General features: G+C 41.0%; 8 protein-coding genes across 12 annotated transcripts in view; 5 read left to right on the plus strand and 3 right to left on the minus strand.

The window, feature by feature from the left end:
* atcaya (ATCAY kinesin light chain interacting caytaxin a) overlaps nucleotides 1-1,953 on the plus strand; it is a 13,668-nt gene extending 11,715 nt beyond the window's left edge. Inside the window, exon 13 of the mRNA XM_080430688.1 lies at nucleotides 1,591-1,953. The gene's annotated coding sequence lies outside the window, so the exon portion shown is untranslated. The remainder of the gene's footprint in view (nucleotides 1-1,590) is intronic.
* A 4,959-nt stretch (nucleotides 1,954-6,912) lies between these two features.
* mibp (muscle-specific beta 1 integrin binding protein) lies at nucleotides 6,913-12,318 on the plus strand. 2 transcript variants are annotated; one of them, XM_080430024.1, is made up of 8 exons: nucleotides 6,913-7,099; nucleotides 8,281-8,371; nucleotides 9,032-9,080; nucleotides 9,355-9,529; nucleotides 10,418-10,489; nucleotides 11,384-11,490; nucleotides 11,819-11,904; nucleotides 12,020-12,318. In XM_080430024.1, exons 1-7 carry the CDS (start codon nucleotides 7,074-7,076, stop codon nucleotides 11,902-11,904), a joined length of 606 nt encoding a protein of 201 aa, XP_080286150.1. In that variant the 5' UTR covers nucleotides 6,913-7,073; the 3' UTR covers nucleotides 12,020-12,318. The 2 variants fall into 2 exon arrangements, with proteins under 2 accessions (XP_080286150.1, XP_080286149.1); XM_080430023.1 differs by having other exon boundaries at nucleotides 12,017-12,316.
* A 16,113-nt stretch (nucleotides 12,319-28,431) lies between these two features.
* loxl5a (lysyl oxidase-like 5a) lies at nucleotides 28,432-31,182 on the minus strand. Its single transcript, XM_080429990.1, has 7 exons — nucleotides 31,087-31,182; nucleotides 30,822-30,930; nucleotides 29,693-29,830; nucleotides 29,232-29,388; nucleotides 29,014-29,109; nucleotides 28,672-28,787; nucleotides 28,432-28,564 (listed from the first exon to the last, which is right to left on the minus strand). The coding sequence occupies exons 2-7, from the start codon at nucleotides 30,863-30,865 to the stop codon at nucleotides 28,558-28,560; spliced, it is 558 nt and encodes a 185-aa protein (XP_080286116.1). The 5' UTR covers nucleotides 30,866-30,930; nucleotides 31,087-31,182; the 3' UTR covers nucleotides 28,432-28,557.
* Nucleotides 31,183-34,724: 3,542 nt separating this feature from the next.
* mydgf (myeloid-derived growth factor) lies at nucleotides 34,725-43,691 on the plus strand. The gene is made up of 6 exons (XM_080431808.1): nucleotides 34,725-34,955; nucleotides 37,844-37,894; nucleotides 38,185-38,246; nucleotides 38,573-38,654; nucleotides 41,214-41,286; nucleotides 42,266-43,691. Exons 1-6 carry the CDS (start codon nucleotides 34,803-34,805, stop codon nucleotides 42,343-42,345), a joined length of 501 nt encoding a protein of 166 aa, XP_080287934.1. The 5' UTR covers nucleotides 34,725-34,802; the 3' UTR covers nucleotides 42,346-43,691.
* Nucleotides 43,692-46,302: 2,611 nt separating this feature from the next.
* On the minus strand, nucleotides 46,303-51,559 carry LOC308087204 (uncharacterized protein). The gene is made up of 2 exons (XM_080430920.1): nucleotides 50,165-51,559; nucleotides 46,303-47,450 (listed from the first exon to the last, which is right to left on the minus strand). The coding sequence occupies exons 1-2, from the start codon at nucleotides 51,254-51,256 to the stop codon at nucleotides 46,437-46,439; spliced, it is 2,106 nt and encodes a 701-aa protein (XP_080287046.1). The 5' UTR covers nucleotides 51,257-51,559; the 3' UTR covers nucleotides 46,303-46,436.
* Nucleotides 51,560-62,356: 10,797 nt separating this feature from the next.
* Nucleotides 62,357-82,496, minus strand: tnfaip8l1 (tumor necrosis factor, alpha-induced protein 8-like 1). Of its 4 annotated transcripts, XM_080430181.1 has the most exons (4): nucleotides 82,185-82,496; nucleotides 80,930-80,966; nucleotides 65,949-66,228; nucleotides 62,357-65,098 (listed from the first exon to the last, which is right to left on the minus strand). In XM_080430181.1, the coding sequence occupies exons 3-4, from the start codon at nucleotides 66,218-66,220 to the stop codon at nucleotides 64,810-64,812; spliced, it is 561 nt and encodes a 186-aa protein (XP_080286307.1). In that variant the 5' UTR covers nucleotides 66,221-66,228; nucleotides 80,930-80,966; nucleotides 82,185-82,496; the 3' UTR covers nucleotides 62,357-64,809. The 4 variants fall into 4 exon arrangements, with proteins under 4 accessions (XP_080286307.1, XP_080286306.1, XP_080286309.1 ...); XM_080430180.1 differs by lacking the exon at nucleotides 80,930-80,966; XM_080430183.1 differs by lacking the exons at nucleotides 80,930-80,966; nucleotides 82,185-82,496 and adding an exon at nucleotides 68,001-68,110.
* A 4,263-nt stretch (nucleotides 82,497-86,759) lies between these two features.
* cope (COPI coat complex subunit epsilon) lies at nucleotides 86,760-96,697 on the plus strand. The gene is made up of 10 exons (XM_080430167.1): nucleotides 86,760-86,873; nucleotides 87,039-87,101; nucleotides 88,001-88,101; nucleotides 89,482-89,634; nucleotides 91,380-91,433; nucleotides 91,796-91,877; nucleotides 92,804-92,959; nucleotides 94,043-94,111; nucleotides 95,338-95,412; nucleotides 96,369-96,697. The coding sequence occupies exons 1-10, from the start codon at nucleotides 86,772-86,774 to the stop codon at nucleotides 96,420-96,422; spliced, it is 909 nt and encodes a 302-aa protein (XP_080286293.1). The 5' UTR covers nucleotides 86,760-86,771; the 3' UTR covers nucleotides 96,423-96,697.
* Nucleotides 96,698-97,375: 678 nt separating this feature from the next.
* cers1 (ceramide synthase 1) overlaps nucleotides 97,376-110,000 on the plus strand; it is a 41,412-nt gene continuing 28,787 nt past the window's right edge. The window contains exon 1 of the mRNA XM_080431873.1: nucleotides 97,376-98,739. Within this exon, the coding sequence (XP_080287999.1) occupies nucleotides 98,473-98,739 (267 nt within the window). The 5' untranslated portion in view covers nucleotides 97,376-98,472. The remainder of the gene's footprint in view (nucleotides 98,740-110,000) is intronic.

The raw sequence follows: 110,000 nt of genomic DNA on the forward strand, positions 1-110,000 counted from the left end.
GAAGTCATTGGGTCAAGCAAACAAATTGGCTGTTCCAATTTGTAACATCAAACCTAGACCCATGTACGACCTCTTTTCCATGAACATTCTGAGGCCAAACGTTTCCTTCCTGTCCGAGTTATGCAAATCGTTATTACCCTGACGTCAGTGTACAACAGCATAATAATGACTTTAGGGTGATGGCTACACAAGTTAACAGTAATGGCATGGAGGATGAGATTTAAACAGCTATATCTGAAAGGCTGCAGACCACACAGAATTTTTTCCCGGGACTTATTTTAATAAATAAAACGTTATTTCAACATATCTGTATGATAGAGCACGTTAAGACATTATAACTTGCACTATGCAGTGGTTGGAGGTGGTCTTCCTACTCTTCCACTGAGGAATTGTGGGTAGGATACAGACTAGTTTACAATGTCAATAAAGTTATTTGAAGCAGACACAAGATGATCTGCCATCTTTATTGTAGTGCAGACATTGTTGCAATTAACTCACTCCGTTGGGAGAGTGAGACAACGGACCAAACTTATGAATTGTAGCTTCTGGTATTTGTTACGACAGAAGTGCCCCCAGGAAAGAGACCTGGGTGTACGTGAGACGATATCCATTAGATGGAGAGAGAGAAAAGGGAAAGTTCACATATCAGTTTCAATCCACATACTGTGACATACACACTATAACTCGACCAAAAGTGTCAGGCGATCAGCTGAAAACTGTCCATATCTTGCTTTTTTTCAGTTGATTTTTTTTATCAAGATATATGGTCAGACATATAACAAACCATTAAAGTCTACAAACCATTTAAGTCTACCATACCAGCCCTGACAAAAAAGGATATTCATGTTGTATTTTAAAACAAAATGTGGACGCATCACTGTCTCAAGTTGTAGATAATGTCTGTGTATGTGACAGAGGGAGTTGAGTGGGTTAAAATAAAAAAATTTATTGGGAATTGATCAGGCTTAATATACTGTAGCCAACTGTAGCCTTGACCAGATCCCTAGTTTCGCATTGTAATGGAGGTGCTTTGCTAAATGCGGTACCACGTTTGTATTTTACACAAAGCCCTTTGTCTGGTGAGAACCTGGACTATTACCTGAATACCCTTTACTCAAGCATGTGATAACATGCAATTGAATGTCTAAAGGTGACTTCTATGAATGGTTGTGGATTTGCAAATGTATTGTTGTCTCTCCTCAACTGTCCGGCAGTAGTAAATATTCAGACATGCACTTGGAGCCGCCTTTTGTGTTGATTAGAGTGCTTCCCACCACAGGGCCTAACGCCATTAATTGAATACCGTACATCATTAAGCCTTCCCACCGCATCGGTAAGGCTGTGCTGAGCACGGTTATGCAACTATGCTGACTGGGCATGTGCCAACTGGGCCGACTGGGCAAGTGCCGCGCAGTGTTTAGTGTGGAACACTTTAAACTGTATGGTTTAAACAAGTGTTCTGCACAAAAGAGCGCCAAACTTTACACTTGTCATCATTAAGCCTACACGGAAATGAATACTTGTGAACAATCTAATATACATTTCCAGAACACAATCATCCACTAACACAATTTCCTTATTGTTTTGCAGGGTATGACAGAACTATGAAGACACTTTCCTACTTCATAATGTATTCAGCTGAAGATACGTGTTGTCATTTCCCCATCAAGCTGTTGAATGTTCTGTCTCAGATTCCCGCTAACAAAAGCTCCCTCTTTCCCAGAGGGTTTTATGTTGCAAGTTGAGGACTTACTAAAGAGGGCAGTGTTCCCACTGGTGCACTATTCTTGTAAGAAACCGTCAAGTCATGAGAGACTGTTGCTGATTTATCAATTCATTATGCTACTCTGCTAATCCTATATAAGGACATTCTTTGAAATGTTACATCATGAAATCACAAGCTGGCTCTGTGAAGCCAGCTTATCACCCTATGCATCACTAAAAAGCACCATGAACATAAAAAGTTTTGTATACACTGGTATATAGGCTATCTATATCTTTATTGTAACCAGAGATGTAAGACAACCACCTGGAATGGATGGAGTAGGAAATCTACCACTGAGGGGTCGGAAGTTGACCTAGGTCTAAAATGGCTCTTCCGCAGTTTATTTAATCTTCTTTTCCACAGAACTTCAAAATGTAGATACTACTTTGCAAAAAACATCTAAAGCCTTCATTTTTACATTTTCCTCATAAATTGTCTGTGTTGAATCTGCTATTTAATGTCCCTTGTTATGATGTATGAAGATGTTGATGTGCTCAAATCACTAACATCTACTAATCTGGGGATCGTTTAATATAATTTCAGATTATGTCGCCTCTGTGACATTTTGCCTAGTCCTATGTCTGTCTGTCTGTCTGTCTGTCAGGCTTATGCCATGTAACTTGATGTGCCTCACTCTTCTCATATTTGGGATTGATTAAATTAGGCTTGGGCGGTGTCTATTTTAAAAAATCCCTTCCTGATGTTTCACCGGGGTGTATGGTTTTGATGGTATTAGTGTTTTTATTTTCAAAGAAAGAAAAGGAAAAGCTGAGCTGCTTTTGTCATACGGTACAGTTGGCCATTGTGGCCTGGCCTGTCAGAGCTGACACTCACCAGACACTCATCCTCTGATATAATGACCTTGTTATGTACGAAAGACAAGAGGGTTTCTGATATTTATTTCAGGAGGATACATTTCATGCAGCTTAGTGAGCTTACAGCCAGGTACATACTGTAGATAGTTTCCAAGGTGTTGCACATTTTGAAGGGGAGTTAAATTCCCTCAATTCTTTGTGCCATAGTTTGACTTTGCAATACAGTCAGAGAATCATGTCAATATGTTCTCAGCACATTATATTCCTTAATGATCATACCTAACTATCGTGGTCTGGGTCGCCCCTCGCCATTGATTATTGTTCTAATGTCTTCTTCTATCTACTGTACATGGCATCATAGCAAGGGGGGTAGTGAGTTTTTTGTTGCTGATTTTTACATTCTAATGTAATTTAATTGACTTTGTGTTGTAATCATTGGTTTGCACTATTGCCCCACTACTGGTAAATGGTTTAAACTTGAAGTCATGTCTATTTCTGTTTTGGGGGTGATGATACGATCCTAGGTTTTCTTATTTTATAAGTTGTAGATGAATGTAGCAAGTAAAGAATGGGTGAGAATAGACATGGTAATGCATACCATCAGGAGTGTCTGAACATCAGCATTCATGGCTCGTGAAGTAATTGGAATGGAATCGAACTTATTCAGCTCTTCAATTCCATTCACCTCCAGTGGCTTCAGTTTCTGTCCACACTGTTGAATTAACCATGAGATTTTTGTCATGCGTAGGCTACTGGAACAGTGCTGGGAGTGAAACAACACAGCTTACACGGTCAAATCCTCAGTCAGTGTTCAATTTAACTCTGAGTAAAAAGTGCAAGGTGGTGTAAAAAAGACTATGTTAATTCCTTTCAAGTGGAGTTATCAGCTGTACCTGTGCCTGAACCAAATTATTCCCAGAAAACATAGTGATAGAATGTCAAGTAATAAATGTCAAGTAATTGTCAGGAAGGGACATCATTGTCAAAAACTGTCTTTAAGCAATTGTTGTCTTTATTTTTCATTAAAACTGTAAAAGCACAATATCTATTTTTGATTTCACTATAGGAATGCAAAGACAACGCTCGCAAATTGTCAGCAAAAAAAGAAATAAAAAGTAGCTTATTTTTCAGAAATGTTTTGCTCTGATTAAAATTGAAAAGATTAACTATTATACTTATGATGTTCTTTTAGATTGTGATGGTAGTTTTGACCTTGTAAATATAACTAAATAAATTGATCCATCCAACAACAGGAGATGTTTGTTTTTATACTGTCTTTCCTTTCAAGGAATGGACCACATGGCTCGGCAAGGCTCACTTTCTTACTACTTCCTGAATTCCTGTAGTAAGTCCATCATCTGCAGTTGCATACATTTGAGGTTCATGGTGACTATTGTCACACACAAAATAAAATACAGTTTGTAGTAGCATTATAAGCAGTGGAAATATTGTACATCAAGCTTCTCAGCAATGTGGATAACAATAAAATAAAAAATAAGATGAAATAAGTTAAAAGGGTACAATAGTAATATATTGATGTCTATTATGTTTGAAGTTTGATATTTCTTATAAAGGCCAAGTGATTACATAGTAATTAAATAATAGACTACACAGTTTACATAGTAAATGAGATCCGCTGTACGTGCATTTGTGACATGTACTGTCTGTACTGTATTACTTCCCGATGGGATCTGGAGTTTCCCATGACATCTTTTCACCATGCCAGGGATCAAAAGAGGCTATAAATACTGCCATTATGACCCCTCCGTTACTGTAATAGCACCTTCGTCACAAGAGGCCCCAATACACCAACAAGCACCCCCCCCCCCCCCCACACACACACACACACACACACACAAGCTCTGACAGAGAACCCCTGACCAGTGACCACTACGTCAGCTGTGACACAGTTAGGTATGTGTCTATTTTGTCACATGCACATATTCAGCATAGCACCCCCAGGGGTCCTTCAGGGGGTTCCAGGTGGTCCCCAGCAAAATGAGGAACAGTTTGATTTCACTATTATTTCACCAGCCAACAGTTACAGCCCAGAGAGAATGTATACAAATATATCATCTAGGTCATCATATAGGTTTCTCTCCACTGTAACTCTCCACCTACAGTAGACAGTTGTATAATGATGCACTAAATCTAACATTTAACATTGGCACAAAATATGAAATATGAAAATGTTTGAGAATCAGGCCCTATACAACACAGATGTACTGATAAAGAAAATGAAAGGTAATGAATGAAGTGTGGGTAACAAATAGAAGAGCATAGCATGCACATCCAAACAATTTTTAAAAAAGTGCCGGGTAGAAGTAAATAACAGTAGAAAAATACAGACTGCACATTGGAATATGCTCCAAAGGTACAATGGGTTTATTACCAACCAAAAATGTCACGTTTCCAGACAGTTGGCTCTGAGGAAGAGCCAACCGGATCAAAACGTCACATTTTTGGTGGTGTGGCCATGGCATTTATTTTATCAAAATGATTGATTGATTGAATACTTTATTAACAAGTTTGTTAACAGTACAGGTAGTACAGTCAAAGGTTATGCTAAAAGTATAAAAAGTATAACACAAAAAGGCCCTGTGGGCATGTTTCCACTATGGTCCATTGTACCCAATTCATCAGTATCAGTAATACATATAATACATACAATAAAATGCAATACAATACATATTGGAATAAAACTCAGTATGACAATGACAATTATATATGAGATACAGTTCACATTATGTCTCCTCGTGGCTTACTGAACATTGAACAAGCATGTTACATAGGCTAGGTCACTCCAGTTACACTGAAAGGATCAGCTGAATTCCCTTTCATGGTGTGCCTTCTCTCATTATATTTTCTTGGAACCACCTATGAAGAATTCTCCAGCTAGAGCAATCATTGGCAAGGGTCATAAGATTATATCAATATCATGAAGGCTCACATGCACATTTGACTACGTATTTATTGATCAAGTGAACCAGTAGGCCTACTTGACCTCACAATGACCTCTCATTCTTTATAGTAGGCTATACTGAAACACATGAAAACTGGAAGTCAATGTATCTAATTATATCTAAAGTCTAAAGTCAACACACAATACAATTTGGGGTAATTATGATATTGTAAAAAACCTACATCTCTCCCTGTCTGAATGTCACTTTCAAGGGATTACTCAAAATACTTCATATTCATGTTGATCACTTGATAGTAGTTCGGCTATATTTTATTTTATAGTAGGCTATTGTAATTCAGCTGAAGCAATACTCCAAGTAGTTTTCCATCCCATGATCCCTGGTATTAGTTGGATTTAGATAGAGACATGCGACAGGTGACAAGGGGGGAGACTGTCTGGCTGCACTGTTGCCAGGTTTTGAGAAAGAAACAAGCAACCAGGTCAAGGAAAACAAGCCCAAAAGAAGCAAGCCCTTCGCCCTTTAGACATATGATATAGCCTACATTGGCTATTTGAAAATAGCATATCTACACGCTCACAATGCGTCAACGCATTGTGAGCTTGTAGATCTGCTATTTTCAATAGAATCTTGAAAACAATTTGACATTTTAACAACACAAATCTTGTATGGGGGTCCCTGGCATAAAATGTTTTCAGATGGCGGTCCGCAGACAAATACATATTAATATGTATTCATTAAAAATTTATACATAATACAAATTAATTAATTTGGGGGTTCTTGACTTGAAAATTCAATTCAATTCAATTCATCATGATTTGTGTGCATGGGGTTCTCATCTTAAACAAGCGTAATGCTTAATGAGGGTTTCCAGTTTAGTAGACCTTGTATTGTGAATTTGTACTTCCATGTACTGTTATGTACTGTCATGTACTATTCTCATGTCTTTCTAAATAAACTACATCAATCAATCAATCAATCAAAATGTTTGAGAACCACTGGTTTATACAACATTAGGAAACAAGCCCAAATAATCAACTACACTTTAGAAACAAGCCCAAAAAAACGCAACCCACAACTACCAATATTTACAAGCAACTTTACAGGAAAAAAAGCCCATGGTCGCTTATAATAAGCGGACATGGCAACACTGTCTGGCTGTGTGAGCTGTCTGCAACCTGATTGGCCACAGTGGAAAAGGACAGAACTCGAAGAAGAACAGATCTACAAGCTATCGACGCGTCACAACGCCTCGCCTGGTTAGCTTGTAGATCTGTTCCTTTTGACACGCGACACCGTCGTACTACAGACTATACCACCCTGGGGGGGGGGCGTGGTATAAGGACGTGACGCGAATCAACTCGAATCAGATATAACTTTCAGGCGGCTCGCTGTTTGTTGTGAATGGAGCTTCAGATAGGAAGCATCTGCTTCTGAGAGACTATATATAACAATATACACACAGCAATATTTGTGCTTCTTTGCATCGCGTTTCATCTGGATTCTTTTTTCATCGTGACTTTCATTGACGTTTTTGCTGTTTTCTTCTGGTTGAAGAAGAAGTGACTGAAAATGAAATACATTATAGGAATTGGCGGGTAAGTTATAAAAAAAAGACCGTAAATAGCAGTCGCAACCATAGTTTAGATTTCAAATAGGGGGCCTCGGTTTGTCTACAAAGTAACATCAATATGTGTAATGTGTGTCAGAAATTGATAAATGTCTCTGGTGATCGTAGGAAACTCAAACAAACATGTGCTGGCAATATTATTTATCTATGGCTCAATTACTTTTACTTAAAAAAAAATGTCATAGTAAACTTTAAACCAACAACATGTAGGTTTGATCAGCCAGCCTGTGATCTGTGCTGAACTAGAGACCGGGTTCAGATCCTGTGTGTAATGTATGCAGCATTTTTATCAGATGTAATATCCTGGCTGGATGAGGCGGGACATTTGAAATTCCAGCGCGGAAGTCTTATCAGAAGTGGAGGGAGACTTGGTTTTGGGGTGATGGTTGTAGTCAATCTTGAACGGAGTAACGTAAAGTTAATTATCAATTCATTTAATTAAATATGTTCTTTAGTGGAGTTAAGAGAAGCACATTATAATCTTTAAAATGACATCCTGTGCTCTCTCTCTCACTCACACACTCACACACACACACACACACACACACACACACACACACACACACACACACACACACACACACACACACACACACACACACACACAGTGGTGGGAAAAGTACTCAACTTAAGTAAAAGTATCAATACCGCAATGTAGAAATACTCTGTTACAAGTAAAAGTCAGCAATTTAAAATGTTCTTGAGTAAAAGTATTGGTGTCAAAATGTACTTCAAGTACCAAAAGTAGAGTACTCATTATGCAGAATGTCCCATTTCACAAGTTTTCAAATGTATACAAATCTTTTGAAAATAGCAGATCTACCAGCATCGCAAGGCATTGTGAGCTTGTAGATCTACTATTTTCAAAAAATGGTTAATGCATGTTTTGTAATAATAATCAAAATTTACAAAGTAACTAGTAACTAAAGTTTTGTAATAATTGTAGTGGCGTAAAAGTACAATATTTCCCTCTGAGGTGTAGTGGAGTAAAAGTATAGGGGGAAAAAGTGTACTTAAGTACAGTGCTTGAGTAGATTTACTTTACTTTACTTTACTTTCCACCACTGCGCACACACACACACACACACACACACACACACACACACGCAACTGAAAAGATAATCTGTGCTTTGTTACTTTTGTCTTCAGGGTGACTAATGGTGGTAAAACCACATTGACAAATAAGCTGATCAAGACGTTGCCCAACTGTTGTGTTGTGCACCAAGATGACTTTTTCAAGGTAAGTGTTGGTGACTGTCTGTCTGAGCTGAGCTGGCATTGTTGTGGTCTTTTGTTGAGTTTGCCTCCATTTCATTGAATTGTTATTTGCATGTGAGCAAGGTAATGACTGTCCAGGCACTCCCGAGTCCCAACCCCCACTACCCCCCTTGCCTCTCTCACACTGACCTTGATATTTATGTATGTATGCATGCATGCTGTTTCTTTACCTAGCTGTCCCCTCTTGGCAGTTGGCTTGGTGTTTTCACATGAGCCCCCTCTCTTGACCTTTCCGCATACAGCTGAGCTTTAGTAGTGAATAGTGATTGCTTAGACATTTCTTGGCTAGCTAATTTGACATGCTTTTTCTAACACCGCAAAGCCTAATCAATTAGATATGCAATAAAGTCCTGGAATTTACAGTAAAAAAAACAATGTGTTTACGTGTCTGTTGTGTTAACCTTGACACATCAAATCCTGCAAAAACAAAATGACTTTCTCACTTTGTTTGGCCTTTTAACTGACTGCGCTCTCCTTTTGTAACCGGCAGCATTCACTCTTTCATGCATGCTCTCCTTGTGGCTGTGCATACAGTATGTGTGTGTGTGCGTTTGGCTTTGTTTGCATGGTCTTCAAGTGTTTTGGCTGTGAGATTGCATCAATGTTTTGATTGTTATTTCAGAAACCCGATCAGATAGATGTCGGGGAGGACGGCTTTAGACAGTGGGATGGTAAGACTGGATTTCACCATAGGAGACTCCCGCTAACTCATTGTTTTTACATTAATATAACTGTCCCATTTTAGTTTAATTATTACATTGTACCGGTAATATAAACTTGCATTCATTATTTAATTTAAAGACAATCATTAATATAACCCTCACACAAGTATTCTTTGAACATAACTACCCCAAATACAGTTGCCATAGTTGGATTGTGTCTTGTGCCCTCTAAGGTATTTTTTTCTCTTGCCCACCCATCCCCCTTCCCCTCCCCCCTATACAGTGATCGCCGCCCTGGACATGGAGGCAATGACCAACACGATAAATGGCTGGATTGAGAACCCAGTGAAGTTTGCCCGCTCCCATGGTGTCAGCCTGTCTCCTGTCTCCACCGTGGCCAACCCTGATGACGACATCCACATCTTGATTGTTGAGGGCTTTCTGCTCTACAACTACCCGTAAGTTCATTTCATTCACCAGCCGAAACTTGATTATGTGTACTAACCAGGCCAACTGATGATGAGTAATCTCCTGCACACAGTAAAATTTGAGTGTTAATTTTACTCGGAAGAGTGTGTACCCTTACGGTTCCATTTGTTCAGTCTTTGGACTTAAATTAATATTAAGGATGGGAATTCCAGTTAGCTTGAACTGGTGCAGTAAAGGCTTGTTTTTATGGTGTTTTTATTGTTTTACAAGAGTAGTGGAAAGAGATTGGGGAGCTAGACTAGAGAGGGATGATATTCAACACTGGTCTTCAGTGGGGAATCCTACTAGCAATGTTACAGTTATGTAAAGCCTGTCTACCTGGCCGAGAAGCAACGTAGTGCCCCAGGAAAGTCCTCATGTCCTCAAATGACAGGTTGTGTTCAGAGGTACATATTGGGGACTGTACTCTGAGAAAACAGATCATCATCTACCTATTACAAAATGTCTTATCTCTGTTGAAATGATTCTGCATCCTTGCTTACGTGCGTTTCCTCCCCCTATGGTGCAGTTTGGTGAATGCAAGCAGGTTGCCTTGAGATTAGAATTAATGCAGAGAAACTCATGACGACAAACCTATTGGGGTCACGTGGGTGGCATCTTATTACGTTCCCTACTACTAACTACAACTTGCACATGAACATTTGGCCCCAGAATGCAGTGCTGGGCAGGTCCTGCAGTGACAGATAAGAATTTCGGACAGAGCTAAAAGTAGTACTTAGTGCTGTGGCCTATCTGCATAGTGAGCTTCAATGCATCACAAGCCACAGAGGTACACTGGGGACAACTTCACACATTGAGGCAGAATTGTTGTTGAAGTGATAACATTTTTGATGACCATATGTGTCCCTTCTCTGCAGCCCCCTGATGGATGTGTACAACAAGTGCTACTATATCTCCATTCCCTACGAGGAGTGCAAGAGAAGGAGAAGGTAAGGATATTGAACTGCATTCAAGCCTGTTGATGGAATTAATTCGGAAGTATCATACTTGAATTTTGCATTCGTCACAATCTCGCACAAAAAAGGGAATAGTGCTGTTTGCGACCTCTAGGATATCATATATGAGGTTAATATTTTATATATCCTCTTAAATGGAGTATTCTGTATAGAAACAGTGTGGCTTATAAGTCAAATTGCACTTGGGTCAGCCTAAGAGAAAGCCCTAAGCATAAATGTTTCACTTAAATAAAAGTATAAAACCCTGGATATTGTGGTTCTAAATTGTATATTTGATATAATATCACAGTATATGTCATGCTGTTGCAGCCACAGACAATTATAGCCGTGCTGATATTCAGTACAACACCTTGAGTGTGATATTTCTTTTATACAAGAGTTCTATTACAATTAATTGAAAGCATTCAATTTAAATTAATGTCTCTATTGTGGGCAGCTACGTAGGTAGCTGCCAGATTCCATTATGGAATGGCCTACAACTGGCATGTACTGGTAGAACGTAATTTTTTTGCCACCAATGTAATTAGGTTTGTCACGTCCATATAATACCCAACAGTCTGGGTTGGTTCTCTAATATCTTGTGGGGGGGGATGGATCTCAGAATGAATGTCACGGGTCCGTCATATAAGAAAAATGTCGGAACCAATTGGATCTTGGAACAAAATTCCAGTGCTGTTAGTTATACTGTTAGTATTATCAGCACTCATGGCATGTCTCTTATCCACTCAAATTACTTGAGAAGAATAAACTGTTGTATAATATAGAACCTAAAACCTTTATGACGTCATACATATTGTGATGCTCCATTACTATGACTGTCTGCTATACTGAAGCTTTTCAGTCTAACCAAGTCTTCATCCTTTTCAGTACGAGACAATACACCGTGCCAGACCCTCCCGGCCTGTTTGATGGCCATGTGTGGCCCATGTACCTGAAACACCGGAAGCAGATGGAGGATAGCTGTTTAAGTATCGGTATGTGCATTGATCTGTTCTTATAGTAGGGGAAATACAGCTACACAGCATATTCTGTATGTTGTGTATATGTTCTCAAAGTGTTGTCTGGGAGGGTTCCAGGGCATCTGCCAAAATCTTGGATCAAAATCATAATTTGGGATATTTTTCAAATACTTTAACAACACAAATCTTGTATATAATATTTTCAGATGGGGGTCTGCAGCCTTTATACTAATTTGGGGGTCCTTGAACATGAAAACCACTTTGAGAGCCACTGGTCTAAGTGACTGTACATGCCTTTCACGTTTCCACCTCCTAACCAGTAACCTTTCTGTGTGTATTGCAGAATACCTGGACGGTTTGAAATCGAAAGAGGAGATCTACAATCGGGTGTATGAGGACATTCAGAATACACTACTTAATCGCTTATAGGTGAAGCAACTGATACAATGTGCTTACTTTCCATGTGTCAGTACTTGCAAATGCAGCCTATTGCTCAGATGCAAAAGCATTGTCTAATAACATATTTTTCAATTTCTTGCAGCAGGAGCAGCGGTCTTCAATCCTGTATAGATTTGTACATAGCAACAAGGACATCTTTTGTATCCATTTTATTTTGTAACACTTTTTTGTAAATAGGTTAAAGGAATGTTAACTTATGTGTTTTTGTCATCTTCAGTTGGCTTGTGACCTGTTTTTTTGAGAGGAATTCTTAATCAGATTGATGAATAATGTAACTTTGTTATGGGACTAATGCTCGGACCATAATTGTTACTGTCATACATCTGCAAATAAACACATTAGCTGCTGTTGGGCACACTTGATCAAGAATCCTTTGCGTCTTTGTGTTTTGTTATAAAGTTTGTAGTTGACATGCAGAGTACAATTATTACATTTGACTATTGCATGGTTCCCAAACATCCTGGAAAACCCAGAATTTGTATGCAGTTTTCCAGTCATGGGAAATGACAAAATGATAAATATCTGGTTGGCACAGTCTTCTACAATCCACTTTACTGTCCAAAACATAGAAAGGATACAACTACTGATTATTTTCCTAATCGATTTATTTTAAATTAATTGATTTATCTAAATTTGATTTAGAGTTGGACCATAAAATGTAATACAGTACAAAATGTTAATAAATCATTGTTCATAAGTTATCTGAACCTGCATGGACATCTTGGATTGCGTAATACATTATGTTTACCCAGCATTCAAAAACATGTGCAAGAAAAGAAAATGGAGAGCTGTACCAGTGTACACCCATAAGTTCCTCTGATACTATTTACAGTCTCTTAAATGCAGTTGAAGGACTCGAATCCTAGTTGGATTCCATGAAGTACTCTTCTTGGCATAGCTTCAATTACTGGCACCTCTGACCTCTTGGGGTTATGGAGCTCAGCAGCCAAGCAGTCAGTGAGTTACTCACGGTTAAAGAATAAGTCTGTCTGTGTACTTACAGTACATGACGTTGGTTTGTAAAACAACTTGCATTCTAACAGGACACACTAACCAGTGTGTTTCGGGATATTTCTGACTAATTACCTGGGTAAATATCTCCTTGAGACTAAAACTGATTAAAACCTCTTGCTACACATGCAGGCCACCAGATTCTATAAATAGTCACTCGTGACCCATAGTTTAAGAAACCAGGGCATTCTGGATTTCATGTAGGTCAACGCTAACTGCAAGTACGGTTCAAAATGTGACCGCTATGCAGTGTATGGTATGGGCTCATTGTCTTAACACTTCTCTGCCAGGATATGAAAATTATCCATATTAATTAATTCTAAGGCTTACTGTGATATTTTTGGCAACAAGGGACAATGTGACACATCTATATATCCCTCTCTGAGAAATGTCAACAGGGCTGTAGATACATACAGTATGAAATACACCTCCTCTCCTTCAATCCAAACGGATGCCTCAGTGGGTCACAGACTAAACACAGGATTTAGGCCATTAGCGCTGGATTTTGATGCACATGAGGCTCCATGCACGTGCTGTTACCGAAGTTTCCATACTCATAAATAGCCCAGATAATTGCTCATTTCCCTTAAGGGAATACCTCATCCCTGCCATAGAGAAGTCAGTGTGTTAACCTTAGTTCATCACACCACTGCTGTTTGAAGGAGGTTAACAGCAGTGTATGTTATTTGGCTCCCTTTGTACAAGTTGAATGCATACATGTGAAAGTTGAATTGCTTCATTATACTTGAACTAGGAAGGCAATTTGACTATGTCCATGATTATGCTTTAAAAAAAAGCGTATATATATATTGTTTTCCTTGTAGGGAATGGAGATATAGTAGCACTTGTTGTACACATCCATCAGGGGGCTGCAGAGAAGGGACACAAGGTCATCAAAAAACTGTTATCACAACAATTTTGCCTCAATTTGTCAAGGTCAAGGAGCTTTATTGTCATTCCATACAGAACGAAATTTGTTACTCAGGTCCTGGTCATGGCAGAGTAAATAAATAAGATAAATAAGACACCTAAACACAACAAAGGCTAAAACTATATAAAAACAGCAGCATTTAAAAACAGCATTTTAAAAAACAGTTAATGTGTCACGGTTCAATTCATAGTGCAGAGTTCATAGGTAGTTTTTTCAGATCACTAAGAGCGAGAGTTCATGATTCGCACAGCTTCGGGGAAAAAGCTGTTTTTCAGCCTGGTGGTGCTGGCCTTAATGCTGCGCAACCTCCTTCCCGAGGGGAGGAGGTCAAACAGACCGTGAAGTTGTCCTCAGTGTACCCCTGTGGCTTGTGATGCATTGGAGCTCACTAGAGGTATAAACAGCATTCAGCTGATCTATAAGTTTGCATAGAATTGCAGATAGTTACGTACAGCATTCAACAATAGTCAAGAGTTTTAGAGCAGTAGACAAATATTTATATTAAACATGACAGTGACAACCAGTTGTCTTCATACCACCTTAAGCTTTATGCCCAGCAGGTTCAGTGGTTTCTCTCAGAATCTAGAGAACAGGTGCGCTCTCTCATTAATACAGTATCTCAATTTCTCTAGAGTGGCAGTATCGGATATTAAAGATTTCCACAGCTGAATAGACAGAGATTCATCTCCAACCCACTTTGTCATTATTGCTTTCCTAGCTAACTAGAAAGAATTGGACTATTTCTTTATGCACCTTCAAAGAATCTGGGATACTTCCTATATTGCCTTCCAGATTAATTGAATTTGTATTAATGTCACATTAAGCGTTGAACTCCAAAGTTCTCTCAAATGGGAAAGTCTATTCTGATTGAGTTCATTCTAGCTCAGAGTAGAACATTGATACAAAATGTTCATGTTGTGTGATGTTGTGTGATGTTAAACATTGTCTGAGCTTCAACAACAAACAAAACTCCCCCAATAGATCCAAACAAAAACGAATCCTAAGGATTCCCCATTCTAAAGAAAAGGAAAGAAAAGAAACACCCCCAACCCCCAAAAAATGGATTAAAACATTAAAACAAAAAAACATCTGCTGTACCCTAACATTGTGAAAGTACAACTACGAAGAGAGGAAAGTATGCCTCCCATTTGGATTGTAGCATTAAATTGCCATTAAGTCTGTCTACACCTAAGGTTAACACAATAAGATACAATTATTACAACAGCATTGATATTTGCGATAAAGCACTTTGTTCAGAGAAATAAATAATACCTTAGTTAGTTCAGTTCAGTGTCCCATCCCATCTCTCAAGTACCCATTGATCCTATTAGTGTCTTCTTTAATTCCAAAGCTCAGATTTGTTCATCTGTTCATGCGTGTATAATATGAGTGTACCTGATGGACACAGCTGATTCAAGATGAAGCCGGGAGCCTTTTCACATAGTCATTCATTTCTGCCGTGTTTGAGAGTGTCGATGTCGTTCCGTTGGAGTGTTTTATTTCTATCCGGTTTGGGGACACGAAGGAATAGCTTATGCCAGCGTCTCTCATCAATTTGCGGGCATTTGCAGTTTCCTTTCTTTTTTCACCACCACTGCAGGGAGGTCGTGGGAAAAGGACAAACGACCTCGCTGCATTCATGATCCTCTGCTTGTCGGTGTAGCTCTGTAGTTTCACTACTAGAGCCTGTGGAGCTTCTTTACCACGAAACTTGAGTGGCGGTCCGGTATGGCGGGCTGTCTCGACCCAGACTTGGTCTGACTGTAGGTCCAAGACCTCAGGGATCCACTTCTCAAAGAACTTCACCGGGTCCTTACCCTCCGAACCTTCTTTCGGCCCCAAGATCCTCACATTCTGTCGTTGACTTTCATTCTCAAACCTATCGAGGCGTTCCAATGCTCTTTTAAGATTGTTCTCCAGGGAGTCCATAAGCGGTTCAGTGATTATTAATGCGTCCTCTAGGTCTGAGACCCGCTGCTCAACTCCTTCCATTCTCTCAAACGACGTGTTGAATTTCTTTGACAGCTCGTTGATCGGTTTGATTATGGCGTCCAGGCGTCCAGCTTGCTTTCCAGCATCTTGTAGCAGTCACTCATTCCACTATAAGGTCCACTCGTTCCTCGTTAAACTCCCCGTTGAGCACTTCTCTGTCGTCTTCGTCAGTGTCCACGGCGAACTCCTTGTTTGTGTTAGAAAGTTTAGCATTTGCTGCCGAGCGTCCACTCGTCTTTCTCTTGCTCTTTTTCCTCATCGGCATTGTGAGATATTTTTCCATCAATCACCGGCGTCCCAATTAGGTGCTATGACCTGGCAGAATAAACGTATTCATATTAACTTTATCAATCCATCTGGAAGGTGGCGATTCTACGAGTGACCTTCCCGATTATCCATTTTCAACCTGGCGTCCCAATCATGTCCAGTGATCTTTGAAAATGTTTGAAAAGTTTTGAATTTTTGGAAAAGATTTGCCTATAATGCCCAAAATTTGTGGTTCAGCTACGTACATGAACTGGTTTGATGAGGAAAGTAATATCACTCAGTCATTGCATTATTTATTTATTCACTGTGTTTGTACATGCTTGTATTGTTCTTGGGGTTAATCCCTCAGGAACTGTCTTTCTGTGTATTTAGTTTGTATTGCCTCTGTGTTGTAATCATTTCAAGCAACCATCCTTTCCTTGAAGCATGGTGCAACTACATTGTATTAAGAATTGTATTCATGTCATCATTTTACTACTGTCCATTTCTACAGTAGATTAGAGGTAGATGTGGTGGCATCATGATATTGCTTGCCAAGTGTCTTGTCCCTGCATTGTGTAATGTACACCGTAAATGTAGTCCACAGTTCACTGACTAGACTTATAAATCAGACACAAGATCTAAAACTACACAGTGGTCATTGGAGATGGAGAGAATATGGTTGTAGTACAAACCTATGTAATGATGATAGTGTTGGTCTTAGTTACAACCAGGCACACAGATACACACTGCGATGGCTCTACCAATGATTGTGAGCTTTTCCCTGAACACACACACATAAAAGCTCATGGCACAGCAGGCATACTCAACAAGTGTCGACTTGCACTTGTGCGCTGGCTGCATGTGAGCATATAACCTACGCTTGTAAAGAGATGCACACTACTGAGCTGAGTGAATCTGACAACACACACACACAAAGTTGGAAGTTAATCCTACCACAAAACAAATCCTGTCTAAACATCTTTTTCCAGTGTGTGTGTGTGTGTGTGTGTGTGTGTGTGTGTGTGTGTGTGTGTGTGTGTGTGTGTGTGTGTGTGTGTGTGTGTGTGTGTGTGTGTGTGTGTGTGTGTGTGTGTGTGTGTGTGTGTGTGTGTGTGTGTGTGTGTGTGTGTGTGTGTGTGTGTGTGTGTGCGTGCGTGCGTGTGTGTGTGTGTGTGTGTGTGTGTGTGTGTGCGCATGTGTGTGTGTGTGTGTGCGTGAGCGTGACTGTGACTGTGTGTGTGTGTGTGTGTGTGTGTGTGCGTGTGCGTGCGTCACGGTGCGTGCGTGTGTGTGTGTATGCACATGCACATGCATACATACACTGCAGAGACAATGTTCACCTGCAACATACAGTAGCCTATATGTCTTAAATACCCCTTTGGAAGAGAGGCCTATAATGTTTGCCTTCTTGGAGTCACAATGACCAACTTGCATACCCATAATAAATCTGCCTGTTATTGAAACATCATGACACAGTGTTTAAAGAGAATGAATTGTAACACTAAAAATAATAATAAAAGTTGACGATTAACTTTTGACTGAAATGATTGATTAATGATTGACTGAAATGTTGTGTACAAAAAACTGTGAATGAGTCCTGTTTGCCAGGCTTTTGTGACACAAAATGTGTGAGGGATGGAGGCGTGATGCTGCACAAGGGAAATAAAGAGGTGGTTACATGACGCCCGCTTCGTCACAGATCCAGTTGCAGCCTGACTGCACCAACTAAACCTGGCCAGCCAAGACCCCATGATGGAGCTGCTCTCTTTTGTAACTTCTCTCTCTCTCGCTCTCTCTCTCTCTCTCTCTCTCTCTCTCTCTCTCTCTCTCTCACACACACACACACACACACACACACACACACACACACACACGCACTAACACGCACTATAGCTCTTTCCCCACTTGTTCACGCACATGTGCTCAGCTCAGACTCCAACACATTGCAGAAAGGCTCTGAGTGCTTGTGAACATAGGCAGGGTGTGTGAGTATATTTAGCTGAGATTCTTACAGTGTCAGGGGAGGTGTGTGTGTGTGTGTGTGTGTGTGTGTGTGTGTGTGTGTGTGTGTGTGTGTGTGTGTGTGTGTGTGTGTGTGTGTGTGTGTGTGTGTGTATATATATATATAGACCAGCAGGCAGCTAGAGGCTACCAGACTATCCACACGTATCCCTGCCAGCAACCAGTACTGTGGCAGAGGCTAAATGACGGGCAATGCAAGGACAGGGTGAGACCTTCTCACACCAATCACCCACTCCTCACCCACTTCTATTCAGTCGACATCATCTTCATTATGCATATTTCAACAGAGAGATAGGCTGATGGTCATGCACACAGAGAAAATCAGAGCGGTGATGTGTGTGTGTATACGTGCACGGGTTGGGGGTGGGTATTGTGTACACAATTCTCTCACACGTATGAAATATGTGTGAGGATATAACCTACGCTTGTAAAGAGATGCACACTACTGAGTAGTAATGTGCATCTCTTAATACTACAGTGTCACACAAAAGTAGCTAAAATAGCCGATCAACAAGCTCACAACGCATCGCATTGCGATGCGTTGTGAGCTTGTAGATCTGCAATTTTTGATCTTTTTGAAACATTTTTAAGTGAAAGAGACAGTGGTTACAGTACGTCTGTGGGTTTTATAAATATTTAACGAATGAAAAGTATTAAGAGCTTTTGTGACTAAATAATAACTACATTAGATCTATTGGAACACAGGTGTGACTCACTGAACATAAAAGCTTTGGACACTTGGATAACACTATATTTTACACTAAGCAACAGCTGGAGAGGCTGGAGATGTCAACTCTTGTTCAGTGGATGTTTATCTAACGTTGGCAGTGCATTACAGCGAATAAAGGGACAGTGTTTTAGAAATAGATCTACATTTAGGCTATTGTTGTAGTAATGTAAACGTTCTTTGTTTGGAAAGCACTTTGGGTCAGCTGATGTTGTTTTTAAATGTGCTATACAAATAAACTTGACTTGACTTGACTTGACTAATGTAGTTGACCATGACTATGTCATAAAATATTGGAATCCTTGGCTTCATGCTTACAGTGACCAGATAAGCTAATGAAATTCCTAGATTAAAAAAAATATATGAAAAATTATTTTAGGACATTGACAAATTAGCCTAGCCTAAAGGGAATGCATCATGTAGGCATGCATGGGTAAAGAACATTATGAAATATGCCTATGTTTTGGGCTGTCTATGTGCTTTTTCTATCAGCTATTGAGCCATTGATTATTTTTTTTATTGCAATTGACAGTCCCTAACATAATTAAATCCAAATGGATGAATAGGCTATCCAACATGAAACCAACCAACGTGAACACGCTTGTCTAGATGCATGATGAAATATGAGATATGACGTTGGAGATGTTAACAACCACGGTCAAAGTGATGAGAATCTTGAGTGAAATGAATAAATCACACCTGCGGCACACCCGTATGAGCTCTAAGTCAAGTGGCAAACTAGCAATGAAACAATTAAGTAGGCCTATTTCATAAGTGATTCATAGTAGTTTAAATGAAAATTGTGTAGGCCTACAGTAGGCTAGGTCCACACAGCAACAGATGATCGAATAGAATAAAAAACTGATGGGATTGAATATGGCTATGGATTCCTCCCTCAATCAACACTCGTGTGGATAAGCCTAAACTGGCCTTGGATCAAGTTTTCATTGAGAGGAACTTCAGAATGCTGTGCAGACTTTCCATAATGGTTGACTGCCATCATGTGGCAGAAGATTGGGTGTCCCGAGATGGCATTTATTTTTATTTTTTATAAATAAATAAATATATATATATTTATTTATTCATTTATTTTCTTACCCTAAAATAAGTGTTCAATTGCTCTATATACTCAGTAATGATGGCCCCTGTTACTGAACAAAGAGTGTATGTTCAGTAATATAACAGGGTCTCCCTCCCCAACGTCCCTGTCTCTGTCTCTGAAGCACAATAAAGTACAGTTCAATACAAGGTCTGTTAAGAGGATCTTTTAACCCAAGAAAGCACTATGGTTTGTTTCCATTGGGGTCCTTTGTACTCAATTCATCGAAACATTTAATGACAAATTTACAGTACTATGCAAAGTCACCTGTAAGTGCTCTTTTAGAGCGGTTTTGAAGGAGAGTAAGCTTGTCAATCAAATCATCACAAGGTAGCCACGCCCCTCCTAGAGCATACCCTACTTTATCATCAATTTTAAAATAAATGGGACCATCATTTACCAAAACGCATATCATGGTGATTGAAAGAAGACTTTAAACTAGCGTCTGGAAGCATATAGTATTTATGAGAATGTTTACTAAGGTCATAAAATCAAGTGTACATTCCAAAAACCCATCCGCTTCAATGGAGCACCAGCAGGGGTGAAACAGCGAGACTACAGGCCATTCATATGAACTGTCACTTCCTATACAGCCTCAATTTACAACTCAGAAGCTGGCCCCTTGGGTATAGCAGTAGAACGAATGTAATCCCTTTTTAGAGACAAATCTGGCTTGAACGTGATTTGTGGAGCTCCCACTGGTGTTGTGATTGTGTAGCCTGGAACCACACGAATCTGCCAGTGCAAAAAAAAAAAATGCCCTCTGCGATTTGGGTCTGGCACCGCTCCATTGTGAATCCATTTCCAGCTCCAGAAGTCTGGGGTGACCAATCAGGGCCCAGTATTCAAATATGGGAGACTGTGATTGGTAGTTGGTTGTAGGTCTAACCAATTGCGTGCAGAGCCATTCTTTTGATCCCGCCCCTTGGGAAAAAAAAACGTCCTCATATCCACACAGTGATGTAGTCTGGCCACGCGAGGCTAGTGATTGTGGACGTCACTGATGTTTTTGAAGTAGTTTCACAGGTACATGGGTGTCTTTGTGGTGTAGTGTATCTTGTAGACCAGGCCCATTGCAAGTTTCTGTGTACTCTGTCCTCTATCCTGAGCCATTCCACCCTAGCAAAGTGAGCAGGGGTTAAATGAGTTAGATGTAAGGCCAAGCAGTAGCTTGACCAGTTTATTTTGGGATGTCTGGAGCCCTGTTTTTAAGGCCTTTGTGGTGCTATGGTACCATGCGGTGCATGAGTAGTCGAAGTGACATGAGTGCTCCTGTTAGTCCTCAATGTATTCTTACTAGAGAGGAGATCCTGTAAAAAATATCTTGTTCTTTGGTTGACTTTTTTTATTACATTTTGTTATTTTGTATCCCATGATTTTGTAACCCATTTTTCACCCAGTGCCAATTGCCTAAGCTATCCTTGGCGCTACTCTACCCCTGCCAGCCTGGGGAGAGCTCCGAACTGAGCTTTCGCTTCCTTCAATGTATGAGGAGTGAGCAGGCCGCGGATAAGAAGAAGAAAGTCTGCACACTGTTCTCAAGCTCCAAAAAAACTCACTTTTTATTTATGCAACGTTTCGACCTTCTAGGTCTTCATCAGGCAAAACAAAAAACTGCCAAAACGCTTCTTATCACCTGACAGGGGGGAGTTTCCCTGGTAGGCTGTAGCGCGTGGAAGGAACATGTTTTTCCGACCAGTTCCTTTCCCCTCCATCAGGCACACCAGCTGACCAGGGGGAGGCAATATAGACACCAGGATTTCTGCATGTTTTTTGTGAGGGTACCTACCCTAAGGGACACGGGGAGAACATGCAAACTCCACACAGAAAGGCCCTTTCGCCAAGTCCACCTAGGGTATGGGCACTGATGACACAGGGGAGAGAACATGCCCCCAGCGCCCACAGCGTCCCCGGTGGGAATCGAACCCAGGACCTTCTAGCTGTGAGGCGACAGCGCTAGCGAATGCGCCACCCTGCCCCTTTTTTGATTACTTTTGTTGCCATTCTTTCACTGGAAAGATTTGCCTCTAAAATGCAACCCAGGTAGGTAATTTCCTCTTTTCTTGTGATCACATTGTCACCCACTTTTACTGTGAAGCCGTCGGCCTTGCAGAGGTATTTTGGACCCAAAAAGAATGGATTCAGTTTTATCCAAGCGTTATCAGCGAGCCAGGTGCAGATTTTACAGAGTTCAGAGGGCTTGTCCGAGACCAGTAGAGCAGAGTCATCCGCTAACGAGAATAAATTGCAGTCACAAGCTGATGTCATGTCGTTTACATATATTAGGAACAGTAAAGGCTTTCTTGTGGAACGCCACAGCTCACTGGGAGGGGGGGGGGGGACAGGGGGACAGGATAGGGTTCCGTTCATCTCCACCACGTGCTCTCTCCCCTCCAGATAGGATTTCATCCAGTTCACTGATGTGCTATCAAAACCGATTGCTTTTAGCTTATCAATCAATATAGTGTGATTTACGGTGTCAAATGCCCTTTAGAGGTCCAGCATGACCATGCCGCAGTATTTGCCCACGTCCACATGTTAGATGTGGTTGTTCAAATAGAGAAGGCATGTGTCAGTGGAATGGGATGTTCTGATGCCAGATTGGAATAATAGTTATTTTTTCAGCAATATACTTTTCAACCTGTTCATAAACTATTTTTCCCATAACTTTCAAGATGGAACTAGGAATAGAAATAGCCTATATTGTACAGAGGGGTTACTCTCGCTAGTTTGAAATCTTGACGCATCCCTGTTTGATGGAGAGGTTTATTATGTGGGCAATGATTTCAGAAATGGAGGCGGCTGAGTCTCTCTGAGAAATTTGGAGGGGATAACATTTTTAAACACATCATCAGTTGTCACCAAAACCATATTTTCACATGGTGGATTTTGAGATAATTGTTGAAGCATTTGGCGAGCTTAGCCTTACATTTTTGAACTTCAGAGCAGTGGCGTCGGCGCCTGTTTAATTAAAAGACACTGTGTCCCCCCACAATTCAGTCCAGCCAAAACATTTTTTTTAAATAAAATAAAATCAGTCCAGTCCCCCGCACCTCGCGACCACCGTGAGCGCGAGGTGGGGGGACCCCTTATTTTTAACTCTATGGGGGACCCAGGCTGGGTGGGTCTCAGAGACCACCAGCAACGCTGCCTGTGGAAGCTGCTTTGTCACCCAATAAAAATAATGCAACTGCCACCAGCCCCAGGACTGGATGCAGAAGTGTCCCAGGAGGAGGCTCCTCTCGCTGGGACTGCTGCTGCTGCTCCTACGGTGTGTGTGGATTCATGCTGCCTTTATGCAACTGACTCTGACTTACCAATTCAACCATTTGTTGCAAAAAAGGACACTGCCAGGCAATCAAGAGTGGTTAACAAATCCAGACTAGCTTGTGTTGTGCAGTACTAAAAAACGACTGATATGTCCTGTTTGCCGTTTTGATGTCTCTCGAAACCTGATCAACTTTTCAAAATGTGGAGGAGACAACTTCACTTCTACTAGTGTCAACAACTTCCTTATTCCTAAATAAAGTGCTTATTTTTGTTTAAATGATATGTGTCATGGAGATGGAGTTCTTCTAATTTTCATTAGAGCAACCTTGATTTTCCCTTAAATAGAAAGACAAAATTACCTCTGACATGCACGCGCGTCCCCCGATGTGTCACCCCCAGGCCATTTCCCGTTCCAGCGCCCCTGCTTCAGAGTATTTTTTGTCTTTGACTTTCATAGCAGTCAGTATGTCCGAATTCAGCCATGAACTGCTAGGAATTTGGTTTTGAACCCGAGCCATGAGTTGACAGGGGACCAGTCCAGCTTCACCAGTTCGTGATTAAAGGCCTCCCTAGAGTAGGTTTATATGGATCTAGATAAGACACCCGACCTTGGGATTTTGTTTTTTACGGGTACAGAAGATGATATAGTGATCATCACTTAACCCGCATATAATAACCACACTCTTGGTGATTCTGGATCTGTCCGATCTTAGAATGAGATCTATGATGGTTTGAGTAGAATCACACCTAGAGCCCTACGGTCAGCTCACCTCTCTCTACTGACTCCCACAGCAACCGCCCAACTGAGAACCAGGGGTGACCGTGCTTTCGCCGTGGTTGCCCCCAGGCGCTGGAACGATCTTCCCCTTTGCATCAGATCCGCCCAGTCCGTTGAGGTTTTTAAGTCCCTACTCAAGACTCACTTTTTTGACTTGGCCTTTAACAAAAATTGAGTTTTAACTTTGATTTGTTTTATTTTTTTTGTGATTTAATAGTATTTTGACTGTATTTTGACTGTATTTTGCAATATAAATAAAGTGTGACTGTTAAATCCTTGTGTCAATAAATTGTGTTTTTATCAGCAGTTACCAGTTAAGCTTATCAAAGACAAATAAAATGTCTTTGATCTGTGTTTGCTATAACCACACCAGACCATTTTGTTTATTAATCCAGAACACAAGCAATTGCTGTAATTTAAAGTTTTCTATAACCAGCAATGTGTGAGTGATAATTCTGTGTGTCAAATATAAATTTATTCCAAGGCAACGTGGCTCTTCCATGGGCAGAGAGAGAGAGAGAGCGTAAGATTGCACTGGGGACAATGGCTTGCGCAATCTTCTCTTAAAGGCAATGGCATCTGGCACGGTGATTGGGTTTATTAATGTAACGTCCAAACCACGCCTATGCACAATGTAACGGGTAGCGCAGGTGTTTTAGGGATAAGGCTGGTGTCTGAAGATGGCAACTTTTGCACAGGAACGCCATGCTAAATCCCCAAATAGTGGGTTTAGCACCGTGGCCAAGATAGGGCATGTGAGATCCTTCCTCCATACTGTTCAGAAGAACCAAATGTTCATGATGACCTCAAAGGGTTAGGGTTAGCTTTTAGTTAACCTTAAATAATACTGTGGCGTGAAAAAACAACCCTAATAACATGGCTATAGCCAACCAAACACGAACTTGGTGTCAGAAGAATGGAGACTGACGACTGTGCGTGCATCCCATAGTCTCTTACTGCATCCTCGATGTCCACATGGTTTGGCTTGTAGAGATGTAGCAGGAGGCCAGCTTTAACTGTTCTTGTAATATTATAAATAAAAATTAGACAATTTCATTGCAAAAAAATAATAATTTGTTTTATTCAATGAACTAAATATGTGATATTATTCAGAGAGAACAATGTCCACTAAAATGTTGAACCATATTAAAATAAATTTGTTTCAGTTCAATAACCCTTCCCTTCTCTTTCTACTTTTTCTACTCTCCTCCACCGCCCTCTCCCGTCTTCCTCCTCTCCATTCACAGCCTCATCCGGATACCCCCCCCCCCTGTCCAGACCCACTTCCTTGCCCAAAAATAATAGAATAACAGGATTTCACTCAGTTCAAAATGAGTGTGCATGTCATGTACTCTGATGACCTTCAGACTATTATGGTGTTTGCACAACAGCTCTGAGGGGAAAAGTACAGGAGCCATTAAGCAGTACACATTATTCTATTTCAAACATTCCCTGTTTGAAACAGAACACCTGTTAAACATATAATGATGTGTAAATGGTCTGACCAACCAAGGAGTACTTGTACTGCCCAGGTAAACATTGTTTCCTCTTTAGAGATGTCAGACACTCAGCTATGTAGTCCCAACAGTATAGTGAAAAACACTCTGTCCTATTTCAAATCCAACATTTTCATACAAACATGGTCACTGTCAACTTTGTAAACCGACAGATCTTCCATTGATACAAAGTCAACACAGACCATATTCCAAGAACAAATTCTGTTTTGAAATTCAACATCAACATCAATTTGACATTCAATTATTTGATTAATGGGGACAGGTCACAAACGTAGGCTCATACGATGATAGGTGTTACATGCGGAAAATGGCTCCGAGATCTACAAGCCCACGACATGTCACTGCATGTGAACTTGTAGATCTGCTATTTTTGGTATGATTAAGTATAAACAGGGCTTTAGAACAACAACTCACCAAATTACGTGTCACAATGGTCTAGTCAGTTGCCTCTAGGAATTTGTTGACTGGGAGTCTGAGACAGTTGGGCCTCTGGACTAGCATGAGAGACACAGTCAGCCTATGATAAGGATGGTGTAGCCATGGTGCTGCTGATCTCAGCAGTCTCCGGCCAGGCTTTCCTGGCCAACTGCGGAACTGTGGAATTTCTCTTCTCCCCGCCATTTCCAGGGGGGTAGGCAGGGGCGCCCGCACCTCTGCCCACCATGCACGCTCCGGAGGCTTAGCACGTCAGCCTGCCCTGAGCAAACTCCCCCGGCAGAGGATGCTCGACAGACCCGACCCTCAGTCACACTCAAATTCACATCAGCAACTAACCTCTTGGGCTCTCCACCCAAAAGATGGTGTGGGCTCGATAAAAAAGGTCATGTTTGGATAAGAGCATGACAGAAGGGGTTTACAGAGTACGTTCACACCCAGTGTAACACGGATAGCCTATATACAGTAAAGCACAGTAATGTGATGTCCCAGAGAGAAATTCACCTAATCTCTCTGACACTTATCTAATACCTGTATCCATGTCTGCCCCCTCTGAATGTATAACAAAAAATGCACACAGGTGTTAAACCTCACCCATGCTAAACAATCACCCCAGTCTTTTCAAGGAATAAGTCTAGTGGTACACAGTCAAATCATCGATCAACGGATTATATCGCGATGCATTGTGAGATTGTAGCTGTGCTATTTTTTTTTTTTTTTTTTTTTAACAATTTAAAGGAGAAAAAAAGAGAAATGTTTTCAGACGTCATGTGGTTACATTAACAGTGAGGATTTGACTGTGTAGTCTGTAGACTGGCCGCATGATGGAGAAAGCATCTCACACCTCCCCAGACAGAGCTATGAGCTGGACTATTGTAAGTCTGCTTCACCGGCTGAGTCAATGTGAGAGCTGAATGGCTATAACACATTTTTAGACAGATGCTGTATAGAGCTACAGTAGACAGACTGTACTCCATGACCTCAGCACCCACCTGTCTGCCTACACTTCCCATAAACATCCCAGACTCATCCTGTTGCCAAATCTTTGTCCCTGCTTAAGTCTTATGTGATCACAAATAGTGAGGGCTTCTATGGTGTTACAACCACGCGCACTCATGTCATTTTGGCATTTCCATTGTGAATTGAACTCGGCTGCCTTGAACAACCAAATTGTATTACTTTGAATATGCTGAATACATAATTCAATTTCAATTAATTTGATCCATTATGTGTAGTGGTCCTCAAAGTCAAAGGTTGTTGGCAGCTATAACAGGGTGACTCTGAAAATGTGTCACTATGGGAGATGTTTGCAAGTCCATGGCGTGTTTAACATTTCAGGACCATGAGGCAATGTACTCCTCTTGGACTAATAATTGTATTATTAGTTATTCTAAATAGAGGGGGGGGGGGGGGGTTAAAGCTAGCTTTAGACAGAGTATAAAGACAGGTCAGAAATTCCTAGACACTACACAGTAAAATCTGCAGTGTTCATTTAACTCTGAGAATGTACAAATGGAACCAAGTTTCAATGTTTACAGTGCACACATGGAGTCAGGAGCACAGTTTGTTTGTTTTCCAGTCATTCTGGTTAAGTTAAACAGCATAACATTAGGTACTCTGGTGAAAACACTTAATGTCAAACACTCAGTGTAGCCCTTTCATTTCAGAGAGTTCAGAGAATTAAGTGGGACCATTTCATGCATTTCTCTGAGATGTGCAGTGTTATTTTAAATATTTTAGAAAAGTGCCACAGACAGCCTGTTAAATGTGAGTGAGAAGTGGAATGACATAATTGTAGAAAATGTTTGTACAAATAATATAGTCAGTGGAGCTTAATTCCCATCTTTCAATTATGAGAGAAAATGAATAGGCTTTAGTCTTCAATGGCATTCAGGTCTCAAAAACATTATGTCAAACTTTATTATAAAATGCAACCGTATAAAATTAAGTACAACTTACAAACATTATTTATACATAATCAGCACACTGTTGAACATTATGCTTTAGCAGTACATGGCTAGTCTACAAAATAATGCACAGAATCTTAAATACCATACGGAAAGAAATGTGTATGTGGGAGTGCATGCCATGGGTATTGATTCTTGTAATACAGTAAACATGCATGACTCGTAATGGTTAATGATACTACTCTGAGCACAGTATCTTCTTCTTTTGAGACCAAACCATTCTGAGACAAGAGCATCACTAACTCTTTTCAGAACAAGCACTGACTCAGTCATACTGTAAAAGTCAATGTTTGATTTGATTACCTCTTCATGACTGTTTTGCTTTGTCTACACTTGTAAATCAATTATTAACCCTGGTCTCCGGCTACAGTAGCCTACATATCACATCTAACCATGTGGCCATGCATTGTTTAAAACATGCTATAACCAAAATTCTTCAAATTATGATGGTTTAACCAAGGTGACTTTAGCTACTGTACATCAGACTGTATGTTATTAGCAGGAAATGAATAAAGACTTCTCACTGTAGAAGTGCTGATCAAGTGTTTACACTGAACATATTGACTGCATGTGGCCTGCCAAGCTTGGGCAGGTGTATGGTAGAAAATGTTCCTCACCAGCCAGGTTAGCTTCTGTGGAACATAGAATAGAATAGTGTAAGTAATTATATGTTGCTCTGTCACACAATATATGTTTTTGAGCCTCATTACAAAGAGCTTCACACTTGTGTCTGACTTACACAGTGATCCTGCAGTTTCTAGCTTGAACGTAGGTACCAGTGTACCTGATGTCACATCGCACCACGTTGTTGGAGAAATCTGACTCCTGGACGAGTTGAGAGGGGTTCACTGTCACCTGGGAACAAAATAAGAGCCAGAGAGTTCTGTCCCATACCGCATGTGTCTTTGAAACAGTTAGCCTTTTGAGTCTTTTGACATTTTCCTTACAAAGCTTATCAGTATGTTATTAATGATATTGTCTCCCACTGGGCCCCAGGAAGAATAGTCTCCACTAAGGTGTAGACTAATGGAGATCCTAAATAATAAACAATAAATAATAAACTGTACTCCTACAGTCCTACCTTGAGAACATAGTTTCCTGGTGGCACATCTGTAATATCAATCCACTGGCAGTCAATGTTTGCGTGATATATATCATAGCAACCCGGACCAAGCCCCTGACAGAAGTATACATGCAAGCAAATGTTATACGATTTATTTATTTATTTATTTATTTACTTATTTATATCTTTTCATATCATACATAAAATGGTCACTGAGAGACATCAGGCAGACCAACCTGTGTGTGAGTAGTGCATGCAAATCGCCGTCGTATCCCTGGGTCACAGGAAGTGTCTTCCAGACAGAAGCTGGCTTTGTGCCCCTCTGCCACCTTGCTGCCGGTAAGGGTATCCAGCAGGTCATAGTTACTGAAGGCCTCCATGCTGTGGTAGTGTCTGAGGTGAGAGAGACTGGTCAGTCTGTCATGCAGTATGAAAGACAAATGACCCTTATGGTTCCATTTGTACACTCTCTGAGTTAAATTAACACACTTGTAGGACTGTATTGTGTACATACAGTATTTGTCTTAACATGTCAACTCAACTCTGGTACTCTGAGCAGGTTAAAAGAAACACTAAGAACTATTCACAAGTACTCTCCATATACTGCCTCTGTGCACCATATCAATTGTAACACATACACATTCATAGCATGCATACAGGTGATGGCAGGCTGTAGTGTAGTGGTGCCTGAACTCACTGATGACAGCTGTGCCATTCCCACTCATGTCTGGGTTTGACCGGGAGGAAGTCTGCTGTTCCCTGGTTCTTTACCCTCTGGGGGAAACGGAACAGAACCCTGTAGTCCAGGTCCCCCACACTGTGATGGTACGCAGACCTCCAAGAGAGAAGAGGGGACAATATAACAAATAACAGCTGAGTCTCTACTCTGTCAAATCCCGAGCGATAATTTAACTGTTAGAGTGTATCTCTACATATTATAAGTGGTTTTTGGTTTTGCTTCAGCAATTTTCACATTTACTTCAGGGATCTACAGTCTTTCATTTTAGAGACATTCTACTTGGCAGAGTGGCTGGTCAGACCAGCGCAATAAATCCAGTTTGGTTGCCAGGTTTCTCTCCGTTACTCCCTGTACCTTTAGGATGTCTTTTCAACAAATATTTCAGTCATAGGAAGTGTATATACTGTTGCTGTAATTATTTATACATGTATGTTTAAAGGTAGGGTAAGTGTTTTGTTAAAAAGTTAAAGCACTATATTCTGATAGTAGTCATTGCTATAGATCTTTGCTCAGTAACAGGGGTCTCCCTGTCTCTCCAGCTCTTTATTAAACAGAAAATACCATTTCAGGTAGGTGACAAAAAATCAGCCAATCAGCAGAGAGTACCCATTTATCAGCTTCATTTTTATAGTGTTCCAACTCCAATTTTGTCTGCTCATTTCTTTGTGTCATCACTTCCAATTTCACTTGTTTAATCTATATCATATGTCTGAGTTCTCTATCCTGATTGGATAAAATTGGTATCCTGACCTGAAAATGCATTTAATAAAGAGCTGGAGAGACATGGAGACTCCTGTTACCAAACAAACACTCTAAAGCAATGACTACTACCAGAATATAGAGCTATTTAACACTTATTTTAACCAAAGAAAATCAATTACCCTATCTTTAATTGCACACATAAAAACAATCATCCCATGGGGCAACAGTGCAGTAAAAGAATGAAACAAACACTTTATAACAGTGATTACAAATAGAGCTATTTAACACTTATTTTACACAAAACATATCACTATCACAAACATCACCACCTTTAACTGTGAATGTATTGCAATATAATATTAGGCATAGCCCAATGGAGTTATACCTGGACAGACAATTCTCCTCAGCAGCACAGCGTAGGGCATACATCTGCACCCTCTGGATGTAAGATGCAGCTTGGATGTAATAAGGATCAGGAACCAGATCTGGGAGACCTGAAGAACACAATGGATCCACTATTATTGTTTAGACTCAGAGAGTGTAGAAGTGTATGACTATAGGATACACCAAAACATGAGTAGTGCTAGTGAGAATATTCCAATTTCTAATGCTGAAAATGTAGCCTACATCTTTCCATTTTAAATCCATACCATTGTGGAAGAGCCTGGTGCCATAGCCCGTTCCTGGTGGATTACGCACAGCAGGTGCCCTGCTCCTGCCGCCTGGCGGGTACACATTATAGAAAACAGAGTTCCTGTGATTATTAATCTGTGCATCGCGGCTATCATCATCGTTAATCGGTCCCTCCGCCGTCCATGATGTTGCTTCGGGGGGTGATGGGCGAGGGAAATCCGTCTCCACGGCGTTATGGGATACGGGGGAAACATTGGACGGCGTTATGGGTCTGGTTAAAGAATGCGCTCTGTGAACACTCCGAGTCTCCCCTAGACTGGAAGGCTGGTGAACGCGTCGAATGGCACCGGTGTCCCTTCCATCACCGACCCGCCGAGCCGTGGCAGGAGGCTGAGCTGTTGATCCGAGGCGCTCTGTTCGCAGACGGCGCGTAAAGTCTGATGATCCTGCCGACGACGCGGTGACCTGTTGCGGTGATGGAGCCGTCGGACCGACGTCCCCATCAGTGGGGCTTGATCGTCCTCCTCTCGGGACCCCGCTGCCTGAGAACTCCTGGATGGCGGCGAGTGTGCGAGCGGTGGTATTATTAGATGAGGGTTGGTGTAAACGGTGCGCTCCAGGGTATCCAGCAACCACGATGTTTCTCGTGGGCGCCGCCATGCGCGGTTGATGAGGCTGACTCCTGATCCGTGCGCCCGTGGCGAGCAAATACTGACCAGCATCAGCGCCGAGAAATGAAGCGTTTATTTGAGAAGGACCCCCGGGTCTCCGATCCTCTGATCCTACAGATCTGGTCCTGGAGGACCTTCTCAGTAGGCCTGCGACAGGCTGCTGTCGGTTGATTGTCCTTTTTGTTGACAAGAAGACCTGGGGATGCCCTTTGGCTTGAACAGGTGCGCGGTACTCAGTCCCCGTGCTCAGTAAATGATACACCCGGCCGTTGTTCTCCCACTGGATCCTCTGTCTCCACGGGCCAACACGATCGCGTGCGTGTTGTTGTTGTTGTTGTTGTTGTTGTTGTCCGGTGCCAAAATGTGCCAGAATTAGGAGAAGGTAAATGGACGCTAAAGCGAACGTCTCCATGTCTAATAAACGTCTTGTTGTCTTTATCAGAAGAGCCCCGACATTGAGACATTAGCTGCCTGCGTGCGTCCTCCTGCGTGTGTTTGATTTGGACACTTGTTGGAGAATATAGGTGATGTTTCAGGTGATGTTTTGGACACACACTTGATTCCGTCACGCAGCGTCGCCACGGTGAATATTTGGGTTGAGACGTCTCGGGGTTAGTAATGTTTGTCCAGAATGTCCACCAGTGGTGTAATGTAACTAAGTACATTTACTCAAGTACCTACTGTACAATTTTGCGGTGTTTTTACTTTACTGGAGTATTTCCAATTTTCAGTACTTTTACTTCTACTCCACTACATCAGAAGCAACTACTATAGCCTACTTTTACCCCACTACAATTATTTGACAACTTTAGTTACTAGTTAGTAGATTTTGGTTATTATTACAAAACATACATTAACCACTTCAGCTCTGTATACATTTAGGCCATTTGAAAATAGCCGATCTACAAGCTCACAATGCATCACCATGTGATGGCATTGTGAGCTGGTAGATCTGCTATTTTCCAATTATTTATATACATTTGAAAACTTGTGAAATGGGACATTCTGCATAATTACTTTTGGTACTTTAAGTACTTTTGATACCAATACTTTTGTAGACTACTTTTACTAAAGTAAATTTTGATTACCAGACTTTTACTTGTAACAGAGTATTTCTACGTTGCAGTATTGATACTTTTATTTAAGTAAAACATTTGAGTACTTTTCCCACCACTGTTGTATGCATGCACAGACTGAGAGAGGTCTAGGACTTTTTCATCGCATTTTCTTCATTTAGCCTTGCCATTTCGCCACTAGAAGCCTTTGAGAATGTGTTCGACATTTGAGTTCTTCTGGGGTGACTTTTCAATTACGTTTTTAACGAATAAATTATGAGCAGAATTCGCAGGTAAAATCCAACCAACACAAAGTTTCAGTTACTTGAAGCCCTTCCATTTGCGCCATAACACACAGACTTGTTGAATTCAACACTTCTCTGATCATAATCCAAATGGGTTTTCTATATTTCCTTTGAAATCCAAGCCAGTTATTATTTCAGTGGAGTAGAGGGAAGTGGAGAGAATCTTTTAACAACATATAGGCCTATGAAAATAAGCATATGGACAGGCGGCAGGCTTTGCATGCAACACATAAACTACCTAAACGGCAAATACCAAACTTAAAAATGCGCTTTGGGTCCAAATGCAACCTCATTCTGGGTGCGTTCGAAAATACAGCACTGAGCGCACTGGCCAATACAAACTAATAGGCGAGTGTGCTCCGGTGCGTAATTTTCGAACGCGCCCTCTGTTTCTGCCTAATATGATTGCCCTTGCATTAATTATAATCATAATGTTATAATAATAATACTAATAAATAGCTGCTATATACAGGGCCAATTAAGGATGCAAAACGCAATATGCAATATGCGCAATAAGCCATATCAAATAGGAATATTATATTTAAAAAGAATTAAGGACAAGAATAAACAGCACAGAAGTAAAAAGGTGGGAGCAACATTGAACAATAAAGATACAAACAAGATACAAACAAAAGGGATTTTAGCTTGTTCCATTCGTTCAAACAACCAGTTACATTTTATATTATCCCACTCATAATACCTTCTCCTTAAAAAAATTATGTATGAATTGCGTATGTACATATACATACATGAGTATGTCATGGGTTAAGCATCGTTTCAAGACCAAACATTATTATTTATTTGAAATCAGTTTGAACCATCCTATTCCCTTTACCTCCTGTCACTCATAAGTATAGTCAATCAATTTCCCCCATTTGTTCTCAAAAATCTCTCTTCATCCTCAAGTTAGCAGTCCATGACCATGTCAAAAATCTCACAGACTAGCCTATTTGAAGCCAATCTTCTGCAGATGGAGATTCCGTCACCACAGTTCCACCATTCTGGTGGCAAATTCTAATGATGATGTTTATGTTCCCACATGCCCATGGTATCATTTAAGCCCTGGTAGCATTGCCAAGTTAGTAGCTTTCTACCTGTTACCACCACTTTTAAATGAGAACTAACCATGGTTATATCTCCGTCTGGTTTAAATTAGACAATGGCGACACCATGCGGTTACAACGAGTAGTGTTTTATTATGAATTAATATGAATGAATTCTTCTTAAATTATTTATGCTTTGTCAAAAGAGGATCAGAATTTAACCGAAGTCTGTTGAGGTTACGTTTTAAAGGACGAGTTCACCCATGTTCAACCTATCTTCATATAATAAATCTACAAAGTAACTAGTAATTAAGTTTTCATATATTGTAGGACAGTAGGCTATTTTGCCTTTGAGAGTTGAGTAGAAGTAAACATTCAGAAATTTGGAAATACTCCAGTAAAGTAAAAAAAATACCTCAAAATTGTAATTACAGTACTTGGGTAAATGTACTTAGTTACTTTACTTCCTTGTGTTGTATTGTGTGACGACACTCACAGTCGACTGACATACCTTGGGTGCGTTCGGAAATACAGCACTGAGCGCACTGGCCAATACAAACTAATAGGCGAGTGCGCTCCGGTGTGCAATATCCGAACGCACCCCTTATCTGGCAAGCCGTGAGTGCCTGTGTCAAAGTAGTCCCACAAACTGAGGAACGATGGCGTTTGAATTTAACTTTTATGCTCACAATGTGGTTGTATTAATGGTCATATCGACATTTGCTTTGGCAAATGCCTCTGAAGAGCAAACGAAAACGGTGGAATTCAACGTTAAACCAGGAGGAGTGGTGCACACCTTCGCTGAGGGAATAGTAAGTGATTCTCTCTTTTTATGCCATTCGTTTTTTCAATGGGTTACAGAACCAATACTGTATTCATACTAAACGTACACATCCGAATAACGTGTCTATTACATCTACACGTTTACAGGCATGATAGAAGTGTTAGCCCTGAAACATGACTGTCATATCAGTCATGGATGAACGTCAATCTGGTGTTTGCACTTTCTCCCTTTGTGGGCCCGTCCCATACATCTACATAAACGTTCAGATTTCAAATATAAAGGGCTTACTCCATGGCCACAGTCTATGTTCGTTCCCTCAGAAGTACCCGTATATTCCGTATTATTCAATAAAAAGCATTTTAATCCGATCGGTGGCCATTTTCTCATACCGTAGTTATAATGTATCAGAGTGCAATAACGGGTAGCAATTGGAGAAAATACAGAGAAAATGGCCACCGATCGGATTAAAATCCTTTTTATTAAACAATACAAAACAATACGGATACTTCTGAGGGCCCGTACATAATTTTAACATCCGTGGCCATGGAGTAAGCACTTTATATTTGAAATCTGAACGTTTATGTAGATATACGGGCCAAAAATGGAGAGAGTGCAAACACCAGGTTGAAGTTCATCCATGACGGTCGTGACAGACGACCGTCGTGTGTGGCTTGGTAGAAGTGTTGATTTACCATTGGTAAATTACTCGAAATTACAAATCAAACGGCAAAATACAAGTCAATCGTTTGTAATAGCTTAATTACTGCAGCACAAAACTCGTGATTTAGCTATTTAAATCGGTCGTGCTCAGTATTATTTGTAAAACAGGTAGCTTTTGCAAAATGCTGTCGTCGCGGTTTGATGAGGAAAGGAGCAGCAGAGCCTGTGAGAGGCTGACACGTCGTTGCCAGAGTGCCACAAGGACGCCATTCATTGGTCCAGAGCAGGGGTCTTCAACAGGGGGTCCGGGGCCCTAGGGGGTCCTCAGAATTACTACAGGGGGGGTCACCAAAATTTGCCAAATCTGTGTGCGATAGGATTTTTCTTTTTATATTAACCACTTGAACCCTAGCATCCCTATTCTGAGGGGAATATTAGCCTGGAATTGCTGATCGTGTGCTTGTAGATCAGCTATTTTTAGCAAATTGGTTTGGTGTAGAGGAGAAGGAAAACAATAGGTTTTATAGGTTAAATGGCCGAAAATACACTGACGATAGTGTGCTGTCAAACAAATTTATGAATCTTATTAAATCTATGAAAATGTTTAATCTGCAACACAATGTTATACAATATGTAGTGGGGGTCCCTGCTTCATGTCTCTCTCTGCTAAGGGGTCCTTGGCCTGAAAAACGTTGAAGACCCCTGGCCCTGGTCCAGAGGACTAAAGGGCTTTTGAGCGTGTAGATCTGCCATTTTCAGTGCAACCAAGTATAATTCACCCCTTAACAATAAAGGTCTTAGCAGGCTCCATCTTAGCCCTAGAATGTCTGTGATCTTACATACATTTCATGTATTCCAAATACACAGTCATAGATCACCCTCGTCGACGCACTGTGTAGTGACGATCTGCGCGGCCATAAAAGTGCTCTAAACTCCGTCTGTACTCACCCAATAATTAATTCCTAAGACTTGGAGTCATATTTTGTCCTCTAGTTTCATATCCATTTGAAAGTTCTGCCAGAAAACGTGTGTTTAGTCAAATATCTCCACTTTTTCACGAGCTGCACACGGACGACTTTCTGTACGGGCTAGTGGGGGGTGCGACTTGAGTGATGGACCGAATTTACCCAAATCCTCTTGTCATCACAAACGTCATAACAAATTGACACAGGGAAGCACAAACGAATGGGGAACACAATTGACAGGTACTTGTGATTGGTGCGGGGTAATGAATCACTCCATCTGCCATCTGTGTCCCAAACATTTGTGCGTCCTAAAGGAAGTTTACATATATCAGTCCTGCACTCATTCCAGCCCCCCTCGCCCCGTACAGAAAGTCGTCCGTGTGCAGCTCGTGGAAAAGTGGAGATATTTGACTAAACACACGTTTTCTGGCAGAACTTTCAAATGGATATGAAACTAGAGGACAAAATATGACTCCAAGGCTTAGGAATTAATTATTGGGTGAGTACAGACGGAGTTTAGAGCACTTTTATGGCCGCGCAGATCATCACTACACAGTGCGTCGACGAGGGTGATCTATGACTGTGTATTTGAAATACATGAAATGTATGTAAGATCACAGACATTCTAGGGCTAGCTCCATCTCTGTTATTTGCAAGTGACAGTGTTTATGCAGAATGGTTATGATTGATTGTCAATTTCTTATACTGTAAATAACAGTTAACAGTTAAATAGATTCCCCATACATACACCAGTTATCAACAGTGGTCAAGTACTCAAATATTTTACTCAAGTAAAAGTATCAACGCTGCCATGTAGAAATTCTCAAAATTGACTTGAGCAAAAGTATTGGTATTAAAATTTACTTGAAGTACTCATTATGCAGAATGTCCCATTTCACAAGTTTTCAAATGTATAAAATGTATAAATGTATTTTGAAAATAGCAGATCTACAAGCTCACAATGGGTCGCATCGCGATGCATTGTGAGCTTGTAGATAGGCTATTTTAAAATGGCCAAAATGTATATAGGCTGAAGTGGGTAATGTATATGTATTGTGATAATAATCAAAATCTATATAGTAACTAAAGTTGTCAAATAATTGTAGTGGAGTAAAAAGTACAATATTTGCCTCTGAGATGTAATAGAGTAGAAGTAAAAGTATTGAAAAAATTGAAATACTCCAGTAAAGTGAAAGTACCTCAAAATTGTACTTAAGTACTGTACGAATTACACATTATGCTGTTGTTTAGAATCCTAATAGTACTGTATGTTCTATTTCCTCTGTTACAGCAAGACTATGAGTGCTCATTCACATATGCTTCACAAGGGGGAACCAACGAGGTATCAACTTTCTTTCTCACACATTCTCTCCCATTAGAAAATGTTCAGCATGTGAACCAATCATGCAGTAGTTGTAGTTCAGCAGCTATAAATGTTATATTGATGTCATATTATTATTATTATTAATGTATTAATACTGCTGCAATGTCTACCGGAACAAAAAATAAATGTACTCATACACTGTACTCTTACATTGTTACAAGATGTAACAATAAAGAAACCTTGCACCTTGATACTTATCAGATGACGTGAATAATATATTCATAATTATGTTCCGTCTTGTTGAACAGCAATGGCTGATGAGTGTGGGACTGAGCGATGATGACAGACTCTTCTCATGCTCTGTGTGGAGGTAAGCTGTGGTGTTGTGTTACCACACACAAGCACACACGTTACACGGTACAAGGTTGCATATAACTTATTCAGCACTTAGGCCCACTGACCCAGACATCCAGTCTTACAAAATCTGTGCTCCTTTTCTCCAATTCATTCATTATAGGATTTGATTTAATTTCTCTTTTGCCGTAATCAAATTTCACAATGTTGAAGCAATGACATATTATGGATGTTGCAATGGCTGAGGGTTCAAATGTCAGATGTCTGACTTGATAAGTGTACAGTCAGTGTGGATGGAAATTAATGTTGATGATAACGATTGCAATTTTTCTTATCTGCCAGGCCCCAGGGGAAGTCATACCTTTTTTTCACACAGTTTAAAGCTGAGCTGAAGGGAGCCAAGATTGAATATGCCAACGCATATGTAAGTACTGGGTAAAGGGAACAACATTGTTTTAAAGCTCTTATGCAATAGCCTACTGTGTATTGCCTATAGGCTCTGCCTGTCATTAGTTTACATCCATATGTGTTCCTAATCTCTTTGTGTGCCTCTGACAATTGCTGCTGTGGGGGCGTACATCCAGATGGCAATTTTTGTGTTTTTCTTTTCCCTCTGTGAAATGAAAGTTTAGGCTACATGGTAATGTCTCTTGATCAACCACTGACTGTGAAGTAGATTTGAAGTGTGTAATTTTTTAAGCATGTTACTTGCCCACCGCTTTACACTGAGACAGCAGCACTGGTCAGTTGACTTTTAAGTATTTTGTTGTGTGAAATTCAAGATTTTCAGCCTGAGAATCCACTTAAAAAACGCATTGTATAATTTTAAAGAGTTGTGGGCACCAATTAGTATATCCTTGATTGGCCACATAGCTCCACAGAGACATTATTTATCAGATCCAGCATTTATGTCCATGCTTACAACAAGGCCAGCAGAATGTAGAATCAAGCTGATTCAAGCAGAGAAACCTGCTCCTTGGCTTAACCACTTTCAGCCTGGAATCCCTAATTTGGGCACGTCATTATAGGCAAACATTTTTGCAGAATAGATCTGCTATTTTCGCCATGCGACATTGTCGTATAATGAGGTGCAAAATAAGACTTATAACTCCTGGAGCACTAGCTTTTGTTTTGGTTTGAGTGGCTGTAGTGATGTTTAACAAATAACTTGTAGTTTACCATACTGCCCAATGAAGTCAATCAGTAAAGCGGTAAATGTCAAATGTAATTACAAACTTATTCCATGATATTGCCTCCATGGGAACAACACTTTCGGTTCCATCGCATTTCTAAGTCCAAAATAAGTTTAAGGATTACATTTACAAAAATGTTTGGGAAAACCAAAGTAGCAAATATTTCTGCTTCGTATGCAAGCAATAAATCATCCACTACTGTGCCAACAATTCCATTGACAGGACAAGAGATACACTTAAAGTAACTAAAGCCTTTCTCAGTTGCTGTACTGGGTGAGTACATTACTTTCTACAGCAGCAGAGCCCATATGAGGTGGTCTCAGAGGGATGGATATATTTGATGGTGACTGCTGACTGTGGTTCAGCTGGCACACAATGAAATTAATTAAAAACAGAATGTACATGTCTCTAGATCTGCAATTCCCACCCTGTGGGCTGGGGCCCACTGGTGGGCCATGAGGGTATTGCAAGTGGGCCTCAAAATGATTGGCAAAACACACAAGATTTTAATGATAACATCATTCTTTTAAAAAGAATAATGTAACAAAATATAAGGTTTGCGTGTCTTGAAACAACCTGAATAAGACCCAAAACGGATCGAAACGTTTCAAATATTTTCTTTTTACAGAGGATTAAAATGAGACTCCCTTTATAAAACGGAACTACTGTGGTTTGCAGTTTGGCTCGGTACAAAGATGGGGGGATGTGTGTACAATTGATCACAAACAGTACATTTTATTCCCAAAGGCTAAGAGCATAGTGTAGTACAACAAGTCTTTTATTTCCATCCTTCAATTCCTACAGCATGTTGAGACCCAGGCACCTACAGTAAATAAACTGAACTGGAACATCAAATAGTCTTTCTGTTTGATGAAAACAAATGTTGTAAAAGGTAAATCCACAAGGTATTTGGCATCAAAGAGTGTACAGTACTGCACAATATGGCACTGAAATGTGCAACCTCCGTTTCCCTTTTGTTTTGGAGACTTGAATCCCACTGCTCTGAGTCTCCCCCCCCCCCCCCCAGCAATTACTACAGAATGTCTCCATGGAAACCTGTAATCACCTAATTGCAATCCTGTGCATTTTTAGAGCAATTGTCCACTGGCGACTGTTCTAGCTAAATCACAGCTTTGATAATCACAGACAGGCAGTTAGTCAAAGCAACAGTACAACCGTTTTTTTTCCTTTCTCACCTTAATTTTATTATGAGTATATTCTCCACTGGAATATTCATAAGGCTTGGCAGATGATAGTTCATGAAAGCAGAATGTCTAAGCACAGTCACGTTCTTTATTCACTCGCTGGTAGTGCATAACGTCAGTGTGGTGGTTTGGTAAAGCACAGTACACCTTGACATGCCTCTTTCCTCAGTCAGGACAGCTCTGGCACCTTGTCATCAGTCCGAGCACACATTCCTCTTCCATTCCAGCGCCGTGCCCTGCAAGGAGAGACAAACACACGGAGAGCAACTTCTCTAAGTGATGGGATAAAAATAACTCTCCTTGCCAGCTCTTTCTCTCACACACGCACACACACACACACACACACACACACACACACACACGCACACACACGCTCAGCATCTCCTTGACCTTGTCTCAACCCACGCACACACCACTACGCCATGTCTGTTGGAATCAAATTGTCTCCTTGAGTGCCGCCTCTTAATGTTTTTTCTTTTCTGTTTTTTTTTCCTCCTTGTTCATTCCTGTCCTTTTGCGTGACCTCCCCCCTCCCCTCCAATCTCCTGCTGTGTGTGTGTGTGTGTGTGTGTGTGGGGGCTCTAGTCACAGACGGCGGTGGGAGGACAGAGCGATGTGCCTTTGAAGCCGGAGGAGTTTTCACTTGGAGACTCTACAGGTGAAATGACTGACTCTACTGTTGACATAACGTTAGCTCTCCCTTGCTTGTCAACATCATCTCTCACTGTATTCTCTACTGCCTTCCTTGTTGTTCTTATAGCTCCATCTCCTGTTTCTTGTTCGCATCTCCTGCTCGCTCTCTTCTCTCTCTCTCTCTCGATTTCACGCTACATTTGTGGGTTGGGATAGAATATTATCTCTGTAGTAAGGATTGTTGTCACTCATGTTGTTATGTCTGTCACCCCTACTGTGGCAGCAGTTGTGTACTAGAGCTACACATTATAGTACCCACCATTTTCATTCAGAGGGGATTAACATAAATTGGAAGCTTTTATGAAGATTACTGTACATAGAATGATAATCCCTGCATCAAGAGTCTTAGAGTACTTCAAGACAGATTTCTGCAGACTAACTTGGTCGAAACATCTATGTATCTGTCTATCATAGTCTATTATATTTCTATTATTATTGTTAATTTGAGACTTATTTTTTTCATCTTTCTAGTTAAGCAAAAGCCACCCTTTCACATGCATTTTTGTTTTGTCCGAAGTTAAAACAATTTCTGGAAATCAATAACTTTGAACAATTGTTGGAAATGTGCATAGAACCTTGTTACCATTGCAGTGTTTGGAATAACTCCACAAGATATACATCTTTGTTTCCAGGCAAAAAATACAGCTTCTATTTGGCTTCTGTCGACTGATACTGCTTAAATGGAAATAAATATTTGTTACAACATATAAAATTAGACCATTTGACATAGGACAGAATTTGCTAATCTACAACAGGGTGTGTTCAGAAATTCTATGCTATTTGGCTTTCTATGCTTTTTTTAATCTACTGTATATAGAGAATGGATACCGCTGATATTACAGCCTTATCTCATAATATCGACCTTGTTGTATATTGTATTATCTTATTTACTTGTCTATTACTTGAAAACTTAAAACCTTATTTGTTTGTATCTTTCTTTCTAGTTACCCAGACCGATGGAAAGTTCCGGGCTGAACTCTCAAAACTGACCCTCATTGGCCGGACACAACATACCGAGCTGTAGTTTGGAAGGAACCCTAGCGTAACTTTGGTCGTATTGACCAATCAGAACATTTGAGGAAGCTCTGAGGTCGGGGGCTCCATGCTCTACCTCAGTAGATAGAGGAATTGTGAAGGAGAGCAATTCTTGTGCAGTGACAGCCAGAGGTTGGATTGGAATGCTACTTTACTGTTGAATATATCGGCACTTTGTTTTTTACAGAACATTAATTTCATGTTCTCTGTGAAACAGATTTGTTTTTACAGTGAAACGGGACTTAGAACACATTACATTGAGCCACAATGTCCTAGCATAAATTATGCTGTAATACGAAGTGCTTCGAATATTGTTTATTAGTTTCTGAGGCTAAAAGCTTTGCTTTGGGGGAATCTATTACATTGTAGGACCAGAGAGAATACATAGAGGATTGATCTTAAGCTGAGGACATATAGCTAGAAATATTTAGTGTTGCAAGGGATTTATTCATCCTACGTTTATGCCTGGGGAAAGTGAGTAATCTCCATCAGCGTCATGTGTCCCAGAACAATTACAATTTTTCACTCGCTTTCTTTTCTTCCCGAGCTGCAGAATGATTAATACACTGTTGAGCAGATCACCACAGTCCCTGTCTTTATCTCTCTCCTTATCTCTATTTCATTATCTCTTTATCCGCATCTCTTCCAGACATGCTCTGGGGCAATCCATTGGAGCCCTGTCATCATTCAATACATAGATTCCGCTCACTTGAAATGAGAAGTCTTAATAGTGAAAATAGTTTAAAATAGTGTGATTTAGGAGATGTGTGGTGTCGGGAGGATAATGGCATGAATCCTACCAATCATCACCAAACTGCTACACCCCTTTGACTTGTGTGGATCTGGAGGGATGTTGGACCTGTGTCAGTTGTGCGCCAATATCACAGTCCTGAACCTGGCCCTCTCGTGGACCAGGTGAGATTTCCTTAATCTTACTCACATCCATCCAATTTCCTTAGATCCACACAAGTGTTCAGAGGGATGAGTTCTGCAGGTTTTCAATTTGAATATTTTGCTGATTTAAAGCTGTGGATGGATTGTCTGTGGGAGACATACAGTACCGTGTTTTGTCTGGGTGAGTCCGCGGTCTGTCTAGAAGTGATCCTCAGCCGGGACAGTGAGATCCCCTCCCCTCCCATCACTTGCTAGGCTCCCTCTGGGGTCCCAACAGGAAATGCCACAACCAATTGGGAATGGAAAGACACAAGATAGACAGCACGTTACACAATTTTGTTTGTTTTTGTTTTTTTCCCCTCCTTTTTTCTACTCATGTTCTTTTATTCTGATTTATGATAATGTATGATGGATGTTTCAATAAAGTCATGTTGTCACTTGGCTGGATGTAAGTTTTTGTTTTGTCAGTCCGAATCTGATTTAACAGTTACACAATTTTGTTGAGAGGAAACATAAAATGAGACATTGAGTGCTAGCATAAAGGACATGATATTCAGAGCATGGTGAGGTCCCTGACACACCTCCATCAATCCACAATCCTCTCAGCCCCAGTGCTAATGGACTGTAAATGAAACTGCTGTCTGTATTATAAGAACTCCTTGTGGTCAACTAAATGACCTGCCCTACATACAAATGGGATAAAATGTGCATTCCATCATGTATTACAAGGAAGGGAGTTTGCAAATGTATACTAAAACTAAAACGTGACCACACAATGTCCTAGCAGAAGGTTCCACAAGATAAGATGCTTCCATTGTTTCTTTTTGGGTTTGGGGATAAAGGCTTTGCAGGGGAGATCTAGTGAAGCCAGGGGCGTGTATGGGAATGTATAGGGGTTGATCTTACAGGGCTTACAGAGCCAAGAGGGATTTCTTCATCTTATGTTAAGCCCAGGGAAAGGTCAGTAATCTTCAAATTAACAACAGTTGTCTCAAAATCTTTGACGCAAGGATGATGGTATATACTGCAATCGCGAAATGTCCTTTGCCTTAACATTTAGTATGTTTAGGTTATTCTATTTTTTTTTTTGGGGGGGGGGGGTCTAAATGATGAAGTTTACGCTCATTTAACAACGGATCCTCACACCCACCAAAATAGACTATTCCACTGCCCTAACTATTACATATATAAGTACTTTTACTACCTGGTACATACATAACTACTATATGGCCTTTAACTGTGACTGATTGCACATTGTATTCATTTGTGTCAACATGTCCCCTATTGGTGGCCTACACACTGTGTGTGTGTGTGTGTGTGTGTGTGTGTGTGTGTGTGTGTGTGTGTGTCTGTGTGTGTGTCTGTGTGTGTGTCTGTGTGTGTGTGTGTGTGTGTGCGTGCGTGTGTGTGCGTGTGCCCGTCTGTCTGTCTATACAGCTATACATTTATCCAAACCACAGGTATCAACCACAGGTATCACTGCCTGGAAATTTCAGGATTATATTGTGCCAACAATTGCAGACCAGTAGAGCAAACATCAGTTTGCTCTACTGGTTCAGACTTCCTGAGATTTGTTCACAGGAACTTTTAAGACACCACATAGGCTACCCTTTTTAGAACAAGGATTCACTGTGGCACCATGAAAAAAATATATTGGTTAGTAAATTAGTCTCCATGCTACAATACGTCTTTATTTGCCATTGTTTCATTCTCCCATGGAGACTGTGAGCTGTCTCTGTACTCTTGTCCAAACCTTAAGCACATCATTACATTTCACCATCTGGTACCAGTAAACGATGTTTACTTCCAACTTCTACGGTATGACCATCAAGGGGGGAAAAACAACTAACACTGTCCAACACTGTCTGAAATTACATTGGCATCCATTCCAAAGAGCCTGATTAGAACCATGTTTCACAGCCCAGAAACAGTTGTGTTTGAGGTACAAGAAAGAACCACAAGATGGCATTGAAATGAACTACATTATATTATGTACACTCATGGCTTGATGGATCTCATTGGAGAGGAAGACATAGGCCGGGTGAGCTAATGGAATGAGTCATCGATTTGCTCTGGTAAATGACTGTAATGAGTCTGGCCATCATTCCAATGTGTTCTTTCTTTCTTTCTTTCTTTCTTTCTTTCTCCATCTGTCTGTTTTTCAGGGTTTCTTTTGTTTTTGTTTTTTTTCAGACTCCTCTCTCCTTTTTATCATTCTCAGACATATGCACACCTGCCCCCTTCCTCCTCTGCGTCTCCTGACATTTGGAGGGGAACAGATGGAAATTGTGGCTGGTTGGGTCAAGCCAGAGCCAGGACGGAGATGGAATTTCTCTAACATCAGGGGCCCCTGAGAAGGGTACAACTAACAACCAACTGTGCCCCTGTCTCCCCTGTCACCACCCAGAAACTGGCCTGGTGACCCTGTCAGCCATGAGCCAGAGAGCCTTCTTGTTTGGCCTTGTTAATATCCTCATACTACATGACCTTTCTAACTCTAGTCTCTCTCCTTGTGTAGTTTCCACACGGTTGAGCCAAGCCAATCTGAATTGAGCTGAGCTGAGCTGATGTGTGATGGTTATACTGTGTAGAATAACCATCTACACAGGAATGAACAGAAATTATGTATGCCACCCTAGACAGCACAGATTCAGGTTGAGTGACCATTTCCACAATTGGAGACTGCACAGATTGGCATAATACATATGGTGAGCCGTTCAGGTATTATTTTGCTTTGTTATGTTAATTGGGAGTTTCTCATTGCACAAGAGATTACTCAATTATCATATACGGCCTTAAAATGTGTCTGTGGGAGGCTGGGGAGCTAGGGGGCAAAAGAGTGGGTTGAGACTCCAAGTGAAGCATCTGTATAGGGGCTCTTGTTGCCAAACCAGCAGCAGTGACAGCTGTTATGATACTCTATAGTTCAGCGGATGTACACAGAGATTTCTTACAGTGAAAGGGAGAGAGAATGAGAGTGAGAGACCGACAGAAAAGGTGCATGAGGAGAGCCAAATTGTTTTGCCTGACATGCTCACCCCAAGTTGCGTCTTCGTCCCATCGCCTTGGAAACTTGGTCTCTGCTCAACTTGACGAGCCTTAAATCACTCTCTGCTCTTGCAGGCCCGTGGCCGTGACTGTGAATTTGGCTCTGTTCAATCAACCTCCCCCTCCTGCTGTGTTGTTTCACACAGTGGTAGAGAGCAGCCTTCTTTTCTCAGGATACGGAGGAGCCTTGCGGGGTTCCTTGGCTTTCTTCACCCTTTCAAAGGGTCCGTTGTGTGGGTATGGTGGAGGCTTGCGGCCCCTGCGGCTCTGTGCCGGAGGTATCTTAGTTGTGCCTGCAGGGGATGTGTGGTCCCGGGGAGCTGAATTATCTGAGCGTGCCTTCTCCTCTCCACCCGTCTTGCGCTGAGAGTCAGAGTCCCTGGGTGGGCTGCTGGGAGAGGGAGGCCGGGCTGATAATGGAGAGAGTGGACTAGCAGATGGGTGGTCACTATGCACTGTCTGATCAGACACCACTTTGGTCTCTATGATGACAGAAGGGCTGAGGGCAGGAGGTGGGGGAGGTTGTGGAGGCATGAGGGACAGAGGGGAGGAAGGGCATACCCTAATGTGAGAGAAAGGCCCAGGGGACTGAGGCCGAGGACAAGGGCTAGGGGATGCAATGCCGTTTGGATGATGGATGTTGACCGTTAAGGGAGAGAGACCAGGAGTCGGGGGGCGAACAGCAAGAGGACTGCCTGTATGGGAAGAGGGTGCAAGGTTTTGAGGTTGAGGAAGACTTCCGGTTCTGATCAACGAAGGAGGGTCGTGGTGATACGAAGGCGGGGCACATCGCTTGAGAGAACACCCGAGTTTACGGGGGAAATTGGGTGTTTTAGTCATTTCTGTCGATAGCACAGTGCTCTGGGTGTGCTGTAACATGCTTAGTGGGGACACGCTTCTGGTATGGTTGAACAGCTGACCTCTGCTGATCGTGGTGGTCAGGTCTGTACGTCCTGGATTCTCTTCCTGGTCCGAGGGCCTCTGGTGATTGCTGCTCACAGTGACGCCACTGGAACTAGAACTCGAACTGGAGCTACTGTCAGCAGGTGGCTTGGTACGGTCTCCTCCTCCTTCCCCTCCTCTTGTTTCTCCTGCCAGCGCCACCTCATCTAGGTCAATAGCTGAGGTCAGATAGTCAATCTGTTCCACCACCTGGAAGACAAAGGACGGATGGGGATACAGTGATGGAGCAGTAACTAGGTAGCATGCTGGTTGAGCTATGAGCTCCAGTTCTGTGTCGCCATGAGACAAACAGATGCCTCATCATAGCATTATGGATGAGATATCCAGCGTCTTAAACGATAACACTAAAGCACAGCGTTTAAACCAAATTCCAGGAAACGGGGACGGTAGCTTAGCAAGCAGATTTGTTCACCAAATAATACACAGACTGAATCCTCTGTTTTCCAGACAATTGCCTTTGCTAATCAACCTTTTAAACAGACAAATATTTTCAAACTGGCATTAATTCAAATGTTATCTGCTTGAAAAGACCGTATTTTGCATAACATTATCATGCTATCCAATGGACGCATTCTGTGGATTTATTGCATAAAGATTTATATTGGCCTATAAAGGTGTGTGAAATAAAAAGGCTGGCATACAGAGTTTAGGTACAAGTCTTCCGTACATCCCTGGATACTAGGGAGACAGGTCATACATCATGCACAGGCGCACACATACTGTATAGATACACACATTTAAATGAGTGCACAGTAATGCATGAGCGTATGCACAACAACCGGTGCACACACACCTATACAGAATGATGCCATAAAGGTTCAGTGGGGCAGGTGGACACACTCACACACACACACACACACACACACACACACACACACACACACACACACACACACACACACACACACACACACACACACACACACACACACACACACACACACACACATATGCATGTACACGTTGATGGAAGCTGGAGAGATTGGAGAAAATTACACTGGGGAAAATGTTTGACCTATCTCTCCACCTGCTCTATGTGAACAGATAAATCCTCCTCGGTCCCTGCTGGAACAAATGAATTATTATTTTGTTCTCTGTGCTCAACAACAACCTCACTGATGTCAAAGACGACCTGGATTGTCCTTTTTTATTAAGGCTTTTTTGTTGTTGTCGTTTCATTTTTTATATTACTTTGAAAGTACACCGAATATGCACATGAAGTGTCTGCGGGCAGGTGGCTGCTTGTTAATATCAAGAGTCGTCAGAGATAAAAGAGAAAAAGATGTCTGCATTTCAGCTCCATGCTCCCAAGTGTGTTGATTAAAAATAACGCTTTGACCCCTTAGGTCTTCTTCAAGTTGTTGGGCCTTGAGGAAGAGGAGGCCAAAGAGCTGAGAAATATTTTAATCAAGCATTGGGGAACAAGGGGGTGACGACTCAGCCTCCCTTTTATCTCTGTGTTGATTTTGGTCTCTTCATTTTGTGTTTCATTAAGAAATAATTCACATTAATCTTGACACCCTATCTTTTCAAAATGCCTTATTATGAATAATAGCTGAAGCGTTAGCTCATGCAACAGAATAATAAAACTAGAAATAAATAGGCGACTCATCCTCTTTTGATCATTCTTCTATGACTTGAAGAAAAAATAGATTTCTCTGGTTGCTTTCCACAGTGCTTGCTCTTTATTCAGTGTAATATTATTTATTGAAAAAAGAACCTAGTATATCAAACAGGCCAGATGATGAGGTTACCACCTCAAGCTCAAAAAGCCCCGCAGATGCAGATCAAACGCTGGGGAGCTAGAGCCCAGATTTACGTGTCACGTTTACGGGATGAGGAATATGAGGCAGAGATGCTTAGCCATAAATGGATTATAAAAGGATTGGATCTAGCCAGCTGCCTCTCTCTGATGCAGCATCTGTCTAAAGGAGGGCGATTGGAGAAAAAGAAAGGGAAAAGGGAGAAGTGTGTGTGTGTGTGTGTGTGTGTGTGTGTGTGTGTGTGTGTGTGTGTGTGTGTGTGTGTGTGTGTGTGTGTGTGTGTGTGTGTGTGTGTGTGTGTGTGTGTGTGTGTGTGTGTGTGTGTGTGTGTGTGCGTGCGTGCGTGCGTGCGTGCGTGTGTGTGTGTGTGTGAGAAAGAGACAGACAGACAGACAGACAGACAGACAGACAGACAGACAGACAGACAGAGAGACAGAGAGACAGAGACAGAGACAGAGACAGAGACAGAGAAGGGGGGGGGTCGGAAGCACACGGAGACTGCTTTGGCTAATGTTAGACAGCATTATCACATCAACCACTGAAAACACACTGTAAATGGAGCATCACAACTGCCACATCCACCTATATGAAAATTGTGTGATGAATTGTCACCTGTGCCGCTGTACAGAGTCAGAGACAGATTATGCTGGATAGTTAGAGTGATGATGGCTCACATGAAGTGGGCCTACTGTAGAGCTGTTTCAGAATTAATGGTAACCTAAAATATTGTAGCTGAGTTTACTTTTTAATGCATGTAAAATTATTCTGAGGTCACAATCTCTAGCTTGCATTGTTTTATGAAAGTGTACAGGCCCTCGGGGTTCTTTTTAGCAGGCATATGCTTTTCCAGCAAGGTTAAGAAAAGTGTTTACATTTATATGAAATGACACAACCAAATATTTATTCTCTCTGCCTCTAGAGATGCTGTATAAATCATGATTTTTTTTGTTTGGCTGAGTCCTGGGAAGAATATTGACCTGAATACTGATTCTCACTGGGCGAACTATTGTGTCAGAAGATGACATTAGGCAAGGATATGAGACAGACATTACACCACTTATCAAGATGCTGGGAGCTCTTTATCTCTTTGATCATATGAGCTGTGCTTATCACAGTCTTCACAGTCAATATCACTGTTACCTCTCTCATTTCCTGGTGGACGTCCTTCAGTGCTCCTAGAACATGCTCCAAATTATCCACCACTCGCTTAATCTGATTCCGGACCGCCTTTCTGCTGCACCGTGGTCCTGACAAGCCTGCATCCTTTGCAGAAGTCTGCAGCTCACCTCCGCTGGCCGGCCTGGTCTGGACACACGCCTGGCTCTGGCACTGGGTCACAATGTGTTCTGAGCTGGGTCTGGGTCTCCTGGGGCCTCGTAGAATTCTGTTACGGTATACTCCATCGCAAGGCGTGTCAGTGGAGAAGATGTCTCCATTCTGCTTGCTCAGGTCTCTCCAAATGCTCAGGTCTCCAAATCCCTGCCGCCTGTCTATTATTCCCTGTGTGTCGAGCCAGCCAGACAACTGCGAGTCTCGTTTGCGGCGGGTGTAGCTGTCATAGTGCCACAGCTTCTCCCTCCCCTCCTCTGCGCACACCCCAACAGGCGTCTTAAAGTTTGCCTCCTGACCTCTGAACTCTCCTGGAGATGCAGGAACGTGAACAGGAGTCAAAGGCACGTGCTTCCTAACCGAGGGGCCGGCTCTGTCTGTCTGGGGATGGAGGAGGTTAAAGTGGCTACGATGGTTGCTGACAGTGGAGCGTTCAGAGCAATTGTCCTGGACAGGGGTAGAGCTGTGGTCCGGACCCTGAGGCTGGTCCTCTGGGCTTACCACTATGTCTGGGTCTCTATCGAGCTTTGGAGACTGGCCCCATTTAGCTGGACTGCCCTCTCTCTTACCCACTTTCTCAGGCAGTATGCTGTGTGCTCTCAACATTTCAGGCAGCCTCCTGGCGAGTCTCACACCGTTACACCGGAGCTCTCCTTTTTTCCCCTTGTCCTTGCCCTGGATCAGCTCCCTGGAAAAGAATCCGATCCCCTTGGTTCGTTCCAGCGGGGTGAGGTTTTCGCGGGGCTCCCCCCCGGCAGTGCACTTGTACGGTCTGTTGAGCCCCAGGTTACTGGGGCGGTGGGGCTTCAAACCGTTGCGGAACCAGGGCAAGAAGTGAGAGGTGTGGGGCTTGTTGAAGCCGCCACGTTCCCCAAGTCCCCGATCCCTGCTGTCCGAGAACATGACTGCGGAGGCTGTCAAGAGGCTTCACAGGATGAAGAGGAATAAGAGGAAGTAGAGCACTCCTGAAGGTGAGAGACCTTCCTCCTCTTTCTCCACAAGCCCCTTCCCAACTTTGCCATTAACATAAACTGTTGTCATTGATCTTTCTATCTTTAAACCCTCTGTCTTGCTATTTTGCCTCTCTCTATCTCTCTCCCTCCCTCTCTCTCTGTCTCTCTCTCAATCTCGCTCCCAAAAGTTTCATCTGTTTCTTCCCCCTCCTGAGCTCAGCTCCAGCTCATCCACCCACTCCCATGTTCCCGTCCGAGGCTGTATCTGACTGTTTCCCCTTCTTTTCCCGTCCTCTCCTGGTTCTCCTCCTCCCTCTATTCTCTCCGTTGTTCTTGTTGTATAGTAGCAGTGCTTGTGAGCCCCTCGCTCCCCTTCTCTGTGTCTGGCCTTAGAGCTGCTGAGGGCCTTTCCCTCTCTCTCCCTCTCTCTCTCTATCTCCCTCTCTCTCTCTGCCTCCCTCTCTCTCTCCTTGCCTGCGTCTCTCTGGCTCAGTAGCAGTGGCACGCTGCTTCCTGTCTCTGCCTCTCCCTCTCTCTCTCTCTGTCTCAGTCACTCTTGCTCACCCCCCCTCCCGCACTGCGCCGTACTGCTCTCTTCTCGCTATTTCTTCCACCCACTCCCTCTCACTGCCGTAACTCCCTCTCTCTATTTCCCTCCTCTCTCCCCATCTCTATCTATCTGTTTTCCCCCATTACTCTATCCTCCTGCCGGAATCAAAACCTCCCTGATGCTCATTCCCTCTCTCTCTTCTGCCCACTTTTCCCCCCACTCTTTCCCTCTTCTCTCTTTCTCTCTCGGTCCCTCCCTCGTGTCTTTTCCACAATCCGTCCTGCTGTATCCTATCGTCCTGTATCCTCTCTCTCCCACCCCCCTTTTTTTGCCAGGGAGAGCAACTGAACTTCAATCAAGATGCCAGTGTTATTAATCCCTGGTTAGCAGCCCCCCCCCCCACCTCAGCTCTCATCTGATTATTCCTTTTCTGGCTCAGCTCCTCACAATTAAATGCTGCCTAGGATAAAAGAGAGGTGCTTTTAGAGGAGTTTGCGAGGTGGAGGGCGGTGGGGGGCGTGGTGGAGGGGGCACATAATTGCAACATGTACTGTATAAGAACAGAGATCAGCGCTAGTTTTACAGACACTTGAACCCGCCCAGCTGCGAAACAACAGCCTGCCGGTGAGACGACTCTCCTTGGCCCATTGTGACTGTCAGCAAAACAGTGTCACTGTGTGTACTATATCCCCCCGTTGTTTTTGCCATTTTATTTTCTGCTGCATTCCCGCATCTTCCATTTGTTCCAATTATGCGGAGACAGCTGCTATTTTGGGGTTACTCATTCATATTCCACTTCTTGGCTGTCTGGATTAGATTTCTTGTGTCTGACAAGCCCGTATACACCTGCTAGTCGTGTTTCTGCTCTTTCCCCACCCTCCTTGGCTGCATGGAGAATGAAACGACAGTGACCCTGCCAGAGAAAACTCTTGACGGTTTGCTGTCACTCAGCACTCAAAGCATACTGTATGTGTTAGTCAGCAAAAGCATCCCCTCTGGCATTGCCTGATTGAAATATGACTCATTCAGGGACGTGTTTGCATACTGTATAGAGAGGTATAAGAGAAACACACACACACACACACACACACACACACACACACACACACACACACACACACACACACACACACACACACACACACACACACACACACACACACAGTGTTCCTTACAGTCATGTTGTCTTTCAGTGAACACATCTGCATGTCTAAACGTTCCGTCTCCTCAAGGTGACTGATGCATGTCAGACTGAGCAGATACCCACTAATAAATCTTGTCGCAGATGTTGCACACATTTGAGATATTGACAAACCAACACACACTTTGACAATTCCACAAACCACATTGATCTAGTAGGTAAGTCATCCAAAGGTCAAAATAGAAAAATAGAACAGATTATATTTCTTAGCCACTTGAACCCCACCATCCAAATTCATTCTGGGGGGAACATTACCCCAAAATATCCGATCTACGATCCTTATCTCTTTTTAGCGAAGAGTATTGATGTAGAGGGGAAAAGGCGGTCCAAGTACAGAGCCAACTCAAGTCCAATTTACTAAGTCTAGGGTTTAAGTGATGAAAAGAGAAGTTATAGCGTGTTTGTGTGTGCACGTACTGTATGTCTGTGTGTGCAGGTTGATTAAAGTATCACTATTCACTGTATAAAAGTTTGGTAGCTAGCTGTACTCCTTAGTGACTGGAAATTACAGTTCAACGGACAGTGTATAATTGGACATACTTTTACACCGCTGGAAATAATAGCTAATTACAATAAGAAGGTAAAGTAATCAATGATAAGGCTATTCAGATTATAGACCTCAAATTAACATAAAATGTCCCCTTGACTTTTATTCACTTACGGGGAAAATTAACATATTGGCTACTGAATGTAATAATTTTATATATTACTGAGTTGATGTGATCCAATGGATAACACAGTGATTAGAATTTTAAGCAGGTCATTTAATGTAATGTAATGACATTACCGTATAAAACTTCTGTGTGTGTGTGTGTGTGTGTGTGTGTCAGGGAATTTTGGACCTTGGCCCGTTCGCCTCTTAAAAATTCTCGGCTTTCAAACAATCAGCCACCCACTGTGCAGGGTCCATAAATAACATGGCGGAGAAACAGAACAGTTGCTCATTTTAAAGTCAATGTGGACTAATGAGATCCTGTCACAGCTGCTGTTCATTTAACTCTTGCGTAGCTGATCCAGTCAGACCACCAGTTGACTCCACTCTATCCATTTTTTCCATATTAACTGTACACATGTGAGGGACTGTTGGTGACTGTTGATGACCCCATGGCCTTTTCTCTAGCGCCACCCTTGGCCAAAATGTACTGTTGGGTCATGTCCAGTGTTGCCAGATTCTGTGAGAGAAACAAGCAACCAGGTCTAGGAAAACCAGCCCAAAAGAAGCGACTATGGGCCACATGAGCACTTTAACATATACATCAGCTATTTGAAAATAGCAGATCCACAAGCTCACAACGCGTCGCAATGCGACACGTTGTGAGCTTGTAGATCGGCTATTTTCAAATAAAATCTTGCTGGGAAATTACAATAACCAGATCTGGCAACCCTGGTCATGTCATGCGAACATGTATTTAATCAGTGGTTAGTGTTAGAGTTTTGTTGTTAAACATGCAGCCTACAGTATTGTTTGGTTTCACTTCATGTGGTACCAAGCAGCCAATCACAGTGCTATAGCCACAACTGTCACAATGGCTACACTGAAGAGACAGAATGCCCACCCCAAATCAATTAGCCTAAGGTTAACCAACACCTAGCCTCAGAAACCCAGGCTTTTTTTTTTGTTACAAAAAAAAAAAAGCCTGGGGGAGCCATGCAGGAACGATGGTCTTGGACCTTGTTATCTCCTAACCAATCAGAGTGCAGAGGGGCGTCGCTCTAAATTTGGTGACGTCAGCGTGCTCCGTGCACAGGCCGAGGGGGGGAGGGGAGGGGAGGCGGGGACATAGATTGGTGAAGCAATAGGAAGCCACGCACAAATCCGGGCGGCTGTGTTTGGGTGCGCCCTTCAAGACCATGGATTGAGCTCGTAGCCTCAGGCTAACCAACACCAAACCCATGTCTAGATGCAACTGCACTAACAGCGCCTAAACATTAACTAAAGTTAATTCTCGGCAGGAATGACAGCCTGGAATAGGGATATAACAGATTTGGGGCTAGAATTGGACTGGGATGCCATTTGGGACAATGTATCCGGTGCATCAAAAAATCCAATTCATCAATATATACATTTTAAGTTTTGTCACAGAGCATATGTAACACCCAGAATCAGGCATCGAATGGGATTGGCACCTGACCCGTATTGCACATTCTGTGCCCCGGGAACTTTGGGCTCTTTTGTCCATATGGTATGGGAATGTCCGGGGATTATGGAGTTCTGCGGAAATGTGTTGGGGACTTTAACAGACTTAATGGGAGTACAACTGCCAATGGACCCGTTCGTGCATCTTTTGAATGATGACTCTAAACTGGCTCTTACTGGAAAGTCACGCAAAGTCTGGCTGGCAGGACTTACAGCAGCCAAAAAGATTATAGTCCAACGCTGGAAACCTCCACATGACTTGTCCAAAACACACTGGCTAAGGAGCTTTTTGGACATTGCCTATCTGGAATTGTCGTCGGCAAGGATTAACCATGCTCAACAGAGCACAATGTCACTGTGGACAAGCCTGCTGACTTGGTGATGCAGTGGATGAGTTGTGTGATGCTTGATTGATGGATGGAGTGGTAGAGGGAGGGTGGGATGGGAAGGATTGGGGGAGGAAGAGTGGGAAAAGGGAGAAGGGTGGGGGATACTGAGTTCAATGATGATGATGTTTTGTACTTGAAACGTTTATATTTTTTTTCTCTATGTAAAATCAATAAAAATTGAACAAAAAAAAACGAAAGTTAATTAATTCATCCCATGCCTGATCTTCTAGTAGTCTAATGTAGGGACAATCCACAACAGGTGTCACCATTGTTGGATTGCTGTTTTGTTTCCTGCTCGTTCGTTCAGACACTGATGAAGCCCTAATAAACAAGCATAAAACACCTGCCAAATAAACCAGACTTACAATGCATTTGTGAGAGTGGGCCATCTTCTCTCTTGTAAAGTCAGTGGGTGAGAGAGAGAGAGAGAGAGAGAGAGAGAGAGAGAGAGAGAGAGAGAGAGAGAGAGAGAGAGAGAGAGAGAGAGAGAGAGAGAGACTGCATAGATTTACAGTATGAGCCGTAAGTATAAAATCAGTAATTTACCCCTAATCATGCCACTCTGCAGTTTCTCTCACTTCCTTTTCCTTTCCTCCTCCACTCTTTCATTTCCTCTCCTTCTGCCTGCATCCCTGAAAAAGGGAGTTTCACACAGCAGGGCTTTTGGCCACCGCAAGGCATTTGTTTTTCAGAACTAGCCTACTACTGGAGTAGGAAATGAGAGCTAGGTCATCACTGTATACAGTATATTCTAACATTCAGGTGCGAACACTGACCAAACACTATATTTGAAAGTATATGTTTGACCCTGGACACATGCCTACAATATATTTTTCCCATGGTAGAGAGAGAGAGAGAGAGAGAGAGAGAGAGAGAGAGAGCGAGAGAGAGAGAGAGCATGTAGCCACCACCCTGTCGTTTTCAGCAACATCTAGGCTGCCTGCCCATTGAGAACCAGCAGAGCGTGTGTGCACAGACACCTTACCCGCATGAGTGTGTGTGTGTGTGTGTGTGTGTGTGTGTGTGTGTGTGTGTGTGTGTGTGTGTGTGTGGGTGTGTGTGTGTGTGTGTGTGTGTGTGTGTGTGTGTGTGTGTGTGTGTGTGTGTGTGTGTGTGTGTGTGTGTGTGTGTGTGTGTGTGTGTGTGTGTGTGTGTGTGCTTGCACAACTTTGTAGCCACTGCAGATAGAGTATCCCGACACAGTTTCCCCAAGCAGAGACATCAGACACAGAGAGAGTGTGCGAGAGAGAGAGAGAGGATAGCGCACCATTGAATGGCTTACATAACTCACTGGTAGAGATGGATCTACATGCACCCCTTTGAATGATGATACCCCACGTCTCTGTCAAAGCTCTGTGCAAAATGGCTTTTTAGTTACAGTGTGAATGCCTCTGGGGTGCGTGCTAATTTTACATTGTGCCTTGGACAGCAGAAACGCCTGGGTGTAGTTCATGATGTAGAGTGTGTATGTATGTGCACGTGTGTGTGTGTGTGTGTGTGGGGGGGGGGGGGGGGTGTGTGGTATGGAGTCAATTATGCACATGCTTATTTACACAGGCTACAGTAAAAGGGAAAAGTTCATTACAGCACAAAGTGTTGGTTGATATAAATGGAAGTGATCCGTTAGCCGATTCCGTCCACGGCGGCGGGGAACATCTTCAGGGCCAAGGAGGCACAGCTTGTTCTAACGGTGACGCAGTGTCTCTCCATGCTCTCTCATATATATTTTTGTGTTTGCTTTTGGAATCCTCTCCACCATGCCTTTCATCCTTGAATAACATGTCAGTCAGGTGTTCCCTGAGGATTCTTGAGCAAGAGACATAACAGAGGCGGGGAATAGCGCGCGCGTGTGATGAGAGAGAGAGAGAGAGAGAGATAACAAGATATGCGGGGACACAAGAAAGAGCAAAAGACACAAGCCTAATCTGTGATGTGCCTGTAGATCAGCTATTTTCGGCGAGCGACACGTTATAGGACGAAGTATAAATGAAGCAACAGAGAAAGTGCAGAAAAGAGTGTAAGAGAAAAGGAGTTTTGAAAGACTTCCGAGTTGCAGTTAGACTTAGCTGTAAAAAATAAAAAAAATAAGAAAAGTTAGACATAGCCGTGCTTGCCGGAGGGGAGAGCACCTTTAAGCATACAAGATGAGAGACGATGTGAATAGACTACAGAGTAAAGCCAAGGCGCCAACATAAAGGGTGCCATGTTAGTTTAATAGAGAGTGTAAAAATTGACCCTGAAGGGATCTCAGAGATAAATTAATACTCAGGGTTTTACTGTGTGCTCAAGCAGCTAACCTACAGGAGATTGGTACTGATGAAACTTGAGCTAACTAGCTTAACCTTTAAAGACTCTATTACATAAATCAATGTTTACGTTGATGAGATAAAGCAACAACAAAAAAATAACTTGTGGATGCTGTTTGAAAATTCAACACAGGTTTCATATAAACTGGTTTCCATTTTTCTTCACTGTACAAATGGCCTAATCAGATTTACAGTATATAATATACTGTAGCCTACACAATGCAATGCTGGACCACCGCAGATGAATTTCCATAGAAATAAGTTACACCATCAAAGTATCTCACCTGACCGTATCATCATTCATACATACTGTAATGTGGCAAAAATGTTTTACATGTGTGAGAATGACAGATATCAGTTATTCACTCAAGCTAATCCAATGGAAACTGTTTCAGAATTTCTGAATTCTATACATAATAGATATATATAGATAGATCTATAACTGTGCCTCTAATTTGTATACAGAGATAGGTCAATAAATAAAAGTTACTAGTCTGCAGGATTGGTTTGAATAGTAGAAAGCTGTATTGTGTTAACAGTTTTTCTCTGCTTTTGACTGCATCCCAGTCTGCTGGCTTTTTAACTTACTAAAATAAATGTTCAATGGCTGTGGGGCATGATGGGTTTTAAATACAGCAGCTTCTGTTTGAACACAATGCGATAATGCGATATACTTTATTCTTGGTGCAGTATAATGGTATATAAAAAAGAAAGAAATTATAAACATGGTTGTTACTCATGTTGATAAGCAGGTTTCTCTGTGTTATGTCCTTGCAAATTGCCCGCAGTGCTGGACTATGAAATTGCTGCTCAATTTAAACCTACTTTGTGACACTGTTGTATGTTGTTGTTGTATAAATTAAGGATTACCCTTCCCAGCACATTTCCTAACAGCAGAGAACATTACGTTTCCCTGCAAGAATCATCGCGATTCCCTGCAAGAATCATCGCTTTGTCATCTTTGTTCCACTGACTCAAATTAAAGGTTTCCGGTGATGTTTTTTCACATTTGGTTCCACTTACTGTACGCAATCCATCATTGTCAAATGCAAAAGTACAAAATAATGCTTTATAATGGCTAAAAGGCCAGTACCGTAGGCCCACTGCACTAAAGTAGACATAGAATACTCTACCACCATTGTCACCCTCATCCTCTCTATCAATGAGCTGCATCTCGGGAGCGGTCAGAAGCACTTGAGTAGAAAAATAGGTCTAGACTGGTCAAAACCTAGTATTTGGCTAGATTGTGTAATGGGTGGGCCTCCATCCTAGATTAAAATGGCCCTGTGGGTGGGTCGACAGTGGGGTAACAGCCGGATATGATTGGCCAACCCAACCCATCGGCTTTGCGGGTTGGGCAAGCTTTGCGTGATGTAGTGCTCTGATCAGTGCCTTAGAATGTCAGGCTGCAAAGCGGTCTGAAAATCTAATTAAGTTATCTAATTGATAAACAAACGTAAACATTGATTTATGTAATAGTCTTTAAAGGTTAAGCTAGCTAGCTAAAGTTTTATTTGCTGCCTAGCTCCTTACCTTGCCACATTCTGCTTTGCCTGGTGCTTCATCACACTTTTTTTTGCCATTGACTTTCTGCTCTTTTCATTTTATTGTTCTTCATTTCCTTGTTCTCCCTGGGCTTTTCTTGTGTCCCTTTTTGGGGGAGGCATTTTGACTTGAGCTGGTGCAGGCTGCAGTTTGCTTCATAGCTATTAGCTACACTCTTGAGCACTACACCACTTGTATGAGTGTTCTGCACAACTGACTTTCCAATTTGACTGCACCATTCACAATAAAAGAGGGGTGTGGTGGGTATCAGATGACAAGTTGAAATGTGTTTTAATGATTATACATTTATTTATCAAATACATATACATTGTATTATCAGCGAGCTACAGCAGCTGATGCAGCAGTTATTATGTAGTAGCATCTAGGTTGCAATATAAGATCCATAACTTAACTAAATCATCCTGATTAAGTTTCTACTCCAGTGCTCCCAACCTATCCCAACATGCTTATTGATTTTTTATAATAAACTCAAGCACTGATAGGAAGATTTGATGTAGATTCTTTTTTCTGACTTGCCATGACGAAAGTATAATGGAAAAAACATCTTCCCACATCAACTTGCATCCATTTGACAAATATGTGACTCAGAGTGCAGGTTTTGTACTCGTGAAACAGTGGATATACATTTGTATCGCAAAACCTTACCACATATGTAAATAATTATATTTGTATTACATTAATTGCATATTTTTACAGTGATGGATTACATACTTAAGTCGAAGCAAATTTGTAAAATTACAAAGGAGGGGGGCCCATTGCTGCTATCCTTAAGGTGTGTGGGATGCTGCTTTTGGTTCGCTTGGAACAGCTGTGCTTAACAGGACCATCAGTGATACTGTAACTCAGTAAAGTGTGATTGAATATGCATGGCATAAGTAATGGTTCCTTGCTGCTGCTCATCTATTCAGCTCACTCCTTAAGATTCAGACAGCTTCATTGTGGTCAATTCATTATGTAGAAATTATAATTATGCCCTGATGAAAGGCAGGTTCAACACCAAAACATATTAGAACCTTCATTCATATCAACTTTGATAATCAAGTCGTGACAAATTGAATGATGTTGAAGTTTTAATTTTCAAAGTTTGAAGATTACATTTTATAAAAGCAACCTAATCATATCCTCAACTCTTTTGACTTGGCTTTTGGCTCAGTGCTCTTTACTATACACATAACACCCCTATATGTACCCTATATGAATTACCAATCATATTTTCAGTGTATATATATTTATTTTCTCCCTGCTGAACAGGACCCTGACCAACCTGTGTAGCAACTGCTGAGTTGCTAGTCCAACAACTGAGGCCAAGAGCCTGGGTGACCCAACTGGCCCACCCGCTAAGGTCAATTTATGCTTTGTGTGCCAGGTCTGTAATTCACCTCTCGTTTACGTTTTCTGGTGACGTTGTCGACGAGTCACAGACAGTATGAATTCTCAAAACTCAGACAAGTAGTGCGACGTGTCGTTCGACACATGTTGCTCAAAGCTAAAATTGACCATATACAGAACTTTGTGTTCATTGCACTCTTTATAGATTTCCAAGCGAAAGCAGGATTCCCAGGGATGAGCGGGTCCAGACGCAGTTTCTGATTGACTGAAAGGGGGGTAGAGAGCGCTCGGCTGTGTTCACTTGGACCGCGCACGAGGCGGTGTTGATTTACCATCCTGTCCCTATCAGAACATAACTCGGATGGCGCTGAGTCGGCTGAAGCGGACTTCGCAACGTTCGGCACCGTGACTCGCTCGGCAGTACCTCTCGTGGCTCAAGTCCGCTTCAGACGAAGCACCTCCGTTCGTGTGTCCGAAAACAAGCGCTCCCGCGCCCCGCTCATCCTAGGAATACAAATTTAGCAAACAGCGTAGGTGGTAGAGAATGGGTAGAGAGAGGCCGTCTGGGAATCAGAAAGTCCCTGGTTCACCCCCCAGTCCACCCAGTCTGTGTTGAAGCAATCTGGGAACCCATTCGGTAAAAAAAAATGACATTTGTGTAGAAACAGAACTCGGTTTGGCTCCTCCCCTTTCTTAGTCCACTTCCTTTCGGGTGCTTCTGTGTTTATTCCTACTAACAACAACATTACATGTTTAGGGCAGTGTTGCCGACAGATTCTGTCTGGAGAGAATAGTGTCTAAGTGTCCCTGGGCAACATTCCCTGGGCACTGTATTAATAGTGCCCCCTGCTCCTAATAATTAGGATGGGTAAATGTAAAGGAAAAAATTCACCTATGTGCAAATGTAGAATGACAAAAAAGCTCCTCACTGCCTGGCAGGTGTGCCAGTAGGATACAACAGTTGTGACAACTCACAGAAATTTGAGGGGAGGAATCAATTGGCATAATGACTAAAATTGGGGAGAAAAAGGGACAAAGACGAAATATAAACAATTATAATTTAAATGTTGGGAGGAAAGTGGGCGTGTCATAACAAACATGGGAAACATTTTGAAGTTGAAGATTGATTGATGGGTGGATGTCAAATTGCTGTTCGTTTTTTTGTTTAGTTTTTTTGCAATAAATAGCAAAATAGGTGCACAATATGACAAGTTAAACATGAAGACGATGGGAAAAAAAAGATGGCATGCAGATTAATTACCGCTTTACTAATATTCTGTTCCACATTTGACCGGACCATGAGCCCAGGCTGGACTATGAATTTATATTCAAGGGGATGTGGAGGAAAATGATTCCAAACCCAACGTGTTTGTCATTCACACACAGTAGGAAGCTATCAAACTAAACACAGACAGACCCAACAATGATGGGTGGAGGAGGGGAGGATTTGGCCAACTAAAGACTAAATCCAGGTCAGAAACAGTCAGATTAGCCTCTGATTTGGCCGACAAATCCCAGGAGGTGGCCTGGTGCTTTAATGTGCGAGAAAAAGACAAACCATTTATTCTTTTACAAAAGTAAATTGTATTATATTTGCAATGTCACAATACAGTACACAGAAAGTACACAAAACAGATGATCATATGTACACAAGTGAAAATAAAAAAATATGTATATGTAATTCACAATCAACATGGTAAAAATCCAACATGAAAAGTATGCTTCGTTGGGGAGTTTAAGTAAAATAAGTGTAGCTGTTGCAGAGGTACTTAAACATTCTGTGGTGGTGCATTCTTCTAAGCATGCCATGACTTCAGCAACGGGAGATTTAACCTAAACCCGAGATGTGAAGGGATTGGACAGAAAGGCATTTAAAGGCATTTAACATGACCCGTTTGCTGAACCCTTGTACAAGCATTCACTTTATACCCTCACACACCAAAGTCCAAATGAAATGGTTCAAACTAAATGGGCAAAAACTGGAACAAAAGGGAGGGAAATGATATGAAAATGAGCACCTTCATCGTGCTGCACCTTCATCATCAGGGCCATAATCACCCAAGTGCATGCTGATCTTCTTGAATGTTCCTTTGGAATGACTGCTTTCAGGACAGCTGAGAAAAACATCAGCTTTCCTTCTCTTTGGCAGAGCTGCTGTGGATGAAGTTAAGAGTCTCAGCGATTCTACCTTTAAAAGCACAATACCCATTACATGGCTCTATTTCCAATTCACTCACAGGGACCACACACACGCACGCACACGCGCACAAACATACACACAGAGAATACCAAATGAGGCTGTGGTGCAACACAATTTCCCAGATGGTTTCAGTGATACAAAAAACAAAACGGATAGAAAGCCATCTATTATGCAGAGGGAGGAAAGAAGAATAGTAAAGGCTAATTTATACTTTGTGTTGTACAACAAAAATAAGTAAAGAATAAATTAAGCCTAACAATCCATATGCTTCTTTATAAGAAAAAGAAATATATCAACAACCTTCACTGCATAGAATCAACTTGCTTTGCACAAATAGCAATAGTTATCGACATCACATTACATGGGGCCACTGCGTGAAAATGGAGTGGACTGCCTACTAGATGGAGACAGGCTGAGCCCATTACCAACCCAAGTGGGGAGCTATAATTGCAGAGGGATAATACAGTCAGGTTTTGTTTTGTGTCTACACTAATCTAACCTCACCCTGCCAAGCTGGCCCTTTTCAGAGACACATCACTGCAGCGCTGTGATCTGACCAAAACAAGTGATAAACCTCCCCTCTGGGAGGTCGTCGGAGAGGGGATGCTTTATCATTTTGTGTGCCCTGGTGTATCTTTCATTCGACAGCACACACACAGAGCTTTTTTAATGTACACATCCATTTGAATTTATATTTGAATTTGAGTGCTGTTGGGGATAAGCCAGACTTAAGTCCTATGAATGACCACCCGCTAAATCCCACTTCTGACGTCTATTTTGCTTTTGTGTGCCTTCTATTCCCGTCTGACAAAACGCCCAAGCGACTTTTTGCATGTCATGATGACACAGTAATGGAAACACAGCTGAAGTTCCTCCAAGTGCCAGCTTCAGTACAACTCAGTTGAGGTTACAAGGAGTGAGACTCCTGAGTCAGCGCAGAGACAATCAACAATACACAGCACAATCAAATTCCTTCACGTTTATGGTCCCCCCATGACCTAAATACACCACTTTTGTTGTCAAGGCTATAAAATAAAGACTATCAAAGCGGAAAAAACAAAGGGTTTATAGGCACGTTGCCTCATAACAAAAGACTGGTCTGAATATGTGTAGGATGGTGTTCAGTGCATGATTGAGAGATTTTCTAAATGCAATGCCAAGCAGGATTATTCAACTGCTGTGCTTAGCATGGATTCATTATTGCAAGAAAGTACAGCGCTTGTTCGGTCTGGAGTGCATTACTGCTTTTAGCAACAAAATCCCTTTCTTTATTTCCTTGGGGAGACAGAAAAGATGGAAATTCACTTTTTTTCCTTTCTGGTGCTCCCCAAACAACTTGAGCCCATTAGAGCCAACAATAAGTGATACGACCTAAGGCCTCTGGCTCGAGTCATTTCATTATGATTAAGTTAAGCAGAGGGGAGCAGTGCTCTTGGAGTGAAAGGTAAAAATACAGTTTCAAGCACAGTTGTCAAGGCGCATGGCTCAAGAATGTACTGATAAGAGCACAGGGTTCTACATTCACTAAGATAAATCCTATGGGTTTTGTTTACTGTTAAATAACAAAAAAGAAATTAAAGAGAACATGGAGACTTTGGACTATGACTAACCAGAGGGACTTCGGTATTACAGTAATGTTTTGATAGACACAAAAACACAACCCAATAAATGGCAAAAAGTAAAAATGTTAAAATATGTTCAGTTTTTTGTCTCATAAAAAAAAAGAAAACAGAAGGGAAATTTTGGGAGGTGACCCAAGGTGAAGAATTCTGATGGCAAAGTCTACAATTAGGATGAAGGTCAGGGGTCAGCAGAAGGCCTGCGGTCAGAGGTTTCCCTCATCCAGCATCTTGTTCACGCCGTCGCAGATCCTCTGGAGGTGGCCACGGTAAACTTCAGAGGGCCCATAGAGAGCTGCCAGGAAGTCACAGTCGGCAAAGTGATTGAATACGTGATTGACACGCGAATGGCTCTTGGCTGTCAGGTGGCGGTTGATGGCCTGGTGTAGCAGTTCGCGGCAATCATTCAAAATGGCGCTCATGACGCGCCGGTCAAAGGTGAACTCGATCTGGTGGAAACTGACCGCTGTCATGGCAAGAGTGTGGACCTTTTTCCTGTGAAAGTGAAGGACATGAGAGGCGGTCAGTTTCTAATCCAGGCTTAACCTCATCTGTGTGACCCAAAGCAAAATGCTGTCTGTGGGGCAATGCTAAAAATGTCTGTGTCTTGATTTTATTCTCAAAAAGCAGCTTTGAGCAATTTTATTTCACTGTAATTTCCATATTGGCAATAAAAAACATTATTTTCCACACCTAGCATTCCTGTCGTGGAATGACTCCTAACACACAAATTGCTTCTACTACAGTATAGCATTACTGAGATATAATGGTAAAAGTGAACTTCTGTAATCCCTCTCCTGCTAGCATACAAAAAAATATATATATACATATTTCCTCCCAGGTCCCCACTTTAGGGGTCTTGGCTCTTGACAAAGACCAGCTTCCTGCAATTTCATCAGTTCTTAAAAACTTCTTAATACATGATTTGGTTACATAAGAAAAGGTGTCTTATATGACGTGTGACAAAAGTTGAGTTCTCAATCTACTGAACTGAATCAGAAATAGTTTATTGGCCCAGTGAGTGCATATGATTAGATAGGTTGCTCTCTGCATTCCCACAATAAAACAACTTGGTAAGAAATAGAATGAGAAACATAAGTGTTGTGCTACTTTAAATTGTCTTTTTATGCTTTTTTTGCTATTGTTTGCTAATGTCTTTCTTTGGTCAAAGTGAAAGTGTTTCAGTGGAGGTTTTATAAATACTGTATAAAGTATTAACAAGAGCATGTGACTAAATAATACCTACAGTACATTGGATCCATTGGAACACAGGATGTGGACATACAAGATTTCCACCTGACAGTGACAATAAGGTCTGTGCACTACTAGTGTCCCCCGTCCTCACCTGAAGCTTTCAACAAGCACCAGCTCCTCGTTGCTGAACTGGTTGTTCCTGTAAAGGACACCCAGCTTCACCACCATCTTGATAAGGTTCTTAATGATCTTCTGGGACTCTTTGCGGTTACGCGTGTACTCCTTGGTAACGCGGTAGAGCTCGTCTAGCACCTCGCTGCTGGTGTCATCGATGAACAGGTTGGCCACACTCTTGGTAGCCATCTTGCTCATCAGCTTCTTCTGCGCCTGTAAGGCTAAGTTCTTGGTGCTGAAGGAGTCCATGGTCAGATCTGCAGAAATTGGTGAGAGAGATGAAGAGAGGGATTTAAAAACGATTTAAAACTCCCATTCTTAGCTGGTTCCAGAGAGCTCCTAAAGTTTAGGACACTATTTGTTTAGGACCTAAACGAATAGTGTCATACTTATATTATCAAAATATACACCCTCGGCAGGAATGACAGCCTGGAATAGGGATATAACAGATTTTGGGCTAGAATTGGACTGGGATGCCATTTGGGACAATGTATCCGGTGCATCAAAAAATCCAAATCATCAATATATACATTTTAAGTTTTGTCACAGAGCATTTGTAACACCCAGAATCAGGCATCGAATGCGATTGGCACCTGACCCATCTTGCACATTCTGTTCCCCGGGAACCTTGGGCTCTTTTGTCCATATGGTATGGGAATGTCCGGGATTATGGAGTTCTGGAAATGGAAATGTGTTGGGGACTTTAACAGACTTAATGGAAGTAAAACTGCCAATGGACCCGTTCGTACATCTTTTGAATGATGACTCTAAACTGGCTCTTACTGGAAAGTCACGCAAAGAGTCACGCAAAGTCTGGCTGGCAGGACTTACAGCAGCCAAAAGGATTATATAGTCCAACGCTGGAAACCTCCACATGACTTATCCAGAACACACTGGCTAAGGAGCTTTTTGGACATTGCCTATCTGGAATTGTCATCGGCAAGGATTAACCATGCTCAAAAGAGCACAATGTCACTGTGGACAAACCTGATATCAGATCTGAAAGACCTGCTGACTCGGTGATGCAGTGGATGAGTTGTGTGATGCTTGATTGATGGAGTGGTGGAGGGAGGGCGGGATGGAAAGGATTGGGGGAGGAAGAGTGGGAAAAGGGAGAAGGGTGGGGGATACCGAGTTCAATAATGATGATTTTTTTGTACTTGAAACGCTTTTTTCTCTGTATGTAAAATCAATAAAAATTGAATAACAAAAAATAAAAAGATTTAAAACGCATTTTAAATCTGAGGTTGTTTTTCTTTTGTATACTATTTAAATAGTTTTGAGAAAGAATGCTGCCATTTGTCCCAAAGTGACTGCAAAAGATTGCTGCCTATTGTCTCAAAAAGCTTTATACCCTGTACATATAACATGTATAACAACGCAATGTGACAAAGCTCTGTTTACACAATGCTGTGCTCCCTACAACTGTATATACATTCCCCATTTTAACCGTTTTTATTATATTTTTACAATTGCTTTGGCAATGTAAACTAGTGCTGCACGATTCTTGCTCAAATGTGAATCACGATTTTCCTCCATAAGAATTGAGATCACGATTCTCACACGATTCTCACACAATTATCTTGTAAATATAAAAAAAATCGTCATAATTTAAAATCGAGATCGCATAGGTGTCTGAATCGAGATCACAATCTTTTTTCGATTAATCGTGCAGCACTAATGTAAACGTATGTTTTCTCATGCCAATAAAGCTCCTTTGAATTGAATTGAAATGGGGAAAGATCCACTAATTACCTAAATTTAAAAGAGAGCATTTAAATGTCATAATCACCTAGTGATCCTGACATGCTCCATAACAAAGCCCCCACCTACCGAGAGCCCCCTCAGCCAGCTGGTTCTGGGACAAAAGCAGAGCCACCACACAGAAACCCCGCTAGACTAAACCAAATGATAGGAAATCAAAAAGAAAATACTACCTGACATATTGGAAAGAATCAACCAAAAACCACAGCAAATTGGAACGCTATTTGGCTGTAAACAGAGAATACACAGTGGTTGAATACGGTACCTGAGCGCCGTGACTGATCCAAAACTAAGGAAATACTTGATTATGTACAGACTCAGTGAGCACAGCCTCGCCATCGAGAGAGGCCGCCACAGGCAGGCCGGGCTCCCAAGAGAAGACCCACTGTGTACCTACTGCACACACAAAATGAGGTGGAAACAAGAGTTGCACTTTTTAACTACCTGCCAAATGTACCAAGACTTCAGAGACACATATTTCCCACTGATTAAAAACAAACACCCAAAAATAAGTTTTGAAAACATGACCAATAACAAAAAACATCCAGATCTGCTGATGTGCAAACACAGCAGCAAGATTTGTGAGCTGTTGTGACAGGAAAAGGACGTCCAATGGAATACAACCACCGTAAAGACTGACAATCATCTGTGTATCGAGACACAGAGAGTGGGAGAGAGACACACAGAGAGAGAGAGAGAGAGGTGGGGGAAGCACAGACTACAGAGCACTAGATAAAGTGGCAGAGACAAAGGAAAGAAAGGAAGGAAAGTCCCTCTATTTAACACAAATCTGTGTGGGCGTGTGCATGTGTATGTCCTTCGTGTATCTCAAGAACCGGCCAACCGATCGACTTCAAACTCTGCATGTGTGTTGCCAAGGAAGGACACAAGGGTGCCCGTGTGAAGTCCGTCGGATTAGCGGTTCTCCAAAGAATATCGATAAATCCGCAAATCCTCATATATATGGAGAATGAGATCCGTATGTCCGTGTCCCTTTTATGCCCATATATGGAGATCCCTGATGTCGTCAATATGACGTCATAGTACTGTTGTCATAGAAAGGCCTCCAAGCCCTATGATAATAGGGTACCACTACTGCAGTACTCTGATAACGGATACTACGGGTATTGCATAACCCGAGTGGGGCATGCGTTCTGAATGGGCATCGTCCTAGTCTCTCTATAAGTTCAGTCTCCGTGAGTGAGTGTGTATCATTCCGTCCTTTGCGTATCTCAAGAACCGTCTGACCGATCACCTTCAAACGTGCCGACGACCGAGGGGAGCGCGCGGTGCCCGGTGTGAAGGCGGTCGGACTCAAAGTGCTATGATAATGGGTACTACTACCACTACACTAAGTACTCTGACAATGGGTACAGTGGGCACAATGGGCACAAGGGGTATTGCATAACCGGAGTGGCCGTTCCCAATGGGGACAGCAGGCATTGTCCTAGTTCAGCGGTTCCCAGACTTTTTAGGCATTGCGCCCCCTTCTACATCCTGGGCTGTCCCACCCCCTATCCTTAGAAAAATAGCCTATTTATAGCCACATTGAAGGCATCACACATGCACAAATAATCACAAAACATGTAAGTAAATACAAGAGAGCACAGACTTTAAATTGAAACTACACTGTCACAAAGTTTAAATTAATTGCAACAAAGTTACACACAAGGCAAGGAAAGGAAAGTGTTTTTGTATAGCACATTTCAACAGCGAGACTTTATTGTGCTTTACAAACGTCACTTTTAAATAGCAAAGAGGAAGGATGAGGGCAATGACACACGCACAGGCTCATTGGCAGAGGGCCATCATGAGATAAGATGGGGGGGGAGTGCTGTCATAATTGAGCCCCATTAAATGAAAGAAAATCATTAAAATGAATGAAATTGCAGCTGAAGAGCATTTTGGGTACATTAATTAATTTGTTAAAATGTAAGTTTTTAATTTTGGATTAAGCTTTTACCAAAGTTTACAAAGGAAACGTTTTAATTGCATGCTTTTACTTCATGAAAAAACCCATTTGTTGGTTTAATGGTGTATTATTATTACATCCATTTAAACCACCATTACATTTTTATTTTCGCACCCCACTTTAGGAATCCCTGTTCAAGAAAAGCAACCATAAAGACACAATGAAGGAATGGTTTCTTACATCAGATATTCAATTCAGAATAGTGTTTATAATGACAATAATGAAACAATGCAAAGCCTGATCCTTTACATGGAAAGAATGTACTCACTGTATGGCATCAAAGTGATCAAGACCTTTTTCCACTGCTGTTTTTTAAGCACAAAGCCACCCACTGTTTCCTTCATGAGACAGTGAGTCACGGTAGCGGTCAAATTAGTCCAAATATCCCTCTGGGCATACTGTATGAACATCTCGTACTAGGTAGTGATGAGCATATTGTATCATCATAGGTACCATGTACCATGAATTAAAAAAGAGCTAAAGCACAGGGAAACCAATAGGAGTGTTTGTATAACTGTGTGTGCAGGAAAGTGCACAACAGACAGTGCCAACTCACACATCATTGATTTATTTATGCATGTGGCGGTTTTCCCTTTGTGTGCATGTGTGTGTTAAACCAAAGTGACTCAGAGGAAGGCTGTCTTGATGCCAGCCCATAAATACATGGGGTCAGAGGAACCATGGGCTTTCACATCCCTATATCTTCCTCCATCAAATGAGCCAGGAGGACCATTTCGCTGATCACTTCTTCAGCTCCCAAAACGCAGTCCCATTTCAAATAAAGTAACATCCTCAGTGTTGATTTAGCTCTGAGAGCGTGAAAATGTATCTATTTGTATCAATGTTTTACACACTCAAAGACAGTGGTGGAACGTGACTCAAGTACATTAATGAGGTATTTTTACTTCACATTTTCCGGACTTTATACTTCTACTCCACTACCTACTGTATCAGGGGCCAATATTGTACTTTTGACTCCACTAATTATTAGAAACTTTTGTTATTAGTTACTTTGCAGATTTGTATTATTATAAAACATAAGATTTAGCACTTACGCCCTATTTTATACATCAGCTGAATTTTTAATACAGGCTTTTTACTTAACAGAGTAATTCTACTTTGTGGTATTGCTACAGTACTTAGTACTTCTTCCGCCACTGCTCTTATATTAGAGTTAAATGAACACAGAGTATTTTTCTGTGTACGCCCACTTTAGGACAAAGTAATCTAGCAAACTGAAAGAGAGCAGCATCGAGCATTCCACACACAACAATGTTGTGAAGTGGGACACAATGTTGAAAGATAGGACAGAAATGGCTCTGTTGAGAATAACTACAATTTCCACATTTCAACAAGAGGAAACAATGTTTCAGATGGCCCCAGACAGTACACTACGTACGTACTGTATGCTTTCTTGCAGTGTGGAGAATCCTTGGCCTCCATGAATGCTAATGCATTGTGTATAGAAAGCATGTGTTCACATCTATTCATCTCAGAATGCAATGACAACATTCAGCAAAATAATCAATATATGATTTATTTATGCCGTGTAACATTGTGGCGTTCCACACACACACACACACACACACACACACACACACACACACACACACACACACACACACACACACACACACACACACACACACACACACACACACACACACACACACACACACACACACACACACACACACACACACACACACACACACACACACACACACACACACAGTCTTTGTGCAGAGTCAGACCAGTGCCTGGAGCATAAACAGTGATGATCATACATACATGTGCACACTATAAAATTAACTGCAAACACATGGTACGGAGAACATTCATGAAAAAGAATTGGGGCAAATGTAGTATGAGTGGACTGCAGCCCAGGCACCAAAGCCTTCAGTCCAGGAAGAGATCCAGTCCCATTCAGTGCACTAAACATTAGAGATCCCACATCCACCCCTATTCCAATTAAATGTGCATTATGCATAATACAGTGGAAGAGGAGAGAGGGATGTTTGCCATTCACTAGGATAGATTTGAAAATACAGTACAAGGCAATCAACCATTGTATATCAGTTAATTTAAACACAACTAGCCTATGCCCCAGAGAACTAACGGGCTCAACAGCCAGACTTTATTTTCTTGATGCATTTCTTTGTCAATAATTTGCTAAATGTAGCCTATTAGATTGATTGATTGATTTTATTTGGTGACATAAAAAAGAGCACCAAAGCACTTTCTGACATACAGTCAATGTATCACTAGGATGAAAACACAATAAAGCCTGGGGGTTTATTTCCATTGTGGTCCTCTTCAACAAAAAAAACACTAAACAACATAACAAACGACAACACAGCAACAATACATTAGACCGATATACATCAGAAACTAGACCAATACATGTGCAATCAATGCAATTTTACATTATTTTAAACCAATAAATGTGCAGTCAATACATTTCACCTATTCTAAATAAAGTGCTATGTACCTACACTACAGATTAAATTACAATAAGGGATATGAATCCCTTCCAGATTTCCCGCCCAATCTTACCCCACATGCAAATAATAGAGCATTGTTGTAAGTCTATATGACCGACAAATTGCTTATCTGTATGCAGGCAAGTAATAAACTAGGTACTATTTAGCTCAGCAGACAAAGTGAATAAGGAAACACCCCTGCTGTGTCGTGTGCCTTGTGATCTTTATTCTTGTCAGTAGTAGGCCTACTGGAAGGCAGTATGACTTTCATTCCTCTCACTCTCTCTTTGCATTGCCTCTCTACGAATATCAATAAGACTCCTTGGAGAGAGGCAGCGGGATGCTTCCCAAAGAGTATGAAGAGAGTGGAAAAGATAGAGAGAGAGAGAGGACGAAGACAGAACATTACACCTCTATCTTGAAACACCAGGGAAATTTAGTGTTAGTGTTGAAAAAGAGAGGTGATTTATATACCAAGTCTCCTGTTGAATTATAAGTGTCCCTTTCTCCTTGCCTCTATGATGCACATGTAATCAAGGTTCTACCAAGCGTTGGAACTGGGATCACAACGATGAAAATCATGGAGAAAAGCTTTAGATGTTCATCGCTCTGTTTATCCGTGGACAATTTAGACAAGAAAGGATACAAGAAGGGATACTCTACAGTCACCCTCAATCTTATGGATCATTTCTAGGCTGTCTCAGAGAGCCTGAGCGTCACTGTAAATGTGCACTACTAGTTCACAATGATATTGCATTCTCGGTTGATCACAAAGGAATAATGCATGTTGCAGTTCTCCAAACAAAGTCCTAAATTATGCTCGCTCCTTATCATTAATAGTAATTTATGTTTAAACTAATGCTTATTTCGTCAGTGATCCCTGGTCATCAATGTAAATTGTTCACATTCATATTGCTTTGGCGGTTGTTAGCAAAGGAATAATGCTGCATTTACAGTTCTCCAAAGTCCTAAATTATGCCCACTCACTATCATTAATAGTTATTGATGATTAGACTAATGATCGATACATTTTTCGAATATTTTCTTTTATTGTTTAATGTTTACCATTTTGCCATCTCTTGCATTTGGTTTTTACTGGGAAGATTGAGTGGTATGGTCTCTAAACAACTCAGTTATGTGTGCAGTTGCCTGTAGTTTTCCTGGAAGATTCTGCCTTCTGCTGGAGCACTCAGATCAGTCCATGCAGAGATGGCAGGGAAACCCCATTAACAATGCACTGTCGCATTCTGCCTAGTTAGGGCAAGGTCACACATGATGTGTGAATGCAGGCGAATAATCATAGTCTGCAGAGGCTAAATTTGCATCTCGTCATGCTGAATGAAGGCAGCGCAGGGTCTGACACACACGGAAATCGGTTTGCTGCTTTGTAGTCTGTTTGAGTGGTTGTGGTTTTTGGTCACATGTGGTAAGAAAATTATAGCCAATGGCAGCCAAGTGGGGTCAACCACACACACTTCTTTGCTCTTGGTTGAGGCCCGGTAAATGTTCACTAAAGTTGAACAGACTCAATATGTGAACTAGGAAAAACTATCTCTAAAACTTTCCTTTTATTACAGAAACTGAGTGAGGTTCATGTTTATGCAAAGTAAGGGAAAGGTTATTATTCTAATGTCCATATTAGTAACACTACAGGCTTGTATTGTTCACAAAAGGTAATTTAAGGTAGTTTTTCTGGGGTATATCCTAATATCCAAACTTGTCATGGTGTTGTTTAAGAAGCAGATGACCTTTTCATAACTAACTAACAATTAATTAATTCTTATGTAATGAGTAATGACTGTTGTCATTTTATGAGACTATATAGAGTTGTTGGTCCATTTCTTTTGTTTATCATTCTATAGCTGTCATGGTTCTCAAAATGTTGTTTGACAACATGAAGAAATAAAACCAAAAGGCACCTGTTTGAGACTCTCAGCATATTGCCTATTCAAGCCTAGGGCTGTTACAGTCAAAGCTGTCAACATTACAATGCCGATGAATAATACCTCAGAGAAATAGAAGAAAGAAATAGAAGAAAGAAATAGGGATAGCTATGAAGAAATAGGGAGGAGAGAAAAAGAAGAAGGAAGTGTTTGTTTTTCATGCCGTCAATCCAAACACTTTCAACGTGTGATGCGATTGGCACTTAGGAACATCTGTCTGTGCCTTTACTCAAAGCAAAAGAATGACATAACACATCCCCGACGCCCTCATGAAAAAGACTGACAGATATCCTCACCCTCGATCTCTCATTTTCTTTGCACATCTTCGCTCTCCCTCTCCTGCTCCCCAAAGGGAGAGGAGTAAAGCCTTCATAAAAAGGGCCCTGTGCTTAGAATGATGAGAAGGTTTTCAATCAAGGATTGCTTTTCCAGTGACTTTGCAGCGTGAGAGTTGTTAGTGCCAGATCTAAAATATGTGTGAGTAGGCTGGTGCCCAGGGATAGAGGCCAGCCAACCCTGACACCCCATCTCTCACCGTATTTATGGTGACAAACTTTAATCGATTGAAGGCGGAACGAGACATGACAGCGTCAACAACTGCTTTGTGTTCAGGCAAAATACTTAAGCCTCGGTCAGCAGCTCGCCTGCAATCACGTAAGCAAATAAAAAAGCAGATGCAGATACACAGCCGTGTGTGCGTGCATAGTACACAAACCTTGAAACCTTGATATGGGCCCTGGCTGGCTGGTTGAATGGTATTAAATGATATCAGAACCAGAGCCAACCAGCCAACACCTGCTCAGCATAATTAGAGAGACTGTTATACAAACAAAGGAAAATCAACAACTAACACCTCTCTCAGAATAGGCCAGTATACATTCAGCCGTGACAACATACAGGCTAATAGCTGGCAGGCAAACATGACTCATGGAAATGAAACTGGAACCTAGCGCTGTTCAAAGCTCTCTTTAGTGATAGCCAATGACTACGTCTGGCTCTTTTACTCTGGCACACTCACCCCTTTGTATAGGTGCCTATAGGCCTGTGTGGTCTCCTTCACAGTATAATCATCAGTTTTAATATACTGTAACTCTGAGATCATTCAAAGGAAACCAGGTGCATTTAGATCAGAGATTACTCTCTTAAAAGGGTGTACCATAAAATATATTTTCAATTAAGGATACCAATTCTATAATCCAATAAGGACAGAACTCCACAAAGATCATTTATCAGCTTCAATTTGACAGTGTTACACTCAGCATATAGACCTATTTAACACTTATTTCAACAGAAATATCACTTACAGTCACAGTACATCCCCTTTTAGGTTAAATTAACATTGAGGACTTTACTGTGTAGCCTGACTAGAGGCTATGAAAGGACGTGAGAAAAAAGAAATGGTGCAGGCTCATAAGACGGGAAATGTCCTGGGAAATGTCCTTTAATATCTAATAGCCACATCAAGTCAATAATAAAGTCAACATATTTTCATCTTAAAAATCCAGCAAGAATTGTTCAAACAAGACTTAGAAAGACGTATCCATGCCTTTATCTCTAGTAGGATAGAATATTATAGTCTTCTCTCAGATCTCCCCAACACAGCTATCAGTCAGCTACAGCTCATTCAGAATGCAGCTTCTAAGAACGCTGGACACATTCATAAATTCTCAGATCTCTGCATTGGCTTCTAGTCACAGAATTGATTTCAAAATATTGGTGATAATCTTTAAATCACTTTAGTGCCAATATACATCTCTGACGTACATTATGAACTCTCAAAAAGTCTCAGATCGTCCGGGACTGGTCTAACAAAACATGGACAGGCAGTGTTTAGCTAATTAGCCTGGATAATTACTAAAACGTTTATGTTCTTTTCAAATCAAAAACCACCTAAGTGGAAAAAGCGGCACTCCAAAATAAATACTGCAAGACAGTATGATGATTATACTGTTTATGTTCTTTTATTAAGAACAATTTTCTGCTTAAAATATTCACCTTCAACCCGTTTCTTTTTAAAACAGGTTATTTTAGTCTGCTTTTAAATGCCTTTTATGTGCTTGAATGACTTTTTATGACTGATGTAAAGCACCTTCAATTGGGTATGAAATGTGCTATACTTGGCATGAACTTGCCTCGTCTAAAGTTCAGGGACAGATAAAGCAGGACACTGGGGCAAACGCATCCAAGCACTTAGCTCCAGTTGAGAGTTGTTTGGGAGGATTCCAGGTTGCAGCCTCTGCACTCGCTTGTCACTCATACTTACTCTGGTGTGTGTCAGGTGAAAAGGGGCCAGATATTGGATACACCTGTAGCTCTCGCACAACCAGATAATCCCCAATACAAGTGAACACACCATCAAAGTCTTATTAAGGCCCACACAAATTTCAAAGACAGCTTCACTTGGGCGTGACAGATGTTTACACCAGCCTCGAACTCTATGAAAAGGGATACAATCATATTACTACATGAGAAATTCTATTGTTTGGTTATGGCCATCCAGTGGTGTGTTCTACCGTGTTACGCTATATACGTAGTGTGACTGTGAACACACACACACACACACACACACACACACACACACACACACACACACACACACACACACACACACACACACACACACACACACACACACACACACACACACACACACACACACACACACACACACACACACACACACACACACACACACACACGATTCCTGATGAAGCAAGTTGATTTTATGTAATTTGAAAACATTCCAATGCCAAAACATGTCACTGGACTTGTTCACACTCTGTATCCTTTTCAATTAAAAAGAAAGTAATTTTCTACATAAAATGTCTCTGGCATATTTTTCACAACAACCATTATATTGTGGGGTGTTTCCAGCTCCACCTCTATAAATACTATTTTATACACTTCTACACTCCTGCCAAAATTACACAGACACTCACAGGAAGAGCTTTGCTTTGGACCCTGAAATGTATATTGTTTTATTTTTCTTGAAATGTATTAGCTAAGCCGCAAAAACAAGCTATGAACAGATGCTATAATTACCACATAGCTACCAGAGGTGTCGCCAAAAATATTAAAAAAAGCAAAGGTACACAGTATGACTTTAAACTCAACCCTCCATCTTCCAAGGCTGTATACTTATGCTACACCTGCACCACAACACAAGGCCATGAAAATAACAGAGCATAGCTTGGCTTCTGTTGTGTTGTATAGCATGACTTAGAAAGTGACACAGCTGACATTCCTAGTTGAATACCATGTGTCACTTGGACCTTCATTTCTCCAAAACCATTAATACTATCACTTAATAATTTGGTTATGAATGAAAGGAGGAATGGACAAACATTTGAAGGTTTAGTATGGTTGTAAGAGACGTCACCTCAGGGCTTGGTCAAGGCCAAGGTTGCCTAGGTATTTAACACGGCCGTTGTGGCAGAGGCACACTGTTTTTTGACTGTGTTTCTTAAGCTGGTGGTCTGTATCCTGACTGTTTATTTATTGATGTATTTATTGTATGCTCAAGTGACAGATCGGCTACAGAGAATAAATATATTTTGTTTATGAACTCAACAGACCTTTTGGACATCGGTTATTGAGCCCACGTCTGAACTTCCTCGGCAACCAGTAGTACCTTAAGTATAGGACTTGGGCACTACAATGGTAGCGGTATATAGTATACAAATTATGTTATGGTCATTTACATATCGTGGAGTAAAAATGGCAAAATTCACTGTTGGTTAGAGTGTAAAACCAAATGTGAGTGTAGCGTTCTGCATGTGCCGCAAAAACTGCCAGAGGAGTAGCGAATCAAACGTATATAAATGCATATTATAAAGATAGATATACTTTAGCTGCAATTACTACTGTATACTGCATGTTGCCTTTTGTCAACCACATGAATTAAAGTAGTAGTAGTAGTTGCTTGGCCAATGGCCATGAAGATTATTTATAACCAATTAATGCCTACCTATTCCTCTAAATCACTGGGTGGGCCTAAATTGTGTCAGAAAAATTAAGGCCAGGTGAACTACTTTCTGTATGCTTTATATATTCACTTACATTCTCTGATGTTAGTAACCTGTATTTGCCTACCACAAATTCCTGAAAGGAGTTTTTGTGTGTGTGAGAAGTAATCAGGACAGTGGGGCTACATTCAGAATCTGAATGACCTTTATTTGGCAAGTGTCTTACAGTATAAGGAATTTGTCCTGGTTTCCTAGTGCTGCACTCTTTCTAAGAAGAGTACTAACAAGCAGAACATTGTGAACTTGCTGGTAAAAAGATAGTGTAGATTCACAACAGTGCTGTACTATGTATCCATTTCAGTGTTCTTATACTATTGAGGAAACAGGATGAATACCTGCGATAATTAACTGTTCTTGGGAGCTACTGGCGCACCCTTGGTGCCAGTACAACATCCATTCAGTAGAAAATAACAATGTTCTGTTCAGTTTTCTCACTTTCAGTTATAACTTACATTATATCAAACGCTCAGAATTTCAGGGTGGAAACTTTCCTTTAATCCAATATAAAAAAGACTGATGGGCTGTCAGTGCTTCAAACTTGGGTACCATAATGTGATTAGAAATTGGGCCTTTGTCAAATCACGTGTACCTGTAACAGAGGGGTGAGGGGTCTGACTGGATTCATTGACTATGTGGTTTCAGGGGCAAAAGTCTTGATTGTTTTTTCCAAACAATGGGCTAGAATCCAAACAAAGTTTGTTCACTGGAGGGGGTAAGAACAGCTCCCCAAATCCCCAGATCTTGGTACACAAAGCTATTCACAAATGTCGCCAAGTTTCTGCAACAATAGACAGATGGAATCAATACTGGAGACTGGTAGGCAGTAGCTATTTACAGGGGAAATTCTATTGTCCTACTTTGTACAATAGCCTGAAAAATTACTTCTGGGTCAAAAGAAAGATGTGAGCCCATACATTATAGCAAGTTTGAAGAGCACTGAATTTGAACCAAACTAGCACATCACAGGCTACATTATATGACGAAAAAAAACTGTAATGGAAACATAGATTTTCCCCCAGCTCTAGGACATAAACTTTATGCCCTTTGAGAACATAATCTTTGTTATTGGTAGATGCCCGTTTTGTGTTCAAAGAGGACTTATAACCACTCACTGAACACAACCACTTTTAACAGCTTTTGAGGAACACTGAGTGCTGTTGCAATTTAATCTTTCATCGAGTTTTGTAGCATTACTCCCCCTTTCCTCTCCCCTCTCTAACTGTTGCATAACATACTGACTGTACTAATAAGACTGTACTTTACTATGTGGTGTAGTACAGGTGCATGTGTACTGCTCTTGCATATGTGCATATCTCATTGTGGCATGATATGAATGCCATGTGCATGGTAATGAGATAATGGTTCATACGTATGCTTGAATACATGCACCATGCATGATGTGGGCACTTATATGCATTCATGTAACATATTATTAGACATCATATGATGAGCATGTGGAGTCTTTCATCTTCCTATTTGTGTATGAGGGATCATGGAGATCTGCTCATAAGGTAGAGAGACAGCCTCTATAAGAAACCAGCCCCAACCTGCCCTTTTTTACAGTCTTTGCAGATCTGCTGAAGCCCTCTGAGCAGTTAATAATTAACGTGCCGGCATATAATGGATCATGGATTAATAATTTAGCTCGGCGATTTGGAGAAAAATAGACCTGGAGGCTGGTTGAAGTCTGCCATGATGCAACAGGTATGGCACAATAAATGTAGGACAGGGATAAAAGGTCAGACTACTAAAGTGTACAGTAAGTAAGCTAGGAGCCCGCAAAATTAATTCAGTAACATCAACTTATTCTCATGCATGTGCAATGAGGCTGGGAATAAAGTAGCAAAATCATTCCTACGGCGCCCTGGGGCCAATGGAACACAGTCAACGAAAACTCGCAATTTATCATGAAGATTTAGAACCGAGCAGTATCTTCTTGTTAAGTACCAATACAATTGTGGTGTCTCGGCAGTCAGCTATAATGCATTTGTGGAAAAAGAGAGGAAAGATGTTGGCTGTTGAACATAAAGTCTACTCTGCTGTCATGTGATTACAGTTTAACTGCTATCTAAACCAGTATGCCGTTATATATACACAGTAGTACTAGCACATTGTCGAAAGCATTATAAATAATGCACAATATAATGAAAGCATTAACCAATGCTTGATCTTTAAGTATGGGGGCCAAAGACATTTAGATTATCCTCACCACACAAGTGCAAGGCACAGTATGATGAATCCTTCACCTCATTCCCAGAAAACATAATTTGTTAATTTGATTTACTTCTTCACAAAGGCCACTTCATGTGGAGCAATTACATTCTCTCTCCAGGAGAAAGGTTAACACGTGTGATTGTTGAATATCTCTGTCCCTATCTCACATACACATGAACACACTCAAAATAATGGCATGATGTCTGTAAGTAATGTGGCTTGCCCAACAGCTCTGTTCTTTCTACCTCGAGCAACATACTTTAGGTTTCCAAGGCAACAGAATGCCACCTGCCCAGACAACTGAACTTTGTAGCCCAGTAAAAGCAGGTCAGACACCTCTCGTTCTTGTCAATGAGTTGCCATGGATCCACCTCAGCAGGAACAGCAGTAACTCCACCATTGTTGAACAGATAAATGTTTTCCCTTTCTTAGGAGAGAATGTGCAGGAAGGCAGAGCTGAGAGCTTGACTCTATTGTCAGCTTAGAAAAACAGAAACTCAGATAACTGGATTTTCTCAAATACAGAAGCTAACCAACCGTACCCAACATCAACTTACTGGTTATCTGCTACTGCAGTACCAACTGAGATTTGGGCTGCAGAGGAGACAAATGACAACAGGGGTGGTAGCAGTGAACACTAAATCATTTCACCAACAACACAGTTGATTTAAGCAGCGAGACAACTCTGACTCCCAATTCAAGGTCGTAATTCACTTGACATGTCTGTTAAGGCTGCTATGCCCGATAATTTGTCTTGCTACCTGCCAGAACATAACCTACACAGTGGGGCTATTCATCCAGAATGAAGCCTTGTTCAGAGCAGAGGCTATAGAATGTAAACAGAGAAATGTGTTGCAAAACATATCAATGTTGGCAAAACATATGGGCTGTGCTTTCAGCCTGTGAATTGATAGCCTGCTACTAATGCATTGCAGTCAAAGTAGGTTGAGCTTATCTCCAAAATTGTGATAACACTTAGGCTACTGATAAAAAAAACTTTGCTGTTTAACTGTGTAGTTAAAAAGACAGCCGGCTAACTGTGAAATGGTCACATATAAATGTGATGTAAATCCGAATTTAGATATTTTAAAAAGTCATTTTATGTCAACGAGGCAAAGTGCAATTTATTTCAATAAAAGTTTAAGACCCATTTAGGGTCTTAAACCTTTATTGAAATAAAAAGGGAGCGAAAGGTTCCTTGTAAATCCCCCCTGATTGTAATTTGACCACGGCCTACAACAGTATGTGGTCTCCATCTTGATGTTATGTTTCAGTAAAGACTGCTGAAGCGCACAGATCTACATCAGTGGTTCTCAACCTGTGGGTCGGGACCCCCAGGGGGGTCCCCACATGATTTTGGGGGGGTCCCCAGGTGACAGTAAAGTGACAATTTAAAATGTAAATACAAAATAAATAAATAAAATGAAGAAAAAAAACATTACTGCATCAAAAGTAATCAATAAACTATACTACAGTATAAAAAGTGGTCAAACATTAGACAAATTAACAAATAATATAAGAAAGAGGCACAAATTCTGAAAATAGCCAATCTACAAGCTCACTGTGAGCTTATGTAGATCTACTAGTTTCACAATATTTATCTGTGGAAGCCAAACTAAATGTAAAGCCTCAATTCCAAGTGCTTGTCAGGGTGGGGGGGGGGGGGATAATTATTTGGGGGGTCCCAGTTCAAATATGATTATTTTGGTGGTCCCAGTGCAAATATGGTTATTTTGGGGGGTCACGGCGCCCTGAAAAAGGTTGAGAACCACTGATCTAGATCACTAGAAGCCAATAACGGTTTGAACTTACCTTTTCTTTCTGTTCATCGACCGGATGCGGGGCGTGAATGGGACAGATCAGTGGAAACACTACAAGTTGACAACTTAATCAAGGCAAAAATCTCAAGTCTTCATTATGGCAACGCATAACAACAGGTCGCTTCTACCCGTATCTCCGTGTTCTTGTACGAGGAAACGGTGTCGTCTCTCTCCTCCACAGTGTGACCGTGTTTAGTATCAAGGTACTGATCAGTGATGTGTAAATTATTGAAAGAGTGTTTTCTTCTTCTCGCTGCTGTGAGATCGGTTACAGGAGTTTGAAACCCGATTCCTTCAAGCCAAAAAAAAAGTTTCAAACTTGAGGGACCCAGACAGACGGCACCAGATTGATGTTGAGTTCGGCCAATGAACGAGCACAACTGAAGTGGACCAACCCAGCGTTGCCAGGTTTTGTGAGAGAAATAAGCAACCAGGTCTATGAAAAGAAGCGACTATTATATTAGGCCACATGAGCACTTTAAACCAGAGGATATAGGTTATTTGAAAATAGCCGATCTAAGCTCACTACGCGTCGCGAGCTTGTAGATCTACTATTTTCAAAAATTTAAATTTAATTTTTTTTTTTATGTGAAAAAATTGGAATATTTTTGACAAATACAAATTACTTTGGGGGATCCTTGACATAAGCAATTACACCTTAGAAACAAGCCCAAATAGGCAGCTACTGCTACACTTTAGAAACAATTAAGCCCAAATTTAAGCAGCTACACTTGTTTAGAAACAAGCCCAAATAAGCAGCTACACTTTAGAAACAAGCCCAAATTAAGCAACTACACTTTAGAAACAACCCCAATTAAGGAACTACACTTAGAAACAAGCGCGAAAAGCCCCCAAAACCCAACAAGCCCAACGTCGCTTATAATAAGTCGACATGGCAACACTGGGACCAACCCAGTTAGCCCAGTAGAAAGGCCCATTTAGTGCTAGGACGTTCCCTGCCCCCAAAACAACGGCTTCCAGTCATTATCCTCATCCAGCGCACACACACAGTCCCAAGGTTGAGAATTTCCCAAAGGAAATGGTGTTTGGGGAACAATGAGCAGGAACTGTGGGGAGCACTCAGTGTTATTTGTCACCAGCAAAATGTCAGCCTCGTTAAATCATAAATCACAAATACATATTTTCCTTTTGTATTTTTTCATCCATCAATTTGGCTAATTCTAATCTTTCTAGATGTGTTGATATTTATTTACAGCTGGCCTGAATGGTAGTCACACTCACTCTCACACGCACACACACACACACACACACACACACACACACACACACACACACACACACACACAGTATTTCCCATGTTCAGTACTTCTACTCCACTACATCACATCACAGAGGAAAATATTGTAGCCTAATACTCCATATACTAGTTACTGTGTAGATTTGGATTATTATTACAAAACATAGCCTACATTAACTCTCTATATACATTTCGGCCATTTGAAAATAGCCGATCTACAAGCTCACAATGCATTGCGACGTAGCCTCGTTCCCAGCCTAAACATCTGCAATGCCACGCAGATCGGTAGATCGGCTATTTTCAAAAGATTTTTATACATTTGAACATTTGTGAAATGGGACATTCTGCATAATGTGTAGGTAGGCCTACTTTCTACTTTTGGATCTTTAAGTACATTTTGATACCAATACTTGTGTACTTACTCAGGTAAATTTTACAATTCTGGACTTGTACTGTAACAGAGTATTTCTACATTGCAGTATTGCTATTGATACTTACTTAAGTAAAAAAAATAGTTTACTTTTTCCACCACTGACACACACACACACACACACACACACACACACACACACACAGCGTCGTTACCAGACATGTTTGAATCAAATGCTTGGCTGCGGATGTTTTCAAGACAGGGGTAGTTTCCCTTCAGTCTAATGAACACTTCCTAGCAGGAATTCCTGAGGTCAAAATATGTCCATTGTGATTCAACATGTGTTATTTATGCTCCGCCGGGTGTCAACAATCAACGTGGGTTTATGCACACCGAACGATGCGTCATCAACACATCTGGCTCTTGGACAAACAATGGTAGTTTGTATTGCGCAGCTGCAGGGCTGTAATAATCGGCGTTACAGTGTATATGAGTGGTGGGAAACAAGTAAATGAGTACATTTACTCAAGTGCCGTACTTATAGTAGGCTACAATTTTGAGGTACTTTTTGGAGTATTTCCAATATCCAAAACTTTTACTTCTACTTCACTACACTACATCTCAGAGACAAATGTTGAACTTTTTACACCACTTCAATTCTTTGAAAACTTTAGTTTCTAGTTACTTTGTAAAACATACATGAAACCAGTTAATATTTGGCTATTTGAAAATAGTAGCCGATTTGCTATGCTATTTTCAAAGGATTTTATACATTTGGAAACTTGGGAAATGGGACATTGTGCATAATGAGTACTTTTATTTTAGTAGGCTACTTAAGTATATTTTAATTTTTGTACTCAAGTATATTTTGAATATTGGTTATTATTTATTTGTAATACAGTATTTCTACATTGCAGCAATGTGAGTAGCCTTCTTTTACCACCACTGCAGTGTATATGATACATTTGTATAAATATAATATTAACGTTGCCAAAAACACACATTGAAGTCTAAAAGTAGTATGTTTAGATCAGGTAGGCTATTCTATGAATATCTCATAGCCTAGATATCCCTCATAATTCTGCTTGTACAAAACTTTCTCCATTGAGTACTGGTACCCCATCTAGTGGTCACATTGGGTTACTTGCATAATGCAGATGGATGGAATGCAGGACAACTGGGCACTATTGTGAAGTGGGCTCAGACAGTAGCTTCTGGGAACCCAGATTAGGCTCAGAGGAGAACTGGGCACTTTAGACAGACCTTTATTGATCTCATTGGGGAGATTTAGTTGTCATGGCAATGCAGTATAATGTTACGAAAAACAAAGGACAGTGACAGTATAGCTCCTAGCCTAATAGGCCTACTACTAATAACAAAATTGTATGTTAGCTGACAGCTGTTAAGTTTATTTAGTAAAGATATCTACATTATTTTCCCAAAGATGTATTTTGATTTGGGAAATTGTGCAAATCCCGTGTGTGTCAAAATTCATTCACAAACACATTGTTCAAAGGGATGAACAATGTGAACAACAACGCTTATTTCTACCGCAGATTCCCACATTTTTAGACACTTTATGCACTTGAAACGTGAAATTGGACATTCTGCATAATGAGTAGCCTACTTTCTACTTTTGGTACTTTAAGTCTATTTTGATACCAATACTTTTGTACCTTTACTCAAGTAAATTTGGAATTCCGGACATTTACTTGTAAGGGCATGGCCCCACCGCACTTTTATTTGACCTCTGGGGCGGAATCTGCCAATGCTTTGTCAATGTAAATGTGTGGATTCATGGAAAAAGTACTTTTTTTTTTTACTTAAGTAAAAGTATCAAGACTTTTACTTAAGTAAAAAAAATCACACCCTGTGTGAAGTGGGCGATGTCTTGCTAGCTAATCACAATACTGAATGGAGTCAACCAATCATGTACAAAAGATAAATACTACTGATTTTTTACTGTGTTCCAGGAAATCTTAACTGCAGCGGCAATTATTTTGTAAGTTTGGCCAGATCTGTGCTTTGCCACAATTCTGTCTTTGATCTCTTCTGGAATACCCTTTGATCTTACCATTATCATTTTATCCTTTTGCTTTTCCTTTTTTGGGTTCTTCTTTACGTTTCTCACCAAGTCTCGTCTCTTACATTTATGGATTATGTTGGTAACTGTGTTCTTAGAAATCTTAGGTTTGCCTGAATTTCTTCTGTAACCTTGGACAGATCTATGCTTTGTCACAATTCCATCGTTAACCTTTTCTGATGTATGCTTTGATCTTAAAGAGCCACTTCTAGGAAGACTTTCTATTTTCTTCTCAATATCGGTTTTCCCTTTTCTCATTTCAGCCATAGTGATCTTTGACTTCTACTTTACTGTTCTCACGAAATGGACAGTATCTAAGTAATACACTAGTGTTACATCACAGTGGTTTTAGATTAGTTTCGTCATATGTATCATTAGCCAATCACAGCATGTGTCTTGCTAGCTAATCACAGTACTGAATGGAGTCGATCAATCATGTACAAAAGATAAATACATTTATTGAAACACTCTTTATGATGGACAAAACCATAACTTAAAAAAAAACAATGTATGTTTTTTTTAAAGTTATGGTTGCTTATATAGGGCTATGCACATGTGTCATGTGACACTGGCCAATCACAGTCCTGAATAGATTGTGATTGGCCAATCACAGCGCAGGATAATTGTACAAATTTCCAAACCTAACTTTTAGGGGCGGTTTCACTGCCCAAGATATTTGTACATTTTTCCAAATCTCACTTATAGGGGCGGTTTCACCGCCCAAAAAATAAGAGTACTTTTCCACCACTGCGTACGTCTCTGGTGTCAACAAACTCCACATCCCAGAAGCCTCAGCAGGATGATGAGGAGGCGTGCGACTGACGATGACGACCGTGTTGACGTGTCAGCTGGAGGAAGTCTAGTAAAGATGGCGGCCCAGCAGGGTGATGTTGACGAGCTCTTCGATGTGAAAAATGCTTATTACATTGGCAGTTATCAGCAATGTATCAACGAGTCTCAGAAGGTTAAGGCAAGTGTTGGATTGTAATGATTGTCAGAGGTTGTTTAGTTTTTTCTGACTTGCAAAAAATTGTCTTATTATTCTCTACTTCATGCTAAAGTCAGCTAGCATTGCTAGCATCTTGTCACTGGAGTCTGGACTGAATGAGTTCCTTACTAATGTTTGTCTTTATAGCCTTCAGCACAAGAAAAGGAGATTGAGAGGGATATGTTCTTGTACAGAGCATACGTTGCCCAGGTAACCACTTTAAAGTAATCATTTCAAATACAGAGATCAATGGCTGAAGGCTTAGCCTTGGATCAAGACTATCATAGATGTATTTTGTCGAGTCTGACTTTTACTTTCGTATCTATAGATATGCAAATGTCAAAATCGATAAAAAAAATCAAAAATGATAGTCTTGATCTAGCTGTAGAACACAACTCTCGTAGACGTATTTATGATTCTGACGTTTTCAATCTACGAGAGTTGTAGGGTTGATCCACCATGGACACAGGGACTTTCATCTCCTAGCCCGTAGATCTCCAAACATGTACAAATACAAAAAAAAAAAGTGCTTACCCCCACGCCCCAAAAGTTAACTCTTTCTACGGGGTAGTAGTGTAATGTAATAATCCATATCTTTCAATAAATAAGTGTTTTAATCCCGTCTGTGGCCGAACGCCATTTTTTCACCCTCGTTTACTTCCTGTTTACATTGAGTGTAATTCCGGGTTTCACCGGATGCGCCCCGTCACTACCGCCAATTGGGAACTTCCGACAGAAACGGCCACAGACGGCATTAAAACCCTTCTTTATTGAAAGATATGGATTATTACATTGCACAACTACCCCGTAGAAAGAGTTAACATTTGGGGCGTGGGGGTAAGCACATTTTCTTTTTGCATTTGTACATGTTTGGAGATCTACGGGCTAGGAGATGAAAGTACCTGTGTCCATGGGGGATCAACCCTACAACTCTCAAACGTCAGAATCATAAATACGTCTACGAGAGTTGTTGTACTACAGCTAGTCTTGATCCAAGGCTAGCTTAGGCTATATGTATTGACTTTGTCTATTGTCTATTTACTTGAATAAACTGGATCCAATCCAAAATTGTGGACAAATTGTGACCTGATACTTATGTGTTATTGTAGAGAAAGTATGCTGTAGTCCTGGATGACATCAAGCCCAGCTCTGCACCTGAACTGCAGGCCGTCCGGATGTTTGCTGAATATCGCTCCAGCGAAAGCAAAAGGTGAGAGCCTGTGTTACCCATTTTGTCTCCAAAATAGGTGGACAATGATGGAATGTGTGTGTGTACACACACACACACACACACACACACATACTCACTGTGGCTATTACTATCATCTCACGATAGGACCAGCTGGATGGTAAACGGTATACGGTCAGTAAAATAATACGGGTTATTCCACCAAACGTAGATTTTTCCATATTATAGTGTTTTGTGTGTGTGTGTCTAAAATAAATCGATGAATTCAGGACTCCATGGGGTGTGCAATTGGTAGAAAATAAGTAATTTTTTGGGTGAACTACTCCTTTAATCCATACATGCCCCGCCTCCTCCGTCATGTCATTGGCTAGCTGCACTTGCCCCAGCCAATCCCAAGACGGAGATGCGGGGCATGGAGCGTGAGAGATAGCAAAACAAAAAATTTAAATATGGATTAAACATGTTTAACACTACCACCGCCAGGCCCGTAGCCTACGGGCCGATAAATCCAACCGTAAAGCGCCGATCCCGTAGCCTACGGGCTGTGGTGCTTTTTCTTTTTTTCGAAATTTTCTATACGGCACATTTCATTGTAACACCACCGGAAACGGAATTATTCGGGATCACGTTTTGCCGATCCCGTCGGCCTCCATTCTAAAGCGCACACTGAAACGCCATTTTCTTCGATTGTAGTTTTTCTCCTCGCTGATCACTGTTTAACATAAACCGTTCTAACTACAACATGGCGGCTCCGTTTGACACGTGGTTTTCACTGGTAGACGCAGGGAGATCTCCGCAATGTATACAAACAGTGCACAGCTCAATCTTAAGGATTTTAACGAGGTCTATGGCGACGTGAAAAAAACAAAAAACAACAATAAAACGTTGGCACTGGTGAGTACATTATGAGATTAACCTCTGGCGGTCAATGTGTTAATGGCAATGCCGATCAGCGCCGATCAACACACGTTTCCGCGGGACCCTAATGTAATGCAGTTCAGAGTATCTCTGACATCTCTCTGCAACACTTTAGACGTTCTATTTGTTAGAGACCAGAGAGTGGTACCAGTGGGGGAATTAGAGATGGCATTGACTTTCAAGGAAACCTGGATACCATCATCCCAAATACCAAAAAGGTATACAGGGTTGAGGGTTCCGAAAGGGGCTAAACTCTTTGTAGAGCTCAAGATGTACCCTTGAACCTGGGTCTCCTGCGCAAGAGCTGAAGTTTTTACCACTAAGCTAATAGTCTGCTTGCTCAGGGGAAGGGATACAAAAATATATATCATATAGATATATAGATATATATATCTATCTCCAACATCTGAATTCAATTCTAGCCAACTCTCTCTAGTCCCTATCACTGACATTTACTGTTCCCTTCTGTTCTGCTGTGTCTAGGGATGCTATTGTTGCTGATCTAGACAAAATGATGGCAAAAAGTGTGGATGCAGCCAACACTGCCTTTCTCCTCATGGCTGCTTCCATTTATTACCATGAAATGAACACAGACGCTGCTCTCAGGACACTGCACCAGGGAGAGAGCCTGGAGTGGTAAGGATGGATCAATGTTTACAATTTTAAAAGTCACTTTGCATTACAACTCTTAACCACTTTGAAACTGGCGTTCCTATTTTCGGCACGTCTTTATTGGTTAAGATGAAAATGGCAGCTCTAAAAGCTCACGATGTGTTGCAACACAATGAGACACAAGTACTACAACTTGTAGATCGGCTATTTTCACAATGCGACAACATCACACAACAAAGTATGATAAAATGGTACAAAGGGATTCTACCGTTGCGCCTCAGCCTTAAACGGCCAGTCCGGTGCGTCACAAGGGTAGGGACAATAAATGCAGAAGAGATCAGCGCTGGAGCAACACAGACAATTTAAGCCTTTTATTGTTTAGGTGCAAGTAAAAGTTGACTGACGTTTCGGTCTTTTGACCTTCCTCAGAGTCATGACATGAGCCTTTTATCTAAACAATAAAAGGCTTAAATTGTCCGTGTTGCTCCAGCGTTGATCTCTTCTGTATGATAAAATGGTACTTAGGCAGTTAATGTCAACCATTTAAGAATGAGGTCATGTAGACTAGAGACATATATTGATTAAATTTGATGCATTTCTGACCAAAACTGAAATACCTACAGTTGAAAAGCTTTACATTTAATTGGATTGATCACCAGTGACACTCTCATTAAATATTTATTTTATGAGATAAATATGATTAAAATTAAACATTTACTATCCAGCTTACTTGTTAGTATTGTCTGATGTTCAGATTCAAATAATCTGGCATTTGTCTGACAGCACAGCCAATAAATAAAGAGAAGAGACTATATTACTCTTAGCATCCCTCCTTTGGCTTTTAGAATACATTTCACAATTTTATTGATCACATACAGTACAACTTGGCATTACATCGATTAGCCTCAACCTATATTTTGAACTTTTAAACCCACAAGTACTCAAATGACATTAAGTCATTAAGGCTCAATGTAGCCTGACAGCGTGTCGCGCGTTTGACTCCCAATCCCGACGGCCTTTGCTGCATGTCACTCCCCTTCTCTCTCCATTTCCTGTCAGCCGACTGTCCTGTCAAATAAAGGCATAAAGCCCCAAAACATGTAAATATATATATTTTTTTTAAAGCAGACAATTACCCAGGAATAACTGAAATGTGTGAGTAAAAGCCTAAAGTCTAAGGTGAAAGAAATAACTTAAGTACAGATATGATGAGATGTTTTATGAAGTACAGTAATGAAATAATTGTATTTTGTAACTCTGTCAGTAGGGAACCAAAGTTGTGGAATGATTTATTGAACCATTCATACTTTGTGTAGCTACATCTGTATCTTTGTTTAAACGTCACCTAAAACACATCTTTTTTAATTAGTTTAAATTGGGACATTCTTTTTTCAACTGTTTTTATTATATATTTATTTTATTCTATATTATGATGCTGTATTTTTGTTATCTTACACTGTCATTGTTTGCCCTTTGTCTACTCATTTTCAAACATTAAGAAAAGTGCTTTTATAATGTTATTACTAATCTTATAAGGACCATACTGACCAAGGACCTGTTTGAGTCATAGTAGATACTATGCTATGGGCTTGATCATTTGAACAGTTTTGGCATTCAGTAAACTAGACTTTAGTATAATGGTTTGAACTTTGAAGTCTAAAATGTTGAGATGTGCATTTAACAATGTTTTGAAAACTACTTGTGAAAGAGTAAGCCTAATTCTCTAAAAATATTAAGAATCAATAAATAAGCCTGTCCATATTTTTCAGCATGGCGATGACCATTCAGGTGTTGCTGAGTCTGGATCGTGTTGACCTGGCAAGGTATGGATTCATTCCAAAATCACCAGGAAATAGGTTTAACAGTAGCTAGCATTCTATCATTGTGATATACTGTATATCTTTTATTTTTCCTTCAGTGAAACCTTATGTGAAGTGTCCAAGTGGCATCTTAATTCATTGAATAATGTCACCGGACCGGTGATGTGCTCTTCATCACAAGCTGTCACTTTGCCTACCCAATCATATAATCACCCAGTCGCTCTTACCTTTCAGTAGCCCTATATTGCTGAGTCCGCACTTGCATAACAAAAATGCTTCACCTGCATGAATTTCTGTGTGCTGAGAGCCAACACTCCCTGAGTTAAACATGTACATTTTTCATGATGTGGATATCCTGTCGACAGGAAGGAGCTGAAGAAGATGCAGGAGCAGGATGAAGATGCTACTCTAACCCAGCTAGCCACGGCTTGGGTCAATATCGCTGTGGTGAGTGGCATCAAATCACCTATGTGCAATACACTATAATGTGTATAATATGATGAACGATGATTGAATATAATTAATACATTATAGTTTCTACTATAATGTATTAATTTGGCTTATTACATGGCTTTGTTGAACACTCCGTTATGATTGGTAAAACAAGTTATTCTGCAGTCTATTATTTCTTGAAAGTAGATTGATTGGAGTACCTTTCTAATAAGCTGGTTTTATGTACAGTAGGGGTGGGACGATATATCGATATATCGCGATACTTTCTCCCGCGATAAATAATCGATATCCTGCCGAAAAATATCAATATTAAAAAAAAAAATAATAAGTTTGTGATACGTTGTTTTTCCTACTCTGTATTTGTGTAATGATGATTTTGAACTGTTTGGTGCTATTTTATGTGTTTATGAATTGAATACAAGGACTATCGTGATATATCGTTGGTGAATTTTCATGCAATATATCGTGATATTGCAATATATCGATATTTTCAGATATTGTGATATATCGTTGGTGAAATTTCTTGCAATATATATCGAATATCGTGATATCGCAATATATTGAACATCGTCGAATATCGTGATATATATTGTTATCGTGGGCCTAATATCGTGATATATATCGTATCGTGAGGTACCCATATCGTCCCACCCCTAATGTACAGTGATGCATTATTGGAAGCTAAACCCAAAGCAAAGCGGGACTTCCACGTCAGAACGATACTGCTTCCCTGGGTTTATTTTCCATTAATGACCACCTCACTGTGCATCATCCCTTATATGCATCACTAAACTATTGAAATGTAATTCTATTAATATTCTGCAGCCCACTTCTCACATTATAGTTCTCTTAGCACTGGATAAGGTTTAGATTACAGCGGTCCTCACCAAGTCCTTGACTTTTTCCATTTGTTGTTCCAGGGTGGGGAGAAGTTGCAGGATGCCTATTACATCTTCCAGGAGATGTCAGACAAGTACTCTGCAACTCTGTTGCTTCTCAATGGGCAGGCAGCCTGTTACATGGCTCAGAATAAGTGGGAGGAGGCTGAGGGAGTGCTGCAGGAGGCATTGGACAAGGTTAGACTTTTGTGCGATTTGTAATGTGCGCTTCCTATATTTGAACAGTAGATGCCGCCACATGATTAGTTTCTGTCTTTTGCATACAATACAGTTGGTGTCTGTGTAGGCAGGCAGGAAACTAGTGGTTTGTTGGATGTCACAGAACACTGATCACTGTTTTTTTACACTTCTGTTCAGAGGGGAGGGGAGTGTAATGTAAATGTGTTAATATAGCAATTGTGTCATACCTCATATCCTCCTTGGTAACAACAGTTTTTAGTCTGTAGTTTAAATGTAACATTGTTATAATTAATCCTTTATACATGTAATGGGTCGCACTCAGAATGGCAAGAGTGAGTTGACTTTTTTATTATTTCTTATATGTCTCTAAAATGAACAAATGTTTCGTCTATCCAGCCTTCGTCAGACGATAGACGAAACGTTTGTTCATTTTCAGAGGAGTCAGAGCGTGGAGTCACAGTGCGGTGGTAGCAAAATGTTTATTATGAATCTGTGTTCATTTCAATTTTTATTGAAGAGCTCTTGATAGTATTTATTGGTTGTAAAGCATATTGTAACACACATTATTACTATCATTTCAGTGTGATAAGCTAGTGGAATATTAACTTGGAAATCGTCGTGACCATAGAGATCTCAGTGCTGTTGTCCATAGAACAAAGATGAGATACAGTCAGCTAATGGCAGAGATTAGGCTGCACTCACATACTACATGCAGTCATATAATGCATGCAGTCACATACTACATACAGTCATGTGCTACACACAGTCACGTACTGTACATGCGGTTACATTACTAAAGTACATACTGTAATGTATTACAATCACGTGCTACATTGAATTATATACTAACTACATACACTCCATACAGTCATGTGCTACAATAAATGTTTGAGATTAAAAAAAATGTATCGGTGTGGATGTCTGCATTTTAAGTGTTAGGAGCTATTACCTTTTTCTTACAATGTCTCCACTTTTATTTATCTATTGTTTTCCAGTGGGATGTGTGTGGTTAGTGGTTAAATCTCCCCCTCACTCTCCTCCTCTCGCTCCCATCCTTCTATCTATCCCTCTGCAATTTAGGATAGCAGCCACCCTGAGACGCTGATCAACCTCATAGTGCTGACCCAGCACCTGGGCAAAGCTCCCGAGGTGAGACTTTGCACCTAAAGCTGTTACCAGGAGACTCATGAGACAGCTGTGAGCGTTTCTAGTTTCTTCCAGACAGACCAAGCCTTTAGTCAAACAAGATTTTAACTTCATCCATGCAAATCCATACATTCACAGCGTGCTTGAAGTGCAACATAAACCCGTTGTCAGTTCAATTTGCTTCTGTCGGTTTGATGAAACCAGGGGAATTTCGTCAGGTGCAGTCTAGTTTCCACAGGTTCTCTTGTGGAGAGAACAGAAATATGAAGGGGTGTAGTTCCTTGTTATGTTTTCGCAAGAGCTTCGTTCCCACAGACATACAAGCTTTAAATAAGTAACCTCCTCTTAAGTTACATGAAATCCAGCCCGTGGTGTGTACTGCGTAGAGTATCAATCCTGTGACCCCTGTAATTAAAGCTCTATTATGTAATTTTTTTAGTGAATACAATTATATTTTGTCTGTATGGTAGACTAGAGTATGTTAATATAATGTAACTTATACAATTGAGGTGGTTGTATTTGGTCTCCCTGCTCTTCTATTGAGACATTTATATCCTGTGTCTAGGTTAGACACAACCTTTGACACAATCCTGTTCCTGGTTTGACACAAATTAATTCAGCACTTGTGCAGAAGACTCAGGTTCAAATCCGGAGTACAACAGGAAGGTTATGTAGTGCAGCTTCAAGTGTTCTGAAAATCCTGTATCTTATTATTCTGTACAGTTCTGTAAGTATTATATGTTCCTGTTAATGTATGTATGCACAGGAAATAATTTAATCCTTGAGGGCAAATAATAATCAGTTGATGTATATACATTTGCAATTTAGGTATTAAGCTATAAAATAAATGGCATAAGGGTGTAAATTATGTAGTTGTCCAAGCCAGTGCTCTAAGAGAATAATAAACCTTGGAGCACATAGGTCATAAGATAAAGGCCCAACTATCTGTTTTACTTGTACTGTACAACATATATCTGATCCACCATAATCTTTTCTCTTGACCCTTGACATCTTGTAAGAGTTTCTTAAGATAAGCACAGATTAGTGTATTGGTTGTCAGCAAGTGTTCATTTGATCAATGTGGACTATTGTCACAAACATACATAAAGCCTAACTCTGGTCTGTCCTTCAACTAGGTTGAAACTGTGTTGTTTACTATGTTAACATACTATAATTTTTTTCTTGTCTGGTCCCTGAAATGTCTCTGCTCTATGTACATCTGTTCTCAGGTAACCAATCGGTACCTCTCACAGTTGAAAGATGCCCACAGAGCCCACCCATTTCTCAAAGACTATTTAGCCAAGGTAATGTGCTGTTGATTGGATCTGGTCATGCAAAGTGGAATCGCATCATGTTGCATTTCAGTGATTCATATTCTCACTCAGGTCAAATTATTGTTTTATGTTTTACCACATAAAGATAGGTAACAAACAGATTAGAAATACCTTCCAATTCATATCTTGGGATCAGCAGTAAACTGTACTAATTAAATATGCCCGATTAAATTATGTGATTGAATGTAACTTATACATAATGCAGTGTACCTGCTGTAACATTACTATTATCTTATACTTATCTATATTGTACTTGCTGTATTGTATTGCTAAAAAATATAAGAAAAACGAATCACTATAAACACTATTGTTAACTTAACTATTGTTAATTGTAAATATTTAAGGTTGACCGTAACCTTATTATTTAAGGTTTCAATGTTAAAAAACGACAACCCCCCCTAACAAAATCGATGATTGCTCGGAGTCATTTGAACTTCTATAACACGTACTTGGGGTGAGATGAGGGGAGAGAGAGAACGTGACAAACATGGGCCATGCTAGTTTGGGTCACCACCAGATGCATTCAATGCTGGTGGACAAGTTCTTGCAACCTTTGTTTTCTTATAAGTTAATACCAGCTTGGTTCATTTTATGACAGGTGTCCTTGGAATAGAGCCATTAAACTTTGAAACTTATACCCCTGTTGTGTGTGTGTGTGTGTGTGTGTGTGTGTGCGCGCGCACACACACACACACACACACACACACACACACACACACACACACACACACACACACACACACACACACACACACACACACACACACAGAGAGAGAGTAATTACACAAGACAGTATAAGTAAATAAACATTGAAAAGATAGGTTATATTGTGTCAAACCATGCAGCGAACAGCTGCTCCACTAGTCAAATATTTTCCTTCTGATTTGAACCATTTCCTCTTTTCTCTCCGTTTTTCCTTTCTGCAGGAGAATGAGTTCGACAGACTAACGATGCAGTATGCTCCCACTACCATGGCATAACAAGCCCACTGTTTTTGCTGGGATACCCAAACAATGGGCCTCAGTTTTACACCTTGAAGGCCACACACATACATATTGTATATGTTTTCTGTTCTGTCACTCTGAATCATTGTTAAACTAATTAAATCTCAATTTGAAACTCAAGTTATTTAAACTACTTACACTGTATTTAGCCTCATAATGGTCAACTTCATCAGTCTTTTGTATTTGCATTTATCTTTCTGTTTTCTTTAAGCATTCCTATGATTTGGTAATAAATGTTTTGTTACCACGTGGATGTCCTCTCTGTGTCTTTGCTTGTGACAGACAAGTGAAAGCAATTTCTACAGAATACTGTTTGCTCTAAATTTACGTTTTAGACAGCAAAATCTAGCCTAACTGAAGAAGAATTCTGAAGAACATAATTCTATGTACTAAATGTCATGATGCACTGTGTAGGAGATATATATATATATATATATTTATATATATATTGTGTGTGTGTGTGTGTATATATATATATGTGTGTGTGTGTGTGTGTGCAATCACAATATATGTGTGTGTGTGTGTGTGTGTGTAGTATAGCAATGGTTCTCAAAGTGTGGTCCAGGGACTCAGGGTTCCTTCAGGCGGTTTAAATTGACCCTTACAAGTCTGTAACTCTGACAGTGTACATTTGGTTCCATTTGTACACTGAGTTAAGGGGAGACCTTGAACTTGAAAAGTTTGAGATACACTGGGATATAGATATGTGTGTGTGTGTATACCTGTACATGTATGTATGTATAATGTATGTGTGGTCTGGTCAGCCTGCTGTGCAGTGAGTGTACTGTCTCTTTAAAAAACCATCCTTTAACGCAGCAGTTCAAGAAGAAGATAGCGGGCCATAATTACGTCACGCGTCTTCGGGGCTTTTTCTTCGTTTCCCCATAAACTTCAAATCAATGGCTTTCTGGACGGCTGAGGGAAGCGGTCCCCCGAACAGAAGAAGACGGAGACGAGCGTTTTTTTTTTACTTTGTAGTCCAGCATTAGAATTTGAGTCCGACTCTAGACTGTGCCGTATGGTGTCACGTTCTACAATAGACTCCCATCGAAGTAGCGCGCATTTTCCCCTCTCTGTCACACTGACAGACAGACAGACAGCCAGGACACGTTGACCAACAGAGGAGGCCGAATATTCAAAAGGATAATAATTCTCCTTCATCCTTTTTTTTTTTTTTTTTTACAGTACGCTTTCCTGCTGCAGAAAATATTTCAGTGTCGCTGCTGCCGCGGGTTTCTGGTAGGAATATAGGCTACGGCTACTCGTGATACACCAAGAGAAACGTTATCAGACTATAATACGACGAATAACGGATATGAAAGCCCTTAACGTAGCGTCACAATAGTCGCATGTGCTTGTATTGTAAACGTACTGTATGTTACATAGGCGGCCCATATAGACGCGAATTGAATCATTTGCTGACGCGCGGGGAGCGGCGTTTATCGACGCTATAAACTGTTGCGGTACCACCATTCAATTATTACATTATCATCCTTCAAGCTGTTGCAAATGCTGGTCTGTTCAGTATTGTGTGCTTTTGATTTAGCCAAGCGGCTAACGACGACGACGCAGCGGCCGGTGATGAAGCAGCAGCAGCGTGCGTAGCGGAATGGTGTGCACAATTACATCCAATCATTGATGGGCCACATTAATTGCCATAACGCTTCATTAATAGCTGGCCTAAAACTGTAAATACATCCTGTCGTGTATATAAGGGTTGGATGCGTTCGGGTCGTCATTATACGGTCGACGTTCGCGGTCTTATCATCAATTGTTCCTGTATGTGAAGAATGGGCCCGTGTCTTAATTTAGAAAACAAAGAATTAGGCTACTGGAGAGGCTAAGCTGGTTAGCTAAAGCTGGTTTCCGCGTTTTGAGGTTAACAGCCAGTTGGAGAGATTAGTGACACATAGGATAGCCCGGACCGGCTGCCTCGTGCCCATCGTTCCTGGATCCCTGAATCGGGGTCAGTTTTTTCCCCCAGTTCCTCTTTTTTTTTTTTTTTTTTTCACTGTGCCGTGCAGCAATGGATAGTCATCCTGTGGGTGACAGTGACAGCATGGGTGACAGCAGCAGGGCTGTGGAGCCCATGCCGGGCTACGTGGACCTCATCACTAAAGCGTCCACTGTCATGTACGGTGCCTTGAGAGACTGCAGTGCGTGCGGGCTTGAGCTTTCCAAACGGACTCTCCTGGAGAACGCAAAGATTACCTGGATAGAGATTGGCCTCTTCTTCTTTTGCGCCTTCTTATGGACTCAAATACGATGGGGACTGACAGAAAGACTGTTCAAGGTAAGTTCAGGCCCATCATGGAACATCCAACTAGCCCCTCCTTGCGTTCATCCATCCTTGTGCATCCATATCAAAGCCATTTCCACACCAGCACGGATAATTGATGCCCCTCTTTGACTGGTTGGCCTAATAGCTCTGCTCATTCCTTTACTCTAATTATAGGGCCCTGGTATCAAAGCACTTGAGTGTCAATGCAGCCTCTGTGCCTGCTCTCAGACTACGTTTTATTGAAGGCCACATGCTTCATATCATATGTCACAGTTTTAGAAGAATAAAACTATCTTTTATATCCTGGTCGACTAAGCATGTCCCCGCACGAGTCTCAAGAAGGTCCCCCCCTCCCCTTATTTCTGTATGGAATGTGAAAAATACAAATTTCAGAGTGAGAGCTGTTACTGTGACAACTGCAAGTGGCAATTAAAATCCAGAATGACAGCGAGATGATCTGTGTGTGCTGCACTTGGTAAGAGTACAGAATAAAAACAATAGAGAGAGGGAACATGCACACACACACAGCAAAATCCTCAGTGTTGTTTTAACTCGGAGTTTAAAAATGAACCCATACGAATTTCAGTGTGTGTGCACACCCTGTACATGTTTGTGTGTGCATCATGTTTTAACCAAGTTTTGCGCCTATAGCAGGTTTAAGGTATAGTAACTGAGTCATTGGGAAATGGGAATGTATAGCCATTACCCCTGGTCAGATACACAAACCGTGCAATCTGTTAGAAAATATTAACCTGTTGCACAAAACACACACACACACACACACACACACACACACACACACACACACACACACACACACAAAACAGGGATATGTTTTTCCTTAGAAAGTTTTTCCCACTTGTTCACAGGTTATATGTGGTGTAGCATGGATGCAACTCTTGTATGGAAAAGAGCCTGTGAATGTAATGCAATGTCTTTCTGTTTGTGGTGGGTTGGCACAAGTGTTGGTTAATATGTGACAAACATTGTATATTTTATTGCATTCAGAAGTTCACTTCCTGCGCTCTACGTACTGTACACTATCATAGTCAACATCAAGTGTACTCTTTTTAATCCACGGTGAATGACTAAAGACAACAAACACTGAGTGAATCAATAATTGTGAGATCAGCTATCATTGTCCTTAAATGCAGTGTCAGCTCAAAAATGCTAGTGGGGCAAGTTTAGAGCCAGATGTTTCCTGGCTGGCTCACGTTTACACAGTTTATCTCAAATTACTTCATGAGAATATACTTCTCTTGGAGCCAGTGTGTGTGTGTCTGTAGCGCCGGATCTATGTAGACCTCAGGACTTTGACCAGGCTTAGGACATGCAAATCATATGATTCTGTTTTGTCCCATAGTGGATCTCATTTAGTTTTTGATCGATGAACTTGCAGCATCAGCATCACCGGCATCACTGGTGCTGGAACTATAGGTTTAGTGCAGTCAATTTAGAAATTTTGCTGCAAGTTTAGCTTCTCAAACTTATTTTTCTTGATTTTATTTTATTTTTCATTTTTGCCATCCACTAGAGTACCGTAGCTGCTGCTATTTGGCGAATAGTTCACTAGGCTAGCAGAATAGCTCAGCAGATAAGAAGCCAATTCACCCAAATCAAAGTTGTGGCTGGGCAGCCTAAAATGTATTCTATTGTATTAAAGACTGTCGCAATTTTCAGTAGAGAAAAAAAACACAAAAAACAACGTCATTGTCAACATCATTGATAGCCACTTGCAGGCCGCCAGGCCCTCTGAAGCTTTGGGGCCATGGGCTAGAGCCCCTACTGGAAGTTGGGTTGTGCATGAATTTTTTATTTTAAAGCTCAGTTAACCAATGCTTTCATATGGGCCTGAGTATGTGCATGAGTAGGTTAACCGGCAAGGTAATTTGTAGCTCAGCAGTATTTCCCAGCCACATATTACCACTGAATTTTCAAGTGACACGCATGAATAAAATTGCATTTATCTTTTTTTGGTTGAATAAATAAAGCATTATTTTAATTTATTGTATTATTTATTTCAATATCTATACCTCCTACCTTTTATTTTTAGAAGGAACCAGTCTGGCAAAGTCAGTCTTTGCATAAAGCCAAGTGATTGCATGATGTATGATACAGTTTCAGATAATGACATTGTGCGCTCACTGTCCCTTTCCACTCTCCACGGTATGTGAGGTCTAGCTCTACCATGTGATTTTGTACAGTATGATGTGCACTAAGAAAACACTGTATTTATTGTACTCAGCAAATAAATTACTCTACTGTGCATACCAAAGGGACAGATAGAGCTCCCCAAACCTCAGGGCTCTGCTTTGAGAGATTGGCTTTCGGCCCAGATCTCCTATTTTATCTTAACCCATCCCACTCTTTGGTGCCTCCACCCTGTTGGAGGTACCCAGTATTGGGGCCTAACTCTAATATAGCACTCTCCACAGACAGCCTAACATGTGGCCTCTGTCTTGTAATTCAACCATTGAGGTGGGTGAGGGGGGAGGGAAGTTATTTCTGTGGTAGATGCTCTGACAATGTTATAGTAGTACAGTGCAGCTCAGGGCCCCACGTGTGAAGCCAGATGTGGCCTGAGAATGCAAGGAATGGGGCCTGTTTTTCCCTTACATATAGTGTGGCGGTGTGCATGATGTGACTCACTGACCCGTCACCCCTATGGAATGGAAAGGAACAGATGGGCTGTATACAGCATGAGGTATGGATAGTATATGGGCTGTGAATCTTGAAGGGAACGTCTACCCCTTTCATGACATTTACGTGGTGTATGCATGTAATACCACCTATATACAGTATAGAGTGCTCACATTAGGGATTGAAAGATGGGTTCAGTGGCAGGTCAACTGTGCTGAAATAATGCCAGAAGATAATTACAGTCATACATCATGATGATAATGTGAGGTGGGCATTAACACTATTTGATCTCTGGTTTCAGTTCATTGAAATAAAATGCGTATGAACAGAACACGCAAATAGCAAAGAATAATGTAAATCACACATAAAGCATTCTATTGTTGCTCTTCAGCACGGATTAGATATTCAGTCTGTGTGATGGAAAACACAATAGTCAGTTTCAGCTAAATGGCTGAGCTGTGAGCAAATAAAATATGATGATGAATATTATCTTCATATTGAATGGGATGATAGGCATTGTGGTTGAGCTAATAAATCTGTGGGCAGGTCTAGTTCAATAGTTAATCAAAAATAATGAATTGGCAATATTGATGATGAATGAGGCTACAGGCTCACAGGGGCACATAAGAGAAGAAATGTGGTGTTATTAATGAATCATAACATGGCCATCTCACTTTCCCTCATATACACTTTCTAGGCATTTTTGAGCATTTAAAAATAAATTGCATTGAAAATGTATAATTATGATTTATTTTGCCATCACAATGTTGACAGCAATTGCAGTACATATTTTATCAGTATCCTACAACCAGGTGAGGTTTTCCCCTCTAGGATCATTTTGAGAGACACAGTATGCAGTAAGTTGTATGAAGGAGGGCTAATGGGGGATTTGAAGGCAGTCATGTGACGTGAAGCGTGGACAAAAAGCATCATGTCCCCTGAAAACTGTTATCCTTTTAAGGGTATCCAGTATAAAGAACTTAACTGAAGTGCAGTCAGTGCAGAGTGTTTCTTTTTGTCTTTTAGGACTGTCAGTCACTTACAGCAGGGTGTTTCAACTGATTTTGACCCAGGGCCCACCATTCTGACTAAGAGCAATCTGGGGACCACCAGTATTGTGTCCGGTGGGTCCATCATAGACCCACCCCACACAATAGTGGTGGGGGGTTCATGCACCATTCCATTGGTTAAGATTCGATTTTTTTCCTCTCACTTATCACACGATCACAAGCTACATTCATGAGCTGGACAAAAAAAAAAGTTTTCAAAGCATTTTATTATCAGTAAAGAGCAGGGATATCCTTTGGCAAGAAGCACAACATTTTTGTTGGATATACTGGCACATTTGAATGCATCAACTATTTATTTTATCGTAAGAGGTCTCTTGACTTTTTGAAATGCTAGATTGTCCTGAAAAAAAGGATGCCAAACATTGGTGGGTAAACACTTCTTAAATGTGTTTTATAAAGGAAAAAAAATCTAAAGCATGCAAAAACGGCCCAAAAAATATCAAAGGGCATGATACTGACATTTCCGTTAAAAAAGCTATTCATACAGTATATACATTGGACAGATGATGTCAAAATACATTTATATTGAAGGAAATTGAGCTGACTTTCTAATCCAGTTTCAAATAATAAGCAGACTGATTGCCTCGGTCACACGGCTATTGACAGACACATGGCTGCTGCTGGAGAGAGATGATCATTTGGGCCTTTTGTGTGATAGCCTTACTAATATGTTGAGCTTATTAGTAGTATTTTCAGTAAAGCCTAAATAGAAACCCCGGAATAATGAGTCAGTGCACTGCTATTTTAGTGTAAACTTGAGTGACTTGATTAGGGCTGCAAGATTATCTTCTTAGCAATTATTCTATCGATTACGTTTACTTTTGCTTGCACTTATATATATATTTTTTAAATGTTTTGATTTATCAATGAATCAACGCTTAAAGGGACGTCTTTGTCCGGGCTCGAGGCAAGGTTTTAGCTAACTTCAGTTTGTATATAGAATACTAAAAAATGCAAGTCTCCTAATGTAAACAGTGTGAGAAAGTGAAAATGGCTTTACTCCCCTATTTGTCAAATATCAATTGAATAGTATTTTGGGACCAAGTTTAAAATTCCAGCTTATCTCTTTGATAAAACAGTGTGAATAGAGTTATTATTATTTTTTTTCCACCCTGAGTTTCGGGGCAAAGATGTGTTTACATTACATTCATGAGATTCTCTGCATTCTTTTGTATGCAGATGTGTGTTTTGGGTGCATAATGCAGTCATTTAATCAATTGTCTGCCAGAATTCTGCACATGTGTGTGTGTTTGAGTGTGCTTTCATGTGCATATTACGTTTAGCTGTTGCATGCATTAGTTAGCTTAAAGTCTGTGTGAGTGTGATAATGAGGCTGTCACTTCCTGCTATGTCATTGTAGTACCTGGGGTTGGCTGGAGCTGCTCAGACAGGATAAAATGAGAAAGAGCGAGAGAGGGAGCCGGAAAGACAAATGATGAAGGATGAAGTAGAATGAGGGTTGCGAGAACAGCGGGGGCAATTAGGAGAAACTAAGGCAGACCAAGAGAGAGCTAGAGAGGAAGGAAGAGAGGAGAGAAGTGGATACAGGGGTTTAGAGACTGGCTTGGTGCTCAAAGCTGCTGGCACAGCATTCAGCAGCCATCGTTAACAGACTAAAATATACACTGCTAATACATGACCTGTCTGGTTGCACAAACATACACTACGTACAGATGGAGGCATGACGTACTGTACATATTCACAGAGAGATATATGTATGTATGTACAATACATACTGTATATACAGACACACACAGGCAGTCCCACAAACACACACACAAATGTGCATGCATGCAAACGACACTCGCTCTCTTGATTATTTATATGCAATAAGTTCAATGTAGGATTCACACACACACACACACACACACACACACACACACACACACACACACACACACACACACACACACACACACACACACACACACACACACATTACCGAGGCCTGGGTGTGCTCTGTGTTGAGGTACTGAAGAGGGTCCAGGGAACTGTTGGACACACTGCCCTTCTCTAGCCTTCAGGCCAGATAAACACAACAGGTAGTGGTCTGTGGTTAAACCTTTAGCAGAAGCAGTTTATAATATCTTGTATAAACCGCTCCTGTCAGACATGTGTGCACGTGTCGTCCGTCCGTCCATCCGTCCGTCCCCACACACACACACACACACACACACACACACACACACACACACACACACACACACACACACACACACCACACACTCACGGACAGATACATATGAACACACACAATGCCACTCAAAGCAAAGATAAACAGTGGGCTTGCCAGCTTGCAGGGTTTATCTTCCTACGTGAGGCTCTTGTGGCTTATGTCTTGCTATTGTTCATCTTGTCAAAGCAGCACATGGTTTGACATGGCCAATAACCACCACAGATCTTGGGTCAGGTTACACTCCAGGTTACACTCCTGTTGTGTGGTCCATTAGAACCACAATCCACAAATAGAAACCTGATCACACATCAGTGGTTTTAGGGAAAGTGCGTGTCTCTCAGGCATAGGGTTTGAAATTAACACCAGCCAAGCGTGAAATGCGGGTCGATTTTTCATTTGGCGTGTAAAATTTGGAAGCCAACCAACACTTTGGTGGTGACTCTTTTTTTCCCCAACCAAAAAATCAGCTTTAATTGGTCAGCACGTAACAAAATATCAGCCTCATATCACTATTGTCACTTGTTTCCTTTCACAGTGCAAGTAGTGTTACATAGTACCAAGGACCTCAATGGAAACAAGACCGCAAGGACTTTTTTGGACAGATCTTTTAGACAAAGTATTAAATGTAATTGTGATGTTTACATTTTTTTGCCTAATAAAATATTCAATCAATCAATATACACTTTTAGATGTAGTTAATGACACTCTTTTTATACGTACCAAAAGAAGAAATGTGACGCTTCCTTTTTTTAAATACATTTGGGGCTTTTATTTTTTGATAGTACACAGTAGAGAGAGACAGGAAACAGGGAGAGAGAGACGACAGCAAAGGTCATCAGGTTCGGGTATTGAACCCACTTCAGGCTGCATTAGAGCCAATGGTATGCGCCTTAACCGCTAGGCCAGCCTCTCGTTACAATTGAATCTACTAATGTTTTAAGTCACCACCATAAAGTGTTATTATGCAGATTAAATGCATGTAAAAAGAAAAGTGCTATATACATTACTTTTTTTGGCTGGTAAAAAAAAGTTTAGTTGGTAGAAGCTTTTATCTACCAGGCTGGTGAGCTAAAAAGCATATTTCGGTCCCTGCTCAGACAAGAGTGCGTACTCATAAAATTGTCATTTTGTGTTGCATGGCGTTGCATTGTGTGGCGTTGTGTTGCGTGGTGTCATGTTGTGTCTGTCGTGTGAGTCCCCTCCTCTCAGCACATTTTCGATTATTTTTACTTAATAATGTAATCATGATTATTGATCACAATTATTGTGATGATGATTTTTGGTGAAAGAATATATTTTTAAGATTTTCTTAATGTATTTGTTGCTTATTGTGCTTTCAATCAGTGTTCATATATCTGTGAACAGATTCTGTCAAATCAACATTACAGGTGTGTAATGGCTCAGTGCGAGTAAGATTTGTAACAAAATATAAGCCTTAAGACAGTGCACAAGTGAATGAACTTGGTGGCGTGCTAGATCTCTGGTTAACATCAACATACCAGTAAGTGTTTGAGTGTTTCATAATCCATCATTTGTCTACTTTCACTGTGCTGGTGGTATGCATGTATAAACTTGTAGTTAATAACACACATACATACATATCACAAAATCTTTCCATTAAAATGTGCGCTTCACTTACTGGATGTCTTTTTCCACTGGCCGCCGGGCCCGAAAGAGAAACTTGACGCTTTTGTTTTCAAATAGGAGAGTTTTAACTCCATTTGATTGTTCATTAATTTGGACCCTCTCTTTACAATCTGCTGTGACCACTGTTTTCATTTGCGACGCCACCATAATGTGTTATTATGCAGATTAATTGTATGTTGCAAAAAAAAGTCTCTTTTCAGTATTCAATTTTTTTTTCTGTGTAGTTTTGACAATAATTGAAAGCAACTGTTGGTGGAATGCTTTGATTTCCCTTCCTGTCATTATGTGTCATGTTGCGTTGTGTTGTGTCACGTCGTGTCGCATCGTGTCGTGCCTCTCCTCTACTTCCCTCTCCTCTCCTCTCAGCACATTTCCAGCCTCACTGAAAAACACATCTGCTGTCACATCTGCCCCTTAACCACATGACAAGTTCACTGACCAATAGTTACTGTCTTGACCTGACATGTTTGGGGTTAGCAGCCCCAGAACAGCCTCAGGACAGTGTGTTTCCTTGCTCCACCACACCTTCAATCTCCAGGCCTACAGACAGGAATACAATGGAGCTTTTAATATTCGGTGTGTATATTAAAAGCTTAATGAATTCTCCATCCTTTTTCTGGCTAAAGGAAGGAGATAACAAAAGGACAGATTTTATCACAACTGTACAACATGTAGTCACAAAACTGTACAGGTGTGTACTTCCTGTTATAAGGAAGGCCAAGTTCAAAGACGGTTCGAGCAAGGGCACAAGAAATAGGGGGTCAACAGATACTGCCTAGCTGATATCATTAGCTTTTATGTTAGCATTGCAACAACAGGCTAACAAGCTTCCAGTGGAGATTTCTCAGTAACTGATCATTATCATATGTAGTAAGTGATCATTACCATAGATACATGTAGTAAGTGATCATTATCATATATATATACACGTAGTAAGTGATCATTATCATAGATGTATACACACGTAGTAAGTGATCATTATCATAGAATGAGTACATTATAATGTGTGTGTAAAGCAGTAAATGATGTCCATACGGTACGGTAAGGTCACAGCGTACAGTAGGTCATTGGATTGTTCTGGTGAAAAGGAGAGACTGACCATTTTTCAAAAGTAGTGAATGAATCACGGCTACTACGGCAGTGTTATATCCCGGTCAAAGAAGCCCCAGTTACAATCCAGGGCTGTGAATCAGTTCTGTTTGTTGACTGTGACTCAATGTCCATCTCTTCTGTTCATCGGGAATGTAATAATCTTGAACGCTACAGAGCTGTTGGCCCCTATAGAGCTGTCTTTCTCTCTCTCTCTCTCTCTCTCTCTCTCTCTCTCTCTCTCTCTCTCTCCAGATGGACTAGCTGGACGGTCACTCCACTGATAAAAAGCGCATTGTGCTTGTCTCACTTGGCAACTGGCCTTCTTCAAACAAGGCCATTCTCAATGGCAATTTGAGGGAAGATGGTGAGAGGAAACAACTCTGTGGCTGTTCCCCTCCTAGCTCATGAGCCCAAGGGACCTCATTGTTGTGGCTTTGTGTGTGCGTGTGCGTGTGTGTGTGTGTGAGAAGAATATTACAAGCTTTTGAGTGTAAATGAAATTCTTCCCCCTTCTCTTGGGTTCTTGTGGGCAAGATCTCAGAGGCATTCTTGAGATGACAATTCATTCACTTCTCTCTGTTTCGCCTTCTCGTTCCCTGTCTTCCTCTGTCCTTGTCTCTCTCTCTCTGTCTCTCTCCCTTCCGTTTCTTGTTATGCACTAGAAAAGGCTTACATCCGCATGTGTTTACCAATGGAAATTTGGTAAATTTGTTTTTTCTATAATTGCTACCGCTCTAATGTTGTCGTCTCCGCCCTTCCTCTCCCTTTTCGTATCCTCTAAGTGTACAAATCCTCTTACTCTCTTCCTTTCCCGTGAACTCTTCCTGTTTTCTCTTTTTTGCACACTCTGGTCCCTGTTCTTCCTTTGAGGTATTGGCTAGCGTAGCACTGTGCTTGTTAACTGCTGACATCTGGCATCGGTTACACAAGTTGGTCCAACAACAGCGCTACGCTACAGCCACAGTGTTTGTAAAGACAGACCACACAGAACACATACTCACCTGGTATCAGTTTAAACCCCGCCGGACACACAGCTACATCATGACACAGCTGTGAGGTCATAACACACTGTAACAGAAACCATGTCAGTATGATCAAGGATTACTTAGATGTCCTTCTGTAGTTTTGATATCATTTAACCCTTTAAAACCGGGAAAGCATCTTTGTCACTTTAGATTTGAACCACTTTAACCATTATTGTATACTTTGGATATTCAAAAATAGCAGATATACAAACTCATATGAGCTTGTAGATCTGCTATTTTAGAAGAATCGTGAAAATGTGTGCAAATCTTTGAATATAGTATATATTTTTTTAACTCAAATCTTTGCTTCTGAGTGTCCCTGGAACAATAAATTTTCAGGTCAGCGGCCAAATACATATAATTTTGGGGGTCCTTGACATGAAAAAGTTTGAGAACCACTGACATAGAAACATATGTTTTTCAGAAAACTGTTAGGATTTAGAGGACATTTTTAGAATCGTTTTCATGGGTTCAGCAGTAAAGCTTTCTTGGCACAGTTTTGAAGCTACAAAACTGCTGTTGGTTTGCTTGCTTTGTCTTGATTTGTTTTGGTTTTGTGGATGTCTGTTCCCAGACTAGAGGTAGGCGAAAGCAGAGTGGATGGACAGATTTAGAGGGAGGCTCAGATAAGGATTTGAAAGGCAGCAGAGGCGAGCTTGTTTGGTATGGAACAGTGTTTTAAACCACGAGCACTAGTTGGCAGAAGCTACTGTATCTTTTTATGTTAGTCTGTATATCTGTATATATCTGTCCTCCCCTGACGTTTAAGATAACCTTAATCCCATCCAAAGTTGTTATTGAGCTTCATTAGGCTGAATGGTGTTTCAAACAGGCATATCCCATGTACTGTAGGCTGCTACTGTAGATAGATGCAACCTACTGTCTGTCCCCTGAGTTAAGCTTCTACACAGAGGATTTAGGCTATCGGGGCATGACTGAGAGCATGGGCTCTCTCTCTCTCTCTCTCTCTCTCTCTCTCTCTCTCTCTCTCTCTCTCTCTCAGTTCATCACCTATAGTGTAATGATAGAATCACTAATCACTAAGCTAGGCTTATATGATCAGTGGATGGATAATTAGTGTGAACCCGTAGACATATGTGTTCTTCTAGTCCACCTTTAACACACAAATGCAAACTGCTTTTCCTAGGCATGCCAATGACATGATTGCTGCATTGTGCATTATGAATGATAACCATATGCCTCTTCACAAAAGACAGTTTGGATTCACTGAGAGCAGCTTGTGTGAACAGACAAAGAATCAAGGAAGACTGAAGACTGATTGATCTCTCCCTCTATCACACACTCTTTCTCTTCTCTTTTCTGTCTTTCTGTCCGTTTCTGACTCTCTAGTCTCTACACAGTATTTTCCTGTCCCTCTCCTCTCTGTCTAAAATAAATCACTTGTGTTATTGTCATGATAGCCATGACACAAGCCATATGACCACAGATCACAAGCTGTGGGTTGCCTTCGGCTAACAAGAGCTAACTACAAATGGCTCATTATTTCATGTGGTGTTGTATATGTAGGGCGATTCCTGTAGGGTTTAGTGGTATGATCATAATCAGCAGTACATCATGATGTATGGACAACATTTAAGGCAGTGCATGTATATGGGAAAGTAT

Source organism: Gymnoscopelus braueri, assembly GCF_963280865.1.
Source record: "Gymnoscopelus braueri genome assembly, chromosome: 6".
NCBI lineage: Eukaryota > Metazoa > Chordata > Actinopteri > Myctophiformes > Myctophidae > Gymnoscopelus > Gymnoscopelus braueri.

Bases quoted from the DNA above. Each gene is read 5' to 3' on its own strand.
- mibp (XM_080430024.1), top strand. From the start codon at position 7,074: ATGAAATACATTATAGGAATTGGCGG. The intron at 8,372-9,031 runs GTAAGTGTTGGT...TTGTTATTTCAG, and splicing joins ACCAAGATGACTTTTTCAAG to AAACCCGATCAGATAGATGT. The intron at 9,530-10,417 runs GTAAGTTCATTT...CCTTCTCTGCAG, and splicing joins TTTCTGCTCTACAACTACCC to CCCCCTGATGGATGTGTACA.
- loxl5a (XM_080429990.1), bottom strand. From the start codon at position 30,865: ATGTATGCCCTACGCTGTGCTGCTGAGGAGAATTGTCTGTCCAG. The intron at 29,831-30,821 runs GTATAACTCCAT...TCTCTCTTGGAG, and splicing joins GAGGAGAATTGTCTGTCCAG to GTCTGCGTACCATCACAGTG. The intron at 29,389-29,692 runs GTGAGTTCAGGC...CTCTCACCTCAG, and splicing joins GAATGGCACAGCTGTCATCA to ACACTACCACAGCATGGAGG.
- mydgf (XM_080431808.1), top strand. From the start codon at position 34,803: ATGGCGTTTGAATTTAACTTTTATGCTCACAATGTGGTTGTATTAATG. The intron at 37,895-38,184 runs GTATCAACTTTC...CTTGTTGAACAG, and splicing joins CACAAGGGGGAACCAACGAG to CAATGGCTGATGAGTGTGGG. The intron at 41,287-42,265 runs GTGAAATGACTG...CTTTCTTTCTAG, and splicing joins TTCACTTGGAGACTCTACAG to TTACCCAGACCGATGGAAAG.
- LOC308087204 (XM_080430920.1), bottom strand. From the start codon at position 51,256: ATGTTCTCGGACAGCAGGGATCGGGGACTTGGGGAACGTGGCGGCTTC. The intron at 47,451-50,164 runs GTAACAGTGATA...TTTGTCTTCCAG, and splicing joins TCCACCAGGAAATGAGAGAG to GTGGTGGAACAGATTGACTA.
- tnfaip8l1 (XM_080430180.1), bottom strand. From the start codon at position 66,220: ATGGACTCCTTCAGCACCAAGAACTTAGCCTTACAGGCGCAGAAGAAG. The intron at 65,099-65,948 runs GTGAGGACGGGG...TCACTTTCACAG, and splicing joins GTGCTTGTTGAAAGCTTCAG to GAAAAAGGTCCACACTCTTG.
- cope (XM_080430167.1), top strand. From the start codon at position 86,772: ATGGCGGCCCAGCAGGGTGATGTTGACGAGCTCTTCGATGTGAAAAAT. The intron at 89,635-91,379 runs GTAAGGATGGAT...CATATTTTTCAG, and splicing joins CAGGGAGAGAGCCTGGAGTG to CATGGCGATGACCATTCAGG. The intron at 92,960-94,042 runs GTTAGACTTTTG...TCTGCAATTTAG, and splicing joins TGCAGGAGGCATTGGACAAG to GATAGCAGCCACCCTGAGAC.